The 144,179-nt window shown below is 35.3% G+C and overlaps 4 protein-coding genes and 2 long non-coding RNA genes across 10 annotated transcripts in view; 2 read left to right on the top strand and 4 right to left on the bottom strand.

Annotated features, from left to right (window-relative positions):
• The window catches only part of LOC106071934 (protein HtrL-like), an 11,405-nt gene extending 111 nt beyond the window's left edge, over positions 1-11,294 (top strand). The window contains exons 1-7 of the mRNA XM_056026892.1: positions 1-80; positions 2,784-3,043; positions 3,741-3,844; positions 5,548-5,727; positions 8,250-8,469; positions 8,648-8,743; positions 10,018-11,294. The exon at positions 1-80 is cut by the window's left edge and continues 111 nt beyond it. Of these exons, the coding sequence (XP_055882867.1) occupies positions 2,875-3,043; positions 3,741-3,844; positions 5,548-5,727; positions 8,250-8,469; positions 8,648-8,743; positions 10,018-10,208 (960 nt within the window). The 5' untranslated portion in view covers positions 1-80; positions 2,784-2,874 and the 3' untranslated portion in view covers positions 10,209-11,294. The remainder of the gene's footprint in view (positions 81-2,783; positions 3,044-3,740; positions 3,845-5,547; positions 5,728-8,249; positions 8,470-8,647; positions 8,744-10,017) is intronic.
• A 673-nt stretch (positions 11,295-11,967) lies between these two features.
• Positions 11,968-48,890, bottom strand: LOC106071931 (nostrin-like). Of its 4 annotated transcripts, XM_056026877.1 has the most exons (17): positions 48,730-48,890; positions 47,417-47,440; positions 34,939-35,024; positions 27,394-27,474; positions 26,826-26,888; positions 26,440-26,521; positions 26,201-26,263; positions 25,960-26,055; positions 24,233-24,349; positions 23,867-23,974; positions 22,067-22,189; positions 21,812-21,920; positions 21,042-21,130; positions 19,603-19,731; positions 19,179-19,302; positions 18,541-18,636; positions 11,968-17,682 (listed from the first exon to the last, which is right to left on the bottom strand). In XM_056026877.1, the coding sequence occupies exons 1-17, from the start codon at positions 48,754-48,756 to the stop codon at positions 17,579-17,581; spliced, it is 1,521 nt and encodes a 506-aa protein (XP_055882852.1). In that variant the 5' UTR covers positions 48,757-48,890; the 3' UTR covers positions 11,968-17,578. The 4 variants fall into 4 exon arrangements, with proteins under 4 accessions (XP_055882852.1, XP_055882857.1, XP_055882837.1 ...); XM_056026882.1 differs by lacking the exon at positions 47,417-47,440; XM_056026862.1 differs by lacking the exons at positions 47,417-47,440; positions 48,730-48,890 and adding an exon at positions 41,860-42,256.
• Positions 48,891-53,525: 4,635 nt separating this feature from the next.
• LOC129925845 (uncharacterized) lies at positions 53,526-57,688 on the bottom strand. Its single transcript, XR_008777567.1, has 4 exons — positions 57,275-57,688; positions 55,806-55,931; positions 55,395-55,463; positions 53,526-55,032 (listed from the first exon to the last, which is right to left on the bottom strand). It is a non-coding gene; the product is annotated as an uncharacterized LOC129925845 (long non-coding RNA).
• A 4,721-nt stretch (positions 57,689-62,409) lies between these two features.
• LOC106071932 (HAUS augmin-like complex subunit 1) lies at positions 62,410-70,420 on the bottom strand. Of its 2 annotated transcripts, none has more exons than XM_056026837.1 (9): positions 70,376-70,420; positions 67,773-67,947; positions 66,649-66,781; positions 66,406-66,540; positions 65,934-66,057; positions 65,659-65,724; positions 64,340-64,411; positions 62,932-62,979; positions 62,410-62,587 (listed from the first exon to the last, which is right to left on the bottom strand). In XM_056026837.1, the coding sequence occupies exons 1-9, from the start codon at positions 70,403-70,405 to the stop codon at positions 62,537-62,539; spliced, it is 834 nt and encodes a 277-aa protein (XP_055882812.1). In that variant the 5' UTR covers positions 70,406-70,420; the 3' UTR covers positions 62,410-62,536. The 2 variants fall into 2 exon arrangements, with proteins under 2 accessions (XP_055882812.1, XP_055882820.1); XM_056026845.1 differs by lacking the exon at positions 70,376-70,420 and adding an exon at positions 69,845-69,968 and having other exon boundaries at positions 62,415-62,587.
• A 14,553-nt stretch (positions 70,421-84,973) lies between these two features.
• Positions 84,974-135,542, bottom strand: LOC106071935 (fibroblast growth factor receptor 4-like). Its single transcript, XM_013232168.2, has 18 exons — positions 134,706-135,542; positions 107,434-107,607; positions 99,552-99,699; positions 99,283-99,407; positions 98,997-99,065; positions 97,587-97,747; positions 95,793-95,916; positions 92,027-92,202; positions 89,282-89,423; positions 88,979-89,172; positions 88,197-88,372; positions 87,609-87,835; positions 87,192-87,412; positions 86,976-87,098; positions 86,767-86,837; positions 86,528-86,665; positions 86,175-86,283; positions 84,974-85,591 (listed from the first exon to the last, which is right to left on the bottom strand). The coding sequence occupies exons 2-18, from the start codon at positions 107,501-107,503 to the stop codon at positions 85,451-85,453; spliced, it is 2,415 nt and encodes an 804-aa protein (XP_013087622.2). The 5' UTR covers positions 107,504-107,607; positions 134,706-135,542; the 3' UTR covers positions 84,974-85,450.
• LOC129925843 (uncharacterized) lies at positions 85,446-87,940 on the top strand. Its single transcript, XR_008777565.1, has 2 exons — positions 85,446-85,585; positions 87,278-87,940. It is a non-coding gene; the product is annotated as an uncharacterized LOC129925843 (long non-coding RNA).
• Positions 135,543-144,179: the final 8,637 nt, after the last annotated feature.

Below are 144,179 nucleotides of genomic sequence, written 5' to 3'. Positions count from 1 at the left end.
ATAAGGGGAATTATCGTCAGCTGTCTTGGGTAGGACAGACGACTCCCAGAATGCAGAGGGAAAAAGGCATGTTTTTTGTTGTGAGTTAGATTTTGTTCAAAATACCATTTTATATTATTACTTAAGTCTACTACATGTATTTCATTTCATCTCGAATTGAATTTGTCTATATTGTAATAAAAGTTTTATTTAGTATTGTTACCAAAGAAGTTATTAAAGTTATTTAAAGTTTTTTTTTTAAAGTTAATATATAATACGCCTGCAGTGGTTTAGTTGTCTACAAGAAGTTTGGTGCTACAAGTCAACGACCGTCCACAACTAGGCGCAAAAATGAATACCTTATCTTTAAAGAATTTCCAATTTGAATGTTTTAAGATTGCAGGGTACTGTGTATACCTACAAGTTAGATATCTCAACTGTAGCCTTTTCTTTACACCTTCAAACTTAGTCTGGAATATAGAGTGTGAAAATGGATTTTTTTTTTCGAATGGATATATATGGCCTACTTTGGGATAATAAAAACTCTTTTATTGTCATCAATCACGTGACAAAAAGTTTTCTTTGGCACCGCAAAGCTTGAATATAGTGAAAACGAAACTAAACTAATTGTAATCTCCCCTTTAACGTGTCCACTGAGGATAGTAATTGTGATGCGCTCATTAGGACTACCTCAGCCTAATTTAGATCATCTTTGAATATATTACATGGTTTTGTGTGTTTCTGACTGATGAGACCAAGATCTACATAGCTATGTGAATATTATTTTAGAACATTTATGTTGTAAATAATGATAAACTTTTTTTTACCAAGACAAATCTCCAATCTTTGTTTGCCATTAATGACTGGCATTCTCTGAATGCAAGTTTTTTTTTTTAATATTTTATAAAGCTTTTATCAACTATCAATTCCCTCTGTCTTTATGTCTGTGTGGTAAAAAAGTTTGAAAACGTTGACCACACTCGCATCAAGCTGAAATTCTGCACAATCATTTCTTTGATTGACAAAGCGAGAATCATTTTTTTTAATTAGTCAATTAACTATTGGTAATTAATGAATTTCTTTAGTATCAAACAAGGGAAATAAATTGTACTTGACTGATGTGGTTGTGTAAGTTGAATTAGTCCCCTTGATACTTTGCAGGCGTTCGAATTCAGATCTTTCAATTTTTCAATTACACACACACGCACACACACACACATATATGGGCTATGTATATATATATATATATATATATATATATATATATATATATATATATATATATATATATATGGCTGCCTGGTCGTGCGGTTTGCGCGCTGGACTGTCGTTCAGATTAATCGATGGTCCCGGGTTCAAACCCTGCCCGCTCCCATCCCTCGTCGTCCTGCGGGAGGTTTGGACTAGGAAGTAATTATCTTCAACTCTGAAGGAACATCCGAAACATGTAAAACATATATATATATATATATATATAGAGAGAGAGAGAGAGAGAGCCAACTGGTCTAGCCAAGGGTCATAGCGTATTGAGGAAGATAAAAGCATCAAAGCTAAACAAAAACAATTGGTAAAACTATTTGTTTTGCACAGATTACTTTTGTTAGTCTACATCCATTACCAATTTAATGACACCCAAAATAATTAATACAACTTATCTTATCTTATATAATACAGACGTTACTTCTCCGTCTCGACAGGTCCGAGAAACCAAATATTCTCGACCTGTATGGTGACATGTATGCACTACGCAAAACAGCAGAGTTTCTGTCCAGGGCTTTTGCAAAAGAGGATTTGAGCCTCTCAAGCCCTCACTCAAATATATAAGCTTTTTTAAAAAAATATTTTTGTTCTTGTTGTTAGTGTGGAGATTAAAACTTTGAAAGTGGATTATTTTGTCATATTTCATTGAAGTCACATAGAGCTTTGTTTTGGTCTATTTGCAGATCTTCTTCCTGCAGTTTTATTTTTACCAATTCTTAAGAAGATAATTCCTTTCGTCAGTAATTCATCTGACATGTAATTGATCATACATGTAATTGAACATACATGTAATGTTATTCAAGGAATCCTCTTTTTTTTTCTAAATCTTTACTACATTAAGCAAAACCCTTACTTCGTGTATTCTAAAGATTCCACATGCATTGTTCGGCTACCAACGTTATCTGCCTGTACAGGATTTTCTTTGAGTTAGTTCTGCAGCCCAGCGATGTAGCTGGTGTTGACTTTAATTTACCACAAATCTATATTACTTTGTATTTAGGTCACTGAACTCAATTGACTGTGACATTACTCTGGAACTCGTCCTCCCCCCCCCCCCCCAAACATTTCTGTCAATCGGATAGGTTCTCCTCGATAGGACAGTTACTCCATACAAAAATCAGATTATCAATTCGAATCTTGATCGTGGATACCGATCTTTACACCATGTAGAGAATATATCTATCTATATTGAGGTATTTTTTTCTGGGTGATTTAATTTTGCATTTGAGTATTTCCTTATTTTCAACATTGATTAGATATCTTTTTGGCGATAGTTCTATATGGACACGATAACAATTAAAACAAATGTGCTTTTGATAATATCTGAAAGAGTTGAACTTCCGTTTCACTTCAGATTGTTTTCAATGCATTCTGTTTGTTTTCTTTGTCACTTATAGTGTCGCCTTTTTTTTAAAGTAACGTAATAACCACAGAGTGTTAAGCACCTCAATGTTTTACTTCCTCGGTTCAATACGTTTAGCAATTCACCATTGATTCGGATGTGACACAATTGTTTCAATGTGTTTTAATCGATTTCGACCTAGTTACTGGTTAGCCTTTAGTGCGCCTCGACCAGTGAGCACGGGGCATGGACGAGTTGCCAGATAACGAGTTGCCAGATAACGAGTTGCCATAATGAAAGGCTCCGGATTGGGACGTTGGACTTCAAGGTCCAGGTTTTGTGTTTCTTTAGGACTTCTTCTTCTCCTTGCCTTGGTGTTGAGTCATCAGTACAACACCTACCTGGATGCAAACAAGGTACAGCAGATTCGTGATACCTGGCCTGGATTCGAACAAGAGAAAGGTAAGTCAGACATTCACATTACTCTCTCGGCATGTATTCTTGCTGGTGAACATGATGCTGAAGGTGAAACCGAAACAAAACAAAAAGTTTATAGTTTTTTAAGCCACACCTTGATTTGAAATCAAAAATAATAGACACATTTACATGTCAGTTGATTTAATAAATTCTAGATATCTTCTCTTTTTTTCAGTATCTATCAATAAATACATAAATATATACTTTTGCTTGTTACTTTACGCTTAAAAAATATTGTATTTCATTGTTATTTTTTAAGTGTTTAGTTATATGGTGTTTAGTGTTATCGTATCTGATACACTTTATGTCGGAAACGTAGATATCAAAAACTAAAGCATTTTGTGTGAGTGGGGAAAGGTGGTCACATTTAACTACATTGGTCGTGGAGTTGGTACTTTCAGTTACCGCTTCATTGTCCCAACTAGAGGGAAAAAAGTTCTTTGGATTTTTGTTTTGTTGTTCAAAAATTGCACAAAAACATTTTCTCCATAAACATTACATTTTTATATCTGCTTAGAAATGTTTGTTGTTGTTGTTGTTTTCTATTATCTACTTAGAGGTTTAAAACAACTAAGAATTCAAATAAATGTTTTTACCTACTCTTTACACAGAACAATAGATTCTTCATTTCGAGGTCCGCGAGCTCTATTATATACTTACATAATTCGTGTTATTACAACAGGTAACTACAGTTTTACAGTGGTGACAGGTCTGTTTGACATTGGTCGAGGTTCTTGGTGGACTCAAACACGATCGTACAACGAATATCTTTCTCATCTTTTTCAGGTAGGTTTTTATTGACAAAAATACATTCTACTCCTCCAAAAGTATAACATACGGTCAGTTTGGTATGCAGGGCCTGGCCTTGGATAGTTGGAGGCCTTGGCGAAATAAATTTTGTGGCCCCAAATAAAATGAGAAAAAAAAATTACATAATTAATTAAAAACCTGCCTGTGTATATATCTAAATTGACAAATAACTAAAGCTCAGATATTGCAATTTCTGTAGACTAGTAAACACAGTCATAGTGTTCAACTATGTTTGGGATCTCATCCAAGTTTCGCAATTTTTAATCTATTTTTTTTAAAGTCATCTGCGAGGCCCCCACCTATTGGAGGTCCTAGGCGGCTGCTATCTTGCCTACTCCCAAGGCCGACCCTGCTGGTATGCAAAGACTATATAGAAAGATGCTAATGCCCGCCTCTTTTGGATCGTGCCCTCCAACCGCCAGTCATTGACCTAAAGTTTCCATGGGCCCACCTTCTGTTTTACTCACACAAAATCATTAAGAAATAGCAGAAAGATGATACATTTTTGACAACATCCTCAGTGAAAAGGTGTCTTCAGAGTGAAGACTCAAAGCTTCCACAGAAGAGAGAAATGGTCCAATAAAGGGCATTTATCTTATAACATACAATCCAAAGTCAGTGTCAATGTCATGCATGGTTGCACAAAGAATGAACTAATGTGAGAATTAGATTCATTACAAATTTAGTTTTCAACATATAACATATTGTCTATTAGTGCCTTTGGTTTATTGACACTTCTCTTTAACTTCTTAGTAATTGTCATTATTTTGTCCTGTTTTTTGTGTGTTCTAATTATGACTTACTAATGATACTTATTTGACTACCTAATACCTAATGTCAGTTTATTTTTATATTGCGCAACTTTCATGCTTATAAGCATGCTAAGAGCGATATGGCCCAAACTCTGGGAGAGGGTTTTCCTTGCTGGCTTTACGCGCTCAGTAAACACAACTCTGCTCGAAGTGGGTGTCGAACCTTGAGCCCCCTTGATAGGTAGTCTAGCCAAGCCCAAGAGTACTTCGGCTCTCTGCCAAACATGTTATTCATGGTCTGAGATATTTTAAAAAATTATATACCTTCCTTATACATCTTTACAGCCTGTAAAAGAAAGCCGCAATGGAAAAAAGAAAAAAAAAACTAGCCAACTTTAAATTGATTGTGTAAAGTTAACTCAAAAGTGCGTTATATAAAAGTATAAATTTTACAGAAAACATTAGAGACATGAATCCAAATGATTTATGTCTGGGAAAGAAGATTTTAGTAAAGAAATCAAACTTAATAGTCTTTCTCTCCCCCCCCCCCACCTCTATTTTTTCCCTCCACAGCTCACTGAGACAAACAATTTCTTAAATGCTTATCAGTTTTATATTACAAACATTGCGGTGATTACCTAAGAAATTGGATTAGACAGGTAAAATATGGTGGTTTAAAATAAAAGGGAAAAAAATCCCATTTGTTTCAAAACAATAGAGTATTGAGTGTTGGATCCACCCCCACCCCCAACACCACCCACTTAGCTGTCTGGTTGTTTTAGTTTTCTTACTTTGTTTTCTAACTTTATTTAATCGCCTATGGAAATGGTCGATGAAAGATCGGTCCAAGCAAGAGATCTTTCATTTATTCCAAGCTTACATTCTCTTTCCCACAAAGTCTCACTCAAGGCAACTTCCTTATTTCAGATTCTAAAACTAGATGTCAACTTAATTATTTTTATAGAGCCAAAGGGAAAAGACTTTGTGGCATGGGCACGTCAGGGGAGAGAACAAAGAACAAAAATTATTATTCAAGAAATCAAGGACTTGGAATACTTTCCTTTGCTTGGTCGAATTACAGAAATTATGGAAAGTGAACAATTTCAGGTGAGACATGATCTTGTTGTATGTTGACCTTGATGTAAATTAGTATTATTGTTTGCCCGTGAATTCTAGTATTCATAAAACTTGTGTTTCGCTGCGTTGAAATTGATGATTTGCTTGATAGTGTTTATTTTAGGAGACCCCTATCGTTTCACTTCCAATGTAATGGCCTCTTTCTAACACTTCCCCATACATAAATTTCGACCCGTTAATTCTAGTAGGCATATTCATTATACTGAAATGTTGAGAGGCACTATTGAATGTGTATGTGTATTCAAGGTGATTATGAAGGAAGGGAGCATCAATAGTTAAATGTAGAAAGGGCGCATCAATTGTTAGTTTTGTAGAATGATGATCCACATCTTCATATTTTCACACTAAGATGTATTTTAGAAACAGACTATGACTATGAATAGAGTATACTATATATATAGATTATATAATGGCAGTATTAAAACAAAATATCTATATGACACACTACAGGAGTTTCGAATACCTAGCAAACTGCCAAGACGTGACATTAAACAACTCAAAAAATATATTCATAGTACAAGGAGAGCACTCAAAAAAAAAACAACAACAACAAACGAGGATTAAGTCAAGGAGACTCACTTTCATGCATGCACTTCACTTTGATAGTGGAGAGAGTTATAAGGAATGTATACATAAACACAAGGGGAACAATTACTAACTACTTCAGAACTTAAGGCGAGAAAACATAGGTCCGAAACCAACAGGAACGATATGCAGCCACTCTCTACAATACCTTGCATATGCCGATGACATTGCTATATTGGGTACAGACACCTCTGACATTGTTAGAGCTTTCTCACAACTGGAAGAAGCATCTCGGCCATCAGGACTTGAGGTCAATAACAGCAAAATCAATTATATCACAATGACAAGACAACCAGACAGAGTAACAATATATTAAAATTACTGAACACAACTTTGAAAATATTGAAACTTTCAAATATCTAGTAAAATTTTTAAAACGACGTACTGACAGAAATAATGGAAGAAATAGCAGGAGACAGTAGATAATTTTATAGCACCCATCATTTGCATAAGAGTAAAACAAAATAATGGAAAACCAAGAAAACAATATAGAAAATCATAATAAGACCAGTAGACCTGGATACTTAAAAAGGACACGCCAGAAGTACTGAATACTTGCGGACGGAAAATACTTAGGAAAATCTATGCTGCTATAGAAGACGAAATTGGGTGGAGGACTTACCACGAGATATATCATTGAATGAAGTAATGAAGACCCACCACTAGAGACGGAAATAAAAAAATAAAAAGAACTGACTACGTTGGGTAAGTCACCTTGAAAGAATGTCAGAGAACAGAGGAAAAAAATGATACCTGCAAAAACCGAAATGCAGGTGACCCAAAAGCAGACTACGAATGCGATGGATTGACGATGATGCAAGATAAGCGACGCTGTCGTGAGCTGTGTGAGGTACGCCAGACGACTCTACATATTCTCTTGGACCTTGAATTCTAGTATTCCTGACAATCATACTTTGCTGCTTTTTTAAACCAAAGATGTTTGAATTATGAAATAAAATTAGATCTTATCTTATCTTATATAATACAGACGTTATTTCAAAAAGATGATTACGTGCTACGCGTCATGCATCTAGTCATGCATGTTAACCAATGACTTAAATTCTGCCAAGTCACTGGTTTTCATGGCTGGCTCAGGCAACCCATTCCATGCTCTAATAGCGCTAGGGAAGAAGGAGCATTTGTATAAATTTGTCCTAGCATGTGGAACAAGGAATGTGCCTTCATCTTTGTGTCTTTCTGAGTATTTTATTAGATTTTGTTTTTGTATTCGAAGATTATGGTTCAGTGTTTTATGTATAATTGCTACTTTACTTTTGAGTATTCTGTCCTGAAGGCTTTCTAAATTGAGTGATTTTACTAAAGGTGTTACTCTAGTCAAATGTGAATATTCGTTTGTTATGAATCTCACTGCTCTATTTTGTGTCTGTTCCAGTTTCTTAATGTTTTCTTGAGTTGAGGGGTCCAAAACGGAGGATGCTTATTCTATTTTTGGTCTAAACAAGGTTAAATAACATTTTAGTTTTATGTTCTTTTTTGATTTATAGAAATTTCTTTTAATAAACCCTAATGCTTTGTTTGATTTTTTGATAGTTTCATCAATATGGGGATTCCATGACATTTTAAAAATGTATTATAACACCTAGGTATTTTGCATTTTAATTCTGTGTTACTGTTCTGTAATGTAGTCTGTTGAATTAATTTTCACCACAGCATTGTTGTTCAGTTCTCATTTTCTGTTTTCAACTGCGATCATTGTGATTCAAATCGTGCAAAAAAATACATTTGTATTAGTGTCAGACATTGTCTTCAGAGAGTAAAGAATTAAGAACACAATGTAGTCCCTTGGGTAACTCTTAATGGTCCTACTCCTATCTACAAGTAAGCGGTACAAATAGCCAATTGACTTCTAGCATAGAAAAGTATCAAATATTTTTGTTTTGTTTCAGAATGCCAATGAAAATTATAAGAAAGGAAAATGTGAAGCAGTGTTTCCACTCTATAACTTGGTCACTAATTCAAAGATCACACTCGTCCATCAGGCAATAAGCAGAAATCCATTTTCTTCTCATTACTTTATCTGGCTGGACGGAGGCTATGGTCATGGGAACTCAAGTCTCTTTCCAAAAGATGGTGTATGGGTTCCACGACATTTACTAAGTCATCCAGGTATGCCAATAGTACTGGCACATTGATCTACAGGAAATACAAAGTGATATGAAAGAAAGAGTTTATAAAAATCTAATAATACTATATACTTTATCAACTCAGATATATCTATTATCATACAATCCATGCTATCATTTATAGTCATTCATTTTCAATACTTTTTTCCCAATTCTTTCAGACCAAGTTAGCTTCGTGGCACTGAGAAATTTAGCAGATAAAAAGACAGAGGAAGTACATAATTTACATAAAGCAGACATAGCCTGGATAGCTGGAGGTTAGACTTTTGGTCATTGTGTAAGATTAACAAAAAATGAATACTAAGTACCGAAATTTAGTAGTTTAGTAGCCTACTCTAGTGCCATTGTATAAGGGAGATCATCTGGCCTATCTAGTTTTGCTTAGGTAAAGTCATCATGAAATCAACTTAATGTTCTGAATCTTCTAAAGAAAATCAATACAAACGTGACACAAATCTTTCAAATGCTAAAAAAAATAGAAAATAAAATGTAATCACAGCCTGTGAGTTATTTATGAATTATTGCATCCAGTCTTCTATTTATAAACCTAACGGATACAAACTCGTGGTTGCTAATTGCCTATTTGTTTAAATGCATGAATGTACAAGTATTAAAACTAAAGTCACCACCGCCGCATGTGCACAAGGAAAGAAACGAATGCAATGTCTTTCTGATGCATGTTCTCACAGTCCAAATGAGTTTTTACTAGCAAAAGAAAAAAGAATAATTTTTAAAAAGGAAATAACTGCTAATTAATGCTATTTGTCTCAAAATAGCACAGTTTAGTTCCCTTTCTGCTAAATAAGAACAACAATAATTAATTACTACTCATCGATTAATTAATTGGTTAAGTGGGAGAAAAATAATGTTTAAAATTTTTACCAGACAGACAGATAAATAGAGTGAGTTGATATAAGCTTTGTATAAATATTTCTTTATTAACTGTTAAGCCAAATGGTTTAAGAGTTTCAAATACAAACACTTTCATGCACATAGCAAATTAAAAAAAAAAAATTATTAAAGATGATCTACACATCATTTTACAGAGCACACTGATTGAATACTTCAATGCTTGGCTCCGAACCTGGGGTCCTGGGTTCAAATCTTGGTGATGACTGGAATTTTTAAGGTGCCCCTTAGTCCAGCCAATTCTAATGGGTACCTGACTTAAGTTGGGGAAAGTGAAGGCGGTTGGTCTTTGTGCTGACCACATGACACCCTGCTAGTTAGCTCTTGCCCAAAGAAACAGATGACTTTAACATCACCTGTCCTATAGATCACATAGTCTCAAAGGGGAACTTTACATTTTTGTGTACACATCAGTTATTTCTGGTGCACGGAGGTATTGGTTTTGTCATTCAGCGAGGATGTTTACTGAATAACAGAGTCACATTGAAAAGTTAAATAACGACATAGAACGATAGAATGGATTCACTACAGTTTCATAGGTTATGTTTTCATTTGTATTGATTCACTACAGTTCATAGGTTATGTTTTCATTTGTATTAAGCTGTCCTTGTTGCTTTTTCAGGTTTGTTTGCTGGTGGGACAGCTGCTATGGAAGCCTTCTATGCGGCGCATCGATCAGTTCTGCAAGATTACATGATGGAGGGAAAGATTGATGATGACCAGACCACTTTCTCTGACTGTTACTTTAAACAACCAAGTAACTACAGGCCAGTTCTGGGCTCATGGTATGACCTATTGGAACCCTTCACATAAATATACATACCTTCTTCTTAGAGGCAACAACTTAATTTGATCATAAGACAGCTCTTTCAGAACAAAGCTAGATGGATCTACCAAAGGATGAGTTCAAAGTTACAAGGAACAGGAAAGAAACAAAAGACAAAATTAAATATTAGAATTCTAAATTGCTTTTATGACCAGAAGAAAAATACTTTTTTCCCCATTCATTATGTTCAGATACCAAAGCAGGTCAACTTAATGTCAGCTCTTCGGAGATCATGTCAGATAGATTTTCATAGTCATGAGTTGACCATGTCAGAGTTCTTGCCACTGTTTAATGAGATCCTAAATTATATAATACTTTCGTAGTAGACCTGAAGGTATCGAGTTTGTCAGAAAATTAATTTGGAAACAATACATGTTTAATTCATGCAAAGTGGTTAAAATGTCATTGACTTAATTTACTCCGGCAGAAGCAGGACACCATTGAAGTACATAAAACATTGTGTCATATTTATTACAATTTTTGTACAGGTATCCAGCTTAACCTTCATCAGACCTCAGGAGTGCAGATGCGTGTTATTTATATTAATAAATCATTTATTTTGAATTGTCACACTTGTGCATTCTTTTGATTCTCCCAGAACTCACTAAACAAACAATGTTCGGATGATTTCACATTTTCTTCACATGAGATGCTCCTTACTAACAACATTGGTAATAGTTCATGTTGATTATTACTTATATGAGTGACACACTCATTGATAATCTGTCTCAATGGTAGACTCGAAGCAATGTATGTAATAGCAGGTTTATCATATACATTACAGATGTAATAGTAAATGTTCAAAGGAAATAAAAGATGTGTTTTGTTATCCAGTCATTCAAAGAATATGAATTGTGATTCCCTTTTTGTTGGTTTCTTTAGTTTGTCATGTCAAAACTAAATACATGATCTCATTCATTACTTCTCCCACATTTTGTATCTGCCCATGCCTCATGTTGACAACTTAGAGCTGGAGGGATTTAGTTTTACTTTGTTTGCTTAAGGAACCCATAGGCTGGTGAAGAGTTGCTTTCTTAAATCTTACAAGCAGTAACAGGAAAAAAAATATTTTTTAACAAAATTAGTTTGGGATAGTTATTTAATTACATCTGTAATAGATCTAGACTAACAATAATAAATATGTACGATTACAAATATTTTTACCAATTGTTTTTGTTTTGCTCAATTTCATGCTTTTAGTTTTCTCAATGCACTATGATCACTTGTCTGAACCAATTGTAAAGGGGAAGGGGGAGAAAGAAGGGGGTATCAAGGTGATCGCTTTTTAATGCATTTATAACAAATAATAATAAGGCTTGTCTTATAACAAAAAATTTATAGAAAGCCTTTAAATAACCACAAAGGGGCTTGGACTGAAACCATTTTTTGTATATACCTGCATGCTTTTATACAAAAAATGCATGTATCATCAAAGCTTGTTGTATGAAATAAAAATGTTACATGATGTTTCAATTTCTAAATTTGAGATTTGAAGACATCTTTGGTGTAATTCAATTTAAATGTATATATATGACATATTTAGCAAAATGTATAGTTGGTTGATCATTGGAGTTCACCTCAAGTACCATAACAATCTGTCTAGAAAAGACTTTGTGTAAGTGTTGTAATCAAATCTGAAGTTTGTCTGGGACCAAGTTTTGGATTGATATAAATTAGGTATTTTTATTCAAGTTGTTCTAAAAAGTGTGCCCTTATGTCAATGAAATAATAAAAAAAACAGAAACCTTCTGAAACAAATCATATTTTATTGGAACATATGAAATGTGTAACACTGACACATATAACAACAATGTGATTGTGAGCTGGTAACAACAAAATTGAGGACATAACATTTGTTACAACAAAATGACCAACATTGGGACAGCTGACAACACAACAGTATAAAGGTGAGTAAAGGCAATGTCTATAATATAGTATCTGTATAAATGATGTCATTATACTCAGTGCATAGATGATCATTTCTAACATAAGAAACTACAACATACTAGTTCATGTAGCACATTTTCACTATCCAGTTGAAAGATAATTTGTTAAAGATAAAAAAAAAACAAGATTTTTATGTTTTGACACATTTTAATGTGTAATTTGTTTAAAATTATTTCAACTCTCAGCTTAGTATTATACCTTATAATAATGTCATTTGTTTAAAATTATTTCCACTGACAGCTTATTATAAAAGCTTATAAGTATTTGAAAATGATATAAGAATAAACTCTTTGGATTTAATGACTGCTGTTCACTCAGCCAATGAATACTTTTTTAATTGATAAAAATGCAAATTTGCAAAAAGTTTTCTTACCTATTTTAAATAATTTCAAATCTTTTACTTTATATTTCTAAGAAAAAATAAATAATTCCAAACTAGGTAAGTGGTAATATAGTTTCTGTTTTTTAAAATAATATTTGGACTGGCCTCATTACCCTGACATTGAAAAAAAAAAGTTAAAACTTTGTGCAGACTATCATCAAGTATCAAAAGACTTAGTGATAATCCAAACAAACAAAATCCAAAGCCAGTCCACGTTTCATATATCCGAATGCCCGAACAAATATGTACATCCATAAATTATTCACCACAAAGCAGATAGAGAAAGAGAGACTTCTGAGTTGATTAATGAGACTATAAAATAAAATGAACTATCTACAAATACAGATGAAACTTTCTTAGCAATGGTGGTCTAATATGAAGCTGGTTTTGAGGTCAGATAAAGAAACTGAATTATGTTTTCATTTTTGTTTGATAAGAATCTAAAAATGGTATTTCTGATAAGAGTTTAATGTATACCTTTCAGCATTGATACATTTCTTAAGTTAAAGGCCATATACGCACACGACAGAAAAATAAAAATTAAGACAGCTTATCAAGAAGCCAAAAATGTTTTTTGTTCTAAAGTTTCTTAATAATAGCTTCAATAGGTCATGGTTTCTTGCTATTACTTTTGGTTCTCATACATCAAGCCCACAGTATCTGTCATTTTCAATTTGACTCCAGTGAATGAATCCTGTGTATATCCTAGTTAAGCATTCTTTTAGAGATTTAAGGAATTTATTGGAAACAAAAATTCTACTACCTTTAAATTTAAAATTTTCTAAAAATAATAATGTCCCATTTTGAGGACAGATTCACACTTTTAACAAGAAAAACATAAAAAATATGTTTTTAAAAAGAGTTTACCTCCATTATCTAAGTTAGAATACAATAAAATAATTTTAAAAAAAAATTAATAAAAAAAAAATTTGATTTAATTCAGGTATCAAACCCATGATAACTTCCGCAGTTTAAACGTATGATTTTTCTGATTCGGCTAGCAGGCAAGGCATACTTGTGTGATTATTTATTGGTATGTTCATTATATGGACATCAGATCTAACACTAGACCTTAAATTCTGATTTAGAAGATCTAGCCTATATCTAGAAACTAGATGTAATCTTTCCAATGATAAGCCTTTAAATCTAGACTTACAAGATCATGTGCAAAATTTTCCTGAACATTAATTTATTATATTCTTGGATCAATACTGCCTTACATTCTGGAACATGATAATCATTTCGAAATCGCGATAGTCCTTTCAAAACCAATGTTGGATTAATAGGTCCCCAGACGAATTTACATTTACTTATTTTTTTGCTTTGAAAAGTTATAATGTTCAAACTAGAGTTTTCCCCCATGTGGCCATCGAGCTAGTTATTCTTTTCTCAGCAATATACATCAACTATTGAATTTATAGAATAATCATAAGAGACGTTTTTGAGATCAGCGTTCCAGGTTTCTGGATCCAGTTTCCTGGTTCAATGAAGTTGTACATGAATAGAGGTATTATAAAAGAAAATAGAAAAAACAAAAAACAAGCACCACTAGGAACCAAAATGAGAATTACATTAAAAACTGTTGAAATTTTTGAAACGAAAGATTTTTTAAAATAAACACTCTATTAAAAAATATGATTGCATAAATAGCAAGAGATACTTAACTTTAACATACCTAAATAGTATCCTAAAAAAAATAGTTTAAAAAGCCTAAACCTTGCTATGTGTAAATAGGATGTCAAAATATTGTTCAACGACAAAGTAAAGCTCTGAGATTGAGTTACTTTCCTTGAAGAAATGTCACACATCAAAAACAAACAATATAATGTCACTTCCATTACAGCAATAATAAAAATCTTAAAAACAAAATATTTGTTGACAAAGTTTTTAAACTTTGGCAAAATTCTTTCAGGTAAAGATAACAGCCGTATCACTGCTGAAAAGTATACAGTAGCCATTTACCATTTTTTGTAATAATGACCTATTTGAATGTGCTGGTTTCTAGAGCAATTTCAAAAATGTTTGTAGGAAAATACAAATTTGATCTGTATGTTAGCTAGATAAAAAAAACAACAACTTTTATTTGCTTTGAATTAACTCCTTCCATTCCAAAATAACCACCTCAATATATTGGAAGTTATCAAAGTAAAAAACTAATACTAAAAAAATTCCATTCTTGGATCAATGTATTTAATGTCTTTTGAGCACCAATGTTATAAGAGGATCAACTTATAACTTGTTTCATTACAGCAATTAATCTCAGTGGTCAAGTTTAAGATTTTTAGTATAAGTTTGTAAACTTACAGCTATTTGAGTAGAAATTTTAAAAAACTGCATTTACTTACAGCTTCTGTGCCAGTTTAACAAAAATATGTTTCAAATGTACATGCTGAGAGATTTTACAAATATATGTTCACAAAAAAACAAAAAACATCTTATCTTATTTGAAGCTACATTAATTTAGCTGAGTCAAATAATAAAAAAGAAAAAAAGTGAAATAAAGTTTGTAAAAAAAATAATTTTCTTTTGTTGCAAGATCTCGTCTTAAAGGAGTGAAAGTTGAAAAAAAGAACAAGACACAAGAGTTGAGCACAGTGTCATATCACCATAATTTGAGGCAATGTGAATCCATTACATAGGCTGGGTGGTCTTGTATCAAATTTGTTTTGTCAAGGATTAAAATGGAAGAATATTCTCTTGGAACAAAATCTAAGGGATGACATGGACTATTCTTATAATTATTTTCTAATAAAACATGACATGTAAGAGCCATTTCTTGCTTTCTTGAAACAATAAAGGCGTTTCTACAGTTCTCACCAAAGGTTCCTCTTGCATGGGTATGCATGGCAAGGAGAATGTAGCAGCACTAATTATTGTTCCACACCGATCCTGTATGGGTGACAACAATATGCCAAAAGCAATCTATTTTGGTGAGCTTCTAGGAGGATCACAGAACAGAGGTGCTCCCTGGAGTTCAGCAGCAGTTGGCTTCCACAAAACTCTATAGAGAACAAAGGCCATGGGACACACATGTGAGATCAAAAGGAAAGCTACGGCAAAAAACAGAACTTTAATTGAACCTCTGAAGATGACCGTCTGTATTGGATATGGTAAAATAAGTAGGTCACAGCTAGTTCTGCATAGCCATACAAGGCTCCTTCTTAATCCTCAGATTCAAAGACAAGCCTTTATAAGATCTAGGAATATTCTTATTAAGAATGTCTTTATAAATACCTTAAAGTGTCCATGTTAATTAAGACCCATCAAAAAGTATGTAATGGTAAAACAATGTACTGAACATAATGAATAAAAATTAATGTATCACATATCAGCAAAATAGTCATAATATTTCTATTTACAATGGTTTCAAGTACAGATGAGTACATGGATCAATAGCTACAGTATTTAGACACAGGATTAAGCTAAATATTGACAGCTTTTTCATGCTATGTAAGTGTATATATTTGATATATTAACATGAAATTTTACAACCAAAAAAAAATTATCTTAGCTTTTATGAAAGGAAACAACATAAGGTTGATTTTATGTTTTTAAAACATCTGATTGATTTATAATTGTAATTTAAATAATCAAAAACTAAAGACTGGAGAAACTATTTATATTTGCCAAAACATCAGAAAAATGTTCAAACTACTACAAGTCAGTCAAGTAATGCATTCACAGAACAAACAAAAAAAGTGTTAGTAAAGTCACTCTCTAATTAAAAAAAAATTGTGGCAAAAAAATCTATATAGTCCTTAAAGTTCCTGAAGTACCCTGATACAAATACTTAAAACATTTTCCTCAATGATTCAGTACATCTTGAAACAGATTTATGTTTTAACATAACACAAGCCAGAAAGAGAGAAAAAAAACAACAACACTAAATGAAGCAAAGAAATTGCGCCATCAAGAACACAACCAAATAGTTCAGACAAATAAAAGTGTAAATAGAGACAAGATAAAGCTCTGTGTTTAAATACAAGCAAAAAAAATAAATATTTGCATCATTCATCATCACATTTCTAGAAGATAGTCTATCACATAACACTGTTTTAAGACTTCCACTAAACCAGTGGTTTCCAACTGGAGTCACAACTTCTTTACAAAGCAACATTTTCTAAAGAAATTTAGGAAAGCCAAAATTCAATTGTACAAATAGCAGAACAAAAGTCTTGACAATATTGCTTCAAAGTCATCACAGAAAAAGTTATTGACTCTAACAACAGTGGTGGAAAAAAAAAAGATGTGTGTGAAACTTATATAGGACAGCTTCTAATTGGTATGGAGTACAGGACAGCTTCTAACTTGCATTCATTCATTACTGGCACTAGACTGGTAGAAAAGTTAAATTTCATGAAACATTGTATAAAATAACTGTACAAATAATTTGTTGACTGTAGAAATATAATCTGTACATTCTGATATATCTATTTACACTGAACACTTCAATTAGTGTGAGGAAACAAAATTATGCTTGAAATGTTCTATTTAAAAAAATATATCTTTTCTACATCTACCAAATAAAGTTTTCAACTAATTTAGTTAAAATCTTTGAAAAAGCTATTTCATGATAATATATGAAAGTCCAAAGGATATTTTCTTTCATAGAATACAAATTGAATTGAATTTTTGTAAATACATTTTAATTTTGAGTTCTTTTGTTTTTTATTGATCTCAATTTACATAACGTAAGAAAAAAACAGAAATCCATTTCAAATGAATTCTTTCTTAATTGAGTATTTCGAACCAATTATGAAAAGTTTAATACAATTAAATATTATGTCAAATATTAAGTAGAAATATAAGAATCTAATCAAAAATAGAAATATAAACTTGATTCCTACCAGAAAACTAAATCTGTTTCCTATTACATTTTCATCCACAACAACTCAATAATTACACTTTTTCCTTTCTTTCAAGAGATAATCCTCAATGAAATCCCACTTGGTAAGAACAAGTTTTGGTAAGAGTTAATTCAACGAGGTGAATATCAAATAAATTAAAGCCAATCTTCTAGCAATATTGTTAACACTCTTCCACATAGGTTGATGGAAAGATGCCACGAATTCCATTAGCTTCACCTTCCCACCAGCCATCACGTAATTTCTCATAAATACATATAATATCACCTGAAAATAAAACAGAAGATGTGTTTGTATGTTTCTTTGAAAGAAGGCATCACTATTTACATCATTTACTTGATTCACCTTTCATTTTGTATGAACTAATAGGAATCAGGAGACAAAAGAATAAGGTAATATAGACTATTATATATTCTCTAAATAGTTTAGTTTGTGTCAACTGAAGGTAAGGTTGTAGTTATGAATTCTAGTCAAGAAAGTAGACTTTGACTTGGGACATTGTATACTAGAATGTATGCAACATTAGATGGATGTTTGGACATAAGCTTAGGTAAAGATTGTTGTGCAGGATACAAATGTTTCATTGTTAACCAATTACTAGATGTACATGAATTTGGCAACCAGCTTTGTGGACATCAGATCTTGACTTTACTGACTTTCTACGTAAACAAGCAAGTTAACAAACTTGATGAAGTGTATTGGACTCAACACAAAATTATATGGAATTAACGATGAGATTTTATGACAATACAATAGAGAAGTAGTACAAAGGCTACTGTATGAGCAAAACCGTTTTAATAGCTATATTAATGTGTGCCATGTAAAATTATAGTTTTGTATGTGTGATGCCATAACTTCTAGCTAGAGCATTGAGACAGTTTTGTAGAAGTAGCAGCAGTGATATATGTAAATAAAGGAATGAAAGCAATGTGCAACAGATCAGTTGAACCTAATTTTATCACTACATGACTAGTCCAGATTGTGCACTTAAACAGTAAAACTCTGACAGATTGAGATATTTTTAGAGATATTTTGATAAAATAAGACATTTCAACTCTACTCTCATTATTTTCAATCTCTTCTTGCAGGACAACTTATATGTTTTCATTACATAACCCAACTTACCTCTTTTGATAGTCAGCTCATCTGGTCTAGTAGCATCAAAATCATAAATAGCTTTACAGTTACCAATGACAGTGGGAGATGGAAACTCTTCGTCAACTAAAATAAGAAACAAATTGTAGATCAACGAAGACATTTCTACAAGTTCAAAAACATTTGGTACGAGGAAAAAATTTTAGATATATACTTCTAAGAGATTTTTTTTAAATATCCATTTGATCAATTTCCTAAAACTATTTGCAAGTAGAACAGCAGGTAAAATTTGATAAGATCCCATAAGGAATGATGTTATGAGAAGGATAATCAATGCTGTATCACTCAGTAAATTTTTAGCCCAATCAAACCATGTGCTGAATTAGGCACCTAGTAAATAAGAATGCATCAGCTCAAGGAATGTACATCAGTAGGCCAAAGTATTTATTGGTTACAAGCATCGCTTTAAGGTATTCATCTTCAGAGACTTACTGCTTTTTTTAGATTGACATCTCATAAAGGCAGATGAAGAATAAAGTAAGGATATACATTTGCTATAATTAGAACCAGCAGCATGCTTTGAACCCATAAATTATATAAGCACAATATACAATTTACTTTCCTTTGGTTAACACTGAGTCCTTATCTAAAAAAAACAAAAAACTTACTAAATTCATCTTCTGGTGAGTTGATGTCCTGATAATAGTCATTAGGTGCATGGCAGTCCATGTAATCCTTATTGCCTTCTAAAGCCAGATTCAAGGGAAGTTTTAATGTGCTGCTTAGCATGTTCTACAAGGTCAAAAAATTGAGAATTAGTTTTCTTTCTATTTATTTTTTCATCAATACTCAAAACAAAATATAATGATTGAATAGGAAGAAGGAGTTGAAAGGGTTCATGACTTAGCAATAGTCAACAAAAGTAAATAGTTTAACAGTGCAATAACTAAGAGTAGAAATACTGGAAAGTTCTTTTAGATGATAAAATAAACTTTATATGAGAGAAAAAGTCTAGTATTAAGAAGAAATCTTAAGATGAGACATGCTGGTGTAGTATTAGAGAAGTTTTCAATAAACAGTACAACCACTCACCTGTTTATCTCTGACAGTTTCTATGTACTGGGAGAAGATACTTGGTGGTGGAGATTTCCCCTCAAGTTGACACAAATTACTGTTGATCTTATAATGACTAGCTTCCAGAAAATTTAGCATGAATGTCGTCTGAATGTAAGATTTTAAACAAAAATGATTATTCCAAGAGACTTTTATTGAGATAAATTTGAAACTTAGAAATAATTAAAAAAAAAAAAAACACTTTCAAATATAATCTTGAGAAAAACAGCCCTTAAAACTTTATAACCAGTCCCTAGTAAGCCAGGAGAAATGTACAGTCTGTGCAAACACCATCTAACATTCCCCCATAGAACATGACAGATTATTTCATCTCTACATTAAAACTACTCGTTGTGGACAATTATTTTTATTAAATACTTTCATCTGTTTCATTTATTTTTTAATTATTGAAAGCAGCACTGACATTAGACATGGTATATTGGTAGGTCAGCAGCACTGACATTAGACATAGTACATTGGCTGGTTATCCTTAGATACCACAAAAAATTATAAAATAATTTGAAGTATATTAGCCCCAGATGGGAATCTTTTATAACTGAATCTAGCAACTATTTATCTTTTAATATTACATGATGTTTCCTAAATAATTTATCTCATGATCAGAAGCTAAAAAAAAAGTAAATGAACATAATACTCTGCAAAAGTGAACGTAAGCAATAAAAATAGTTTTTGTTCATTGGTTTTATTATCAACAGACTGGTAAGACTTTAAGATTTCAAGATCAGGACTGCCATTTTCAAAGTCCATCTTTTTGGACAAGTAAAGAAAAAGTGTTGGTATGATTCTGTGTTGAGGGATAAGGAAGGACAATTCTAGAGAATAATGTCAATATAAAAGAGCATAGTTTTTACTCCCATAATTCATTAGTCTTAAATACATTCTAATTTTGGTCAAAAATATTCACTTCCTGTTTAATTACTGTCTTTATTTGTTTGAAATATTCTTGGCAGAAACCTTTTTTTTTACTTTCATTTTCTTCCTGTTTATTAAAATTGATACTAAACAAATACAGTAAAATTTTACATCTTATTAGGTATTTGAGATTTCATTAATAATAGTATATGTAAGATTAGTAAAGTTGAAAATATTGTTTTGCATTTTAAGGAGTTAAAATTCTCCAATGTGAGGTCAAGCCTTAGTGACCATGAAGTGCTAAAAACTAAGCAATTTTAGGAAGATTTGAGAATTAACAATTTTTCTTAATAAGTTTAAAAAAAAAACAACCTTTAAAACAAAATTATTATTCTATTTATTAATTATGTATTTAAAAATCTAAAAAATTATATCCATAGTATAGATGAAAAAATATTCCTTTTAGTTCTAAAGTTTACACTTAATACTTCAAATAGTGTTTAGGTTATGAAATACTAAAACAATAGATAACTGTCTGTAATAACCTGTTCCAGTTTTTGTTTTGTATCTTCTTGTGTTTCTGCATCTGCAAAACTTGGTTTATTTCTGTAAACTTCCACCAGTTTCTGAACACCTAGAGATATTACACATTGTTTTTTCACTACTTTATATAAACAGAATGTAAACATTGGGGTCAAAGAAAGGAAAGGCAGTTTAGAGTTATGTAATCCACACCATATTGTAAAAATCATAATATACACAAAATCTCTATTAATATGTTTTATTACATTCTCATGTTATTCTCAAATATATAAAACCACATAGTTTAAAAACTATTGAGACTAAATATCAGTTCTTTTAATTTGACTAACTGATAATCTGTTCTATAAAGTATAGAGAAAGAATATAAACTGATATTATTTCTAGTCCTGTAGATGTATTTGGGAAATGAAAGTGAGAGTATTGTGCAATTTATTCTTTAAAAGGTTTGAAAAGTAAAAATATGAAAATGTTGAATCAAACAGAGAACAATAACAGCCTAAGTATTTATAGTACAAACTTAATTATAATGCCATCTTCAGATGTTAAGTAAAGGAAGGGCTACTAATTGTAGTTGAGGTTCCATAAATGTAGTGGAAGAGAGGAAACAACAGTAGACTTGAAGAAATAAATGTAGTGGAAGAGAGGAAACAACAGTAGACTTGAAGAAATAAATGTAGTGGAAGAGAGGAAACAACAGTAGACTTGAAGAAATAAATGTAGTGGAAGAGAGGAAACAACAGTAGATTTGAAGAAATCAATGTTAGTTCAATACCTTCTTTTCCTTTTCTTTCCTTCTCTATGAACTGATGCAAATGAATTAAATAATTTTTCAAAGCATCTTTCCTTCGTTCAACATCCAAGCTGATTTGACTGTCTTCTGCCTAAACACAAAAAATAGGTACAAATAAAGCAAGCAGCATTGAGTGATAATTTTTACAACAAATTTATCAATGGCCTAATGGAAATTGTACAAAAAAAAATCTCCAGATCTTGTATTAAAGTTATAACCTATCTACTAAAAACTTACATAACAGTCAAGAAGAATCTGTTCTGGCTGCCGAGGTCCTTTAACTCCTTTTTGTTGTACAATGATTTGTAGGTCATGCTGTAAGTCTACTGTCAACACTGCCTCATTCAGGCGGTCAAAATACTAATGGAAGAAAGATATGCTTAAGTAAAAATTTGAAAGTATTCTAATTTGTGATTACCATATGTAACATAGAAGTAATATAGACGTAAAAACAACATAGACAATTTTAAAATCAAATTTCTTTTCAACTCTCATGCAACAGTTTGTGACCTATCTAGAATATATGCAGGTTATACAAAGTGCAAATCCTCAGAAGAAAGATAGGTGACCAACAGGCAGAGGCATTGAAAGGACTGGTGTTAGTACCACCCAATCACCCATTCCAAAATATACTTTCCAAATGAGATCAGTTATTTCTTTTGATTGAGAAGAAGAAGCAGTAAGAAATGCCAGATCTGATATGCCAGGACGTGGTGTTTCTATTCAAATGTTGACAAATCTTCATACAAAACTTTTACTTGCTCTAATGACATTTAAATTTTGTTTCGGATTCTTTTTGTTTTCTAGTTATATACCATACTGGTTTGATTTGAGAAAACACCCAATAGCTTTTTGAGCAAATCTGCCAGACTGTTCGAGGGATCAAGATTAAAGTTGGCTACAAATGTTCAAATAGTTAACCCATTAGTCTAAATAATCTCTGTGCATTGATCATTTAGTGCAGTAAATCTACAGAAAGTAAAGCATAGAAAGTCAAATATAAAGAAAGCAATAGTTCTTGAGTTGTGTCTCTAGCATTTACATTTTCAGAAGGATTGCAGAGAGTTTCAATAGCTATCTTACATTCCTAAATTACTCTAGATTAAGTGAATAGATTTTCACTGTTCTTTCTAAATTTGCCTGAACATTCACCATGGATTCCAGCTGCATTATCATGTCACTCCATAGTGATCTAGAGATATCAGAAATTATTATATCAGCGTGTTTCCCTTTATTAATTGCAAGAACACTTCTTTGTCTTCAAATTAACATAGCTAATTTCAACATATCTTAGCTGTGATATCAATCCAGATAACAGATTTTATGTCCCAGACAAGTACATCCTTTACCGCAATGCTATAGCATAAATAAACTCATTCAGAAACATATGGGCTGAAAATATAGTGTAAGTCTGACTACTAATGTTTAACCATTTTTTCAAAGCTAGATTTATTATCAACATAGCACAAAGTCATTAAGCCTAGCCTACAATATAATAGCACCAAAAAACAAGTTATTAGCATTAAAGTATTTGTGAGATTCATGAACGTTTGCATATCCAAAAATGCAAGTTTACTTTTTGGAGGTGAAGCAACTTTTTGAACATTTTGACAGAAATTCAAACATAATTATTCATAGAAAAAACTATATATAGATATTAAATGTGCAATGGTATGTTCTGGTATCTAGCTACTGTAAACTCTATGGTTTTGACAGGATTCATCCTGTGTAGTCTGCACCCCTCAAACCTCCCAAGCAATTTCAGTCATCAGGTCCTGATCCAACCCTTCTTTGAAAGCTAAATCTCTTGTCCCAAAAAAAAAAGGAAAGCCAAAAAGATTTTTAAGACAATGTGTGGTGAGTAAAAAGAAATTTTGAACTTTTTAGTTTGCCAAAAAATACAAACTATGCCAGTGTTCTTGTCTCCTATTTCTATGCAAAACTGTTGAGACATAAAAATGCTTTTCAGAATGATTTTGTGTTTAATTAACTGTGACTGTTAAGATTGGCCCATGCAGTTGTGAAGACAATCTTTACCTGAGTTAGTTTTGGTGAAAGAACAGATATATGACTGTTGTACTTGTTCAGATAGTCTTGCATTGATTTCAATCTCTCCTCTTCTATCTCTTGCATTGACGTGCTGGCCTAAACAAGACAAATGATATATGAACACATTTATTTCACAAACAATGTTGGTCCAAATTTCTTTAACTATGTTTTGTTTTGAATCCAACAAAAAAAACTAATTAAATTGTTAAGACAATTTTCTTCTAAAGTTTTTTCCAAGTCTTCTAGCAAGTTGAGGACAAAATATTGACTTTTAAGTATTGTGTGTAGAAATAATTTTGCTAATATTTATTCTAAGGACTGAAATTAAATTTAAAAAGTTAACTGGCAACTTACCCTTGCAACAGTCATGTCCCAGTCCTGTCGAGATGATTCAGCCTTATAGCAGGCTTCTGTGTATTCTTTATCTGCTTTTTTTAACAGTGCTAAAGTCTGCTTACTTTTTTTTTCTCCCTATATGGAATGAAAAACTGTTTTAGAAGAAGTCTCAGAAAAAAAAAAGGTTACAAAGACAGTTTGTGTGGAGACATTAACTCAAAATCGGCCCCCAAAGTGGTCCACTCAGGCAGGTAAAAAGACAGGTTTCAATATTTTCAGAAAGAACACCAGAATGAAATTCTATCAAAGACAAATGACAGAGAAGAATGGAGAAAGAAGAAAGTTGACGGATCTTGTGTGGTGCCCCAGCGGTACTCAGACCAAAGAATAGGTGAAAGTGAATTTGAAGTTAGACGTGAACCTCACCTAACTAATGTCTTATAATGAATGTATAATTGCTCTAATTGTTTTGTAAAGGGACATTTCTGTAAATAAAACAAAAAATTTCCTTTAGTTCAGTGTTTTTCAGATATGCATCAGCAATCTAAAATGGTTTGCATAAATGTGTTAAAAATATAGTGAATAGTCATCTCCCCTACTAAGGAGCCTCCTGTGTTTAAGATGTAAGATAAGATAAGATAATTTTATTGATCCAATCAAATGGAAATTCAGTTTGACAACAATTGACAACCTCAGCGTAACTACTTTACAAAAACAATATGGATGAAAAAATTCGAACAGCAATCACTCACACATATACACATTCACAACCAGCACTTTATGAGTTTGACTTCTATGTACATCTCGATGATGACAGCTAATCTTGTAACACTCTGACCGATAGTGGGATAAAGGAGTTTTTAAATCTGTTTTAGTCCTAATGGAAAGGAGACGACCACTTCATTCAGATCTTATGTAACAGTGGTTTAATGGGTGCAGGTTGTCTTTAAATAATCGTGAGTGTTTTGGAAATGCATCTTTCTTGAAAAAGCTCTTCAAGAGATGGTAGCTGTATTTGGGTGATATACAATGCTTTTTTTATTAGTCTATTAAGTCTATGTCTTTGTGCCAGTGAAGTATTACCATACCAGCAGGTCATGGCAAAGTTGATTAGACTGCTGATAGTTGCTGTGTAGAAAAGTATGATTATTGTTTTGTCTATGTTAAATTTTCTTAGCTTTCTGAGATAGAAGAGTCGCTGGTGAATTTTCTTGTATATGTTTTGACAGTGTTCATTCCATAACAGTTTGTTATTGATAGTTGTACCTAGATATTTATATTCTTGTACTTGTTCAATAGTTTGGTTATTTATCTGAATTTCTGCAATATGGTCTTTGTTTTTCCTAAAATCAATAATCATTTCTTTAGTTTTCTGAACATTTAAAATTAGAAAGCTATCTATACACCATTGGTAAAAGGTGTTAGTTGTTGAATCAGAATGTTACTATTAATAGTGAATAGTTGTAATAGTGGTGTATTTTTCTGAAAAAAAACTGCTTGCATAAGTGATTTAAAAAATTAGATATTTTGCTTTCAGAAAACAAAAAAGTAGCCATTGCATCAGAACTTTGAATGTTCTAAAATATTATGATGTTGGATTTTCACTTTCTTTTCTAGTTTACGAGATCTAAACAGGACAGATGGACAGACCTTTCACACAAAACTAATAGCGTGTTTTCCCCTTTCGGGGGACGCTAAAAAACTCATGTGAAAAAAAAAACAGACAAATAGTCCACAACATTTACCTTCCCTGTATCTTTTGACTTTCCAGCTTTAGCATCTACCAAGGAAATTTCTGCTTTTTCATAGTCACGGCAGCATGAATAGGAATGTTTCTTGCACTAAAACCAAACATAAAAAAATGTTTTATACATTTGTTTTTGAAAATAAAGACTAAATGTGCATATTGATCAAATATTTAAAAGCTTTTTCCACCAAGACATTTTCAAAAAAACTAAATACCAACAAATAGAAAAAGGTAATTACCTTGAATTCTTCAGCACGCCTGTCTGTTAAGTTTTTGTATGACCTTTCGACTAATGCCTCCAGCTGAATTAAGTCATAGATAGTAATTTAATTAAAATAAAAACTATAAAACAAAAAGCACCAAAACTATCACATTAACCAATGACTGTAAACTTATATGCTAATTTAATATTTTGAACTCAAGTTTTGGGCTACCCTGAGATACAAAAATTGAACTGCATTTAGCATATTCTACTTACAGGTTTACGAGCTTTGATCTGTGTTTCAACAAAACCTTTTAGAGGTTTGCTGATTTCATCCAACAGGCCAGCTGCCAGATTTCTAGGATAAACAAAAATTCATTATGTTAGATGTTTACTTAACTTAGCATCTCATACAAATATGCTACTAACAAGAAGCTTTCAGTGAGACAGAGTTTAGATTGGTAAAGGTTTATTGAAGACCTTGTAGATCTATTAAAACTGATTTTTTTTAAACAAAATTCTAAATTTGATTACATCATGACACCTTTTTACTTCAATCTCTATACTCACACATTTTTATATGTAAAACAAGTCTGCCAAAGTTAAGTATATATAAGGTTGAGAATATACTGGTTAGAATATAACAAATATGTTTCTCTTACTTGTGTAATTCTGCTTCTTGTTCCATGGCTACTGCTACTGCCTTCCATCCATCTGTTAGAGAACTGAACAATAATATTTACATTATTGCACCTGGGAAACTCAGAGTCACACCAAAATCAGGTCACTCTAATGGGAACCACCAACCATTTCTCCCACTGTTATTGTAACAACGGTATATAACATGAGCATCATTAATTTGAAAAATAAAAGATTTGCACTTTGGAATACTATACAAAGACTTAGCATGATAAAGAAATATGAATATGGGATATAGAGAGAGATAAAATGTGCTAAGCAAAACATGAACCTGTTCACCTGGTTTTAAAATGGTTTACATCAATGTGCATACAATAGGCATACTAATTTTAGGATGTAAAAAAAAACACTTTCAGAAGAACAAAAGAAAACAAGCACATTTCTGGTATGGTGAGATTTTCAATAGTGCTTTTTGCTTTTGCGATCTAAATTTGACATGAGCAGACAGACATTACAAAAGAAAAAAAACCAACAACATAAGCTGCATTTACCTAATAGAAAGGTGGGTGGTTGCTACTAAATTATACTTACCCTACTCCAGTGCCACATGCCTTCAACAGTTTAGTGGCGATCTTTGATAAACTTTTGGCATACAGAGTTTCAGCCTCTGACCTAAACAAAAAGTGGAGAACATCAATGGATAACTTTTGTTTTGATCCAATGTTCAGTTCTAACAAAGAATACAAAACTATTCCACACAAATGTGTCTTGTGTTAGGAGATTCAACAGGTGGATGAGAAATATTTCAAGTAAGTTAGTTGTTAAAACTAATTGATTCTCATTGCATTCTCTCTAAACTGTTCAAACACATTTTGATATTGTACATCCCCCCCCCCCCCATTGATTTGTGTGACCTCACTTCAACACAAAAGTAATTCATTCATTTGTTACTTCATACAGCCTCTGTTTCATTTGTTACTTCATACAGCCTCTGTTTCATTTGTTACTTCATACAGCCTCTGTTTCATGGCATTTGTAAGTAACTGTTGTGTATCTAGTCACATGATACCTGACACCTTTCAGACTTGAGACATTTTTTGAAAAATGAAGAAAAGAAAATTATACTCAAATCTAGAAACATCTCCTATCTTAAGTCTTTTACTGCTGTAACCACCAGGAGCTAACATGTTTCTAAAGGAATACCAAGCTTACACCCCCCCCCCCTCACTTTTTGTTTTTGACAGTATAAAAAAATAAAAAATAAAGATCAGCTCTAAAATAAAAAGAAAACTAAATAAAATGTGGAAGTAAGCAGAAGCTGTCACTGAACTGATAGGGGGCGCCACTGTGTATAAACTCTCTCTCAAAGACATCTCACACATTGCTAGATCTACCTCTTCAGAGACACTGTCACTAAGTAGAAATGTGTATTAGAATTTTAAAAAATTAGATGGGAAATGTGATGTTATGGCAAAATGGGATAATCCTATCCCCACAATACACAAAACAGGTGTACATCTCTGTGGTTAGGCTAGCCCGATATCGAATCTCATCTCATCAAAACAACCACCTGATTATAGTTGTATTGTTGTCAATGACTGATGCATGCAACTAGTTGATTTGTCATTGGTACAGAGACAAGATAAGGAAGTCATTTTAGAAAGGGAAGAAAATCCTCCCCATAGTTTATCAGAAACAACGGATGGTAAAATAAATGATTAAAAAAAAAGGATCCCAATAAGATAATCTGTTTCTAGAGATACTTTTGATAACGACCTTGTTCACATATAATCAACGTAGTATGAAAATGCACTTTAAGTAATAATAGTAAGAACAACGTAGTATCAAAGTGCACTTAACGTAAGATGGCTTATCCAATCTTTCTATAGGGTCCCTAACCCTCACATTTCAAACCAATATATCTGTACCGCTACTGCTGTACAATAGTACGCAAAGTCTGCTCTACATGTGCTGGCTAGATTGTCTCAGTCAATACAGATCTCACCTCGTTTTGTGTACACAAGTCTCCTGTCCCCCATCTAAAGCTAACGTAGGTGTAATCTGGATTAATTAAGACCTGTCAGTAAGGCTAGACAATGTAGACATAGTGTGCGTCCTTACCTGAAAACTGAACTCAATGGAAGGAGGAGCTCGTAGTTTTTAACCTTTGTCATGGTTTTTTTTAAATAATTATTAGAATAATAATAAACGGAAGGCTTTGTTGGCGCAATACCAAGACCTTGTCAGGGCAATACAAAGACCTTGTCAGGGCAATACAAAGACCTTGTCAGGGCAATACAATAACCTTGTCAGGGCAATACAAAGACCTTGCCAGGGCAATACAAAGACCTTGCCAGGGCAATACAAAGACCGTGTCAGGGCAATACAAAGACTTTGTCAGGGCAATACAAAGACCGTGTCAGCGCAATACAAAGGCTTTGTCAGGGCAATACAAAGACTTTGTCAGGGCAATACAAAGACCTTGTAATGGCAATACAAAGACCGTGTCAGGGCAATACAAAGACCTTGTCAGGGCAATACAAAGACCGTGTCAGCGCAATACAAAGACCTTGTCAGGGCAATACAAAGACCTTGTCAGCGCAATATAAAGACCTTGTCAGGGCAATACAAAGACTTTGTCAGGGCAATACAAAGACTTTGTCAGGGCAATACAAAGACTTTGTCAGGGCAATACAAAGACCTTGTCAGAGCAATACAAAGACCTTGTCAGCGCAATATAAAGACCTTGTCAGGGCAATACAAAGAACGTATCAGATCAATACAAAGACCTTGTCAGGGCAATACAAAGACCTTGTCAGGGCAATACAAAGACTTTGTCAGCGCAATACAAAGACCTTGTCAGGGCAATACAAAGACTTTGTCAGGGCAATACAATGACCGTGTCAGCGCAATACAAAGACTTTGTCAGGGCAATACAAAGACCTTGTCAGGGCAATATAAAGACCTTGTCAGGGCAATACAAAGACCTTGTCAGCGCAATACAAAGACCTTGTCAGCGCAATACAAAGACCTTGTCAGCGCAATGCAAAGACTGTGTCAGGGCAATGCAAAGATCTTGTCAGGGCAATACAAAGATCTTGTCAGGGCAATACAAAGACCGTGTCAGGGCAATACAAAGATCTTGTCAGGGCAATACAAAGATCTTGTCAGGGCAATACAAAGACCGTATCAGGGCAATACAAAGATCTTGTCAGGGCAATACAAAGATCTTGTCAGGGCAATACAAAGATCTTGTCAGGGCAATACAAAGACCTTATCAGGGCAATACAAAGACCTTGTCAGGGCAATACAAAGACCTTGTCAGGGCAATACAATGACCTTGTCAGGGCAATACAAAGATTTGCCAGCGCAATACAAAGACCTTATCAGGGCAATACAAATACCTTAAGACCTTGTCATGGCAATACAAAGACCTTGTCAGTGCAATACAAAGACCTTGTCAGGGCAATACAAAGACTTTGTCAGGGCAATACAAAGACTTTGTCAAGGCAATGCAAAGACTTTGTCAGGGCAATACAAAGACCTTGTCAGGGCAATACAAAGACTTTGTCAGCGCAATACACAGACCTTGTCAGGGCAATACAAAGACCTTTTCAGGGCAATACAAAGACTGTGTCAGGGCAATGCAAAGATCTTGTCAGGGCAATACAAAGATCTTGTCAGGGCAATACAAAGACCGTATCAGATCAATACAAAGACCGTATCAGATCAATACAAAGATCTTGTCAGGGCAATACAAAGATCTTGTCAGGGCAATACAAAGACCTTATCAGGGCAATACAAAGACCTTGTCAGGGCAATACAAAGACCTTGTCAGGGCAATACAAAGACCTTGTCAGGGCAATACAAAGATTTGTCAGCGCAATACAAAGACCTTGTCAGGGCAATACAAATACCTTAAGACCTTGTCAGGGCAATACAAAGACCTTGTCAGGGCAATACAAAGACCTTGTCAGGGCAATACAATGACCTTGTCAGGGCAATACAATGACCTTGTCAGGGCAATACAATGACCTTGTCAGCGCAATACAATGACCTTGCCAGCGCAACACAAAGACCTTGTCAGGGCAATTCAAAAACCTTGTCAGGGCAATACAAAGACCTTGTCAGCGCAATACAATGACCTTGTGAGGGCAATACAATGACCTTGTCAGCGCAACACAAAGACCTTGTCAGGGCAATTCAAAGACCTTGTCAGGGCAACTCAAAGACCTTGTCAGGGCAATTCAAAGACGTTGTCAGGGTAATACAAAGACCTTGTCAGGACAATACAAAGACCTTGTCAGGGCAATACAAAGACCTTGTCAGGGCAATACAAAGACCTTGTCAGGGTAATACAAAGACCTTGTCAGGACAATACAAAGACCTTGTCAGGGCAATAGAAAGACCCTGTGAGGACAATACAAAGACCTTTTCAGGGCAATATAAAGACCTTGTCAGGGCTATACATTATGAAAGAAATCTCCTTAAACTTTATGTAATTAACAAATGTTGAAAGTGTAAACAAACAAACAAGTCAATCGGGTAGATACATGTTGGATCTCCAGACTCCAACTCTGTTAAAATCTGTGTAGGCCCTATCTAGAAAGCCATTATGTAAACCAGTGATGCCCAACATAAATCGACCTGCGGGCCATTTTAATTTCCGACACTGGTGTCGCGGGCCACATAAAGGAAATGTACAAAAATGAAATGAAATCGACCTGAAACTATTTGATTAGAAACCCTGGATCTAGCACTTACATTCATTAACGGGATATTAGTATCTTTTTTTTTTTTCATGCGTCAGAAAACAGCGTCATTTCTTTACTAAATATATGAGCAACAGTGTAGCTATCTTTACCAACGACTGATATTCTTGACTCTTTTTGATAAATATTAACATTAATCTTTCAATCTCTAGAAGTAGTTTAACAATCTTTTGATTCGAATGACGTCACATTTGTTTTATAATAGCGCTTCTTTAAAAAAAAAAACCAGCCACACTTTATTGACAACTCAAATATTTGTGTTTGGTTTATTAGCATGTTCTGCCAAAAAGTAAATTTTTTTTCTCTGTTTTTTTTTTAATTCTACATTAAGAGTCTCATAAACGCACAAATGTGGGCCATGGTCCAATCAATCGGAGTAAAATTGATGACCCTAACGTAGCTAAAGAGACATTTTTAAATGTTTTCTTTAAAGGGGAGGGGGTAGCGGATTTTATATACTTTGTGCCGACATTTCGGCGGGCCGGATGGAACCACGTCGCGGGCCGGATCTGGCCCGCGGGTTGTATTTTGGGCATCACTGATGTAAACCAACTAGCGAAACAGACCCCATCAACATCTGACATAAACACCACAACTAATATTAGTGGTGCTAGTGTAATGTGAAAATTGCTTAAGTTGAACCTGCAATGATTGATTGACTTTTCAACAGTGAACTTTAGAACACAATAACTCCACCTCCCTGCCCCAAAACCTAATACTTGTTCATGCCGCGTTGGGACAGATGATCTGACACTGCTTTCATAACTCCATGTTTTGTGATGGCGAAGCAAAGCCAGTGTTGACAGTTAATGTCACGGTGCCCTGCATCTCATCGCTGCTATCCCGCTGTTCCAAGACAAGAACTTCAATCTCAGCAAACATTGTGTTTCGTTAGTCCAAGTCCTGATGTATCTGTCTTCATGCAGGTAGAGTCTTATCTTATTAGTCCAAGTCCTGATGTATCTGTCTTCATGCAGGTAGAGTCTTATCTTATTAGTCCAAGTCCTGATGTATCTGTCTTCATGCAGGTAGAGTCTTATCTTATTAGTCCAAGTCCTGATGTATCTGTCTTCATGCAGGTAGAGTCTTATCTTATTAGTCCAAGTCCTGATGTATCTGTCTTCATGCAGGTAGAGTCTTATCTTATTAGTCCAAGTCCTGATGTATCTGTCTTCATGCAGGTAGAGTCTTATCTTATTAGTCCAAGTCCTGATGTATCTGTCTTCATGCAAGTAGAGTCTTATCTTATTAGTCCAAGTCCTGATTTATCTGTCTTCATGCAGGTAGAGTCTTATCTTATTAGTCCAAGTCCTGATGTATCTGTCTTCATGCAGGTAGAGTTTTATCTTATTAGTCCAAGTCCTGATTTATCTGTCTTCATGCAGGTAGAGTCTTATCTTATTAGTCCAAGTCCTGATGTATCTGTCTTCATGCAGGTAGAGTCTTATCTTATTAGTCCAAGTCCTGATGTATCTGTCTTCATGCAGGTAGAGTCTTATCTTATTAGTCCAAGTCCTGATGTATCTGTCTTCATGCAGGTAGAGTCTTATCTTATTAGTCCAAGTCCTGATGTATCTGTCTTCATGCAAGTAGAGTCTTATCTTATTAGTCCAAGTCCTGATTTATCTGTCTTCATGCAGGTAGAGTCTTATCTTATTAGTCCAAGTCCTGATGTATCTGTCTTCATGCAGGTAGAGTCTTATCTTATTAGTCCAAGTCCTGATGTATCTGTCTTCATGCAAGTAGAGTCTTATCTTATTAGTCCAAGTCCTGATGTATCTGTCTTCATGCAGGTAGAGTCTTATCTTATTAGTCCAAGTCCTGATGTATCTGTCTTCATGCAGGTAGAGTTTTATCTTATTAGTCCAAGTCCTGATGTATCTGTCTTCATGCAGGTAGAGTCTTATCTTATTAGTCCAAGTCCTGATGTATCTGTCTTCATGCAGGTATATATGCTGTACGCACGTTTATGCATAGGGCTAGGGTTTACTAGGCGGTAGGGTTAGGGTTTGGAAAAAAATCGCCCCCCCCCCCACTCCAAAGTTCTGGATCCGCCAGTGGTATCACGTGACAGCCTTTATGGATTACGTAATTTGTATAGAAGAGATAGAGAACCACGTGGCTAAATGTTGTTTGTTTACGATTGGTGAATGAGGTCCATTGTGTAAGATCATATACAGTGGAGTCCGGTTAATCCGAACTTCGGTAATCCGACAGTCCGCTTAATCCAAAACCGAAATTCAAGCATTAAAAACTAAGAAAGAAAGTTAATAAGTGTATTCTGTATTAAAAACTACAGTACCTTCATTCTCGTACTGATTCTGTACTATACCATATTTGTAGTGTTTGATGGTACATAGCTTTTTAATTCTGTACAGCGTATTAAGTAGTAACCGTAGGACGAAGTTAAAGCGGTCAACTAGAAGACTGTTTTAATAGCTTATACACGTCAATACTTGGAAATACGTGGAAAATAGTTTCAGGAAGGGGATGTTAATATTCTTAAGTGAGGTGTGATAAAGTGCATGGCTGCAACAGTGCGATAGAGGTATTTCAAATCTGATAACACTAATCTAGACAACTATTTTGACCACTGTATAAGAAACACTTTCTTTCTTTTGTAACGCCCTTCATACGCAGAATTAGTTTCAGAGAGAGGAAACAAAAGAAACTCTTGCGCTTGTCACTAAATCCTGTACCAGCTTATGTCATTACACGTTCTATTTCATAATCATGTTTATTTTACTTATAATTTCGCTTAATCCAACATATTCGCTAATCAAAAATGGGTCCTGTCCCAACCATATCTGAGTATCGGGACTCCATTGTAGAACTAAACAACTGCTAAGGCGTTTTTGTGACAGGCTCCTTTCACAAGTTTACACCATAGTCTAATAGTGTACTTGTGAGTGTGTGTGTGTGTGCGTGTGCGCGAGAAAGAGAGGACAAGAAATGTGAAGACTGACTCCATTCACATCGTCAACACGCCGCGTGGTTCCAATTCTTGGCAATATTTTAATCTAGGGCTGGCTTAAGTGAAGTAACACTCTTACATTTGAACAAGCTCTAGCCGGTGTATTATCAAGACTGTATAACAAGGAGGTCCAATCGTCTGCTGCACCTGGTCATAGAAATTCAGATCACGAGGTCGTCAACGTGCCAAGAAATGGATTGGAATAAATGGGCAGGATTGTGGGATTGGATTCGAAAGAGAAGCAGCAAGATTAGAGCAGTTGTACAGACTTAATAATGCAAAAACTAGTTTGAAAGGACTTGCGACTTAGTGACTAACAAGCTAGGTAATAAATAGATCACCAGAATGGCGAGCAGACGGCTGTGAACGAGCAAAACAAAAGAGAGTTACCTTTCTTGTAATAATATAGAAACTTCTTTACTGAATTCGTTGCCTTGTTTAATAAATTTTCTCAATTCTTCAAATCCATCGAAACCCTGAAGAGAGAAGTTGAAACACACATTAGTTGTTGTTCTGGTCAGTCAAATGTTATACATTAGTTGTTGTTCTGGTCAGTCAAATGTTATACATTAGTTGTTGTTCTGGTCAGTCAAATGTTATACATTAGTTGTTGTTCTGGTCAGTCAAATGTTATACATTAGACTTACAATTGTATTTCAATAATAGTGCTTCATATTTTGTACATTTTTTTGTGTGAAAATAGCATTTTGAGATACCTGAGATGAACTCCTATTGAAAAATCAGAGCAGGAAGGACTAGTCCTCCCGTAGTGCTCTGGCAAGAAACTTAGCCGTCCGGCGTAGTGCCTCATAGCTACCATACAGGTCGAGTGACTGCACAGGCAAGTCCCCCCTTAGCTCGCGGAGCTGGGGACACTCGTACAAGACATGCGACACTGTTTCGACGCTCTCTCCACAGTGACGGCATCGGGAGTCAAAGTTAGTGCGGAACCGGGCAAAGTATGCCCCAATAGGACAGTGTTCCGTCCTGCACTGCGCAACTATTGACTGCTCTGACCTCCTCAGACGCCACCATGGATCGTCGCGATCTGGGTGACGCATGCGCTGCCAGACACCACGTGCTCTGTCGGATTCCTCCCAGGACTTTAACCACTTCTCATGAATGAGTGCTCGGATTTGTGCCGTTGCTTGTAAGTACGTGCTTGGTGCTTCGAGGTGTGTGGCTGCCATTGCACCCTCCCTTGCGAGGGCGTCTGCCGTTTCATTGCCCCTCACGCCGCAATGTGAGGGCGCCCACTGCATATAAACGACAGCTCCAATAGCTCGGCGGATGTTATCTGCGGCGCCGATTGCCTCTTCTATTACGGGCGACCCTCCCCCGCCGCCACCCATAACTAGGAGACTGGAGCGAGAGTCAGTGACCAACACCACCGTAGTGGCGCTAGTCTCGCGTTCGAGCATTCGGGCCCTAATGGCCTCGAACGCCCTAGTTATCCCTGTAAGTTCGGCATCCATGGAGCATGCAGCGTAGCCGCATGGACCAGAGAGCCTATCTGGTTCAGTCCGGTCGGGGTAGACAATAAGGGCCCCATACCCCGATCTATCGGGGTCCCTCATTACCGACCCATCGGTATAACAGAATATGGCATCTGATGGGTAGGATTTTCATTTTGAGATACAGAAGAATGTGAACATTTCCCATTGCTCAAATGAAACCTAGTTAATACTTGTTTCAATGTTACAAGATAACATGTTACATATGTCAACTAGTTCTATGTTTTTAAACAATTAATGAATACTGACAATTACGTCCCAAAAGCATACATATATGTGTAAACAGTGGTGAAAAAAAAATTCTTCTCGCCTGGTCATCTAGTGGACTTTACTAATTGTATCATTTCCTTGAGATTTGGTTACCAGCAGAGAGAAATTATTATGTCAGAACTAATCGTGAAATGACCGCGATAAGTATTTATGTGACTCGCGAATATGTTCTACAATGTCAAGTCTCTCTAGATAACCAAGAAAAGAATAGGCTATGCACATCTATTTGTATTATTAAAAATAGTATTGCTAAGATGCATTCATAATGCAACACATAAAGATCTACAATGTTCAAAGCAGACAACAATGGAGGCACTACATGGTGACAGGAACCCATTAAACACATGCAACTTTTTTTTTTTTGAACAGAAATACTTCTGAAACCTAGTTAAATACTAGCACTCAAACATGCAAATATCAATCAGAAGGTTTGGGTAACATGGCAGAACTAGAATTATTATAACTGGTGGCAACGTGCCACAGCTTGAGAAGCCTGGGTAACATGTGGTGAACCGCAAAGACTTGAAACAAATCATTAAAAGATCTCAGTGTAAGGTTTTGGACTCGCTAAATGGACACCCTAATTTGCTCCACACAAAGAAGAAGTGTAATCTAACATTGACTGACGTCATACCTAACATTGTGTGTTCACGCCTAGAACTATGATGTGGGCCTTAGCAAATAACTCAGTCTAGCCGCATCAAAGTTCACAAACGCATTTCTAAACACTTTTTGACTAGGGATGAGCCGTGGAAACAGTACATGAAAGTAAGTCAAGTGGTCAAGCCAGAACTGCTAAAAGTAGGTCAGGGAGCACAGTAACAAAGTCAGACGACAACTCACACAAACGTTTTCGTTCAATCCATGAATGAGTTTCAAAATGTGTCTGCACTCTTGGAGCAGGGACAGAACAGGCGTTTGACCTTGACGCCTCATGTTTTTTCCATCCTTCTGTGACGGACTGAGGAGAACAGTGCCAGAGCTCTAGACCTATTAGACCAGAGCAGCGGCATGAGTAGTGCACTTGTTAGATCAGGTCTAGACAGAACACGGAATGAGACGGTCGTGACTGTTCGCCTATAACATTTGTAACCTATTCTTTTGAGAGTGATTGTCAATGGTACAAGAGGGGCTGGGTGGGAGGGTAAGTAATAAAGGAGCGAGTTACCTGGTTACCTTTAGACGACATCATAGTGTAACCGAAACAAACTGTTAGTCTAAATGATCACATTCTAAACTAAATATTGTAAAAAGCTACATGTAGTTATTTGTGTTAGTTTTAATGGCCCGTAGGAGGGAGACACTTGGCTCCACACCTTACTTTGGCCTCTAACGATAGTCTTACTCATCAATCAGCATTATGTCAATATATAGGTAAGTGTGAATATCTAGGTAAGCCAAAGGGAGAGGGTTGCAATGTAGTCAATACTCAGACCAGTAGAAGGCGAATGAATCTTCAGCCTCACTCACACAAACTAGTGCACTCACATTACGAAAACATGTGATCGGGGGATTGGCGGTATGTTTTTACTGTAGACTCGACCTAGAAGACACATTCCAATGTGTAAGTAATTCAAGGTATTTGATTCTATACATGGCAGGTATGCAAAATAAGGAAGTGACAGGGGGAGAACCAATGGGGAAGAGAGGGGAAAGGAGAGAGTTAGAGAAACTAGCTCAGATGACAAGAGATGAAAATATAGTCCTGTATCTATTTGAATCATGTCTAACTGGCGACAAGTTATAACTTTATGAAACTAACTTCAGTCTATAACTGGCCTAGAAGCAGGTTCTCTCCCCTAGAGTCTATCCACACTAGACTATTGTTTGTAGTAGCAGGAAGTGAAAAGTGGCAAGGCAGATAACTCAGTTAGTACAAACGAATAATTCAACAGCGATAATGCCAGTAAATACTAACGAGATAAAAGTATAATGACATTTAGAAAAAAGGTATGACCTAATTTTGAATGGCGCCTTTACAATAAAAAAAAAACAACGCTGGATAATCACAATGACGTAAATTCTAAAGTCAATGCAATCTTAAAGTCTCTAAGTGGTCAATGGTCGAGAAAGTAGAAGTGGGGAGAATAAAACTTTGTAACTAGGACTTCAGTTGTGATTATTTTTGAACACCGTTTTTACTATATATATATGTGTGTGTGTGTGTGTGTGTGTGTGTAAAAATGTCGAACTATTTAGGAAGCAGCTTTATAATATAATTTCAGTAAAAGCAAGAAGAAATAGACACTTCTCTAGAACAAGACAAGAGATCTAATCACAAGGACTCACCAAGATGTACATACTAACTAGTAGGCCTACATGCTGACCTAAGGTAACGGTAGTTGTGTGTGTGTGTGTGTGATGGTTTTCTATTCATACAAATAGCAAGGCGTGTGTACTAAGCACAGTGACAACACACTCTTGTAGCTGCACACACGGAAGAAAAGTGTGTACAAACGGTGGATGATCCATGGCCTCTTGAAATGGATGTAACGTCACCAATCGGCCACTAAAACTACAGACTCCCTGGGACTGCGTAGTGTTTGGTACAAGGTGTAGGTCTTGAAAGTAAAACAGTGAGATCAATCTACGTCTGCCTACATGTCAGAAATAAAACCACACACTTTCTAAGTGTCGCAGAGCCCACACTAATGAACTTTCACAAGCGGGAAAAGAAGGACGGATTCTCTATGAAGATTAAAAAACTTACATAAAAATGATCAGCAAATATGCCTGTGGCTCTAGAGAAATTTAAAGTCACCGCGCCATCCAAACTTGACGTCTCTGCTTCCTGGCCGGACATTGCCGAAACTGTCCTGACCACTTTATCCTAACTTAAAGGTGAAAGGAATTCAGTCGTTGGTAACAGAAATGTGTTCGATCACAAGTTGATGCATTCAATCCACACAAATAATCATCGCTGATAATCCATTAGTATACTCCCTCCTTACAGAATAACACAAATAAGTCCAAACTAGCCATTTTGGGACAACAGCTGGTCCAAGCGTTTAATTACAAATGATCTCGTGATCGATGAAGTGTACACAACACCAACACACGTTACCACACTGTCATAACGACTGGAATCTAGCCAACTAGAATGCTGTGTTATCTGCTTTAGAAACTTATCAAAGGCACAATAACAAAAAGGCCCAAGTAATCTTCTGTTATGTTTTTATATATATAAAAAAAGGCTTTTCCTTTAGTGTTTTTTTTTTAATCTACTCTATAGAATTCTTGAGCTCTATATTCAGGTGAACGCAACAGGAGGAGATCCTCCAATACTTTCTAGAGGAATGCCGGTACACAAATAGAACGAGTATCAGAGCAGTACGAATGAAATGATCCGGGAGCTCAGAAATAGACTCAAGACCGGACAAACTGGACCTGCCGAGCGCCCAATTCAGTGTCAATATGGGCAGTCTGATTGGTCAAACTACCGCCAGGGGCGATCACAATTTTAGCGCTATAGCAAAGTCGGAGCTGTAGAAATGAGCGTAGACTGAAGAACTAGCAATGTCCACACTAGCATTTCATCAACGACTTCTCCTGGTACTGTTATTGATCCTTAATTCTTTCTGTAACCGTAAACCTAAGTCCAAGTTATTACAATGCCAATGAGGTTCCAGCCCAATCTGAATGTTGCTCAAAGTTCAAGACTGTTGTATTTCTTCAACAGAGACAGTGCGAGGAAGTTGTTATTTATTTATTCTAAGTATTTACAACTCGATTAGAAACTTAATCTCTACACAATCGTCTGAGATTTTGATGAATGCATACAACATTGATCAGAAATATTCGAGTGTCAACATTATCCACACATTGTTTGCAACTTTTTTTCTTCTAATAACTAGTTCTATCCACAAAAACATAATTTATCAGATTGTGCTATCAGGTATGAAGTAGTTGATGGAATCGCAATGAATTTTCGAATTAGTGAATAACATTCTCTATACCAAGAAACTCCAGGTCGAGAGTTGAGACTACTTATATTACACTTGCTCCGGGTAGATTGTAGGCGCTTAATCGATTGCCTTTTGTAGACTGAATAGACCAGCAAGAGAGCATTAAATTTGTCTACAATCTCCTATCAGTGTCAACTCCACGAACTAAAATTTAGAAGTGAAGAAAACGCAGAAGAAGGAAGTAAAAACATTCAATAGCACATTTTGTTTATGATATTACTCAAGAATATAGTGTAGAGAAAGTGTGTGTGTGGGGGGGGGGAGGTGTGATTCTTATAACAAAGCACTATTCTATGTCTTGGAGCAAGCAATGAGATTAACTAGCGGGTCTCAGTGTAGAGTAGAGCTCTCTTGCCTTTCCCTTTTCTATATTGTATAAAACGTTTTGATCTGATTGAGAGAGAAATTGAGGAGGAGATCTAACAAGCCTGTTGTGTTTTTTTATGTTTATCTCCCCTAATATTAACAAACGTTCAACAGTAACAGATCACAGGACACTTTCTTTCTCCTTCCTTCTCAACATGTGTCCTTGTGAGGTTGTAATAACCCATTTCTTTAAGATAACAGTCTAAACACCACTGGTACATGCAGATCCCCCTCACTTCCCCACAGCCATCTAACTCAAACGTGTCCCATTATGCAGTGGCTGTTCAAAAATCCATTCTGTAAAAATATTTATTTTTTTAAAGTTCAAGCCAATCAAAGAAGCCTCAGTAATTAAAAATAAAAAAGGGATTAAGCATATGGTCTACTCAAGCTAATCTAGACACGTGTTACAACAAGCATGCAGACTAAAACAAAGCAATCATGTGTTATTCTGGCAGGGAGGGAATAGGGGAAATACTAGAAATGCTATCAAGCAGTTTTTTTTGTTTTTTCAAACCAAAGAAATTGAAGATGTGCCAAAATGTCTAGGGGGAGAAAAAGGTTAAAACCTTGTACCACCTCTAGCTGATTGAATCTAAGTGATTGAATATTGACATGAACACACACAAGTCACTTTCCATTGTGTCTAAATAACTAGAATGGATAGATCTACGTTTGCATTCCTATTCTTTGATCTTTGAATTGAAATAGCTCTGTAGTCCATTTCCTAGGTATTGCATTACTGCATAATGTTCCAAGAACAAGAATAACAGTCTCGAATACGAACGTTATTTCAATCAGGGTTAGCGGAGTCGAACAGTTGTTAACCGCCCCCCCCCCTCCCCTCTCTTGCTTAAGCATCTAAAGAATTCTGGTATCAACTCAAGGTACCAACTTGACAACCCTGAACTGATTCATTACCACAAGAAGTCTTGACGATATGATGCGTTCTTCATAGATGTTCAGTTTTCTAACCTTGACATAGAACGAACTACTAGAACTATTTTATTTGTAAGCAGAAACAAAGGTCAAACTATTTACAACAAAACTAACATTAGCAGCAGTCTAATTCAAATCAAGCCAAGCTTTAAAAGGCGCAAAGTTTCATAACACAGTCAAATCTCAAGCTAAGGAAAAAACAAAAGCTGAGGGGGAACAAAACGGGAAGGGAGATAAAAAAATAAAATGTGTTTAACCTTTGCGATGTTACTGGCAGGCATGGGCAGCGTCAGGCTGTTGATGGCGCCCTGAACCGAGTGGGGCAGTATGCCCGATAGTCTCCTGATGCTGGAGCGGCTCTTCTCACGCCGATGACAGCGCCCGCATGTTGTAGGATGGCTCATAACGGGGCACAATGTTCAACTCATTTTCTGGAAGACTCGCTTTTTAAGTGTGCGAATGTTTTAATGAGAAGCTATTAGCTAATGTATCCAAGGAAACAGATCACATCCAATGAAATAAGTCCCACGTCACAGAATATCACAAACCAATGTGCCGGATTAATTTCGTATCTCCACTTCCAGTGTGTCTCTATGAACCAATAATACACAACTAGGAAACGTGTTTTGGCCTCGAGCTAATGAATTACTAAGAAAACAAACAACAATCTTGCACTAGACTTATGAAATAGTTCACTTCAGAAATACTTACTACGTCTACAATGTAGGTGTTGTTTTGTTTTGTGGGTTTTTGTTTTGTTTTCTTTGTTTTTTAAGTAGGCTGGATTTTTTTGTTAGTGAATTAAAAAAAAATGTATTAATCTACAAAGCTTTTTTTTTTTTGTTTGTGTGTGTGTGTGTGTGCATATATATATATATATATGATTTTAAAAGGGCAAAGGTCTAGTTGAAAGAGAGTGACGATAGAACCACGTGAAGGTTTAGGGGGGGGGGGGGGCATGCAGAACAAGCAAGAAAACATTGGAACTACATCCAGAATTGAGTTTTTTAAAGTAGATCAAGATCTTGTAAGAAGCAAGTTTGTTAGCAGTTGACAACGTGACACACATGAGTGTGCTACCTGTTGTATTGGACGCCAGGCCTATTGCAGTCTAACTGACATTACAGTCTTACTTAAAGCACAGGTGAACACAGAGTAAGCAATGCATTAAAACAAAAACACACACAAGATGTGCACGAAATCCTAGATAGTCCACATTGGCAGTTAGTGCTCCATCAGAGACACGGTTAAAGTCCAAAACATCGCTAGCGTTTTTGTGTGTCTTCCCTGTGCATTGAGTCCCCTGCGAAGGACAATCTGTTAGATTTCACTCACAGGTCGGACCCCAGGTCATGTCATAAGACAAATCAGGTAAGAACACGCATGTGTTCGGCGTCTGAAGGTAAGTTACACACGAACACTGACATGCGTTGCATCTCACTCCTGGCCGTTGCCACTGTCAACAAATCTGATTCTGTCAGTAACTAGACTCAAGGAATAGATAAGTGTTTGTCAAACACGCTTGGGGTGTATTCCATGGGGGAGGGGGGGGGTTAAATAAGAAACGTAAAACATACTTCAAGGATTAAAAATAAGTTAAATATTTTTAAAATATACTTTAAGGGGGGGGGAAGCTTATATCGAGTGAAATTGCATCAATTATTATGAATCAATCATGTCATTACATTTTAATACATCTAGGCTAACAATAATACATTTGTGCGATTGGAAATGTTTTTATTGTTTTTGTTTAGCGCTTATAGCATGCTCGGTGAGATATGGTCCGATCACATTTGTGGACCAGTTGGGATGGGGTGGGGGTATCTGAAAGAAGGTTTCCGTGCTGCCTTTTCAAAAGCAATTAAAAAAAAAAGCAGTTGCTCGAGTCGTAATTCAAACTCGAGGTCTCTGACCTTTATGATGGAAGGCCATAAAGATATTGAAGTAAAAAAAAAGGTTTATAGACTATTGTTACTTTAAAAGGTTTAGCGAAAGACGTAATTGTCTACACAAGGCTTATCTCTCCTAAGCTTAGTACATTGGTACAACAAAATGTAATTAATTACGTCTTATTAACTAGCTTATTATTATTGATTGATTCCTGTGTTTCTATCGATAATGAATAATTGTGCAAAGTTTCCACTTGATCCGAAACAGAGAAGTAGGAGATTTAACGTGTAAAACTAATGCCCACTCAGGGACAGACGAAGTGAGTTACTAGAAGCTGGGGCAAAGGAACTAAGAAAACAAAGGCAGCAAGTCTTCGTACCTGGTCAGTACATTAGTGTGAAACAACAACTGCAGAAAGCGTACTTAGAATACAAAGGTGGATGGGAAGATAAATACGTGGATCGATATATCAAGTTAATTCAGTAGATTTAGGACAGTCCAAATCTAGGAGAGAAAAAAGAGGGGGGAGGAGGCATCTCAAACTTCAATGCTTCTAATCAATATTAGTGGCGATAGACAAGACTCCACAACACAGTGGTTTCCCCCCCCCCCCCACACACACACACACACTCAACATCCATGTCGCTGTGTCTGTAACGTTAAGACTTCATTTATTCTGATTACCTCTCGTCTGAACACACACATATAAAGGTCAACTCAAAGGTTACGGAAATTAGCATTTGATGACCAGGAAGTTGGCAAAAGTTTTTTTTTTTTTTTCTTCTTTTCAGGAAGTACACGTACAATTGAAATGAAGTTGTAGAACACTCCAGGTAATGAGGTGACACGACCCCCCCCCCCTCCTGTGTTTTTTGTGTTAAAAAGAGACTGTCTCGAGTTACAGAAATGCGCTAAGGTCATATAGACCTACGTAGCGATTACGTTGAATACGATGACAGAAGAAAACACACACACACAGATTACCTAAACTGACATTGAACTTAAAAATAAAATTTTGAAGATAGTAAATATAAAGGGCTCTGTGTGTGTGAGCCAGTGTGTATGTTTCGGCTGACGTCATGTAAACAAACAACACAGCGTAATGATGTGTGTGCACAGTCAACGCCACGGCCCTATTTAAAACCTACCTTCCCTAACCCCTGAATGCAATTAGCCGTGCAGACACTTTCAAGAACACTAACTGTCTAACAAAACAAAAAACAACTCAATGTCAAAGCCACTCTGGTTATGATAGATGGCTAGCGATGGCCCTCTGCCAACACAGACTAAGACACTACAGAATTCAATGCACTGAGCATCCCGAACACATCGCACTGACACAGTATTTTATATAATAGACATCGCGCGGAACATTAGCACGCTAGGCAATTCAACACATAGAGGGAACAGTTACCAGAACATGTAAACAATACTCGTACTGTTACAACCCCCAGGTCCAAGCACTGATAAGGCCAGTCAAAGAGGATGGAGGAGGCGGGCCTCACGGGGTGGTGCAGGAACTCTAGCACTGGGACGAAACTCACACTAACAAAATAGAGCAGAGTGTATCGATTTTGGCAAAAGGCCCATTCACTAAATGGGCTCTCGGGAGATATTCCTGTATGTTTACAGAAATAAATATGCTTTTGATGTAATCCAAATGCAATCTTCTTTTTTTATTTCATTTTTTTTTAAAGATTTAATAATTGCCTTTTATAAATTATGATTAACTTAGTTTTTACAGAAGATATCTAAATAGGATTCAAAATACTAGCGCAATGGTTTCAAGAATCCTTATCAAGACCCTATCCACTGAGGTTTGTATAAGGTACTGATTGTATATAACAGCTTTACAAAAAAACAATTGACACTATGCCAAAGAGTAAATAAAATGTTTCAAAACAAAACTTGTTTATCTCTCCATTTGTAAAGCATGGAGACAGTGATGGGATCAAAGAATAAACCGAGTTACAATCAAGGGATTCATGCATATTCTCATTAAAACTGGTTTATATTTTCATCAACATTAAAGCTGGCCTAATGTTCATGTGCTGAACTAGTGGAGGCATCAAAGCAATAAACTGCCCACACAATAGCTGACATAACACAGGCGTAGATTTGCTCATTTAAAGGGATTCATATTGAAGGAAGTTTCAGTTAAACACACACACAAATAAAACAAAAGGATATGCATGCAAATTTGAGTGCATTCATCTCCACAGGGCTCATGCATTTCTTACACTATAAAGTTTTTGGATTTTTTAAAAATAAATATTTGACACTGATGAGATCATAAGAACAAGGATGTGATCCTAAGGACATCAGGACACATTGCAAAATAGTGGAATAGTAAAAACATGAAAGAGACACACAAATATGGCTTGAGCAAGCAAATCAATTTAGCTCAAGACAAATTTGCATGACCTCCATAGAAATATCTGTAATGTATGTAAATTTAATAATGATTATCACAATACAATATTTTTATTGGGTGAGCTGTTTTAATTCACATTTTCACCAGTAAATAGCATTGAACTAAGCAGTAGCCTTATCAAAAATGTTGTATTGTTGGGATGACAAGACCAGAGTTCTAAATAGAAATGGTGCAATAATAAATCAAAATAATATCTTTTAGGTCAACATTTTAAATTACTGTTCATCTGAGGAATACTTTTAGTTGTTTTTTTTTTTTAATTCATTTACTGACCTACAAATGTGGCAGCTTAAACTGAGGACAAAACTATTATTAGACATTTGAAGCTATATATATTTTATTGATATCTACAATAGTAGTTTTTGGTTAAAGACAGCAATGCCCAAGGTAATAAATGTCCTAATTCTCAGTATAGCACTGGTTAAAGACAGCAATGCCCAAGGTAATAAATGTCCTAATTCTCAGTATAGCACTGGTTAAAGACAGCAATGCCTAAGATAATAAATGTCCTAATTCTCAGTATAGCACTGCTTAAAGACAGCAATGCCCAAGGTAATAAATGTCCTAATTCTCAGTATAGCACTGGTTAAAGACAGCAATGCCCATGGTAATAAATGTCCTAATTCTCGGTATAGCACTGGTTAAAGACAGCAATGCCCAAGGTAATAAATGTCCTAATTCTCAGTATAGCACTGGTTAAAGACAGCAATGCCTGAGGCAGTGAATAGTGAAAGGAAAATGGGGCCTACACATCAAAATATTAAAGACAATGTTCAAATTTCAAAAATTGGAGGAAAGAACTTTAATCAGAATTCTAAACATGCCAAAGGAAACAAATATTTTATACTTCATTAAGCATGTTCCATTCTAGCATGCAAACACATATTGATAAAAAAAATGATAACTGTACTTATTAATAGACAATATAACAAAACATTTATCATTTATATAGCTATTATTATAAATATTCACTTCAGAAATTAAAAAAAAAAATAATGTTGACAAATGTTGATTTTATCGAATGGAATAAACATTTTGTTTTAAAAAACAAACAAACTTGAGAATATAAATAATTTCAGGGTTACATCACATGTAATATTAATTTTAGTTAAAAAAATTATAATTTACATAGAGTTGCCAATTTTGTTTTTTAAAGAGATAAACAATGTTTGATTTGATAACAGAAAAAGTGAAATTCAAATATGCACATTCACATCCATGCTTCTAATTGTAATCCCCCCCTCCCTCTTTTTTAATTAAGGCTAAACTTTGAAAATTGAATTCTGCATACAATTTAAAATAAGGTTGAATACTGTTTTCAGAATCAAAACCATCATACAAATAACAAAACATGGTAATTTCGGTAAATTTTTCTACAAAATTATTCATTGCATCTAGGTGCTAAGACCAATACCATATTCTACATTTAATAAATATTAGTACTATACTTAGTACACTACATCTAACAGGCATGAGCAATACAATTTTACCTGTAAATTTGTTTTAGGACCATTCTGAAGAAACAAATCATATCTAATTAAAACAGATTGCACACATGTGGTTCAATATACAATTTTTTTAAATAATAATAAAATAGCCTCATAAAAAATGTAACAAGAACTATAAATTTATCACTTTCCAGTTTTCTAGCTTAATAATTTTTTTTTGTAGTACACATGAAATATAAAAGTGCAGCTAAAGCTTGATGACCAAAGTGTTTGGCATCAGAACTGAGGAGGCATGAGAAAGATTGAGAGATTTTTAGATCATCACTGATTCCAACCAACTCACGTGAGTAATTGATATTCTTGGACAAAGTAATTTAAGCAGTTGGTTGTTATGCCGGTAAAATGACACAATTCTAAATTGATACAGTTTAGCATTGTAATATCACACTCAGACAATCCACTAATGGGAAGCGTGGTCGAGCAGCCAAGTGCTCTTGAACTTGGTTTGGCTTGGCTACCTAGAAGGGGGCTCGAGGTTCGACCTCCGACTCGGACAGAATTGTTTACTGAGCGCCTAAAGGCAGCACGGAAAACCTACTCCTAGATACCCCCTCCCCACCCCCACACTGGTTCACAAATGAAATTGGACCAAAAGCGCTCTGAGCGTGCTATAAGCATGAAAGTAGCGCTATATAAAAGCTATAATAATAATAATAATGATCAGTTAGTGCTGCCTGTAGATAAATATGTTGGTACAGAACCCTAGATTTATTACAGAAAACTCTAAGTCAAAAGAATAAATAGATATATATGACAGAGGCAGGCTTTGCTTTAGAAATTAGCTGAAGCTAATAGGGTAATTGTTAACTATGGTCTGGGAGATAAAATAAAGCTAAAATAATCAAAGTAATACCAACAAAATATCTATCTTAGTATCTACCAAGATCTGTCTTGAGCTAGCGTAAAAAAAAAATGATATAAACTATATAGATCTAGATGAAATTTGAAGATTTTTTTTATACAATCACTAGATGATCTATCATGTTTGTTTATTAAGATCATTGATTACTTACAGATGGGGAGAAAAATGTTTTTAATAAATTCAGCATTTACCACATTGACCTACCATCTTTGACATCTGATCTAGTTTTAACTTTTAAAGAAAAAAATGGATGAAGAGTTAATTACTAGGTCTAACTCTAACTAGTCTATTATAATTAATAAATTATAGTATTACTATTAATAACTAATACTATTATAGTATCATTGAATATCATTCTATGAAATCTATCTTTAATCTTAGTCTTAGACTATCTAGTCTACTTATGATGTATATTTTACAGTGATTTACTTACCCAAAAACTGTCTTTAAACATAGTCATTTTTCGTGCAACCCTTTTTTTCAATAATTGGCCTAAAATTCATAAGTACTGATGAAATGTTTCAAGGAAAACAAATAGTCAAATTGACTATTTACTAGACTATCAAATAAGCAAACATAAAACAGGAAGTCCATTGAAAATAGATTTTATTTCCTGTACATTTATTTCCTTTCGAATTTTTACTTTATTTTACTTTAACTAGTAATGATATAGGCCTACAATAAGTAAATGTTTGTCAAATGTTTTACATGTTTCAGTTGTTCCTTCAGAGTTGAAGATAATTACTTCCTAGTCCAAACCTCCCGATAAATCTGAACGACAGTCCAGCGCGCAAACCGCACTGACAGGCAGCCAAGTATCACTTATAGTGACTTATAGTACTTATACTTTTTGTTATAGACTATTATAGATTCTAATCTTTAGATCTAGATATAAGCCATGCTTTTTCATTTGAGTCTTTCATTGTACTCTGGGAAACTGTTTGCAAGCTAGATTATGTTTTTGTTTTTTAACAATAATTGTAGATTTACTGCTATAGACGACTACTGAACGGCCAAACTTCTAAAAGAAATCTAGGCCTACCTACTAGACGTCCTACGGTCCTTGGACATGAAGTGGACGAATAACAAATGATAGCAAGATCATATTATATTAAAGACATGATTCAAAACATGCTGATGGGGTAGGTATCGTCATCTCCAAAAGAGCTGCCTCTGGAAGCTTGGAAGGCAGTTAGCGATCGCACTATAAGCATAGGCCTACATCTCGACTGTATACAAACCAAATTAAAATCCTTATCATTTAAGTAGATCTATGTACCCCGACCTGGAAGTCAGAAGATGCCATCAATGATAACGTTTATGATCAACTTCTAACAAAATGTGATGAAACACCCAGCCACGACCTCATCCCGCTAATGCCGTGATGGAAGATTTCAACGCCCAAAATCAGTCACAACCGAACACACACCTATTGGGACCAACGGCCACTTAAAATTACTTATTGAGAAAAGTGGCTGTATATGTGGAGTTATTTCTCTCATTACGTTTTGTACGTGTTTTTTTTTTTTCTTTCTCCCATTTCCTATTCTTGGATCAAGTTGAAAGTTTGCAATAACTCTTTTTAATATTAGCTTATATTTTTAAGATGACAATATGCCAACATGAATCGATTAAAAAAAAACAAATTGTCAATCAATTAGTTGTAATTAATTAATTTAGTTTTATATAGAAAAATTAGGCTTAGTCCTGTAGTATTGCAATATATTTTGCGGTTCTTCCCCAGATGAACTTTGTTTTTAAAAAAATATGTAAAAAATATTTTGCTAGTTTCAAGGACATTAAATGTGTTGCAATGGGGTTGTAGTAGTTAATAGTTATAACTTCATATTTGATTATTAGTCAAATAAAAACTGCTTCATTATAGCCTACATATCAATGTTGTTATTTTTAAATCATTTATTAAATTGAGTGTGTGGGGGGGGGATGGTTCAGAGCTAGACGACTGCAACAAGATCGATTCAAATTTATATTTTTTTTAAAATAGAGGCCTACATTTCATTAGGCCTACGTCTTTCTCCAATGCTAGTATGTAGTCTGTCTAACCGTCTTTCTTGCGTCAGAATGATCAAATGTCTGCTGACGTAGGCCTACCATTGCTCTGTTGACGTCTTCAACGTGAACACCCGGACTACCCCCCCCCCCCCCCATAGTGGCGTTCGGGTGGAAACTGTTGTAGGAGGAAACGATTAGGCCAATAGAGCAGCAAAAGAAGAAGCCCGCGTTGAGGTGCTTAAGAATTATGTTCGTGGCACAGGTCGGAGATTGAAAGAGAGCTTCAACCACCATGTCACGATCTACACTCCGTTCCTCATTGGGCCCTTTCATAGATGACAGACACCAGCACGGATATTGTGTTAAGGTAAATGAAAAGTGGTGGGGTCCTCTCTAGTCCGAGCGTCTTGGGTTTCGAGTCAACGCTAGAAACTGCCTTTATTCTTTACTACATAACGGAGGAAAACTATTTTGCACGTTTATTGACTTGAAAAGAACATTGCCATCCTTTCAAAGAAAAATTGTATGGGAGAAGATCTTTAAACTCATGATACATTTGAATTAGATGCTTCTCTATTAAATAGTGTTACATTTCAAATACCTAGTTATCATTTTCTCATCTAATGGATCATTCTTAGAACATAGGAAATAGTGCAAAATAAATGGTACAAATGCGATGTCTGCTTAGGAAATGTCATACAGATAGCCGATTTGAATTTGTTGATCAAACCATGGAACTATACTAATGGAACACCAGCTTCGAGTTTTTTTACAAAGCCAAAGAGAGTCGAAGTGCCGTCGCGCATCATTTTTGCGCATGGTGCAATGTGGAGAAATCCATGATGATGCCAAAGAAGAGATTTACTCCGTCAGTCCCTTGCAATGGGTGTAAAACTTTCGTACGCTCTATTTGATTAGATGTGTAAAAACTTCATCCATTTTCTGACTATCTGATATAATAGATAAAATTTTCCCGACTAAGAGATCGTCACAAAAGTTATTTTTTTCGACCACCCTATAAAATGCCACATTTTTTCAAAAAAATAGAATCTAAATTCCGAAAATACAATCTTTCAGTGTTTCTGTGTTTGGTTTATTTACACTAAATCTGGATGAAGACCTGTCTACCGTTCCTCTAAATGCGTATTTGTTACGATATACTAAATTGCACGAAATAAAAATAAAAATAGGAGGCCTAATACAGTTTTGACACTCCAAGCTACGCATTTCTAATCGTTTTTTTTTATATTATTATTATCGAAAGGACTAGGCTATAGGCATACACGTCTCGTGGGAAACAAAGAAAAAGTTCATCTCGGTAATATTGTAGCCTAAATAAAATGACAACAAAAAAAAACTATAGCCTAATCTAAAATGAAATAGATCTAGAGCTAGATCTTCTTGGACGAATGGTACAAAATAAGTATAAATAATAAGTCATAGTCATATGAATCTGATAGATCTAAAACAAATACTGATAGTCATTCATTAATTAATTATTAGAATAACTTAACTACCAACTGGGTATTTTTATTGCCAAAATACAATGTATTTTATGTGCATTTATTAAAAACAACAACCAAAAATTAAGCGTTCGACGCAACTAGATCTAATATAAATAATATAGATTCTGGTTCTAGATCCAGAAAGCTACTTCTCTAATTCAGTTTTATAGTTTAATTCTAGTTAGATCTAGATGTCTAGACCAGTAGATCTAAATCTAGCCAGGGTTTTTGTCATGGAATAGATCTATAAACCTGCAGCCGCCTACTGATCACGATATGACAGATACTATTGATGAGATACTCTCTCTACTTCTTTATAATATACATCTATATAGATCTAGATCTAGTAGATCACAGTAAAACTCAATGTGTACTTCCAACTTTAGCTCAACAAGTCTACTCCAAAGTATACTAGTAAAGTCACAGAGTGTAAAGGATCATTATATATTCAAATAAAAAATTTATAGGCCTAAATGAATCGAATAATCAGTCACTAATTTGACTAATCTAAATTGTTATTTTTTAAATGGCAAGTGTTATTGATGACTTCTGACTTGTACACGAGTTGCAGAGATTCTAGCTTTTATTTTGATGACATGTTACGATATATCAATGATATTTAGATAAATGCAAGTACCTAGAGGAACAGAGAGAAGGACCATTTAATATAAGGCAAAGAAGTAAGGTGTTTATAATCCATCAAACTCACAGAGGGCTTGTGTCGGCATTTCATGCATTTACAGAAGCTACAAACTATGCTACAAAAATGATAGGCTTGTCTTTGATTCCTAAGACTTATGAGGAATGCTATGTTTCCAGATGCTACTCAGCCCCAGCTGTGACCTACATATTATGCCACACTGAGCACAGGCATAACCATTGTCCACAAGTGGTAGAATGTTTTTTTTTTTTTTTTTTGCCATCTACCCTCGGCAATTAATTTTCATTGGTGTATACCACACCTTTGTAAGTGACCTCCAGCTGTCTCGTTCTGAAGCTGTATGCAACCAGGTGCTCTCTTATTCTATGTCAGTTAAAGTAAGTTGGCGCCTAAGCATTTCTGTGGTACCTCTTTACGTGCATATGACATGTTAGGCAAATGGTTTAGCCTATCGAATGCCATTTCGGAAAGTATAGGTGCTTAAAATGAAACTCCAAATATCTGGACTTCCAGTTACCAAGAAAATAAGCTTAGATTTCAAAGAGACGACACTGGCACTTCAGCTAAGACGATCAGTAAAATTAATAGCAACTTTAATTGCAGTCCACCAAACAAGATAAAAAAAAAAAAACAAGTGTGGCTTCAATAGCATTGATGATATTTAGTTTACTTTTATCTCATTTACTAGTATTACTATTTCATTGACTATGGTTTTACTAGTTTCTGCAATTTGATGAAAAATAATAATTAAATTGTGTATAGTCTATATACAAATGTTTATAAGAGATCACAGCTTAGCTTAATTTACTTAATATTTTAAAACTATGATTTTGTGTTCTGACTCTACTCTAAATAAATTATATTTTATTTTAAAAATGCAAAATTGGAAATTCTGTTCTGATGAAAAAATTTATTAAACTAAAGTAGATGTTTATGGTTCTTTTGTATTTATTTTTAAATTATTTATTCATTAAAAATTAATTGCTCATTAACATTTACTTGAAGTAAAGATCAAAAACATAAATTCAATACATGATCAGCTCTCAATTCACACAGATCACAGCCCATCACTTAAATGTATTTACTGTCAATTCTACAGACTATTCATTTCAAAATGTTGCTTTAAATTGTTATATGACACAATCAAAGTACTGGTACCTCACATTGATGTAGGCCTAAAGCAGCTGAAATAATGACAAATATTCATTCACTAACTTGTATTGTCATTTATTATCAGACGTGTCAAAACTAATGACCTGTATATATAATTGATTAAGCAGGAGCATCAACAAATCTTGAACAATAATTGTCTACAGAAAAATTTTATTCTTATCCAAACAATATACATTTACAATGTATTTAAACAAGTTAATTTATACAAATCTGTATGGCCTAAAGATTATAGCGTATTTTGAGCATTGTGTGAATACCAAGTTACATTATTACATGAAAATAGTGTACTCATTTTTTAAATATTCGGGTAATAAAAATTAAAAACTAATATGATACACTAAAATTGAAGCATTAGTAAAAAAAAAAAAATTTCACTCAAGATCTATGTGAACTCTATGCTTGAAAAAAATCCTTTTGAAATTAATTTTTAAAAAAATAAAATTATGGTATGGTTCTTAAGTCAATGGAATGATAGCAGCAATTATTTAACAATTTCATGATTATCCATTCATCTCAATATACCTATAACTGAAAAATAATTCATAAGGTTTAGATACAACCATTTGAAATAATGATTATAATTTTTTTCTTAATTTGCTTAATTCAAATCTAATATAAACAAGATTTCCTCTGTCAAGAAACTTATTAGGGAACAACATGCATGTTCTTCTCAGTAAGTTTTGCAAAGGGAATTAAGAATATATGATGTTGCTTTTTTTTGCCAACATTTTAAACCTTCGCACCAGGTTTTAGTTTTAAGGAGAATGCACCATATTTTATATGTTTACTTTTGTTAGATTCTTATTTTAATTTTAAAAAAGTAAAATTTCCCTTACATATCTTGCAATCTATGGGGCAAATGATATAACGTTTATCAGTTTCTGTGCCCCATGGTTAGCGAGGGTGTCATGTACCCAGGACAACAACCAACCACCTTTTGAAAAAAAATCCCATTTCAGACCTCACAATCTATAGGGCAGATGATGTAAAGGTCATTTGATTCTTTGGCCAGTGCATCATGTGGCCAGCACAACAACCAACCATCTTTTACTTTTCCAAAACGAAAGTCAGCTACCCATTAGAGTTAGGTGGACTCAGGGCAAGTGCTTTACCACTCATTCACTGCACTCCCTATTGTTTTAATGGGGCTCAGAATAATAGTTTTCAAGTACAATATCTAACAGATTTAAAGAAATACTAAATCCAAACCTGTTTGCTGAATGACAGGATACACATAAATATGTATAGAGCTTACAGTATAATATATATATCTTAAATTAAAATTGGTCCAAGACTTTTATTTTGCAACATGATGGGATTTTCCTTTCTGGTGGTGCTATGCAGGAGTCCAAGAATCTCATCTTTTCTCATAACAGAAAGTTATCTAGTTATAAAAATAAATAAAAGGATTTTAAAAAAATAAAAATATGTGTGACATATGTGTTGACCATGCTAAACGTATATATATGTTATTAAGTATAATTATATAATTTTGCCATTCTAAAAATAGTTTGTACCTAAAAGGAGCTACTGCGTTAATGTGTAGACATGGCCCTGACCTTAATAGTTATGAATTATTACTAAAGGTGAAGGCAGATATTCAGTTAATTTGATGGACATTGCACTCATCTAAAAGCAACTATAACATATATTAAGATTTACATATTCATGGAAAACTAGTTTTTCAAAAATACAAGTACTTCATCTTATGAGAAAAGTGCATAAGGAAAAATTGCAATGCCTTACCTTTTAGAGGTGCAACCAATCATTGACTTGTCAGGAATGCATGCCTTTTTCTTGCATTTCCAAATATAACTGTAATTATACAATTAGGCATATTGGCTAATTTCTTTTGAATACATTAAAATTAAAAAATAATATTAAATTGAATACATTGTTGTATCAAACATACAAATTATCAGACATAACTTTGCCTAATTTCATCTAACAGTTTATTGTAAAGGAATGGACTGCACAACAGCCAAGTTATATTAGGCATTCATGAAAGATGAATTTGCTTAAGAGTGTTATAAAAAAAAAACTAGAGAAAAATGTTAAATTCCATCCCAGATATTTGGATGTTGCTTGACCATGAAAATCACACTTCATAAAATATCTTTTAGATAACTAAAATAAAAATTGCATAAGAGTACTTACAATAAATATTGAATGGATGCCAATATTATTAATGTCTGCCCAGAGAGTAGAAATAGTATAAGTATGATCCTTGAGCCATTCTGGTACATCATCAGAACTGGTTGCCATGGTTCTACTTGTTAATAACTGAAACATTACAAAAATTTTTTTTTTATTTATAATTTATCACAGACTAGAAAAAAAATGTTGCCAGGAAAAATACCAATGGTTAGAATACACCTGATGATACTTTTGTAGCCTTAAAATGCACCAAAACTTCATTCATTAAATCTGATAAGAAACATATATGTATCACACAAGTCAAAGTTGATCAGAGTGTCATAGCAAATAATTAACTAGATATGTGAGTTTTATATTAAAGTCCTGAATTTCAGGGGATAGATCCATAATTGACACCACATCATTTATTATTTCATGAACTCATGGGTCTGGGCATGTAAAATGTTTTGTAAAATGTTTTACATAATTCGGATGTTCCTTCAGAGTTGAAGATAGTTTACTTCCTAGTCCAAACCTCCCGCAGGACGACGGGGGATGGGATCGGGCAGGGTTTGAACCCTCGACCGTCGATAAATCCGAACGACAGTCCAGCAAGCAAACTGCACGACCAGGCAGCCATCCCCGCATGGGAACTATTATTTAATGTATGGGGTGTAGGCGAGGCATGGATTATAAATTGTCTTGTATAGATTAGATTGGGTAAAACTTCCCGTCGAAGGTAACTTTTACTGATAGATCTGGATCAATTATAAATTTATGGGATCTAGGCCTGCATAAATTTTATCTTTTATTTATATATTTTATGTACATATATAACTAGTCTATAATCTATAATTATATCTTAATAATATTTTGTTGTAGAGATCAGTACATTTAGAATTTTAGCTAGTAAATATTTTTATATTCCAAATCTAAACTGGATCTATATATTGTATATCTATCTAGAATTTATATCTGTAGATTTAGTATTTTAGCTAGTAAAATACTTTTATATTCTAAATCTAAACTGGATCTAGATCTAATTATTCTAGAAGCTTAGATCTAGAAGACTAGTTGTCAAGATTTGACTACACTATGGCTAAGGCTAATGCACTAGCTAAGTAGGCCTACTAGATAGATCAAGAGACAGAGTACTAATAGACACTTGCCTCGTTGGGCCTCTCAAATCAGATACAGACTTTAGAGACAATTTAGGAAGGTGAATTTCGATCCAATTCCAAGATCTACAAACTACAAGTTAGAGGTGCTAGATCTAGTCTAGAAGGCTGATCAATTAAAAATAAAATCAATCATTTCTAAAGTTTGTAAAATTATATTTTATAGATCTAATGTATCTATTTATAATATAGAAATCTATGTCTACTATAATATTTTAATATTTAAAATGATATGGCTGATGATATTAATTATTTTAATTGAGGCATTGACATACAAAGTAACAAAATAATTAGATCTTATAGCCTACTAACTCATAGACTCTACTTATACTGTATTGTATTGAACCTTCGAGTTTACATTCCACTGTCTTGACTTGACTACATTGACTAAAAAGGGCACTATCACGGTGACTATGATTATTAATAGATCTAGAATACTAGTCTAGATTATTATCTATGATGATGATGATTATCAACTGGTAGATCTATAAAATATAAGTATAATCAGTATAAACTATAATCACTGCATTCGTTTCATTCACTGTCTGTATCAATAATAGTGTGATGTGAAAGTGAAGTCTAGATTTAGATTAGATAGAATTGATACATTATACATCTACTTTCTACTATAAATAAGTATTATTATTATAGATCTACAATCTTCATCTACTAATATTAGTACACTACAGGTACTAGCTAGATCTCTACAGGCCAGGCAATAGTGCCAATACTACACTACAGCTATAGACACTATAGTTGACTATAGTCACTATAGATGATCGATAGATCTAGACTAGATCTATAAACATTCATATTGATCTCATGTATGGTCTAGATCTAGAGAAAATAGAGTGGAAATCATGAATTTATTAGATCTATTGAATTATTTTTAAAAAAAATATCTTTAAATAGATCTAGAACCATAGTCTAAGACTGGGTGTTGTAGATCTATATTATTCTAGATATAAGAGATCTATAGATAAGTTCGGTTTTTAAAAAATGCGCATTCGAAATTTAAAATACCCAGATTTAAGTATTAATATACCCATATTGGTAGGTCCGCGTTAATCATTTATTAGATCTATTAAAGCATGTCTATATAAAAGATATTATTATTTAAAAATATATTATTATATAAAAGATATAGTTGTGAATATTTACTAAAAAAAAAAAATAATGAATTTTTTTACTTTTGCCAATTAACACTCTGGCTGGCAAAAAGGATGACTCCTCAATACTGTGAAAAGACGATAACTGCATGAGTTGGTTTGGAATTGTATTTTGTAAGACTAACTTTAAAAAAAATATCCTTCAAGAGAATAAACGAAAAAATGTTTGTCAGAAGAAAAGCTGGCTTGACTACGCAAATAATGGACCAGCCTCTCTCTCTCTCTTGATATCTTGTTAAGAACATTGGTGACCGGGAAAAGTGGAGGATTTGGTTACGCGGGACAGATGATAATGATTTCATGTACATAAAAAAAATCCAGATTTTGTGTAAAATACCCAAATGTGAAAGTACTGAAAACAGCTATTTTAATGGGGTGGCCTTAAAAAAATAACTTTTGTGACGATCCCTTATTCAGGAAAATTGTATAAATCACAAAACATTGTGAGAAAATGGATGAAGTTTTTAGAGATCTAATAAAATAAAGCGTAGGAAAGTTTTACTCTCATTGAAGGTCAGTCCAAGTGACTGGAGGAGTAAATTTCTTCTTTTGCATCCTCCTGAATATCTCCATATTGCACCTTGTGCGAAAAAAGATGCGCGACGGCACTCCCCTAGTAAAAACTAGGAGCTGTTGTTCCATTAGTATAGTTCCATGATCAAACCATGTTTCTAATACTTACTCATGGATGCAAATTATGGGCGATGGAAAAGTGTGAAACGCTTGCGGATATATGACTAAGTGTTTTCAAAATGATCCTTAAATTAAATTTAAAAAAAAAAACACTAATTTTCATGGTTTTAGGAGAAACCGGTAAATTAGCAATGGAGACATTAATAATGAAAAGAAGCTTATTTTTTATTAATAAAAGCATGATTAAACTATCTACTTGCAAATGTAATAGAATCTCTAAAATAATGTTTAGTATTTTGACTAAAGAGTATGAGTTCTTATGTTAATGTCATTGTATGTCCAATTACAATTAGGGAAGTTAGATATGGGATACATGGAAGGGCGGACTGGGTGTCAAAATCGTCCTGGGCATTACCATATGATTCGGCCCAAAACTTGATTGCATATGATATTCTGAACTGAACACATATATGCAAACGTGGGTTTCAATAACGTATTGTATTTCTTCATGTAAATAGACTTAGGGTTTATAGGCAATGTCATTTAGTAAAAAAAAAGTGCAATCACAATCTTAATTAGTTTATTACAATACTTTGATATAACTTAAAGAGTAAAGCCTAACACTTGATGGTTGACTGTTCGCAAGTTATGCGCTCTGGAGTGTCGTCTCGATGGTCCCGGGTTTGAACTCTGTCCGCCGCCCACTTCTCCCCCCCCCCCCCATCCGGGCCGTTCTGTGGGATGTTTGGCTATTCTGAAGTAACAATCAAAACAAACCAAACATTTGAAAAAAAAGAAACATGAAACGTTCTTGCAACAGAGAAATATCTCCACATTCAAAGGATAAGAATCAACAAACTGCTCGCTGACGTTTATGTTTGTGTCCAAAACAATGTCTTGTGAACGTCTTTATCCCCAGCCTTCAACATGAAATCCTGCTCCCAGCAAGTGTTCTTGTGTCATGATGCTTTTCAGCTTATTTTGTACATGCAGAAACCTTATTTCACATGTTACTTAGCCTACGAATATTTAAAAACCTAGCTGATGATTTCAATATACCCTCCTCCTTAATAATTTGTACCTTTAATTCATTAATACAATTGAGACAATTATAACAAGACAGCACTCCTTTCTATTATCTCCATAAAACCATCTCCACAATAGCTATCGTCCTTATATCCCTAATGACATTTTTCTATTCATCAATTCGTTACGTAAATTGTTTATGAGAATGCGGAGATGAGAATGTGGCTTGCGCGATGAAAATTTATTAAAGTAAGGGAGATTTGCGCTGCATCAGCATCACTCTTACGTCCCTTGCCAGCTGGATCCAGTGGCAGAACAGAGTCCAGACAACTGGAGCTAGTTTGGGGTGCAGTGGATGATCAGTGTGCTCTACATGTCCCACAGTGCTCCAAAACTTTCCACGGCGTTTGATAGGTGACGCCTGATGTTCCTGGTAGTCCAATTCGACTTGAGTGCCATGCAGCCGCAACTAGACTTCACATGCTGGTGGTGGACAGAGACCATAGTTTCACCAGATACTAGCTCTGGCTAACCCTCACCTGGTTGGCCCGTCAGTCGAGACGGTTTGCCGGGGTGTGGCCGTTGCCGCATGCAGACAACTGTTTGGAGCCACAGGTGAGAGCTAGGCTCTGAGTGGAGACCAAGGTCAATGAGCTGCTCAGAGAGCCCGACGGCCCAGTTGACAGAGGTACTCCTCCTACAGAACCCCATACACCCCAATGACATTTAAAGTGGCCCATTAGGCAGCCCCACCGCACCATTCAGACATCGGCCCATTTAGCCAGTTCGCCCCTGGATACATGTAGTTATACCCAAGCAGCTTCGATAGCATAGTTTCACAGGAACCCTAATTGTCGGCAGCAGAAAAATAGATCAAAGCCATAGACTTATATATATATATATATATATATATATATATATATATATATATATATATATATATATATATATATATATATATATATATATATATATAAAAGCATTCAAAACATTTCAGCACTAATGCAAAATATTGAGAAAGGGAAGCTATACTCTTTTATTAAATGTAAACTTGGTTGGGAGGAGTGCCTACCCTTTTTAAACAACATGTAAAACAAAACAAATCAAAAAAGTTAAATTGTTAACCATTGAGTCACTGGACATAGAGAAGTGATTCACAAACATTTGCTTGGGTCTCTCACACAAAGTAGGCCTACTCCTGGAAGGTCCATTGGTCTAGGACTCTACAAGATGTCTTGCTGAAAACTAGGAGGATCTTACGACGACCAAGCCTATTAAAAATACACATGGGCGTGCTGAACAGCTTTGAATGTCTCTTTACACTTTAGTATCAGCCACAATGTCTACATGTATTTGACCTGCTCAGTTCTAAAAGAAATGGTGCATTGTAGGCACCAGAAAAAATGAATTTCCTAATCACAGAATGCAGAAGGAAATGCTTGGCGACGAAGTTCTCACTGGAGTAGCTAACAGCGCTTCCCTACAGCCCGTAGCTAGCTAAGCCCTAAAGTGGAAGCGAAAGTAGATGTTTTTTACCTGAGGGTGTGGGAGCCACTAGTAAAAGCTTAGAAACTCTGGTCTAAGGGGTTGATACAATGTTGCCGAGCTTCAGTTCCCACTAGATATTAACATTTTAAGAAGAACTAAAATATTCTATATTCCCAAACTTTGCGAACAGCCTTTTGTGGCAGTGACAGTGTAATGAGCTTCATTCAATAACTAAGGAAAAAAAAAAGAAATAATAATAATAATAAAATGGATAACAGGAAGAGTCTTACTCTGTTGCTAAGCAACCTGTTTTATGACTTCTGAGACCAAGTTTTGTTGTGAAAAAGATACCAGTAACTTATTACCTACAGGATTTATATTTTTTAAATTCAAAGTAAAATTGCGTTCAAATGAGTCACGTGTATAAGCTCACTGATTTTTTTTTTCGAATGATACTTTTAAAGAATGGAAATAAAAATCTACCTTAAAAAAGTTTTGGTTCAATTATTTTTTTGTAAGTTTGGGCCTAAGATTTGGGATGTTGCTTCACATGGAATAATATAAATCTGTTGGCAAGTTACATAACTATTATTAGACTATATGTATACATTTAATAACTACTAGATGTATTTTGGCACTTAGAGCCTAAGAGCAATGATAAAATCCTGAATCTCTCAGATCAAAATGAAACAATGTTGTTGTTTTTTCAGAATGCTTTAGATACTTCATTTCCTTATTTTTAAAGAAATGTTGATCAACATTATTAGTTAATAATATCTTTATGCATTTAAATATATATTCCAAAATAAATAATTAACATTTTTAAATAGAAATGATTAAATTTGTTTCATTAAAAAGAAAACAACACACAATTAGACTAATGTAATTAGATTCTGCCCAGGTCATATAGTCGGCATAAGGATAAACAATATAACTTTCCATAACAAATGTCAAGCACTAATTAGAGACAAGTGAACTCAAGTTGCTAAAAAATTGAATTTATTCAAATAGATTTGAAATTCTAAGAACTTCAGTTAAGATGCTATTTGTCACTGAAAACTATTTAATATGTTGAACTGGCCAGTAATGTTTCACTTAGTTCAAGTTTATTGATCTACATATATCAAGTATTCAAAGAAATTACAAAGACTTTCTCTATAATTGATTAGCATTTATTTAAATTTAATAATCTAGGAACATTACAAATACTTAAAAACATCTCAATAAACAGGAAGAATAACCAAGAATGATCATATCATTAGAGGCAATGAACATCCAAACTTTCCAACAAATCTTTTTCCAAGGTGGCCTAAATTTGAAAAAAAAAAAATGAAACACATTTATTATCATTACAAAAAACCAAAACAAGAAAATACATTTTAAAAATAAAAAAAAAATCAATGTTATGCTGAAGTTAATATTTAAATATTACATAATTACATAATATAACTAAAGTTGTACGAGTTACATGATTCTACCCATTGTACCTACAGTGTAGTAAATTTCTTAAATGGTTTAAAAATAGTAGCCTTCAATATCTATGTTTATTTAATGGATTAAATTTAATAAAAAAAAAATCCCAGGCTTAAATTGGATTTACAATAAAATACAATACAATACAATAAAAAAAATATTTGAGTGAAAGAATATTACCAGTTCTTTTCTAAGCTGTTCTATCCTAATTTTTGTTTCTGTTAAGTCCTGAAAGTATAAATGAAATTACTATGCTTGCATATCAAATTTTGTGTTAAAAGAAAACTTCATTAAGTGACATAATGTATGCAGAATTACTCAATTAAAAGAGAAATAAGAACAAGTTTATTTATAAAAATAGCAATAAAAAACAGTTATGCATAATTTTATAGCATATCACTTTAAGTTTACAAAATAATTATTTTGTTAAATATTGTGCAATGGTAAAACTTGGTTAAGTTTTCCTTCTTTATTTTCCAAAAAAATGTTGATCAATATTATTTGTTAACAATCTCACATTAGAAATTTTTAAAAAATGAGTACAGTACATATGATTAGTCACAAAAAAGTGAAGTATTGTGACACAGGATAACTTAAAATGTCACATAAACACATGAACATGGATATGAGGGTTAATCTGCAAACTAAAAAAAGAATTCTTTAATAAAAATAAATTAACAAAAAAATAAATAAGTTAAACATTGAATAAGGTTAGCAAGATGCTTGTTGCTTATTTGTTGCATGTTTAAATTTAAAATAACTAATGAAAAAAAAAGATACAATAGTTATTGTATGGTTTGTTTTGCATGTAGATGTTGTCAGGGGGAGGTATGGCGAGAATGAATATGTTACTTTGATAGTTTGGTATGATAGTGCTATCCCCTTGTTTAAGTACTCCCAGGTTACAAATGTGAATAGTCTTGCACGTGTTAGGAACTGAATGGTTTAGTCTTCGTTGAATGTGCGAGAGTGTGTTAGTTAGTGAGGTCTTGCTCCCGGTCCAGGAAGGTTGGATAGTCGCTTCCTGAACTGGTGTTTTGTGTATTAAATATTTATTGAAGTTGATGTCATTATTTGTGCTCTATTGGATATTATTAAAGTATTAAAGTATCATTGTTATTTCATGGAAAGTATTATGTTATTCATGGAGTTGAAGTTTATTTAGTAATAAGTAATTCTAATTGAGTGGATATCTGGAGTTAAAGTGTATCAAGTAATAATTGTTCATAATAGTAATAATCAAGTAAACCCTGTTAGTGAGCCAAGTCAAGCAAAGCATAGAAAAGAATCCTAATAGTTGTACTAATTGTACATGATTCTGGTGCTTGATTTTCTTTATCTAATACAAAGACAAATAAGAAAGGTAATCTCTTCATCATTAGACATAATTTAAAATCAATCTGCAATTTTTTTTAGGTATTGAAATTTTTTGTAAGAGTTTTATATGGGTCACAAAGAATGACACTCAAAACAATTTATTATTTTGTCGTAAATCTCAATATGTAGTACTATACATTTCTGTTAAATTTTTTTTTTTTTTTTATAAATCTAGGTTTGTCTTTAAAAAAATATTTGGCGAGTAACTTACTGGAGGTAAACTCTGATATGATTGGAGCTCTGCCTGTAATGGTGAAAGCTTGGCTTGCAAAGACTTGAGAACCTGTAAATACAATTTAGACATAATTTCCTGATTGTGCTATACATTTTTTTTAGTATCAGTATCAGCATTAAATGCCATTTTCTGTATTTAACATGCATTGAACTTTCCTGCAAGTCACATTACTGAAGATTCAATAAATTTGTAACATTGTATGGATTCTAAGGTACAATGTCAAACAAAATTGACTTCAGAAATTGAAGAAGTGTATCTTCATAGCTAAATAAGTTATTTGGGCATTAGCTTGTTATGAATTAGAGTACACACTTGAAGCAAACACTCTAGCAGCAGCAGCTATCTTCTGAATGAGATGGAGAACTTGACATATGAGACCCTAATTAAAGTTTTTGACTACATTGGAACAAACCAGTTTATGAAAGAGTTTATATCATCCCCCTCTCCTCAGTGGCATAGTGACCAAGGCGTGAAAGGGTTCAATGCGCCTGGGCCTACAACCAACATGAACACAGCTAATTTGAATTCTTTAATCGAAGAGCTTCACAGTGTCATAACATGTGTATAGAATGATTATGCACTATACATCTTCGCATTATAAATCTAAAATGTTGTGATCTCATCCACAATTTGAAGATTAATTTTCCAATCATTCAAATTATTTTAGAATTAGTCATTGGAAACTGAGCTCAAGATTAGAATTGACCTTCTAGTTAGTAGGATAAATGATGATCTTAACAAAGCTGCTTCAAAAACCATTATCTCCTATGGTTGATGTAAAACATTTTGTCTAGAGAATTTTGCTGTGGGAAGTCTTTAGGATTTTTATATTTCTTTTGCCCTATGCCCTTTATGACAATTTTTAATGATTCCTAAAACAAACAGTACACATATCTACACATAACATATATATCTACACAATATACATGTCTGAAGAGTCCTGCATGTGACTCAGAATCCTAGCAAGTTACATGGTTGACCAATGACCCAAAGTTTGAGGGCATCGTCTTTGCTTACACCTCCTGAGGATCTTGTGTACTTTGTGTGTTGTTTGTCTTATGTCTTTTTTTGGGGGGAAATGTACTCCATTTAAGACAATATGGCTTAATGTGGGTTAAGTCACACTCAACTTACCAGAGGGGGCCTCATGTCATTTTCCTGAACCCGGGCCAATGGGTACCCTCCCCCACATCTATATGCATGTGATGTCACAAAATATGTAGATAACAGCTAATTTAATATGATTTTGTAAATAACCTGAAAACAAATCTTCATAAAAAAGAAAATCCACTTACTTCAGATTTCTCAACCAACTTCTCATGAAAAACAGATTCATCCGCTAATGTTTTTGATAACTGTCTCTGTCAAATAACATTAATATGTAAACAAAATACTTAAAACTAAGCTAATGATCAATATTTTTGTACTTTTGTTCTTTTATTAAATTAAAATGTATTGTATCGCTTTAAACTTTTTTTTTTTTTTCAATTCATTTATTTATTCTTCTATAAATGGAGAGTAATAATTTTTTTCTTAATTCATGGTATTGTGTCCTGATCTAAATACTTACTTGTAATTTATTAATTTCTTTCTCATACTTTTCAGATTTCCCATGTAAGAATGTGGTATTATTCTTCCTTTCTTCATTGGTTTGATGTTCTTTTTCTGCCTTTTCTTGAACATCCTCTAAAGCTCTTAAAACAAATAAATAACAATTATTCTACCAGATTGGGGTTTATCTCCAAAAAGGCTAAAGATAATATAATTTTTTTTTAGTTTCCATAACTCTTTCAACACAGCAACAATGTTTAAATTCAATTAAAAAAAAAAAGAAATGATATATTTGGTAATAATAAACTACTAGTTCTTGCACAGGATAAAAAAACATTAATAGATGTTAAGTTCTTACATAGGATAAAAAAAACACTAAATTTTAATGAATCTGTACCTAATTAAATTCTAAATTATAAGTAAATGTAGCTAGAGCAAGGAAGATATGTAACAATCATAACCATATAATTGCTACCCATGAATAAGCTTACTTTTTTAATGAGCTATATTTTAATACAGCTCCGTAGGATTTAGCAGAAAGCTGCTCCAAATGTTTGGCTTCTATTTTTCTTTGCTGGATCACTTTCTCAAGTTCATTATCTAAATGCTGTAAGGCTAGATAAAAACTGTGTAGAAAAACAATACAATGAACTGATAAATTGAACTTCAAGTGTTAATGAATTATGAAAAAAAATGTAACTTGGAATACAAAAATTATTGCTTAACAAATTTACCATGTATCAGATGAATCTTTTACATTTAACAAATTTCCGAGCTTTGCCAGCATCATCACATTATTAGCACATGACTTCAACAAATGATTTTGTCCAAGGCCTAGACGACATAATACCTCTGACAGACGATGGGCTATAAAAAGTAATGATTGATTTGCAACAAAATAGAATGGTAATAAAACTTTACAAAAGAATACAAGAATTAAACTGATATTGTAATATTCTTTATTATTAATATTCTTAATATATTTATTAACAGACCAGAAGACTTCATATAGTGATACTTTTTATTTAAGCTTACTACATTATAAATTTAATATAATAACAAAGTCATAATTCAAATAAATTTATGACAAACTCTAGCAAAGTCCACATCTTGCTTTACAATATTTTTGTTTCAATCTTATTTTTAATGTAATGTCATATTTGTTAGTATATGTAAGGCTGCTATACCTACTTCTCCTTAACATTGGTACTTAATGACTAAGTTTGGTAGGTAAAGTCAAATAAAACACTAACATCATTAGCACCTCACCTCTGGTTACCTGGAAAAAGACTGTTTTGGGGAATAGGAGCAGCAAGGTACCCCGTGATCCCTATAACTACGGTACTGAGAAAAATTTCTCTCAGCAACAGGCAAGGACCTAGAGCTCTTCACCTATAATCATGTCTGAAGGTTCTACAGTGGATCTGATATATACGTAAATTGGTAGACAAAGCATTACAAAGGAGGCAAAATGCGGTTGGTCTTTGTAATGTCCACATGACACCCTTATTAATTGTAGGCTACAGAAACAGACAACTTTTACATCATTTCCCCCATAGATTACAAGGTCTGAAGGGTGTACTTTACTTTTATTTTTTATTAGTATTGTATATGTATGTCAATACATCATTTATGAACATGTTTGTGTGTTTAAACCAGAAAATATGAAGGACTAAACTCCATTGCTTGATAGTATAAAGAAATCTCAGCAATTTCACACTTTAGGTCAATGTTTGCCAGATGCACCTCAGAAAGAAGAACATGCCATCCTTTTACCAGATGTCTGATAACTCTAACCTTTCGTGCCATTGTAAACCATTTAATTGATACTAAAGTTTTGCAATTAGTTATTATGTACCTTCTGCATTATATTCATTGATCTTTAGATTAAGGTCATCAATCACTAATTGGATCTTTTTGTCTTTTTTACGAGAAATAAGGACCATTTGATACAGCTGCTGAATGATCTGTGCATTGAGTTCAAATTCTGGGACTTCATCCTGACCAAAAATCTCTTCCAGCCACTTGCCAACCTTTTAAAAAAAATTTAAGTTTTTCAAAAAGCATTTAAGTTAAAAATTGAAATAACACTTTAATTCAAAATGTCTGAAAGATTACAATTTTAAGACAGACTAAAGATTAATGTTATGAGTTGCAATAAAGTATACCAGTTAATATTTTTCTGAGTTATTACCATTAAAAGCAAAAGCCATCTTTTAAACTTACTGTTATGATTTTACAAAGAAAAATACACAAACTACTGACCAGCCCCATATAATATAGATCACTATATTTTACTTGAAGCAGTTCTATTTGCTAAAGTTATAATTGATGCAAGACTAACAGGAGAAACACTTATTAAACACTTGTTGTTGTTTTTTTTATCCTACTCACCACACAATAAGAACATAATTGAAAATACACTTCAGACATTTAGATATTGATACACTTCAAATGCTCTTAAATAATTATTTTAGTAGTTGTTAATAAAGGCAGTATCAGTAAGATAGAAATTAGTCATATCAAATAGAATGTCATAGAAAAACTAAATTACAACTACTAAGTATTACTTAATGTAGAAAGTCAATACGTTTCGTCAGAAGTCAAGGTACAGATTTAAAGAGTAAGTTGTGACAGTAATGTTGTAATGAAGTACCAGAGGAAAATATCCCAATTCAGTATATGTCCCAGTGCTATCCAGGCCTGAACAATTTACCATAGGCCATTGTGACTTACTACCTCAGTCTTTGAAAAACATTCTTCAGCTGAAAGCGACTGAGTGTTTAGTAAGTTAATGTTTGAGCGTCCTTTAAAAGTTTTCAGGTAACAACTTTTCTATTGTTTTATTTCATTTGTTTCAGATGTTCTTACAGACTTGAAGATTGTTACATCCAAGTCAAACCTCCACAAGATGATGAGGGGCAGGGTTCAAATATGGGACCATCAAGGCAACAGTCCAGAGTGCAAACCACATGACCAGGCAGCCATCCAACACATTTGTCATACTTTGTAGTAGAATTTGGCCATCAGGTGCACAAGCATTAGAATAGATATGGAATAGTCCTTGTGCTTTTCATAGCTTCAGGTGTCTCAAGGCCATACAGAAGGTAAAATTTTATGATTGTGTGAATGACACATGAATTTTTGTGAGACCAACAGAATTCTTCTACTGAGCTTTCATTCATGCAATCAAAACCATATTCATAAAACATTTGTTCTCAGTAATTTTTGGGGCTATTTTTGTTATATAGTTTTGTGGTCAGTCTTGTAAATTTGATTTTTTAAATAAAATGGAGCTCCTGTTCAGTCTGATAAATAAATATATCAGATCTAATAAAAAGAATAGATACTTGCCACTTGCATAATCTGCCATTTTTTAAATCTCATATATATATTATCTTGATGGTATCTCTTTTTTTTTTGCTAACAATAATTTATTCATACAACTGAGAAAGAATTATTTTTTAAATCAGGTTTTTTTTCAAACATTTTCTGAATTTCTAAGAAATAGATCTAGGCGTCTTAGGAAACATAAAATAAAAGAGTTTTTATTTCATCTGTCAACCTAGAGTCTTTTTTTTTTCTAATATAGACTAGATCTAGATCAATGTTTTAGATCTTGCATACTATAGTTATAGTAATATAGTAGGTCTATAAAATTCATAATTTCAGAATTATAAATATTAATTACACTATTTGCCAGATTTTGTTCTATCGTCTAGTATCTAGATCAAATCTAGATTAGGAATAAGAAAAGGATTTTAGTAGCATGATATTTCAATCACTATGAGTGTGAGTGTGTCATTACCATAGTCATAGTCGAGTCTAACTAAACAGTGATTTAAAACACTAGTCACTAGTGACCTAGACTCCTAGTCCTAGTTTTTAGGATCTAGTACTTATTATTTTTTTTTATAACAGTACTCTTACCAATAGCCTCTGTGATGACAAATCCATGATCTAGATAGTAGAAATAATCTATAAAATCTATATATTATTAATTACATGGTAATATATTAGATCTATACTATATCTAATGTAGACTGAATATATCAATTCAATGTAATGAAATAATCATTCAAATAGTGTTTATATTTTTTAAAGGGACACTACTCTCAAATTAAAAATATTATGTTTCGCTGTTTTTTTTTCCCTAACGTAACATATCGCCTTTGTATTTAGTTTACTGTTATTAATTAATAATATTAATAATAATTATTATTATATTAACTTGAAAACGAGTTAAAATATATTAATTAAAAAAAGAAAACTCATCCTTTATGAAGCTAAGTATTTTATTATATTTTTGGAATAGCGATTACTATGCTTTTAATTAATAATGAATGATAGATTTTAAATAATGTAATTTTTTGTACCCCAATCCAATCTTATCTTCTTATCTTATTAAAATACAGACGTTACTAAAAAAAAAAAAAAAAGAATAGTTCTAGGACATCCTACCTGCGTTTCTAGGTCAATGTATTCATGCATGTTAATCAATGACTTAAATTTTGTCAAGTCATTGGTTTTCCAGGCTGACTCAGGCAACCCATTCCATGCTCTAATAGCACTAGGGAAGAAAGATCATTTGTATAAACCTTTCTTATCATATGGAACGAGGAATGTGCCTTTATCTTTGTGTCTTTTATTTAAGTATTTTATTAGGTTTAGTTTTTGTATTTGAAGATTATAGGCCTATAATATGGTTCAGTGTTTTATGTATAATTGCTACTTTACTTTTAAGTTTTCTATCCAGAAGGTTTTCTAAATTTAGTGATTTTATTAAAGGTCTTACTCTAATAAAATGTGAATATTCGTTTGTTATGAATGTCAAACTGCAAGGGGCCCCCCAAAGAGGTCAATTCCCACCCCCCAAACCCTGGCTACGCCCCTGCCGAGGCGGCTCAAAGCAAAGTCAAAAATAAAATCAGCAGTAATTAGGGACTTGTTATTTACTGACGACTGTGCCCTAAATGCCTGCTCTGAAAATGATCTGCAGAGCATCGTCAGTGACTTCTCATGAGCATGCTCAGACTTTGGCCTTACCATCAACACAAAAAAAAACACCTGAAGTCTTATATTTGCCTGCTCCAGGGAAAGCCTACTCGGATCCAAGCATCAAGATAAATGGACATGATATAAACGCAGTGGACAGATTCACATATCTTGGCAGCACACTCTCCAGAAACGGAAAGATCGATAATGAAATCGACCTGCGTATCGCCAAGGCCAGTGCATCGTATGGCAGACTGTCTGGAACAGATGAGGTATCACCACAAACACAAAGCTAGAGATCTATTGAGCTGCCATCCTTCCTACATTGCTCTATGCCTCAGAAACGTGGACAGTGTACAGAAAACATGCAAAGAAACTGAACCACTTCCACACGACATGTCTAAGAAAAATACTGAATGTCAAATGGCAAGACAAAATACCAGATACTGAAGTCCTTCGAAGAGCGGGTCTGCAAAGCATCCACACAATCCTGATGCAGTCTCAGCTGCGATGGGCAGGACACGTCTGCAGAATGGAAGACTGCTGCATCCCTACACGACTCTTGTTTGGCCAACTAAGCGAAGGAAAGCGCTTGCAAGGTGGTCAGAGAAAGCGCTTAAGGGACCAGTGGCATAGTAAGGTACCCGTGGGCCCGTGTTCAAGAACATCTTGACCCCCCTCCAGCTAATAAAACAAATTTAGTGTGTGAAAAAAAAATGAATTATCTAAATGTAAAGACATTCCAATGTAAAGATCATACTTTTTTTAAAAATAAGTAATTAAGTCATAACGTTTGATGCAGTTAGGACTGCATATAAGTAATAAGATCTAGTGTCTTAAAGGTCAATGTTTGTACAACTTCTTAACAGAGTTAAACGACTTAGAAGCGTTTCAAATGAACAAACAAATGTTCTACCTAAGTTCTAATGTGCTGGCCATGAGTCATGGCCCAAGCGTAATGAGCTCCTTCGCGCCAAGGTTGCTACGCCACAGCTGTGGGCCCCTATTGGTCGTGAGCCCGGGTTCATTGAACCCCTTCGCCCCATGGATGCTACGCCACTGTAAGGGACACCCCCAAAGCTTCTCTGAAGGCGTTCAGCATACACAGGTTGCTGAGGAAAAGAGAACAACGCTGGCAGAAGAAAAACGCCTGAGAAGAAAAGCAAGGCCAATGACACTGGCTCCAGCTGGAATAACCTGCCCAGTGTGCAGCCTAACATTCCGGGCTCACATATGTCTCACCAGCCACATGAGGAGGCATAAAACCCCAGTGCAAAGAATTCTGCCCCCTAGATGACAAAAGTGGTCATCATCGAACCACGAAGGACGAACTATATATGTAGGAAACAACATTTTTATGATATATGCCTACTGTATGACTTTGCAACACGCAAGGCTCCTAAAGTAATTCTGCACGTTGTAAAGAATGAATAAAATGCAAAGACGAATTTATTTTCTAATACAAACTCTTCATTTTCACTTATATCCGTATCCTTCCCAAACTGGGCCCTGCGAAATTCGTTCGCATAGGGCCTGTGAAGAAACAAGTCCTTTTACGTTTAAAGTGCCTTTTAATTGTCGAACCTTTTAACAAAACATATATACACGGCAACGTTATGTACAGATCTCCTGCTTCACTCGCTGACCTTTCTCTCTCTCTCTTGTTTACACCCTAGTCACTTCCCCCAAGTCCCCTAACTCTCGATACCCAACACTTGACCGTGTGTCACGGTTGACCACACAGTAACCGTGTCACCACAGTCCTCCCAGGGCAGAGAAAAATTTTGATCGTATCAAAATTTCATGAACCCAATAGTTTAGGTGTACATTAACAATGTTTAACATCGACAAGAAAAAACAATGACATGTAATACAATGGCATCTTCAATTATGAGAGAACTGATAATGCCTATGACGACAAATGAATTTTCAATAATATGTTATTTGCAAGGAACATTTCCGATTGACCTATCGCAGAAAGCTTTCCTGTTATATTATACAACTTATATACAAAAAAAAAATATACGCATTTAGTTTTTTCTATGTAACAATAATCTTTTGAATGCCAACATTGTCAGGTGAAAAATGCACAATTAGTTAATACTTTATGTTACATCAAAACATCTTCTAATTTAATGTAATTGTTTACTATGTGTTTCTTTCATACCAGTTCCTAAATGGACATTTATGACTACAATCAATGCAACAAACTTAAAAAACTAAATTGTAGCACAACTTTCCCATCTCTGAATGAAATAAAAAAAAATTCAGAAGCGTAATGTTCATTCAATTTTGACAAGACAAATTTTAAAGTTATCATACAAGTTATTTGTTAATTTTCTCATCATCTGATTAATGAATTAACCTAAGTCCAGCGGTCCCTAGACACATCTTGTCCACACGTCAGCTATCACGTTGATTTGTCACGGAATAGCTTGAACTGTAAAGCTGAAGTCTTGAAGTTTTAAAGCCCATCTAGTAATCCTTTGGTTGGCTAGCTTATTTGTATTGATATAAGCTAGTGGGGCGTGATCTGTTAGTAAGATGAATGATTTCCCAAGCAAGTAACGGGATAGTTTCGTTATGCAGAACACAATAGCTAGAGCTTCACGCTCTATCGTGGAATATTTCTGTTCTGCTGCGTTCAGCTTTCTGCTAATGTAGTAAACTGGTCTTAGCGTTGCATCACACTTCTGCATTAAAGTGCCTCCCACTGCTGTGGAGGATGCATCTGTTGCCAAGTAGAAAGGGTTTCTGATGTCTGGAAGCTGGAGTACTATGTCGTCTGAGAAGACATTTTTAATGCTTTGCAGGCATTCCTGTAGTCTGGAGCTCCATGTGATCTTGTTTGGCATGCCTTTTTTTGTCAGTTCAATTAGAGGTTGTGTAATACTTGTGAAATTTGCCAGGAACCGTCTATAGTCTATAGTAATTACATAAAACTAAGATGCTTCGGACTTGTCCCTTTGTTGTAGGTATTGTTAAGTTGAGTATCTTGCTTATATTGTCTTGTAGTGGTCTGATCGTATTTTGCTGTATTCTGTGCCCTAGAAATTCAATCTCTGTTCTGGCGATTTTAACCTTACTAGGTTTTATTGTAAGCCCGTTGTCTTGTAGTATCTGGAATACTTGTTGCAGACCAGCAACGTGTTCTTCTAATGTGTTGTGGAAGACACATATGTCAACAAGATAGAAAATGACATCAGGTCTTTTCCCTATTAGTTTTGCCATCATTCTGTTGAAGGTCGCAGGTGCGTTACTAAGCCCGATACTCATGTAATTCCATTGGTAACAACCAAATGGAGTAGTGAATGCTGTAAGTGGCTTAGCATCTTCGTCTAGTGGAATTTGCCAGTCACCTCTGGCTAAATCAAGAGTAGTGAAATATTTTGCACCTCTAAGTTTAGGTATAATGTTCTCTATGTTAGGCATTGGATATGTATCTTTCACTGTGATGGCGTTTAGTTTCCGGTAGTCTACACATAGACGCATCTTTCCGGTTGTTTCCTTTTTTTTCACTAGGACTGCTGGAGCTGAGTATGGGGATGTGGATGTATCAATTATTCCCATTTTTAGCAGCGTTTCAATTTCCTTTTTCAGTATCTCTTCATGGTGTAAGGAAACTGGATATGGTTTGGATTTTGTGGGCTTCGTATCAGTCAGTTGGATAGTGTGTTTTATGGCAGTTGTTCTACCCGGTTTGTCTGTGAATATTGGCGTCCATTGAGCTAGCAGTTTATCAATATCTTGCTTAACTGGATACTGGAGGTGTGATGTGTCTATATCTTTCACAGTTTCACAGCTTTTAATAACTGGACATGGTAATTCATCTGGTTCCTCTATTGTTTCTATCATCATAACTCTCTGACTGTCTTGCGTGTCTTGCTTAGCGTTCGTTGAAAGAGTAAATGGTCTGGGCATGTACAGCTTCAGCATATTGATGTGAAATACTTTGTCTCGACCTCTGATGTTTATACTGTAGTCGACCTTCGAAATCACCTTTGTGACTTGGAATGGGCCCTGCCATTTTATAAATAGCTGGTTATTTCTGTCAGGCAGCAGAACCATGACATTATCACCAACTTGTAGTGTTCTCAACTTTCGTCCCTGATTTAGCTTTCTCAATAGTTCTGGTTTCTCTCTGTTTGTTTGCTTTTGGACAGTCTCGCATGCTTTGATTATATTTTGTCTTGTTTTGATGACAAGATCGTATCCTGTGAGTACGTCATGTTCTATGTTCCTATTTACTAGAAAGTCTCTGTATAGTGACATGGGTCCCCTAACAGGTGAGCCATAGAGTATCTCGAATGGTGAGAAGCCCGTTGCTGTGTGTTACTTCTCTGTAGGTAAACAGTATGGGGTTGATCAGCTTGTCCCAGTCTGTCTGTGGGAGGTTGCATGATGTTGCTATATCCTCAAATCTCAGTAGATATGAGTCAATGCACTCATTCTGGCTCTCGTCAAATGGAGACATTCTGTCTAATTGTTTGTATTTGTCAAAGTGTTCCTCCTTTTCATTTTGCTGTTCTTTGTCTTTCTTTTCTTTAAGTTTTAGTTCTAGTTGTAAGATTTCCTTCCTTCTACTATCTTCTTCTTTCTTTTTGGCTTCTTCCCTATTAAATCTCCTTTCTTCCCTTTCTTCCTCCTGTGTTATTTTTAATGTTATGAACTTTTCCAGTTCTTCGCCTTGCAGGCCATTTTCCTTGCCCGCTTCTCTAAATGTTTTGTACATCGACATTTCCACTTACTTGTGCCTCGTCGTATCTCGTCGTGGTCGCCAGTTGTGAAGAAACAAGTCCTTTTACGTTTTAATTGTCGAACCTTTTAACAAAACATATATACACGGCAACGTTATGTACAGATCTCCTGCTTCACTCGCAGACCTTTCTCTCTCTCTCTTGTTTACACCCTAGTCACTTCCCCCAAGTCCCCTAACTCTCGATACCCAACACTTGACCGTGTGTCACGGTTGACCACACAGTAACCGTGTCACCACAGGGCCCCACAATGGTTAAGTCTGGCCATGCAATTTAGCTTTTTTTAAAGCTAAAGTTTCGTGGGGTAACTCTAGTCCGACTTGCAGAAATAAGAGTGATCTTTCCATGACTTCTTGGTCACAATGGTTTAGTCCGGCCCAGCTATTTAGTGACGGGTGAATACTACTTGTTCTCTCCCCCCCCCCCCCATCTTTTTTCTTGGCCGCTAAAGTTATGTGGGGTAACTCTAGTCCGACTTGTAGAAATAATAGAGTGATCTTTTCTTTACTTCTTGGTTTCCAGACTGTTGAGCCATGAAGAGAATTATATATTTAGATGAGCGTGAGTTTTTTGCTAATAGCAGTCAGTTCTAAAACTTCTAAAGCTTGAGTTACGCACTAGCCACCCCGGGGGGGGGGGGGGGGGCAATGACAGTATTTTCATGAACATACACATTTTTTTTAAATCTTAAAAATCATATATGTAGTACTGTAATTGATAATAAGATTAGTAATCAGTAGCATGTCATTGTACGAAAAATGAGAAATAATTTATTTATCCATTTTTGAACATTTATCAGAGAAATATATTTAAAATATAAATACGCTGCAAATGTAGTTCTTAGTTGCATCAACTTCTTTTAAATGACCGAAAAGGCACATTCCTCATCTCATATGCTAGGACAAATTTGTAAAAATACTCCTTCTTCCCTAATGCTATTAGAGCATGAGCTAGCCAGGAAAACCAGTGACTTGGCAGAATTTAAGTCATGACTGAATGCATGATGCGTAGGACGTAATCAGCTTCCTTTTTTAAGTAACGTCTGTATTATATAAGATAAGACAAGTAGGCTACATAGCGAGTGACAGTTTTAAAACCTACAGAAAAATGAGGTTGCAATTCAACACAAAATTATTGAGCATGGTTTTTATTTACGGGGGTGTTGCATTGTCATCGCAATCAGACATTGATAATGTCGGGGCATACATTTCGTATGAAGATAGAATTGTGGTCATTTACATCTGGTGGTTCATAGTTTCTGAATTCTGACACCCTCACGTACGAAGTGTTTAAAAATCTTAAAACCGTACCTTTTGACGTGCATTGCTTACCAATCCTAATATATAGTACAACCTTTCATTGATATTGACCTAAGGGGGATTGACAGATAGCCAGCCATTGAGGGGGGGGGGGAGGCGCTACTGAACGATAACAACGTAAAGGGCTATAGGTTTCAACAAAATAGCTGCAAATGTTTTTTCTTAGTCTTCTAGATGCGAACTTAAAAAAAAATCATATGCATTTTTTAAAATAGGTACATTACCATATTCAGACAAACGATTTTAGTCAAAGAAAATGACTTGATCTATTGTTTGTTATGCAATTTCTTCCTCACTGGCCCAGAGGAAAGTAGCTGGCAGCAGATGGCCTCTGAGAGAGACAGTTGGAGAGCTCTCACAAAGGCAGTGGGACACACATTTGAGACCCAAAAGAAAGGCCATTATTGAATTTCAGGCGCAGAAGACGGCTTTGTCTGTACGAAATGCGTGAAAATATGCAGGTCGCAATCATTAATATTCGGAATCGAAGACATTGCCATTATTATTATTATGCAGATAACTCACGTTGATAAGTCAAACGGAGGCAGCACTCAAAAAAAAGAAATCAAATAACAGGCGAAAGACCAGAAATGTAAATTAGTCGACGATGATAGCAAATGTCGAACAAGGTTTAATAATAACAGTCGAATGTATCAAGCTTAATCTCTACGTCGCAAAATTAAAAAACGGCCTCTCCTAAAGCCGTCAAAAGTAATTTCGCTATTCTTCCCAAAATCCTAGTTTTTTTTGTTTTTTTTTTTTAATTCGTCGCGTCATTGTCTCTAAGTTAAAACTTTACCTTTTTATGAAACAAGTATTTTTTCCCGCCATATTCTTAATCTTATCTTATATAAATAAAAAAAAGAAGATAATTATGTCCTACGCATTTCATGTGTCAATCTAGTCATGCATTTAATCAATAACTTAAACACTGCAAAGTCGTTAATTTTCCTGGTTGATTCAGGCAACCCATTCCAAGCTCTAATGGTACAAGGGAAAAAACAAATGTACGAATTTGTTCTAGCATTAGAAATGTGGCTCTATCTTTGTGTCATTAGGTTTTGTTTTTCTATTTGTAAATTATGGTTCAGTGTTTTATATATTATAGCTACTTTACTTTTTATTCTTCTGTCCTGAAATGTCTCTAAGTTTTGGGATTTTACTAATGGTGTTACTGTGATCCTGACATAACACTATTGTCCTAGTTTTCATTCAATCTTTAATTCCTTTATTATATCTTAATCTTCCCTTTTCAATTATTGTCAGGCTTCTTAAACAATGTAGGCCTACCAAATCGATTGTCTGTTTGAGCTATAATAATAAATAAACCAATTTAATAATGTTTAATAATAGTATATACTATTCACATCAAATTAGGCCCTCATAAATGCATACGATTCAAAGAATACATAGGCTATAGAGGATGGCTGCCTTGTCACGTGGTATGCGATCTGGGCTGTCGTCCCGGGTTCGAACCCCTGACAGCTGCCATCCCTTGTCGTCCAACGGGTGGTTAGGGTAAGCATGTAATCGTCTTCAAATCTGAAGTCACATCCGAAACGTGCAAAACATTTTACAAACAAAGGTGTTGAAGAATAAATTTCGCTGGTGTACGGGAGAAACAGAAAAGATTACAGTACTATCCAAACGGTCAGAGGCTCTACTTATGCTCCATATCCTGTGATAGTGAAGCTACAACAAGGTACTTGAACCAAAGAAAGTTTTAGGCCCAACATACCAGAGTCTATCCATACATACTGTAATAACTTAAGTGAGGCAACTCAACGAGACATAGACGTTTATTTACACATCACAGGTACACAAAACAACATCTTTCTTAGGCACAGTCATTTTACTTCGGCTCTCAACTTGGTCGGAAATCGTTCTCTTCTTCTAATGTTGACATACTTTTAGGTCTAGTCTATCACAGTGCGCACCTTCTAGCACTAGCCTGGATGGCGATGCGCGTGGTAGAGTTATCTATACCATGGATGTGTCTATACTATTAAGTAGAATGTGAGGTGTATGTATGTTACTTATAGACATCAAAACCGCTTGACCAATCTTGATAAAACTTGGCAGGAATGTTTCTTGGGTACCAACTTAGACCTTAGTGTATGTATCGTAGCCCTGAAACAAACTTAAGACCCTAAAAAAAAATAAAGTTGTCCGACTCTATTAAAGCTATAGTACTTTATGGATCTAGGCCATGTCTAAAATGTTGACATGAGAAAAGATCGAAAGGATTTAGACCTAGATCTAATTTTAAGAAATACACTTTGTGCAGATAGTTTTTTACTTTGACACATGAAAATACAAAAGAAGATCCTTTGATTTCATTATAAAATAAAATTAACCTTCAATTTTGTGTTTCAAAAGCATTTTTTACATTAATTAGTTCCTTATATATGTAACTACAGATTTCCTGACGAACATTCTTTCATTAGACAATACTGTAATGAATCGCGTACTAAAAATTAATTCGTTTAATTGTTTATTTTATAATCCCATCCCTAGATCTAAAACTCTAATTCAACTCTAAGATGATAAAACTTCTGTTCGCACAGATAGTTTTATACTTTAACACATGAACATACTAATTATAGTCCATTCATTTCATATATTGATCAAATAAACATTCAAATTTGGTTTTCTAAAGCATTATTTTTAAGAGACTACATTCGTTTACAAAAGCTGCGAAGCCGAGTTGAGATAGGCCTAGATCTATATTCATTCATGAATCGCGTACTAAAAATTATTTCGTTTAATTGTTCACTTTATAATCCCAATCGTTTAACAAAGCTATCGCTCTTTTCGTTTTTAATAGATATGAATGTATCGACTTCGGGTAAACCCATTTTCGCACAACTAATTTTATTTTCGTAGCGAAAGAGAAATAACGTGAAAGGATCATTAGCTAAGTTTAACATACATCTAAATCCAATCCACTACATTAGTAAACACAAACTTAGACCCGCAGGCCGCGGGTAATGCCAGGCTAGTCTATATTATAAAGTAGAATGTGAGGTGTATGTATGTATGTATGTTACTTATAGACATCAAAACCGCTTGACCAATCTTGATAAAACCAGGCTGGAATGTTCCTTGGGTACTAACTTAGACCGTAGTGTATGTATTGTAGCCCTAAAACAAACTTAAGACCCTCAAAAAAAAAAAAAGTTGTCCGACTCTATTACAGCTATAGTATTTTATGGATCTAGGCCATGGTTAACAATGTTGACATGAGAAATGATCGAAAGGATTTAGACCTACATCTAATTTTAAGAAATACACTTTGCGCACATAGTTTTTTACTTTGACACATGGAAATACAAAAGAAGATCCATTGATTTCATTATGTAATAAAATTAACCTTCAATTTTGTGTTTCAAAAGAATTTTTTTTACATAAATTAGTTCCTGATATCTGTGACTACAGATTTCCTGGCGAACATTATTTCATTAGACATTACCAATTGGTTACACATTAACACATCTCTCTACTGAGTCTATTCCTAGGTCTAGAAGTTGTCTAGAACTCTTATTGAACTCTAAGATGATAAAACTTCTTTTCGCAAAGATAGTTTTGTGCTTTAACACATAAACATACTAATTATTGTCCATTCATTTGATATTTTAATCAATTTAACATTCAAATTTGTTTTTCTAAAGCATTTTTAATACATTCGTTCGCTGTTCGCTAAAGTTGCGTAGCCGTGTTGAGATAGGCCTATATTCATTCATGAAAAAAGGTCACGCATGCGCAACACAGAATGAACTCTATAAAAGCCAATTTTTAACTCTAGATTAGTGTAGATTTAGATCTGTGTCTACCTCAAGATCTACTTTATACTTTAACACATGAACATACAAAATTAAGTCTATTCATCTCAAATTTTAATCAAATATATGTAGGCCTACAAGCAAATGTTTTAATTTCAAAAAATGGATTTAAGCCTATTAGCTATTTTTATTTGATAGCTTCATGGCTGTCTGGTCGTGAGGTTTGCGCGCTGAACTGTCGTTCGGATTTATCGATGGTCGAGGGTTCAAATCCTGCCCACTCCCATCCCCCGTCATCCTGCGGGAGGTTTGGACTAGGAAGTAAACTATCTTCAACTCTGAAGGAACATCCGAAACATGTAAAACATTTTTTACAAACACACTATTTTTACATTGACACATTCGCTTTACTTGTTACATTATTATTTCGTTTAATTGTGACTATATCGACAGTAATGCGCAACTAGAGACCCGCGGGTAACATATGTCTAGTAACATTATATATAAAAAAGTGACTTCTTACCAGATTTTTACCTGAACTAAGTAAGTCTTAACTTACTCTCTATAAAATACATTTATTTTGAACAATTCTAAAAATACTATGCGCAAGAACGTATCTAAACAAAACAAAACTAAATTTCAAAGACCTCGTAATTACGTTTCCAACGTGTTCCAGGAACATTCTTAGCACAGACTCACCATCTATCATGCAGCATACAACTTAACAGTTGCTTGGAAATGAAAATGGCAAGGAACATTAAAATGTCAAAACATTTTTTTTAAATTTTTTTTTATTGTCATAATGATCACAACTATATAAAAGAAATTCAATCAAAAGAATGGGACTGCCTGTTGCCTAATTCAAACAAAACATGAGTCTGCAATGTTATTGAAAGATGATAACAACAAAATATCTCAAATAATTTAACAAGAAAATTGTAAAACAAAATGAAACAAGATTGCTAAGCACATTAGTCCAACAAATATGTTTTTGAAACAATGAGCTCAAATCACTAACTGCTAAACAACAACAAAAACAACTTCAATAGAATTTCTATTGTGTATTGGTTTTGAGATTTCATATTGTACATAGGATTGAATGAACACCTTAGAAATAGTAAATGCTTTCTTTTTTGTTTATAACAAAATTTCAGATTTGCAACAAAAATTAACATTTTTTAAGATAATAGAACACATTAGATAATGATAATAAATAATTAATGTAATCACTGTTAGAATTACTTCATATTGACAGTCTTAATGAAATTAAAATCTCCTGACTGATGACTTTTTGAACTATAAATTTAGACTCCAAATAGTTTCAAAACATTAAATTCAAAATCTCCTAAAAGATTTTAAAACATTTACTTACCATAAATAATAAATGTAATACATTTCCTGCATAATTAATTCAAATTTATCAATTTTAAAATATCCACCACATTTTCACTTTTTATTTTACTGTAAATTTAGAAACTTCTGATGATTGTCTTGCAAGTAATGCTCCTTGCCTGAGCCTTGGAACACAGAGTGAAATGAAATGTACAACTTTTGAACAAAATGAACACTTGACCATGACACAAGTCTACTTCTATGTAGATCAACATGCATGATGCTTTTGAAAGATACAAAAAGACTATCACGTTGATAGTGGTAGAAAAAGTGAAACATACAGTCCAACTGGATGCAAGTTAGATGGATACCTTGAAATGTGTTCTTCTTCTGTGTTTACAAAAAAAACCATTGGATTAAATCTTCTATTGATCCTATTGTTTTTGTTTTCTTGAAAATAAACTAATGAAAAAAAAAACAAAGCCTGTGAACAACTTGTTTCACATGAAAGCAGACACTGAAGATTAACAGTATTCTCTCTTAAATAGCACATAGATCTACAAAAAAACAACAACAAAATTTTTAGAATTTTGTTTTTGCAAAAGAGCAAAAATATGTTTGCTAGTGATTAAAGATGAAATGAAATCTGTATTTCCACATGAAAATTATAAGCACCTGTACTGTTTCCAATTTTTAAAGAGCACAATGTCTACTGTTTATATACTATTACTACTCATATGATCACAATTACAGAAAAATGAAATGATTACTCAAGGTCTATGAGTTAATATACATTGGATGACAGTGCCATTATCTGATCAATTCTTTTGTTATTGAAACGAAAAGAAGAAAAAAAAAAAAAAAAGAAACATGAATGACTAGGTTTGAACACTAGAAAAGACTTTTCAGTCTTCAAAATAATATACATGGAACAAAAATATGTAATGCCTGATTTTAAAGCACTTTTTACCCCCAACCTTTGCCAAAAAAATGCTATAAAATAAATAAAAAGAATTCATAATTAACTTTTGACATTTTTTCTCAATGCAATTAGTCAATTCAAATGAATAATTACAAATTACTAAATATTGATTTTCTCTTTTAAATAAACATTAAGTAAAATGTGCACAAAGATTGTCATTTACTTCACATTATGTGCCCACCAGAGAAATTGGTCATCAAAATAGAGGCCTATTTCAAGCACAGAATATTGTCCTAACAGATAGAATAATACTGTAGATCTACTATTTACACTATCAGATCTTTTAATTGCATATATTTGTTACTTCTTGGCTGATTAGATCTAAGTTGGTAGTTAATATGTACATTTTAGAACATGTGAATATTACTACAGAGAACATACTTTTGTTATTGCAGACAAATCAAGATTGATTCCAATATGGTAAGGATTCTTGAAAAGAAAGATTACTCAAGTCAGTAAAACTGAAGCTATTGCAAAATACTTTTAAAAGGGATAATTAGTGTAGTTTTATTAAATAATTGATTAAAAAAAAACATTTTTTTTAAATTAAATTTTTGTTTCTAGTTGAAAGTCCTATTATGTATACATATGATGCTATTCTATTTTGCTTTTTTTTTTTTTTTTCAGAGCAGTGTGATTAATTCATTTTTATTGTATTGTAGGGACAAAATATTCAAGTCATCTTAGTCATCATTAGTCATAATTAGCATATCTGGCTTTCAATTCATCAGAAATAAATCAATAATGAACTAGTTAATATTGATTTCTATATCATGTAAACAAGCACCAGTCCAATCCTACTCAAAGAACTATTGAAAAGGTAAAAGATGTTAACAATACTTTAGGTCATCAAAATATAAAATACACATTTGGTTCTGTGGTATCAAGAACATAGTTTTGAATTTACTAGTTAAAGATAAAGATGTTCTGTCAGCTTCCACTCCAGTAGCACAAAGATGAATGATTCATGTAGAAGCTAATGACTTGATGATCTATTTACACTATTGCCCTATTTATTTTCTTTTAAGATACTTATCTTCACTTTTCAATTTCAGTTAGCCTTCTGAAACAATGTGCCTAATGATTCACTGCAAAAGTATCATGTTATTGAGCTCCAAATAAAAAAGGGAGGCTCTATTCAATAACCAATTAAGAAACTGTCTTCAACTGGTCCATTGATTAAAGAAGAAAAAAAAATAGAGGACTATTCCCCTCCTTTAAAGTGAACATGTCTGGCATTGATTAAAAGAACACATGTGTCATGTACCAACTGTAAACATCAACATTGAACTATGTAAGTATAATATACACAATATACACACAATAACATGCTAAGAGAAGTGGCTAGCCATTAATATTGTAGAACAGTAACACTGACAATTTACTAGCAGCACTAGAGACAGGCTTATAGATTAATTAGCTAGATTGTATACATCTTTTGCAATCCAACAACAAAAAGACATTAAAGAGATATACAAGTGATTGATTTCTTCAGCCCATGAAATTATGTACATCTTTGACAAGTTTCTGTCCTGTCAAACAAATCAACAATGCACTGGATAAAGGTGTGAATAATAAATAGTTACTTGTTCACAAACACAACACAAATGGACATATAAAAAAAAAAAAACTATTAATAAAAGAAACATCAAATATATGGCTAAGTTTGGTATCCTCTACTGTAGACTGTGGGACTGGTGAACAAAAACTACCTGAGCTTAATAAGACAAGACTGTATTATTTGTACATTTGAAGATCCCACAACTGTGTTGAATTTCCTTTTAACTTATGGAAGCACAATTAAGTCACCCCTTGCTACATCACAAATCCAAAGTCCTTCAAAGCTTCTTGATCTTGTGCTATATTTCTTTTATATTAAGTACAAAGTCAAGTTGTTGTTTTTCCATAACAAACTGTATAAGCCAAACAGAAAGCTGTGATGGAGATAATACTGATAACTGCTTTCAACATGAATTGTGTAGTCTCTTCACCAAATTCTTGTTTGAAGATTAAATTATGGCCTTGAACAGCATTTCCAATATAGCTTTCATCAATCTTCTGGGGTTTTATTTTCATGTCTCGAATGTCCTGTTTGTGGCTGACACAAAATAGATGTGTGATAGCTAAGTAAGAATAATAGCCAATCTCTGAGTAGAACCATTATAAATAGACATTTCACCCAGGAAATCAACTTCTAGTTTTAGTATTTACATACAAAAAAAGAGTCTGGATTTCTTTTTATGATTTGGCACATGTTCATGTGTGGAGCCTCTGAAAACAACTGTCCAACATTTCAGAAACTCAGCATATGTCTCAGAGAATTTCCACTTTCATTTCTCAGATAAGTCACAAGCCAAATGTTTGAGACGCTATGCGATAACTGAGTTGCTATCAGAGCACTGGCTTTTGGGATCACTACTGCTGCTGCTAGTACTACTGTGACTCATGGAAGAGTACTGTGAGTCTGATGTACTCATAGGACTTTCCAATGGTTCAAGATGGAGGTAAGCCTAGAAAAGAAAATTTTTTTTTTTAATTGAATTGTGTAATATTAAAGGAAAATTAAGCAATAATTTTGCTCAGAAAAAGAAGGTTGTGAAAAATATAAAGATGAAAAACTTAATATATATTTTTATATGAAATCTACTGGTGTTCTACTACCTACAGTATAAAGAGGAGTAATATTAAGTATCAAAGGACCAAAGTCTTACTATTCAATTCAAGGAGGAAGAAATAATTAAGCTGAAACAAACATTATTGTCAAGCTTTATGTTTAGTAGTTCTCCTTTCAGATGTTGCGATTGAGGGCAGATAATGTTAAGGTCATCTGTTTCTTTGGCCAACAGTTAATGATCAGGGTGTCATGTGGTCAGCACAATGACCAACTGCCTTTACTCTTCTCCAACTAATGTCAGGTACCCATTAGAGCTGGGTGGACTCAGAGGCGCCCAAAGATCCCGAAACAAAAAAATTCCAGTCTTCACCAGGAATCAAACCTGGAATCTCCGGTTTGGAAGCCAAGCGCTTTACCGCCCAGCAACAGAGCATCTTCTTTATGTTTAAGATAAAAGCTTTATGAAACAATAAACAAACCTCTTGTTGCAAAGAAGAACTGAGCATTAAATCCAGTTTCTGGACCAGAGTTTTAAAGCAAGGTCGAAGGTCAGGATCTTCCTGCCAACAATCCCGCATTATGCTATACCTAGAGAAAACAAAATATTAAAACGTAACAGACATTGTTCAATTTTTCAATACAGAACAGTAATCATATCCTCACAACTTAAGTAGAGACCCTGTTCTGTGAACCCAAGATTCAGAGTAAATTAGAAGTTAGTCTGATTGAATATTGAACAATCACACAAAAAAATGATTTTTTTTTATAAATGTGTTTCTTATCTAGGATAAATGTTCTAAAGAAAGCGTCTCAAGAGAAAAAAATTACTTACATCTTTGAAGATGCATAAGGAGGTTGTTTCATCCTGTGGCCTTCTTTCAAAAGAGCAAAGAGTGCCTCAACTGGCACTGAAGGATAAGGATTACCTCCCAATGTAAAAATTTCCCACAATAGAACTCCATAAGACCACCTGAAACAAAGATTATAATTTAGTTTAAAAAAAAATACTTCACATTACTGAAAAGACTATATTCTCTTATAATTGATTCTATACGTTTTAAATTGACTTACACATCACTTTTAGATGTATACTTCCTGTCAAATAGAGCTTCAGGGGCCATCCATTTTACTGGTAGTCTCCCCTGCAATAGAATACAATTTGATTTATGTTTCATATTTTAATTACTAACCTAGTAACTTGATGTTTCAACAAAAGAAGTATTAAAATAAGTGACAATTAAATGTAAACATTAAAAACAAAATGGCAAAATTAAACTTACATCAGTTGTCTTTTTATAATAGTCAGCAGCAGAAAGATTTCGTGTCAATCCAAAATCAGCTAATTTAAGAACCAAATCTTCAGCAACTAACACATTTCGAGCAGCCAGATCTCGATGGATGCACTGAAACAAATGGTGAACATAAATGTTAAGGTCTTATTGCATTTCTTGTTAATCCATTGAGAATTCTATTCTAAAGCATCAGACTATGTTTACCTGTTTAGATGCTAGATATTCCATTCCTCTGGCTACTTGGAAAGCAAAAGATATCAAATCTTTTTGTGTTAATGCTTGTGTTTCAGAAGTCTCTGAAGGTACAGCTGGAGTTTCATAATCATTTGTTATTGTTGGGAAAATAGGATTTGCTGGTCGGTGAGTCTTCAAGAAATCTCTCAAGTTTCCATATGGCGCAAACTCCACAATGACATATAGAGGACCTACAAATAAAGAACGATATTAGTAAGTTAGTATTATGTTTCAAACAAGACTTATCATAGTTTGATTGATAGTCAAATATGTTTTCATTATTGTGTAGCATTCAACTAAATAGATATAAATATTGTTACAGTGGTTTGTTGAATAGGTGAAAAAAAAATGTCTTGAAAACATCTGCACTGTTCAATCTTGCATTACCTCTCTGAGTACAGCAGCCCAGAAGATTAATAATGTTTTTATTCTTTCCTATGCTCTTCATGGTTTCCATCTCTCGGACCAGGTCAGTCATTTCACGGTCAGTTGCATCTCTTTTTAACATTTTCACTGCCACTGTGGTTGGAGTGTTTTTGTTCTCCATGCCATAGGCTTCCCCCTTGACCACAAGCCCAAAAGCACCCTCACCAAGTCGTTGACCTAATTTTAGTCTGTAAGAAAAAAACAATTGCTGAGCTTTTTTCCCCAAATTCCTTTTTGAGCTATTACAGTAGAAAATAGAGTACAGTCTGAAAAATCTTAAGAAAAAAATAAATGGTTTCAATTTTATTCAATTCTTAAAATTTGGAAACTGGTTGGTATAAAGTAGAGCTAATTTAACATTCAAATATTAAGATGTATTAATTACTTATTTGAATTAAATTGTTAAAAATTTAATGAAGAATGTTTTCATATGTATTTGATACATTGATAACACATACAACTGTTAATACTAACAAATAAAATTTGAGATGCACAATATTTTCAACAACTATACAAAGTAGACAATGAATATATTTGATGTTTTAATACCTCTCCCTGGGAAACTCCCATTTACTATCATAAGGAATATGATATTCTGAAACTTCAGTAAAATCTGAGGAGAGACGACGGCGACGACCACTTGTGTAACCATCAACAATTCGAACTTGAGGAACCATAAGTGGTGCAATGGCATCTGGATCTTTGTTATCACAATACAAGTCATTCTAAGAAAAGTAGTGAAATATGTATATCATTGCATTGTTTCTCAGTCTGAGGTATAGCTTGTGACTTGATATTTAAAAAGTTAACAATGTTAAAAAAAAAATTTAGGGTGAAAGAGGTCTGAATTCTCTGTTTTAAATGTTTTGGATATCCCTACAGAATTCACAGGATGGCAGGGGATCACAGGGTTCAAACCCAAGACCATAAAGATGGCAGTCCAGAGTGCAAACCACACGACCAGGCAGCCATGTTATTGAGGTTGCCTGGTGCCTTGTAGTTAGCACAATAGCCATCTACTTTCACATTTTCTCATTTAAATTGAAAACCTCATTGACATTAGGAATGTTTATAAAACTGACTTCCAAATTTGTCTTTTTGCTAAAGACTTTTTTTTCCCTTACTACAGCTGATGCATCTGATATTAGAACCTAATTGCAAAACTTTTACTGATTAACTAGTAAAACTATCTAGTATAATGCTATTTATTTTTGTTGTTGTCCAAAAGAAGACAAGCCCAACACAGACATACAAAGTATATTTTAAAGAAGAAAATGTAGTTATCCTTCAATTCCTGTTAACTAACGCAAGACTTGAAAGTTTAGACTTACAGACTTCATGATGATTATACGCTTGATCGGTTGTTGATTAGGAGTGGTTTTCTGTTTGTACTGTTTTATCACTATAATCACAAAGATGATTAAGATTACTATTATGGGAACTGATACACCAATGATTATATAGTAAATTTTCTCCTGGAAAGAATCTTTTGCTAATGTGCTTGCTGATGGGGTCAATTCATCATCTGAGGAAAAAAAAATCAAGATTATGGTAACAGCATATTGAACTTTAGCACTCTTCAGGTCTTTATAATTGTAATAATTTCTAAAGGACTAGACTTATGTTCTAATTACCTCCAGTTTTGATATTTAAGTATGCTGATTTGTAAGATGAGCCAACAGCATTGCGGACAATACAGGTGTACTTTCCTTCATCATCATAGGTTATGTTATAGATAATAAGTTGCTCAGGATTACTGTTGTTGATTGTAGGAGTCTGAAAACGTTTATTTTTATATTACAAGCTACTGATTTTGTGGAAGGTATTTAAAATAAAGAATAGTCTCTCATCCCATCTTGATTTAAAATACAATTATAGAATGGTCTAATACTTTTGCTATAAAATTATTACCTTAAATAATTAAATTTTTTCTATTTTATTTATCACGTATGTTACAGTTATGTTGCCATGCAAAAAAAAATTTAAAAAAAAAAATTAATTAGTTATGTTTCAAATATTCCATGCGGACATCAGGTTGTGAGTTGATGCAAAACTTGTTTCCAATAACCCTTCCTTAGGAAACATCTCCTCTCCCCCCCCCCTACTTTTTGTCTGTGTGTGTACACATGGTGGAGATACTGTTTAACTAGTATTAATTTAAAAATTTAAAAAATTTTAGCCTATATGTAGCTAACTAAAACTGTTTTAAAAAAAGTTAAATAAGCCAAAGAATAGGTTTTAATCAAATGTGTGCATCAAGGCAAAAACAATAAAACTGCCTGGTGATGTTAGTAACTGATTATCTTAATGTATTCAAAATTAAAAAAAATCAACTGTGGCACAAATCATTAAACAATACTGACAATACTTGCTGGATAAAAGACCATAGAACATATTGATGATATGATCAAAAACATAAATTGATAGGAAAAAACTTTTGCAATAGTTTCAATCAGGTAGTCCATAACATCATTGAATTAAACGTTTATAGGAACTAGGTATATAATAGTTGTAATATAATAGTCTATGTAATGATTAGTTGCCGTTGCTCTTCCAGTTGAACATCAGGTTCCTATTTAGAAAGGAATTTTTGTTCTGTTATATTATAAGATATTATTTAATTTATTGTATATTTATAGACACGCACAGTCTTCACGAAACAAAACATTGAATTCAAGTGTATTTTACAATACAATCTTAAGAATGGCAGCCATGAAATTAATCCTTTGGCCAACATAAGCCTTTTAATGAAACCTTCCTATTTCTACCAAATAGATATTTACTATAACCAATTATGTCACATTCACAAATGAGATAAGATCATTTAAAAAGCATGCTGTAAAAGAATGATACATATAAAATGTTTATGACATTCTCATATCAGTGATGAAAGTAGCAAGTGTTACCTACAAGTACACATTGTGTGACACAATAAACATGCTCAACCAAAATAAAAAGTGTCATCAAATTAAAACAAAAAAAGTGTGTGTATGGTTTCACTTAAGTGCTGTGGCAATGCTTCAACTTAAAGCTATTATATAATAGACAACATTGAACACAGAAGTAAATTTTAGCTGCAGGCAAATGTACACTCCTTTACCTTCCTTTCCTGCTCAAGGAAAACAAAAAGTAATAAAATAATGTATAGCTACATTGCTGGAACTAAACACATAGAGTAAATAAATAATAGTCTACATGTAACAGTTTCTACTTTTATATTGTGTTGTTGCATGCCTTTAATAACAAAAAAATAATAATCAGCATTTTTTTTTAGCCTTTTCTCTCCCACAAACTAATTCTCATTTCAAAAACTCATTCTCTTGTTTTATTTACCAATAGTATTAAAAAAAATGTCATTCTTAAATTTTCAATACACCATAATCCAATCAATTTCTAATGAAACATCTACTGAGTAGCCCAGGTTAAAAAAAAAGGCTGATCTACACTTCTCTCAGTGGTGGCCAATAAATTTTTTGGGGTACAAAAATTTAATTTATAAGTTTAAGAAGTAACTTTTAGAAAATTTTGGGAATTTAGACACAATATGAATACAAAAAAAAATTATGCAGAAGAAATGTCCAAAGATTGATACACTTGTATAACCACAAGAACATTTAGGAATCACATAAAGACACTTTGTGCACTAGCCACCACTGGATTTAAACAAAAGAAAAATATTGTGTCTATTCTATTTGTAATAATGACACAGATAACATTTCAGTTGCTACATTTTTGAAGCACAGTGGAAAATATTTTTATTAAGACACCTAAATTTTCACTTGGTATAAAATCTTCTAAGATTTGAATTTTCGATTGTTTCCGTATTTGAATTTTTAAAATTCATTTTTTTTTTGTGTGGACTGACAACTTGCCATTCAGTTACTTATGACTGTGTGAGACAACTTGCCATTCAATAACTTATGACTGTGTGAAATTTACACACAAACACTGCAGCTGGAGTTTTATCTAGCTTTATTCTTCTTTCAACTACTAGTGCTAAGTAAAGGCTTTGTGATTCGTATCCATTGAATCTAAGACAACATAGATATATACTGGCTATGTATAAATACATATTTATACAGTCAAACTTGCACTGTAATGAACCAAAACTTTCAGATGGTAGTTCTTGAAATTTCTTAGTCCTGCCCTTTTTTATGCTCATGAAGGGAAGTTTGACTGTACAATGAAGCAACAAGTTCTAGAACATACTAAAGTGACTAAATATACATCAGCCCCCCCCCCCCTCCCCACAATGTACATATTTAACATGAACTGCTAAAAAAAACAAACTCTATGATCATGTTGTATTTTGTGAAGAAAAAGTCTGTATTACTGAGTTCTCAAACTATTTTTGTCTAAGAGATCAAGCAATGTCTTACCTGAACAACTTGGAAGTAGCTATCATTGTAAGAGCCATTGACCTTCAAATGTTTAATCCATTGAATGTGAGGGTGTGTGTCGCTGACTTGGATCCTGCAATAAAACACTGCAGTGCTACCCAGGGGAAGAGTGACATTATCTGGCTGAGCAACAAGGGGGACATGTGGCACTCTCTCTGCAATGATCAAACCAACAAAACTGAACATTAATAAGAGATGTATGGAAGAGGTGCTGTATGGGTAAGGTAGTAACTACTGGTATATGTTACATTAATGCATATTGTTTTGTTTATGTGCATGAACCTAATAGAAAGAAAGTCACATCATACATCAAATAATCAGTTATTATTACAGACAAAATAGGCAGTTAGCAAAATACCATATAATATCAAACAATAAACAAAGACAGTACAACCAAAAGGGAAATAATAACGGCAATGTCTTCAATTTAGAAGACTAAGGATGAGTGCAGAGTTTGGGTTTATAAACAACAGAGAGCAAACAGTACAAACAAAGCAATCAGTGTACAAATATAAACACAGAAATGTGGCTCTGGGTATGTGTAAATAAACCAAGACACAGACATTTAAAAAATGAATTGTCCAAAACAAAACAATACAAACATTACAACAACAGTATCTACTAGGAAATAAAAAATAAAAAAAAAACGTTTGCTCTGATTTAACTACCAGTACATGTCTCTGTATTTTGCTATAGTTACTAAAGAATGGCATTTTGGGTTCTTTTCTTAAGATAGGAGTTTCCAGTCTATATCTAACTCAAAGCTAGTTATTCTATTAAATGGTATGAACAAAGTTCTCAGAAAAAAAGGCCAAACAAAAGCAGATGGACATTTTGGTTCTTGTTATACAAGCCAAAACTAATAACTTCTAAACAAAGCATCAATGGTCAGAATACAATGGAAAAACAAAGCGGAAAGAAATATAAACAAGCAATAGAAAAAAATAATACTTTTTAAAAACAAAGAAAGAACTGCTCATTACTGCCATGTATCTGAAAATTACAGGGTTTAGCTTCCTTTCTACTATATAAAACAAAATTAATTAGTACTAAAAGATTAACTAATTGGTTAATTTTTGGATTGATTCTTGTATTGTCATCAACTATGAATAATTATGTAAAATTTCAACTTCATCAGAGAAAGGGAAGTGGGAGAAAAAACGAGTCAAAATGTGATAAGAGGATTAAATCCATATATACATCAGCATCTCATTAAATAGCATGTATTCCCCTTATTTCAATTACTAACAAAATAATTAATCACCTATTAACTAGCTAATTTTTTAAATTAAATTGATTAATGTCTTGTCAGTTTCAATGAGTAGGCCTTCATTGTGCAATGTTTTAACTTGACCCGAAAATAAGGGAAAAAAACATACTCAACTTTTTACCCGACAGACAGAATGAGGAGTTGATATAAGCTTTCTAACAAATGGAAGCCTCTCCCGACATAAAAAAAGGGGGGGGGGGATATTCAACAACAAAATCAATAATCAAACGGATGTAATCATCATAGTACCATCATCATAGTACGCTTCTAGTAGGTCCTACCAAAACAAATCCTAAATGGTTGTTTTTATAGTATTATTCTAACCAGTAGTTGACGCGATTGCCGTCTATCACTTGTGTTATCGGACGCCGCCACTTCTACCTCCGTGGGGTGTACAGTTTCTTGGGGAGATAAGATAGTCGCCCCTCTTCCCCACGTCTTGAAGATGTTTCTCAGGTACTCTTGAATACCTGGAAGCTGCCGCTGCTCCTGCATAATCTTCTGTCTTCTAATTCTTTAAGAGTCTTGTAAGCAACGGAACGGAGCTTTCAGTCAAATAGTAATAGTGGGGGGTTTCTTTCCCTTAGGGCTATTTGCTATTCTACGAGTTATGGCAGAGAGATTTTCCTATGGATGATATTGTCGGCTGATATTGGCGAGTTGAAGTGTTGTGGGACTGATATGTCTGGAGTAGTGCGCTGGTTAGAAAATGTCAACAGTGCATGTAAGTAGGGTCAACATTTGGATGTTACCTTTATGTTATATTGGGGGGGGGGGGTGAAAATGAGTACAAACGTAGCGGTAATAAAGAGCGACCAAGAACAGTTGCCCTTTTTAGATTGTTTTGTTTTGTAACTTGTGAAATGTACAAGTTTTTAGAAACACAACTGTTTCAGACAAAGAGAGAATGAGAGAGAGAGGGGGGGGGATAATGGGACCAGATAAAGGGAGGAAGGGAACGAGAAAGAAATGGAGGAGAGAGAAGGTTGGAGAACGGAGGGAGTGGTGGAGAGGTCAGGGAGGGAGAGAGGTCTGAAAGTAATGACAGAAAGACAAAGTCTTATTAGAGTTACTAATTACAAATGATCTAAAGAGTCACTAGTACTGCCTTTACCTTACCAACAAACACGTTTTACTTTCACCGGCCCTTAAAACAAAATATCAAGTAACTATTTGCAGTCAACATAAATAATGTCTTTCATAAGGGATTGCGTCACCCCCCTCCCTTTTTTTTGTCTAGAGCCTTCCTAGTCCCCAAGACATCCTTTAATTTCATTATCCTAGTTTAATTGTTTCTGTCTCCTTCCCTTCCTCGTTTGTTTGATGAATCCCTGTGGGCCCTTGTTTGATGAATCACTGTGGGCCCTTGTTTGATGAATCTCTGTGGGCCCTTGTTTGATGAAGCCCTGTGGGCCCTTGTTTGATAAATCCATGTGGGCCCTTGTTTGATGAATCCCTGTGGGCCCTTGTTTGATGAAGCCCTGTGGGGCCCTTGTTTGATGAATCCCTGTGGGCCCTTGTTTGATGAAGCCCTGTGGGCCCTTGTTTGATAAATCCCTGTGGGCCCTTGTTTGATGAAGCCCTGTGGGCCCTTGTTTAATGACGCCCTGTGGGGCCCTTGTTTGATGACGCCCTGTGGGGCCTTGTTTGATGACGCCCTGTGGGCCCTTGTTTGATGACGCCCTGTGGGGCCCTTGTTTGATGACGCCCTGTGGGCCCTTGTTTGATGACGCCCTGTGGGCTCTTGTTTGATGAAGCCCTGTGGGGCCCTTGTTTGCGACCAGAGCACATAGGAAGGAATGGGAACACGACTTGGCGCCCATGTCGGATGTGCCACGGGGCATAGTTTTGGTAGCCTGTGGAAACTGCGCGCAGACGTCATGGTCTTATGACTTAGGGGGGAGGAGGTTGTGGTGGTTCCGTTAGTATAAATAGTATCACATTTCCCAATAGATTACCTTACAAACTTAGACAAACTGGAACTTGAGATTTGATAAGGGTTTGTAGTCTGTTCAAGAGGCAATAACAAAGAGTGCTACATAGTGCTACTGATGGAGTAGAATGGTTACACTTCAAACGTTATGAAAGACTATGACATGACGGCCTCCCAACAGACAATGGAATGCAGGTCTAGCTGCAGTTATACATTTAGTTCACCTTTTCCCCCTTACATCAGTGTGTGTGTGTGTGTGAGTGTGTGTGTGTACATTGTACACCTACATACACATAAATACTAGTGATACAAGTTAAAAGAGTAATTGTAAACAAACGTAGCAAGTGAAAAAAAGGAATAATAGAGAGAACAGAAGAGAAATAGGAAGAGAACAGAAGAGAAATAGGAAGAGAACAGAAGAGAAATAGGAAGAGAACAGAAGGGAAGAGAACAGAAGGGAAAAGAATGGAAGAGAACAGAAAGGAAGACAACAGAATGGAAGAGAACAGACACAGGAATGGTCAAAGAAAAGGGACACTCACGATTGATCTCCACACTGAAAGTCCAATTCAATGAAGCAAGCGTGTTACTGGCCACACAGGTGTAATTCCCAGCATCAGACAACACCAGGTCAGCTATACTGACCTTGTATTTTTGAAATGAAATCTGAACAATCAACAACAACAAAAAAAAAAATAAATTAACAGACACCAAATGTTTGAGTTAAAATTAAACTATTTCATTACAGCAAAGAACATTTAAAATTGTCTTGAAGTGGAGTTATTTTCATTTGCCCCAAGTGTGCAAGGGCGCTTGGGTGTACAGCACAAATAGATGAAAAATATTTGAAAAAAAAATGTGGATGTAGGACAAGACTAATACACAAGAAATTGGTGCTGGTCGTAATAATGGAGATTATAGATTTAGTACACAATTACACAGGGAAAAAAAAGTCTAAAATTCAATTACTGTTCTCAAAATGATAGGCTATAATTGTTTTTTTTTTCTTTTTAAAGTAGATATATATAGATATTTATAGCAAACAGCTTGCCATATTTATTTTCTGTGTATTTTGTTTGGCTGTAGGGTATTTGTTATTACTTCATCCTGAGCAGCACACCACAGTGCCAACTGTAAAAGTAGGGACAGGGTACTAGGTAGAAAAGATACAAAGTGAAATCATGTACATACATAACATTGTGGGGAAGAGGCTTATACACACTTAGCTAGACATCAATCTAAAACAGAACCAATTTCCCCAGAATACTGGAGTACTAGTTAGCTAAATGTTTAAAATGACTTAAACCTGGCCAAGTCTGATTTATTTTTAAGTGCCGCGTTTTTGTTTTTATTTCATTTTTTTAATTGATGAATTTGTTGCCAGACTACTTATTAAGTCATGTCTTGGAGTGATTGATTAAGAAGGGGTGCAATAGTGGTGACACAGTCCAAGCTATGATCTAGAGATATACATTGACAGTGTTTTGCCACATACATTTGACACCATTCAATTTGAATATTTATTTATAATCAGTGAAAAGTTGCTTCTAGAACACTGTATTGATGGGCACATGTTGAAATAGGGAATTTAAAAGATATTTGTAAAGCTCAAGATGTATTGACATCTTTCTGAATGTAATTTATATGCTACTTTGGGAGTTGTCCTGCACCCTGACATGGGTTGCAAGATCTCTAGGTGTTAAATAGTTTAAGAAAGTGGATCTTATTTTGAAATATCTACTTTAGAACACTAGTCCGTTTTGATTTTTACTTCTAAAATGATCAGGCAATTCAATTAGCTCACATTATCATAATCCCATCTGTCCCTTGACTTTCGTAGTAGGGGTGCTGTGACATTTGTAGGGGCAGTTGGTAACTAAATCAGCAAATACCTCCACTTTTCCCGGTCAGCAGCTGTTGTTAGCAGGATATCAAGAGAGCGGCTGGTCCATTCCTTTACATTAATCAGTCAGCTTTTCTTTGGACAAAACCATTTCTTTGTGCTCGATCTACTGTACCTTGAAGAATGAATTTTGTGAGTGAGTCATGTCTTACACTATGACCAAACAAGCTCAGCTTTTGTCTCTTCACATGATTGAGGAATTCTTCCTTTTTGCCAGCCAGAGTGTTGACTTGTAAAAGTACAAACTTATTTGTCTTCTTTTCCTGGTATCTGATATCCAGCCGATATCAGTAGCATTGACTCTCTTAGGCTTTGATTCTTCTTCAGGCTCAGCGTCCAACTTTCCTAATGGTATTAGGGTGGCTGGGAAGGGGACGAGTTCAGCTGCACCTGCCCTGTAGAACACTTGTTCAAGCTAAAGACAATCACTTACCCTTTCAGACTTGACCAGGGGTTTGTCATTCTTGTACCAGGTCAAAGTCGGCTCTGGAATCCCTTTGGGATGACACTCTAGCATGATGAAAGAAGTGGCTGTTCCTTGTTTACCCTGAATGAATTGCATCTTCTCACCCCATCGAATAATATCTTTTTGGCCTGCATTGTAAGTAAAAAAAAAAGCCAAACAAACCCATAAAACACATAATTATGATTATGTTAAGCTTTCACTGAAAATGGCTTGCTGTACTTATTTCAAATGGCAAGTTGTAGAGGATGTTACAGATGCCTTCACCTGGGAGTACAAGGGGCTAAATCATATTTCTTTTCTAGGATTACATTTCCTTTCATCTATTTGAAATGCTTTTTTTTCTGGTGCATGGCTACAAGACTTATGCTCTACTTACAAGTGAAGGCATAGTTCTAGTATTTAACCAAGTGCTATAATGAAAAGTCCCACTTTCTCAATACAACTTCCAACACACTTAATGAAGAAATATTGCTGAAAGAAAAGAAGGTAGAGAAAGCAGCCCCTGTCAATGACTTAAATGGTAAGACTTGACTCCGTGACTCGATCAAACTTCACAGCACTAATACTTCACGAAGACATTGCCTGATAAGTCTCCTCCTCCCCCCGCCTCTTTCTTTGCATCCACTCCCCCCACCCGCGCCCCCTTCCTTTTCAAACACTCGGCATAGAAGTTTACTGAAAAACGCGAGTTTTCCTTTTGTTAAATTGGCGCCCAGCTGTTTTCAATTCTGAGTTCCCCTCCTGTTTGCATTGCTTTGTTAGTAGGGATTGGTGAGTGGTGTCAATTGAAAACGAATGGGATGAGAGCACCTCCTCACAAGACGATCCTCTAAGTCAAGGCTGCTCTCTTTAAATTAATACATTCTTCAAGGGGGGAAAAAAGTAGCCAGTATGTGCCACTATTTCATCTAAATACTTCTACCCACTAACCTATACCACGAGAACTGAATATGGGAGTGCAAGAAACTAATGAATAAGAGGTGAAAGCTTGCTGCTGGAGTTTCTTGAACGGGAGAGAAAGAAGGATAGAAATGTTTTTAAAAATACACTGATACTAAGTGTATTGTTGTAGCTTATCAGAATATCTCAATAGCTATGTCTGAGAATGTAACAAGGTTTACTTTATTGAACTACACTAGAACGCATGAATCCATCATCGGTATTTAGAAAAAAAAAATAAAAAAATCCTGTTTTCCAATGGAGATTATAATGGATCGTTGTCCAGGTCAATGCAAATATGAATAAGAAAAGTCTTGCTCCTAAGCTCACGATACAATGTTTGAGCAGTCCTAGTGAGGAACTAGAATATGCAGTTGTAACAAAACTTCTTGCACACAAACTACTACACTTAAACTATGTAAAACATCAATGGCTTACCGCTAGTCCTGTTATCCACGTATCTTGAACTCTCGTTATTACCCAGGTAGATATTCATTCCCTTTTCATCTAATAGGGTAAGTAATAAGATGCATGATAATATAAATAATAAGATACATATTGAAATAATAACATTTCACTTCAATACTTTTTCGGCGAAATATTTCCTTTCATTTAATTGTTTACAATCAACGGAGGCGAAAGACGGCCACAATGGTCAGTGGCCACGTGTCCATGTACATGGACTTCATGCTACTTATATTTGAAAGCATACAAAGAGACTTACCTTTAATCACCAATGACATATTCAGCCATTCCTCACCAAACTGGTTAGAAACATGACACCCATATGTCCCAGAGTCTTTCTCTAGGGCGTTCACAATCTCCAGACCGTGTCTCCTCACTTTGATCCTGCACGAAGAAAAAATCTTGACCATCAAGTCTCGTTACGTCATAACCTTAAGTCTAGTTCTACTAGGTGAAGCCTGGAACTGGAATGTTACCCTATTCTACTTATACAGACCAGACAGAAGATTTGACAAGGACTAGATCTACCTGTTATCCTGATAGTTGTGTATCCGAGAGTCATTTCGGAACCACTGGTAAAACGGTCGGGGAGTGCCAAAAGCTTTACATGGCAACAAGACCTTTTCACCAATCAGACTTCTGTACTCCGTTTCCGACCTTGACTCAAAATAAGGAGCTGTAAGAAGGAACAAAAACGTTTCGTTACGCATAGGATAAACAACTGGGACAAAGGGAACTTTAAATACACTGCATTTCAAAAGTTCATGAGGGAAAGATTGTGGTTCTAAATGGGAATGAATGATCAATAGGATTAACTCGTTTCATGAAGGCCAAGGCAACAGGCTCATCTTCGTACTAGACATAGGCGAATACTCAAAGGAGCATCAAGTCATGATTTTTTTTTCTTTTCTGTCAAATATGTCAAACGGTCTGGAACAAGAGGTACTACAGATGAAGTCAAGCTATTAAGATTCATGTACTGGTACCCCAGCGCTGTCAGATTCGGAGAACCTTGGAATAGTGTGTAGTTACTTCAACAGTTTGGCGATTTAGGCGCGTACTGCAGCAATGGGATCCACCATATTTGAAGTCTAGGCAGGGGCGTAGCTAGGAATTTTCCATCATTTGGGGGCTCGGGAGGGGGGGGCTTACCTCTTTGGGGGCTCCTTTATTTTGCGTAATATTTAATATTTAATGTAAAAATCAAGGTGGGGACCTGGAGGATTTCAAATTCTCCCCCCTCCTCCCCCCACCCTAGCTACGCCACTTGGTCTGGGGCTACAGACGAATAGTATTAAACTCGGGATTCACAAATTGGGGCCTGGCTATCTTGGTATCTTCAACAAGTGTGTTGTGTGATAGGAAAGTAATCTGAGGTTTAGGACTACAGACAAATAGTATAAATGTAGGCAAAATATCTTGAACAAATCTCCAAACAGGTGTGATATGAAAGTAATGTTAACATTTCCAATTTATCATCCAAGAAACAATAGTTCTATTTGGCAATACTCCACACTCAGAGAACTCTCCCATTCGTAAAAACAGATCAAGATTAACGCCACATGGCGGGAGAATGTAGAATACAAGCAAGAAATAATGAAACAATAACAACTAGCTCATGGGATCCCCCATAATATATTATGGTATGAACGAAACAAAAATGATCTCGTAGTCTTGGCATGCACAATAACACACATGGGGGATCATTAGGTGCAGGATACTGGAGGAGGGGCGCGGGAGGTAAACACGTCGCAGTGGACAACACGAATAAGAAAGGATTTTTTTTTTAAAAATTTAGACGCATGCTCGCGTCATTGCTTAGATCTACCGTCAATTTGTGCGCGCTACGGTCCGTTGTTTCCCCGAGACGTCTTCTAGCCGCGGCCGATGTCTATCTCCACATGCGCCACGTTTATCACCATTCTTCATATATCCAGCTTTGACATAACTGCAAATTCTTCATTTCCCACGGCATATCTAAACCAGCGGTTCTTAACTTTGTAAGCCAAGGAACCCTTTAAACGAGCAACGGAATCAAACAAGTACGAGTGAGTTGTAAGTGAATGCAAGTAATGAAAATTATATAGTGCATCAGTCTTTTTTAAATTGATGTCTTTCAGTATTCACGTTTGTATTTCACCGTTTAATTGTCACTTTAAGCTCATTGTTCCTAGTTAGTTTTAAAGAGAAAAAAAAAAGTCGTCACTACGCTTAATATAAGACTGGCACCCACAGCATCAAACTAATATGTACGTCCTAACGAATCGTTGCCCACACTCTCAATGACATCTTTGCTTAACTGATGCTCTAACAGCCGAAACGAGCACTGCGTGGTAACTAATGGAAATCAAAAAAAAAAAAATCATTGCCCAAGCATTGTTCAGAGTTTTAGTCTTTTGAATCTGTTGTGTCTACATCTACATAGAGACACGCTTATCTGACTTTATATGAGCAAAAAGCAGCGTAAATGACATATTTATAATATAGATTTTTTTTGTACATTATCCATGTGCTAGGACGTAATCATCTTCTTTTCTGAAGTAACGTCTGTATCATATAAGATAAGAAGATATTGGATTTTTTAAAAAAGGAAAGGGCTGGGATGGACGCGTAGTCTATTGGGATGGGGAGAAAGAGGTGGTGGACTTTTGATACTAGATTTGGAGAATAAGCCGACATGATAAACATTCAAAATGAGAACCAAAAAAAAAAGTTGCACAATTGGTGGCAGAGTTAGAATAAATAAAAGGGATTAGATGAATGATCTTCTCAGTTTTCATCTCCCATTGTGTTGTGTTTTTTAATTGTTTAACTTTTTAAAAAAAATGAGATATTTCCGAAGAGTTGTAAGTAAGGAAAGTTAACAAGTATTACCTTATTATAAGACAAGTGTACTAGTACAAGTGTACATTACTGTCTAAAGATCGGTGGTCAACTAGTAATCATTATGATAATTACTTTTTTTTTTAATATAGTAATACTCTACTGAAGAAGTAAAATAATTTAATCGATCGGCTTCTACCCTCAGGTAATATGGCCAGGTTGAATATTTAACAAAGGGGGGAGTGGGACAGAGAGAAGACTAACACTGGATGCCAGATTTTTCAAAACTCTCTCCACCATGTTTTAAATCTCCAGGCCTGGTGGCGTTTATATAAAGCTGACAGGTGAAATTAGACTTTCCCACCCCTCACGGCTGCAGCTAGGGGAGGGGTAAGACCAATCAAAGAACGAGACCTGGCTACCTCGATAATGTGCAAGAGTCGGAGGGGGGGGGGAGTGGGTAGACACCCTATTTTTTTTCCCAACACAGCCACCATCTCAGAAAGCTATCAATACCTCCCAACAGACAGGTACGCCCCCATCCCCCCCTTCTACCGGGTGTCTACGCCTTGAACCTATTCAAACAAGGAGTTCCTTGTCACCGTGGCCCGGACCGGAAGTTCGACCCACTTGTTGAAGCAGTACAAGCTAATACCCACTCCTCTCCTTCTCTTCACTCTTCCAAGTTCCAAATTCTCTCCTCTTCTCTATTACAATTAAATGACCCTCCCTCCCCAAAACCCTCAAAAAAAAAAAAAAAAAAAGGTTGGCTTCAATTGCTCTCGCCCCTTCACAAGAGAACACAGTTCCTTCTTTAGAAAGACGGCAGGCAATACACGGCAGTATAAACATTAATAGGTCGCAATACAAGGAGTTTGCTTGCCAGTTTTTTTTGTTTCTCTACTTGGTTACCAGAGCGACTGCCAGTCTGTGTCTTTCAAAATCGTGTTGTTTATGTTATGTTTTGTTTCCATGTAGTATACACGCTGCACAATATCTACGTTGTTAGCTATGGCAGTGTACAGGGGTACATCTTGAATGTCGAGGGTTCCAAACTTTATGTCCCAGATAGAGATAAAGAAATCTTTGTTCTTATGGAAAAGTTGATTTAAATGACCATTTCAGTCTGGCCTCGCATTCATTAGTTCTACAAGATAAAGGCACTCTTCACACTGCCTCTATTCAAGTCAAAACTTCATGGAGGACGAAGGAACCAGGACGCTGATCTCAAAAAACGGCTCTAAAGATGTATCTAGAAATTTAAGTTGATGTATATCGCTGAGAAAAGAATTACTAGTTCGTTGGCCACACGGGGAAAACTATAGTTTGATTTATCATTTTTTTTCAATTAAAAAAAATGAAATAAATTTAAATTTGGCTAGAGATCTAGATCTAGGATTCTAGGTCTAGATCCAACACGGGTTTTGAAAGGACTATCGCTTTCGGAAGCTCCCGTATGCAAGGCTTTAAAAAAAAAATCAAATTAATTCAGGAAAATTTTGCGCGTCGTCTTCTAAGTCTAGATCTAAATGCATATCATTTGAATATTATAAAGTGTAGTAGATCTATACATTCGTTTAAGCAGGATTCTTTCTCGGGGAGAAAGGGGCTGGGGTAAAAATGTTCCATTTTTTTAAATTTAACACTCATTATTTTTTAGAAGAAAAACAATCGCTGTATAAGTTGTATAAATGACTTATTGTCTTTTAAAAAGAAAGTATTTTTATTTTTTTTCTTGTTTTATTATCATATGCTAGGACTAATTCGTACACGTACTCCTTCTTCCGTAATGCAAATAGAGCATGAGAAGGACTGAATTAGCCAGAACAAAAAAGAGATTTATTGAACAGGTTTTTAAGTCTCTAAATACACGACTATATTACATGGATACGGGTAGGAAGTAAACATTTTTTTTTTGGAACGTCTGCAATGTACAAGATAAGATATGGACATTGTTCAAAACATTGTTTTCTCTGAAGCTCGAAAATGGTAAAAAGAAAACGTAGAGACCGAGTTAAAAAAAAATTAAAGCAGAACACGATGCAATATAAGATAAATGAAGATAAGATTTGAACAGGTCTTACATTCTACACTACACTGTAAGGAAAGTCATCTATTCTAAAACATGTTCATATTTTGGATGGGATAACTTTGGAAAAACACGACAAGAAAAATACATACAATTAAGTATAGCGTTTTGTTTTCAAATAGTCCATCCACTGCATTATAATTTGGGAAACAAAACAAAAAAAAAATAGTTAGGAGGAGGAGAAAAACTGGTTAAAAGGTTTCTGTTGTCTGTATATGAGAGATGAGTCCTTGTAATCGCAACAAAACGTCCATAAGGATCAATAAAGCAGTGTCTTAGTCTTATAATGATTGTTTTTCCACTTCTGTGAAAATTAACTTTGGTTTTAAAACAAGATGATGTAGCCTACTAAAATACGTCTAACTTTGGCAAATTATCAGTCAAAGAAAGGAACATTTCTTTCAAACTTCTTCCCCTCGGTTAAGGTCATGCTAACAGAAATGTGAATGACGCCCGGTGTCCAGTTTGAGGTAAAAGCTTTGCAGCTCAGGCCATTTTTACTCAAGCCAGTAAACCAGCCAGAAGCTGAGCTGCTCACAGGCCGCGGCGATCTAAAAACATATCCCTTCCACGTGTGTTTATGTAAAATAGACCCGGAAACAAATAAACTGAAGGCAAGGGGTCGTAACCCTTTTTATCCCAGCGGTGCCAGACACGCCTGGTTACTAGAAAGTTTTTTTTTTTCTTTTATGAACCTTTTTTTTTTTTGTCTGAGTTAAAAATTGTACATGTCGGTAGAGTTAATAGATAGAATTAATGGTGAGCTGAAAGAAGAAGGACTAGCGGGTGAGTGGGATTTTTTAAAAATTCAACCTGAAAAACAAATATACATTTATTTTTTAAACTGAGGGTCCTATTTTGATTATAATCGATCTGTAAACTGAACTATTTGTTTCATTATAATGTTGTTGACTGTGTACGGATTGTTTAGAATTTCACAGAAGTGACTCGGCAATCATTTGAAAAACTTTACTATTTGAAGAAAATCTGGTGATTTTTGTATGAACTGTTACAAAATTGTATTTTTCAAATAAAAAAAAATGAATGGTTTTCTACTGTTGTGTTTGTAAGTTTAAATTGGTCAGTTACGACTGTTGTAAACTTTATTGGTCAGCTATAGCTGTATTCTTAAGTTTAAAATGTATATTTCTAAGTTAATAAGTAAAAACATGTGTGATGCATCATAATAACGCTTGGTACAATCAGAACCATCAATTTCAACCAAAGTATATGTGAAGAGATAATAGTTCAAGGGTAACACAACGACATAAAGTGAGAATCCCTCTAAATTTAGTTGGGGCGAGGGAGGGGAGGGGGGTTCTGTGCCAAAGTCTGCACCAGCGTGGGTCTGAGACGAAATGGATAGAGAGCTTGTTGATACAGTGCAATTATTTATACTGGGTATTTAACTACGGGTTAAAGGGCGTACCACGTGACACAACCTTATCAGTAGAGTATGTAATTGACACGCACACACACGCGCGCACGCACACATAGAAAGAGAATGCTGAGAAAGGAGAAGAAGGAGAAAGACAATACAACACGTGGAAAGAAACAAAATATATGTCACGTTAATGTTTGATTGAGTTGTTAGGTGAATACATGTGCAGTCTTGGAAACGGCTATTCAGAAGCTACCCTAAATGGTTTCTTAAAGATAAGAAAAGAAACGGATCACGACTCAGTAGGAAGCTATTCTGAAATGAATTGTTAGAACTATTAATTTGGGAATAGCTGCTTTAGTCGTTTACCTCCCAATGATATTAAAACATTTCTTTTATTAAATGATTTTTTTTTATTTTAGAAACGAAAAATGAATCGCAGCTACATTCCAAATGTGTGTCTAGTAACGGTTGGCAGTCAAGGCGAGACATTGGGTCCAAGCTAAGTGTAGAGCTAGAAACTCGTTTCTTTCCTTCCCTTTGAACTCGACTACCAAACAGCATTTATTGAATGGCTACCAATACTCCCCGTTCTCTTGCTTTCGTTTTATTTCTCTCAATCAAAGTGTAAACAATGTCTCACATTAATGCCCACGACTACATCCTCGTGTCTTGGTTAGGGAGACAAAGCTTATTTCCTGTAGGTGGTAGGATCAAACTACCGAAAGGGCAACAATGTGCGGTGCGTTCTGCCTTACAGAAACATTCAGCTGACCACCAAAGTGGTCAGTGCGGACAGCTAACAAGAAAAGAAAGCTGAAGAATAACTTTTTGTTAACCAAAAAAGAAAAGAAAAAAATGGGTGGAGCTTTTCGTTTTTGTTGTGTGCCGCCGCCTCAGCTTCCTCTCGTCTGCTACTCACTGGGGGGAAGCAAGATCTGTCAGGCGATGAAGGGTGCCGGAAAACGAGGTTTTCAACATCTACACTGGCGCTGAAACCTCGTGTTATTGATCTGTCTGAAACACCGTAAACCGAGACTTGGCGCGAGGGTAGTGAAAACTAGTGAGAGATAGAGGAGATGACAGATGAAGAGAGAGATCATTGAGTTCTAGTTTAACCAAGCTCTTCAGTCGAGAAGAAAACAAAAACATTCAACAAATACGACTCTTAAAGGAGGATTGTTTTTTTTTTTAAACGAACACCGTCTCTTGTTTCTCAATACATTATACCAGTATAATGGGTCTCCATAAAATGTCTAAATAATTATATCAACTGTGGCCTCAGCTACGAAATACATTTTTTTAAAATCTAAAATCCGTATAAAAAAAAGCAGGATAAGCCAAAACGAAAGGTAACTCACTTCAAATAGTCGGTATATTGGTCATCTGAACTTAAACACGTAGACCAGCTACAACGGAGTGAGGTGGCTGAGAAGTCAAGCGCTTGGATGCTATCCGCGAATCTCGAGTTCTAATCTACTTAGAGCGTGTTATGGTTACCAGTGGAAAATAATGGAGTTAATCGTTACACTTGTCATAGAATGCTCTTGTTGGCTTTAAAAACGTGAAATTATCGTCTGCAAAACTGAAGACAGAAAAGTATGCATTGTATACCTTTACCGAGTCACGTGAGAAACACATGTAACCTTAAGGCGAAATCTCCCTGAAAGTAACTTCTACCACATTGAGTCGTACAACACTAGAGCGTTTGACTCTACACAATTCTAGATAGTACAACTAAGGAATGTTTAAACCACGAGCTAGTCGTGGTTACTGAAGACGTTACGGTCGAATTTTTTGAAAACTACAGAATCAGTCGAAATGACTTAAAAAGTCATTGATTCGAGTCTATGCAAGACATTTCTAAGTCACTTGTTTCTTTAGTGTTAAAAGGATTTAAAAAGAAAAAGTAACTGATGGAAGAATTCTAATGAATATTAATTGTCACCCAATTAGACCCAATACAATTTGATGTTTGACAACCTTGTGATTCAAAGACGATGAGCAAGTTTTCCTATCGAGTTGCTCAACAAATTTTTAGGTTTGGACAATTCAAAATGGAGGGTCAAGATTTAAAGTTGGACACACACAAAAAATGAAGGGGAGCTAAGCCTTACCTTGGCAAAATGAAGTGGGAAATCCAATTAAACAATTGATGACCAACAGAAATGACCAGTAATATCCCATCTTTCTACAGAACTCTAAGATATCATGGCGTTGTTAGCCTTGGCTACGTTACCCATCGTAACTCCATTCTTGCTGGTCACGTGGTCATGGTTGTTGCGATGTTTCTGGAGAAAGAAAATAGCATAAGTCTACAACACATACAAGATGACATGGCATTACTGTGTGATTTGTAATAGATCCTTAAAGGTCAACACATAACTATAAAGCAGTAGAATTACTGGAAGACATGATAGGTCAACACATAACTATAAAGCAGTAGAATTACTGGAAAACATGATAGGTCAACACATAACTATAAAGCAGTAGAATTACTGGAAGACATGATAGGTCAACACATAAATATAAAGCAGTAGAATTACTGGAAGACATGATAGGTCAACACATAACTATAAAGCAGTAGAATTACTGGAAGACATGATAGGTCAACACATAACTATAAAGCAGTAGAATTACTGGAAGACATGCTAGGTCAACACATAACTATAAAGCAGTAGAATTACTGGAAGACATGATAGGTCAACACATAACTATAAAGCAGTAGAATTACTGGAAGACATGCTAGGTCAACACATAAATATAAAGCAGTAGAATTACTGGAAGACATGATAGGTCAACACATAAACTATAAAGCAGTAGAATTACTGGAAGACATGATAGGTCAACACATAACTATAAAGCAGTAGAATTACTGGAAGACATGATAGGTCAACACATAACTATAAAGCAGTAGAATTACAGGAAGACATGCTAGGTCAACACATAACTATAAAGCAGTGGAATTACAGGAAGACATGCTAGGTCAACACATAAATATAAAGCAGTAGAATTACTGGAAGACATGATAGGTCAACACATAACTATAAAGCAGTAGAATTACTGGAAGACATGCTAGGTCAACACATAAATATAAAGCTGTAGAATTACAGGAAGACATGCTAGGTCAACACATAACTATAAAGCAGTAGAATTACAGGAAGACATGATAGGTCAACACATAACTATAAAGCAGTAGAATTACTGGAAGACATGATAGGTCCACACATAACTATAAAGCAGTAGAATTATTGGAAGACAAGCTAGGTCAACACATAACTATAAAGCAGTAGAATTACTGGAAGACATGATAGGTCCACACATAACTATTAAGCAGTAGAATTACTGGAAGACATGATAGGTCAACACATAAATATAAAGCAGTAGAATTACTGGAAGACATGCTATGTCAACACATAAATATAAAGCAGTAGAATTACTGGAAGACATGATAGGTCAACACATAACTATAAAGCAGTGGAATTAATGGAAGACAAATGCTCGATGAAGTAAAAAGAAATGCGACAGTCATGGCGGCGTATAGAAGAAAACAAAGACATCACTAAAAACCTCAATTGTTCAAGTGTGTATGTGTGCATGTGTGTGTGCATGCGAAACTGCTACCATGTTTCACCTTAAGTTTCTCAGGATAGTAAACAATTGAAAAGAATGAATGAAGGTGACCTTCAACTTTGAAACCTATTTATTCATGTCTTTACTTTCGCTCTTCTGTCGCCATAGAATGGATACTCTGGTTACTCAATACAAACCATACGAGGAGAAATCAAAAAAAAAGAATCTTTTGTGATATGTTTGCTTTTTTAGAATTTTTTTTCCCTGCGTGTCTAAAGATAAATCAGACAAGGCATGCAATATTATTAAAAGGATAAAAAATTGGATTTGCGGTATTCTATGATTGTACTACAAGAACATCTCTGGAAACATTTAGAATTCGTTTTCTCAACTTTGTTCATTTATACCAGTGACGGTTCATCCCATTGAGTTATATCAAATTCACATATACTCAAAAACAATGCAAGAAACAAAAGAAAGAGAATAATTGAGAAAGAGAGAGAGAGAGAGAGAGAGAGAGAGAGAGAGAGAGAGAGAGAAAGAGTAAAAAGATCGTTTTGATAAAAATGCAAATATTTTGTTTTCATCCTTTGTATTTAATTGTGTTTAAAATTTATAATTTTTTGACTGTTAATTGTTATTCAAGATCGACAGAGATAAATTCTAAGCAAGATTTCACAAGATCCCTACTTCAAGGAATGATCTGTACAGGTATCTAGGTATCTAGATAAAAAAGATACAGTAAGCTTTACATACAACATACAAGACTGATCTGATCCTCTTTCGAAATTGGAAAAACTTAATTTGAAAAGTTAAGTCGTAAATATTTATTAAGTCAGTCACGTGACAAATATTTTAAATATTTTTGTTTGTTACTGTCATGAACTGATGCTCGACAATATATTAATAGTAGGATGATCATCACCACTCGTATGGGCAGGGTTAAATCCAAAAAGTGGAGTGGAGCAGGAGACCTTTTTTGTAACCACCAGTTTAGAGCCCTCAAATTTTAATGGCTTGACCCTTCACGAGTCTCCAGGGCAGTGGCTGATCAGCTCAGCATAAGCTATAGCCCCGATAGACAACAGACGAGTGTGCAGGGGTTATGTTAATCAGAGCTTAGCATTTTCCCCTAACCTCACCAGCAGAGCTCTGCACCAGGAGAGCGTGAGAGTCTTCTAGGAAAGTTGGGGTGCTCCCGCAATGTCAGCCCTTTTCGGAACACCTCGAGAGCAAGGGGGTGAACTAACTCCAGTTACCAGAGGACACCACGAGGAGGTCGGCGGGCACTGTCCCCCAGCGTAGGATGATAGGACCTGTCACTTAACACTTGTTATGTAGTTTGTGTGGGCAAGAGATTAGATGCAATAATAATTTGAAATATTGAGAAATTAATTGGTTCAGTGAAATTAATATTAGACGAAGGTCTTGTTACAGACTGCCTGAAACATTACGTTACAAAAACAAGGTTACAAAGACAGTTTGTGTGGAAACACAAACTCAAATCGGCCCCCGAAGTGGTCCACCCAGGCAGATAAAAAGGCAGGTTTCAATATTTTCAGAAAGAACATCAGAATGAAATTCTATCAAAGAAAAATGACAGAGAAGAATGGAGAAAGAAGGTTGACAGATATTGTGTGGTGCCCCAGCGGTCCAGCAGACCAAAAGGATAGGTGGAAGTGAATAATGTTAGATGTGAACCTGGCCTAACCAATGTCTTATAATGAATATAATGAATATTTAATTGATCTAATTGTTTTGTAAAGTGTCAATCTCTAATTCAAATCCTCAAGAAAAAAATATTTCAGTAAAAAAAAATTATTCCTTTAGTTAAGTGTTGTACAGCTATGGCGCAGCACTGCAGTTTATGAGGTAATATGAAAAATTACTTATTAAGTGTTGTTTTAAATTAAGTCCAACTTATATGCATACTAAATAGTGTTTTTTTTTTCTCTTTAAAAAAAAGGACACATTTTGTGTGTGTGTAAATGTAGTATAGCTAGTTAGTATGACAGAACTTATTTAACTTAGCAATACATTTGTTTAAAAAAAAATGTTGACAAAAAATCTAAAACCATTTGTATATGTTTGTAGAATGGTAAATAGTCATTGCCCCTAACTCCAATGTTTGTAACTAGTGGTGTGTATTTTTATGAAAATACTGCTTGCATAAGGGATTTAGAAAATTAGATTTTTCGCTTTCAGAAAAGAAAAAGAGTAGCCGTTGCATCAGAACTTTTAATGGTCTAAAACAGTGATGCCCAAAATACGGCCCGCGGGCCAGATCCGGCCCGCAAAGTGTTTCCTTCCGGCCCGCCGAAACGACGGCTCAAAGTGTAAAAAATCCCGTCTCTAAAGGGTTGATAAAGTTATTTTTACCTACGTTAGGGCCCTAACTTTTTCTCTGATGGATTGGTACCATGACCTTTGTATGTTTATGAAATGAGACTAAATGTATAATCTAACAGGAAAAGTGAACGGATCTTTACGGAACATGACAATGAGCCAACGTATTTGATTTGTAAAGAAAGTGTGGCTGTTTAAAAAAAAAACAAAAAAAAAATGGCAGCATTCATGATTTGATCCTCGAATAAAATATTGTTAAACTTCGCCTAGAGATCTAAGGATTGAATAGTTGCCAAAAAGTGATAAGAAAATAAGTCGGTGGTTCAGCTAGATAGAATGTTGTTCATATTGTAAGTAGAGAAATGAAGCCATTTTTTTCAAAGGGTAGAAAAGAAGACAAACTTCAAACATCTGACTAATTAATGTCAGTGATAGATCCACGGGTTTCTAATAAAATAGTTTTAGTTCCATTTCATTACGTTTTTGTTCTTTTCGGTCATGTGGCCCGCGACACTAGTGTCGGAAACTAAAATGGCCCGCAGGTCGAATTAGGCTGGGCATCACTGGTCTAAAATATTATGATGTCAGATTTTCACTCTCTTTTCTTGTTTCTGGGATCTAAACAGGACAGACGGATAAAACACAAAACTATTAGCGTCTTTTCCCCGCTAAAAAATGGAGGATTTGGAAAGTTGTTTTTTTTTCATCAATTAGGAGTCTGTGTGGATGTATTTGATATTAGTGTCTTGTAAGTGTGCAATTTTTTTGTCATTTGCGCAACTATTTGATACGTGATTTTTGAAATTGCGTAATTTATATGATACGTGTCTTGAAAGTGCGTATTCTATTTTATATGTGTCTTGAAAGTGCGTATTCTATTTTATAAGTGTGTCTTGAAAGTGCGTATTCTATTTTATAAGTGTGTCTTGAAAGTGACTAATATTTGATAAATGTGTTATTTTAATGTGCACACCTAAAAAAAAAATATTTTCCTTAAGTTTACACATTACAACGTCGGTATAAGGAAAGATCAGCTTACACAAAGTCAGACATTTAACCTTTAGATAATTCTTCAACATTAGGAATATGTTTCTTCCCTGAATGAATTTCTTCCTTTAGTCATTAATGTCTTCCAACTGTGTTGGTCTACACATAATTGTAACCTATGAATCTATTTGTGCATGTTCTACCTTCTGCTGTAGTCTTCCAATTGACTTATTCACTACTCTTTTGTATGGCTTCATGCGCGGATTTTGTTTGTCGTGGGCACTGTAGAGGGATGGATGTTAACTTTTGCTGCTGGGGTATCGTTGATTCTGATACTCCATAGCATGATAATAACTATCGTTCGATATGTAGAGAGTCTGCATTGGACATGTGTGTGAACAAGAAAATGTCATGACCATTTATTTATCTACATTTCATTTACTACTTTGTACTGCATGCCCAGACTAACCGAACTGAGAAGTGCTCCACGAGATACAGATCTTCTTTATAGGCTCTTGTGGAAAGTCCATACCAAAAGATTCTTACTAAAAGCCTACTTTTGCATGCAAGTTATACATGTGCGTGCATATATATATGTGTGTGTGTGTGTGTGTAATTTATAAAGTATACTGTCACATCAAATGTAGACGCTATTCAAAGCAGCGCTGAACATTTAAATGCGACAATAAAATCTCTAACGTATATACACATCATCTAGATCTCTGTTCACAGTCTATTAACATATCCAAAGCCGTTGGCGAGTTTCTACAATTAAAGAGTTTAATACCTAGACCGATTGTCACCCGCCCTCGAGCGCTATCTCGAATAATGGAGAATGAGCGAGAACACATTCCTTCGATCCATGTCACTTGTTTAAACGTTTCTCTCAGTATTGTTTGATCAAAACATGCGCTCAATGCATAGTTGGTGCTAGAGATTCGATGTGACCAATTGGTACTCACCAAACCAAAGATGATAGTAGAGTGCGTTAAAAACGAGCAGGTTCGTCCCCGTATAAGATAATATCCAATATACAATGAACAGTGTATAATATGCTACTCTGAAAGTGGTAAAAAAAAAATTAGTAAAGACAAAGTCATTGGACAAGAGAAGAGGACGCTTCAAATGTGAACGGAAATGACTCCAATACAAATTAGGAAGGGTTCGACAATTTGGAGGTGAAGGGCCACAAATGTGAAAAGCAAAAATTACAGGGTTTTCTTTTTAAGTAAAAAAAAAAGGAAAAAAAAAGTTTTCCTTTGTTTAAAAGTCAACGTAATAATTTGTCAGAAATTGTGTTTGAAATTTTCCTCTTTATGTTCACATTATTTGCTTTTTAAATACTTTTGAAGAACACGATTTAAAACCAACATGTTTTCATATGCGTCAGGGATTGACGACCCAGATTTCTGAATGTGAAACTTAAGAGAGAGAAAATAAAGGTGTACTTATGAATCATAAAGTTACCTGACGTCCATTTGACTGACTCATCACCGGCCCTGAGTTCAGCACAATAGAGAGCCCGTTTGTTATAGTGGCATAGAAACATACAAGTACGAAGATACTTGCTGACGGCCAGGACATTGTAAAGCATTTAAAGAAACAATTGTCCTTAACAGAAATACTTTTTTCTTGAAAAGGTAATAAATAAAACAATAGAATGAAGAGGGCAGAAATGTCTCATCTAGTCAGCGTGAATGCGCTCTATTAAATTTTATATAGACAAAACTTTCTTTTCTAAAGACTACAAACTGTATTGATCTACTGACATGTTACTATTCTAGCAGTTTATATCATGAAACAAGGTCTAAATGTGCTAAACTCTTCGCCTTAGTGAGGAAAATTCGTTCGTCTATCGAGAGTAACGAGGCAATACAACGAGGCATAATTTATATCTACATTTACATTCTCCTCAAGGCGTTTATCCTTCCTGATTATCTGATACATTTACATTCTCCTCAAGGCGTTTATCCTACCTGATTATCTGATACATTTACATTCTCCTCAAGGCGTTTATCCTACCTGATTATCTGATACATTTACATTCTCCTCAAGGCGTTTATCCTACCTGATTATCTGATACATTTACATTCTCCTCAAGGCGTTTATCCTACCTGATTATCTGATACATTTACATTCTCCTCAAGGCGTTTATCCTACCTGATTATCTGATACATTTACATTCTCCTCAAGGCGTTTATGCTTCCTGATTATCTGATACATTTACATTCTCCTCAAGGCGTTTATCCTACCTGATTATCTGATACATTTACATTCTCCTCAAGGCGTTTATCCTACCTGATTATCTGATACATTTACATTCTCCTCAAGGCGTTTATCCTACCTGATTATCTGATACATTTACATTCTCCTCAAGGCGTTTATCCTACCTGATTATCTGATACATTTACATTCTCCTCAAGGTGTTTATCCTACCTGATTATCTGATACATTTACGACTGCGTCTTTTGAACGTTGATAAATGAACAGCCTTGTGTTAATGCGCCTGTACGGTAAGTTAGGTTCATAAGTATTGACACTTTTTGAAAGGTTCATTTGTAGCAATGTTCTCAATATGTGCTGGGTTCTACCCGTGTCTAATGCATTAATGGTATTGTTGAAGAGCTCTCGTGTAGTTAAATGTCTCAGTTTAAAGCAGTAATTGGGGAATACTAGCTTAGAAAGGAGTTTTCCTCTACACTAGATGCCCAGACTGAGGACCGCGAGTTCTGTTCTAATGATTACCAAATGTCACAGAGACGAACAACCGGCTATACAAGTTTCTTAAAGTGGTAGAAACAAAACTCTACAGCAGTGACAAAGACGCAATCAGTTGAGTCCACTCCCTCCAAAAAAAATATTTACCAATCTCAAGACCAGGTAATTTGATTGACCTAAAACTAACTACCATATCCACCAAAATGAAAGCAGTTTAATACACATATAGTGAATAGAAGATAAGGCGTGAATTGGTTAGAATTTATCGACTTCAACTTGTACACAGATTTTGTAAAGTACGAAACTGTTAATTACGACTACACATATTAGTGTACATAATTATATCATCCTGTTATCGTGTTATATTATCTATTATTTTGTATTATAATAAAGGAAATAAGTGGTATATCACGTGAAAACAGAGGCCCAGCTTCATATGTCATCTTCTATTCTTTTTTAATGTGTATGAAATAGGCTTTCATATTGTTTTAAAAGATTTTAATCATAAGCAAAGTGTAGACTGACCTAACAACCCCACGCAAAGTCATTCATTTACTGTCTCTTCCTCTTGATATCAATCTCCAGGTCTAGTGTTGTCTGTCTGTCCTCAGTGTCTGCGGTACTGAGTAGAGCAACTGAAATATTTGCGCTTCATTTACAATATTTATTTAAATAAAATGTGATCATTTAAACTGAAAAGCTGGAAGTGTGATGTTAGTAGTGTGATGTTACAAATGTGATGTAAGTAGTGTGATGTTAGAAGTGTGATTTTAGAAGTGTGATGCTAAACGTGTGATACTAGACGAGTTAGAACTGTGATGCTAGAAGTGTGATTACAAGTAAAATTTGTCTACATCTCTCCCAATACAGGAACACAAAGATGTGTGTTTATTTATCAGAAGTCACTAGTTCAATGGGCGATCAAATCTACAGAGAACTTAGGACAGAGACAGCCAAGACTGAGACAGAGCAAAACAAAAAATGTCTCCCAAAAGGAGGTCTAGTTTATTAGGCTGTGGCCCCGTTACTTGGTCAAAGAAAGACTAAACGAGGATACAAAAAAAAAAAAAGTGGTGTAAATAACAAACCCAGTCACCAAAACCTACATCTCACAAGTAACAATGTGATCCCTGGCCCAATGTTAACCGTCACGTCTTCCTCGGCTGCAATGGTCTCGGAATACCAAACACGCATTGAGAGAGAGCAGAATGGGGAGGACACGCCAAGCGTTGCATTGCATCGTCGATGATGGCCCTCGTTCTCATCTCGGTTGACAACCACTAAGAAGCAAATTAAAAGAATACCATCTTGGTAACGAGGGTAGGGCGAGGGAGGGCATGGCATATCACATCACGAAAGGAGAAACGGAGAAGGGGGGGGGGAGGTAAGTTGAATAGTATAAATGTCTGGTTTACAACACCACCGTTAGGTACTGACATAATGTGCCGACTGCCAGGTATGCGAGTCACTTAAAAAGATGATACATAGACTCGGTGGACGGTTTTTATGTGCAGCCTATCCAGCAAGCGCCAGCGTAGCGGTGCTATAAAGAAGACAAAAAAAAAAGCATTCCAAATATATAATGTTCTACAGTCTAACACCCGCTGTTTGGTATTCCCCCTGTACTACCGGGTCACCGGGTATAGGTGATTGTTTATGCACGATTTTCACCTGCAATAATTAGGCCAACAGAAAGAAAACGCAATTACAACAAGTGTTGCTTTGAATTACCATTCGGCCCACGTTTCCGTGCCGAAATAGTGACAGGATTGAAAGACTAATTAGACAAACGAATTTCGTTAAGTAAGTCAATGTAGTAATGGAGGCCATGTTTTATTTCTTGAGTGTCCCAGTCATGTAACCCACCACGTCCACGTGCTTATCTGAACATATACAAAAGTATTGAGCTGTCAGAACATTTTATTTCTTTACTTGTTCACATAATGCTCAGAAAAGTTTTCCTGTGTGTAACTTAAGTCTAAAATTCCTTTGTCGAAAAGAAAAATTCAAATATGTCTGACATGGAGAAGAAGGAATTCCATAAGAAATAATTTTCTATAAATGCTAACAATAGAGGAACAGGACAAGAGAACACTAGAAACAAGCTGCATGCACTGAAGCATACTCAGACTTGCATGTTGACACAACGCTAGAACTCAGATAAGCATTGAACTTGACAAGATTCACTGGAGCAGAAACAAAACAACAACACTGAACAATGACACAACGTAATTCATCGTTTACAACACACTGAGTTCAATGTTCGAAATTATAATAGTAGAAAAAAACATTTTGAAATGAAGCAATCTGAGAGCTGTGTCTGGTTGACTTGACAACTTAATTACATTTCTGAGAAACAGTTAGTGGTGGCAGTCTTACAACGTTTGTGACACTCGTCATTCCTCGTTCAACAAACAACCTAAGTTTGGCAGTAATCAGCGGAGATATGGTTGAAGCATAACATACATCAAATAATTTTCAAAGCATTGCACGTAGGTCGTGGAAATATAGACATTAACCTAAAAGTATCGAAACAAATCCTTTTATACAGTTGAATCCGGTGAGTTGGACCAGCCGGTTTGAAGGACCAGAACAATCGCGTCCCAATGATGTCCGATTAACCGGATTGTCGTAAGGCGAAGCTTAACTCCAAACATTAATTAGCCACAAAACACGAGAAGTGTAACCAAGGTCAATGCCTAACGCTACTTAAACGCAAAACAAAACTGATACTGAAATGAGATCATGTCTGCAGTAAATGCCCTCGTCGCCTCTGTCGCTCAGGTGATTTGTGAAATGAATCCAGAAATGTTCCATATTTAATAACACTGACCGTTTGGGTGGCACAAAGTATTTTATGAAGACATTTGAGTTCTGGGCAAAGCGCATATTCCCGGGCGCAATGACTTCTGTCCGTGACTGTCGCTCTAAACACTTCAAGTTTGTTGTTTTTTCTAAATTGTCGTTGCACTGCTGACGTAACTCTTGTAGACCTTCAGACAAAGAAACTGGGAAACCTAATATAGTTCTTTGACCCTTACATAACCAATATCTTGTATTAGATCTACATCTTACAAAGGAAGTAACAAAGTCCAACCATTTCTTGGGAAGTAGTCCTCTGTCAGTTTCAACTATAAAATAAAAGAAAGCCCAACAATGCATCAGTATCCTGCCCATCAGGCTAAAGAGGCACCTTAAGATAGCTGAATGACGGAAGTGACACGTTAGCACACAGGGACGTGCCAGGTATTTGAACAAATGCCCCTCTAGACCCCCAGGAGTGACACTGGAGGTTTGAACTGGAGACCTGAGAACGTGTAGTGCTAATACTTCGGTTTGACAATGTCCTGACATCTTCTGACACATCCAATGGAATTTTTCACGTGAGCCATTTCTCCTCCTCCCCCCCCCCTACTTTTTGCTTTATTTAGCCACAATCAACGCTTTGGTGGCAGAGTTATTTCTCAACGGAGTCTGCATTTCATTTCGGCATCTAAGTTTAAAGTATTATATGAATTACCACTCTAATGAATGTTAACCGTGGGCCATGGAAACAGATGACCATATCCGCCTTATAGATCGCAAGGTCTGAAAGAGGAACTTTATTTATTTATTTTTTTTACAATGAATATGCACTGAGTTTTTTTTAACCTTTATTTATTTATTGCTTTGCACGTACTGTAACGAATGATAATAAAGTATAAACAAAAAAAAATTTCAAAGGAAAAAAAAATGAAGGTATAGTTTAATTCAATTTCTAATTTTAAAAAAGCAGAAAGTATTAATAAATCGGCTAAAAAATACTCATATCTCCCAAAGTTATTTTACAATATAAAAAAAATGCCATTAAGCTCCTTTGTTTTATCGTACGTGGATGCTATATAATAAAATGAGAATCCTTGCAACTTTTCAAAATTTTATTACCAAATCTGTAAATACTCTGTCTAGGATAAAAAAAATCTGAGAAATTTAGTATTACACTTTAAGTTCAGTACTTTAAAAATAAAAACATAAATGAGAATAAAACATTCAGGAGTGCATGTTAATAAACCAAAACAAAAAAGGTCAAATGGTAAATGCATATCAAGTTTTAGTGTTAATTATTGTTAGTAGTGTTAATTATTGTTAGGTACTTAAAGCCCTGATTTAGTAAACTCCATGAAACCCTCCTGCCTCACTAAAAAAAAATTAAAACTATGATAAATGTGCCCATAACATAACAGGATGCCAGATTAATGAGCAAACCGTGACCATATTCATTAATAGAGTAGTAGCATAGGTAGTATGCATGAAACCATATATACAAGTTTTTTCCTTCTAATTGCAACAAAAAATTTTTTTTTGAAATCTAACAAAAGACATAGAATCTAGATTTAATTCGTTTAAAAAATAAGTCAATGGAATCTATGTAAGATTCGGAAACAGTATCACCCCAATCTAACTAATAGATCTATACAATTATTGTAACTTAATTTCAAAGTTGTACTGTTGTAAAGGTCAGGGTATTTGAGTGATTCAAACTATACAGGTCAGTTCGGCGACATAGAGCCCAACATCTTGAGCCTTGTCCTCACATACCATTGGTTCCCAGTAAAGCACACAAACACACCAAGGCTCAAAATCAACAGGTGCGCTTCTTTTTCGGACAGTTCATGGGCTCTCTTTTTCTGTATGTGTTTTAAAAAAAAGTTGTGGGCTCTTTTTTTTTCCACTGCGCCTTTTTTCAAAAAGCTCTTCCACCTGAAGGACACGACACATACACACAGTGGGGAGTTAGGCTCTTTGTCCGGTGGACAAATTCTACTGAAAAAAAAAGGGGCGGGGGGAAGGAGGATGAAGAAGGTATTCACACTATTGTCAGGCCGAGTTTCTTTAGCAGCGTCCAGCAGTAGCATTCTGTCACGTGATCAGCCTCCATGGATATTTTTTTTCCGCCTCATACTAAGAATTAAGTTTTTTCCCTTTCAGACTTTGCGATCTATGGTGCAGATGATGTAAATGTCATCTGTTTCTGTGGCCCGCGGGCGCAGTGACTGATTGGTAAAGCGCTTGGCTTCCTAATCGAGGGATTCAGGGTTCAATTCCTTGTGAAGACTGGGATTTTTCATTTCAGGATCTTTACGGCGCTTCTGAGTCTAACCAGCTCTAATGGGTTCCTGACATTAGCTGATGAAAAGTAAAGGCGTTGGCCGTTGTGCTGGCCACACCACTTTCAAACAAATGACTAAGAACTTATGAAGCAGAATAGATTGCCTTTATATTTAACAGTTCAAAAGATCCATAAACTTCAAAAATACACTTCTATTTTACGCACACACACATAAATCAGTGATTCACAAAATACGTCCGCGGTCCATTTGCGGCAGGTAACACCGTACTATCCGGCACCTCAAATCTGCCCACAGCACATAACAAAGCTTCACCGGATTCGACGAGTCCAAACGCGGCCCATAAGTCGATTTTTGAAATGTCTGTGCCCCGGGCCTACAAAGATTGAATGAACCCCAGTGATATCGACATCATATCGATAAATACCGCTAGTTCGACTATTAAAAACAAGTGATATCGACATCAGTTGGATAAATACAATAAAGTTACTTTTAAAAAACACTAAGACGCGACGAAAAAGAATACATATAAAACATAAAAACTTGGTAATGTTTTTTATAAACCACTCTGATTGTCAGTAAAATATTCCTAATACGAAGTGAAATAGTTTTACTATTATCTATTACTTTTATATTTATAAAAATGTATATAATTCATATCGTATATTTTATTTAATAATAATTCATACAATTTATGTCATTGTAAAAACATGTAAATCTAGACACAGAATAGAAACTGAATTTCTACAAAATATTTGTTTAGAATCATTTTTAATTGGTTTCACCTATAGTTCTATTAAAGTTATTCCAGGGTGTGCCTAGAGGAAATTAAGGGACAAACTTTGTTACCTTTATCTTAAGCTCTTATCAGCATCTATTTATAAAATAATTGAGACAATAATAGAAACTTTTCATGCCCTTTACAACTATTAATGGCACTATGTCTCGGATATTACAATGTTATTAACCAAAATGCAAGATACATACATACATACATATACACACACACACATACATACATAGGCTACACACACACACACACATACACACACACACACATACATACACACACACACATATACATACATACATACATACATATATATATATATATAAATATATATTACGTCTTCATATTGGATGAGACTCTTTCGACATGAAAACGACAAATCAGTTTTATAAATACTTTAATCGTTATTAATACTGAAAACACTTTCCTGTTTATATTCCTCCATTTTGGTTTCTCCTCTCCTTTTAACACGCATTCGCACCATTTCACATTTACACTAAGATGCGCACGTAACACCCGGGCGCCACTTGTTACGTCTTCATATTGGATGAGACTCTTTAGACATGAAAACGACAAATCACAGTTTTATAAATACTTTAATCGTTATTAATACTGAAAACACTTTCTTGTTTATATTCCTCCATTTTGGTTTCTCCTCTCCTTTTAACACGCATTCGCACCATTTCACATTTACACTAAGATGCGCACGTAACAATATATATATATATATATATATATATATATATATATATATATATATATATACATACATACATACATACATAAATATATAGATAGATAGATAGATAGATAGATAGATAGATAGATAGATATAGATAGATATAGATATAGATATAGATAGATAGATAGATAGATAGATAGATAGATAGATAGATAGATAGATAGATAGATAGATACAAGAGAAGAATATTTTATTTTATTTTATTGGTCCAAATAAATGGATATTTAATTAGACTACATTGTCTACCTCGTCATTACTACTAATGCAATAACAATATAGATACAAATACGAATCACATTGACTACGTTAAGACACCTAACACAATATTTCCCCGTCGCGCCAAAGGTAAATTTACCTCTATGAAGCATATACATCGATTTCACTATTTCCCTAACATAGTAGGTCATCACCACAACCCAATATCATTTCAAACATCCGACCTACACGTATACTTATATCAACGTTCTGTCTATTAAATACGTATAAACTTAATATATTGATCTGTCTAAAAATCCAAACCAAACTCCGTACACAATAACATATAGAAAATAAAAATACATATAGGGAACTCCCGCTAGACCAAAGTAAACTCAAAGGATGTTTGGACCACGAGGCCTTCATCATCTACAAAGTCAAAAGACTTGATAATCAACAATGTTGTTTTTGGCTATTGAAGTAGAATAGAAATTCGCTCAGCTGGTGCAAAAGCACCCAGCATGGCTTCCTAGATGTATGCTTATTGTATTTGTTATACGCTTGTCCGCCACAGCAACAGTAAATCTTATTACATTTAATATATAATATGGTAAATATTTTATATGATACCCTCGTGGTACGGTATGAAGCAATATATCTCTCACTTGTGACAAGTGGGTAGAATAAGACGAGGTCAACTCAGCAGCATACACGTATCAACATATTCCAGTTGCTATGTTATACTCACATCTAGTGCATCTATATGACCCCGAAACATTAGCTAATAATTTTATGTGTATTTATGTGTATTTTTCTGTTGTGTTGTCTTTATAGTCTTAAATATATATTATATATATATATATATATATTTCTAAACACCGACAGACATTTGCCCGATCTATATATTTCTAAAAAACACCAATAGATATTTGCCCCGCAACTATATTTCATAAATACCAAGATATCTGCCCTACCACTGTACCTCTGAAACACCAATATATATTTGCCCCACAAATTACCTTTTAATAAGCACCTTTGGATAATTGCCCTACCGCTGCATCTTAAACACCAATAGACAATTGTCCCCAACATTATGTCTGAAGCAACAATAACTATAAGCATCGACATATAAATGCATAAGGGTATCTTTACAGCTTTTCAGTTCGAGGATCGGCCAATAACCCGACCCCCTTATACATTATATATATATAGAGAGAGACAACCTTGTGTTTGTCAATTGAGAGTGTGTGTGTGTGTATGAGTGTGGTCAGCTGTTAGACATTTCTGTCTAAAGAAAGTAATAAACGTGATAGATAATTAGGCTGCGCCACACATTAATCAACTTGATTCATGTAATTCCAAAGATAAATGTTTATGTTTACTAGAGCACTGGATACAAATAAAAAAAAATTTACAGGAGCTGCACTGACTCATTGAATGTCAACTTGTATCAAATCTGACAGTGGTCATAATGCTGACCAAGATTCGCAAAACTAGTTTTAGTTTCACTTTCAATTTGTTCTATATGAACGACTGGACAGCATGTTTTCAGTCAAAGACACCATACATAATAGAAACATCCCCATTCAACAATGTAGTTCAATAATGCTTCCCCGTTGTTTAGAAATACCTACTAAGAGTTTGAGATGTTCGCAATCTGTGCGTGTGTTGCTATTAAAAAAGAATAAACTGTACTATAGTTAAGCTTTCGTTTCCGCTTGACTGAATCGCAGTCCAAATGTCTGCTATGTATGATGTACATGAAGCCATTACATACCTTCCTTAAATAACACACACAACATAGTTTCAAAAAAAAAGAAAAGAATACAATAATAATGATTTCCCCTCGTCTAGTCCTCGGGAAAGGATAAAAAGGGGTGGGGGGAACACCCGTTACACTTGAGCTCGCCCGCCATTGTTGATGCGAATCACCTGTAATGTCAGCACGCTGATGTTCCCACTGGGGCTACGGCTTCAAAACTTCACCAGGCTACCTTAGGGTTCTGGCCTTTTCATTGCGGGCTTCTAACGGTTTTCATGGTGAAACTACAGTAGGTGTAGAAGCGCGCACACACGCACACGTGTACGCAGAAAGTTAGGAGGATATGGTTGGATGAACAGGAACGAGAGCCTTTTTCTCAAATAGTAGAAGACCTCTTCAAAGAAAAAAAAAAGGTTATGTCATTTAAATCCTCCATTTTTAAATGTCAAACTGATGCTATTGAGCGCTGGTGTGATGCGGTTATAACAAGAATATGTGGCTATAGTTGAGTGTTTAAGCAGCTAGGAGTTGAATGTTGATGTAGTTACAGTTGAGTTTTATCTTTGATCCTGACATTGGCCTGACTATTGGGACACATTCTATTACCACAAATAGAATGGAAATGAGAAAGTCCAAGGTGAGCTCACCTTCTTTTAAAACATCTTCGTTGATATCTACTCACTCTGTCTGCTACACGTTATTTCTCCAACATTCTCGGATCAAGTTGAAACTTCGCACATTTTATTCATTGACATAGAAAGACAGTAATCAATAAAAAAAAAAAAAAAAACGATTAGACAATTAATTACTGGTAATTCATTATTTTGTTTAATAGCAACAAGGGAAACTAATACTTCAGTGTTCACATATACGGCTAAATCTGTTGGGTTTAGTCCACATAAATAACTGTTATAAACACTATTTCTCCCTCACATATTCTCCGATCAGGTTGATACTTTGAACAATTATTTATTGCACCTAACAAACACGAATCAATAAACATAAATACTCCATTAGTCAATTACTTATAGGTAATTAATTATTTTGTTTGATCAAATAAGGGAAATAACTTGTAAAATATTGGTAGATATAGTTTGAAGGGGCGGAGTTCTTCCCCTTTAGATACATTTTTTTTTTCAAAAAGGATTTTTTATATTGTTAGTTGATATTTTTTTTAATAATCAAACGTTAAACTGTTACTTATCAAAATTTCAGGGCAGATAAAATGTAATTAAACTTTAAAGAAACCAACTGTCTGGGTATCGATGACAGAATGTAAAAAAGACAACTTCTCCCAGAACTATCCTTTCAAAAGAAAAATGCACCACCAGCTTATCTGCCCAGATCTCGTAAGCTCACCTTTCTATTTCGTTTACGTCAATGCCAGTTGACCCTTCGTAATTATGTCACGGCAACGATCGTGGGAGGTCAATTATAAAGTGAATTGGACACAGCCATTGAAGTGTCTCTCCAGATAAGAAGACGCATTAAAGCAGTATACTACGTCTTATGCGTGTTTTTTCATTGTATGCACCTGTGGCTAACCACAGCAGAGTCACCTGCAATTAGCACCTCGGCTCCCTCGACGTGAATCTCCTTAGCGCATTATGCTAATGCTCATACGCTCATTATCCGTATCATTTTAACTCACACAACTCGTCTGTCAGTGAGCTGCATCTGGAAATGGTGGGGGTCTGTGTGTTATTGGCTAATACTTTGTTTCTATGCTCAGAGTAAGTCACACGAGATCAAATACTTCACGGACACGTTGCAGCACTGCAGTAGAGTCAAGTAGCCGAGCTTCGTCGAGAACACGAGGACTCATAATTAGAATGGAAAAGAAGGGCATCCGGCAGAGACACCTATTAATTAAAAACAGAAGAGAAAGAGAGATAGAATCAGTATGAGAAGGGGGAAGGAAGATAGAGGAGAACATATATACCTGTATGTAAGCTTTAGTAAGTGTGAAATTATGGGTTGGAAAAAGAATCTTTGGGAGAAGGAAATATAGCATAGGATTTGTGGTGATAGGGATGCATCTAAAGATTATATAGCAGACGAAGAGAGTATAATTATAGGTCGAAAGAAAAGAAAATGGAGGTCAACGAAGGAAGTATACAATGAAGGTCAACAGATTTAAAAATACTACATAAGACTATCAGGCAATCAAAACAGAACAAAATTTGAGGAAGGGGATACTTATCAACGTGTCACGTGGTATGTGGCTATGGCGACAACCAGCGGTCATTATTTGCCAAAACTGACAAGACCACGTTCAACTACCCATGTTTTCGGTGGCGTAACTAGGTTGGGGGAGGAGGGGGAGAATTTGAAAATCCTTCCGGACCCCACTTGATTGGGGCTCCCAAATGAGTGTGTTTTTTTTTTACATTTAAATTAAATATTACGCAAAATGCAAAAGCCCCCAAAGAGGTCGAGCCCCCCCCCCCGGCCCCCAAACGATGGAAAATTTCCAGCTACACCCCTGCATGTTTTGGTTTCTATATTACACAAAGTATTTTTTAGTTGGTGTATTAAAAAAACGGTTTGCATATTTAAATTTAAAACATACTGTAAAAGCTAATAGTAGATCTATGAAAGCTTGCTTGTTACAAGGTAAAGAGAAACCATAATTTGGTCAGACTACGAAACTGTTAGCTGAAATGGTTAGGAAGAAAGTTTTAGTTAAAAACAAGCAGAAGATGATCTTAACTCACTGTGAGACACGCTTCTTATGGTCAATCTGAATAAGGTCAGTTGGGCAGAAAAAAGGTCTCGCTAGGACATGCACGACTTAAGATGAAGGTCAATGCTGAATCAGGTCAGTTTGGGCTAAGCTGTAGTTGTTTTTTTTTAAAGTGGCGACAAGTTGAAGGATGTCTCTGATTAGAAAGAGAGAGGGTCGGGTTTGAACATTTGTACATGACCTGTGCACATGATACATTTCACGTCTGTCTTGAAGTATGTAAAACAATGTGCTTTGATTTAATCCTTGTTAACGGCGACAATGTCGAGCCTTGGCATGTTACGTTGTGTGATAGCTCTCGTGGACAGGAGAAAGATGAATGATAGTTTGAAAAACAGAACTGACAGACAAACAGCACAAAGTAAGGTAGAGTGAGGGATGGAAGGACAAAATGTAAGCAGAAGACAAAGAGAGTCTCAACATACAGGCAGGTGAAGACACCTGATAAATATATAGGGCTACAGAGACATACTGAAACAATGCATTCAAGCAAACTTAAGGCTGACAGACAAAAAATATACACACACAGACAGACAGACAGACAGACAGATAGATAGATAGATAGATAGATAGATAGATAGATAGATAGATAGATAGATAGATAGATAGATAGATAGACAGACAGACAGACAGACAGACAGACAGATAGATAGATAGATAGATAGAATCTTGTCTTCGTTGTCAAGAGAAGCACGTGTATTTGAAACACGATGAATGCGCGTCAACTGAGTACGCCACACCTAATTAACATCAGTCACTTGCAACAACTATCGTTCGGGAGAGAGAGACACGAGGAATGGACTCCCCTTCAGTTGAGCTGTTTGGAGAGGGACTTGCAGCAGCGAGTCAATACTTTCCTGTGCATTCATCGCCACGAATCACGAATACATCATCTTCGCGATTATCCAAGCGCGACATGAACCCTTAAAATTGGCCTAACATCATTTTACTCCAGCCCTAATGACATTGACCTGATGACACTAGCTCCAGCTGGAATAAACTGCCGACCAAGACGGGCCACAGGAGAAGGCACAAAACCCCAGTGCATAGCCCTCAGCCCCCAGGTTGACAAAAGTGGTCAACATCGAACCACGATGGACGAACTATAGCTATTCCAGCACGTCTTGCCCATACGCTAAATGCATAAGAAACAAAAGGCTGACTGTTACTTTTGATGGATAGAAGCAGTCTGTCTGTCGCCAGGCAAAGGTCATTCGACGATAACAACTCCCGCTTCCCCAAAAGGGAGCAATTTATAAACAAATATACTGCATCACGGTATGTGTGATAAGTCTGAAAAAAAAGCTAAATCTAGCGAGACTTAACACATGAGTATTTGGTGGTCATATGGCCCTTACCTCAGTGACATGTTGCTTACCTGAAATGCTAGGTGGTGAAATGACCACATGTTTCCATCCAAGTGCCGGCGAGGTAGCAAAACAAGAGGAATTCACCTTCCCGCGCTGCCCCCAGCAAGAATGTGGTGTAGCAAAATACAATTACTAAAGAACACAATGCCGGTTTACTATGGGGAGGGCTGCTACCTAAACTTTACCTGTAACGTGGTGGCCAAGGTAAAGAGAAAAGTCGGGAATAAAGAAGTTGTTTTCACGACGTTGTGTGTGGGGGGGGGGCAGATAATAAAAAAGGGGGGGGGGATATTGCTAATAAAACAAATTAGCAGCTGATCAGGAATAGGGAGATCCGCGATATTATAGCAGGCATTTAGTGAGTACCTGGCCACACGCAATCTCCGTACCAACTAGAGTGAGCACATTTTCACGCAGTTTAACAGATAAACCCAGTGCCTCATCTTTCGCCTACATCTGAAGGTAATTTTTTTTCCTCTGTGTTCCATGAGTCGCTAAGGGTTAATTGTTGTTTACGAGTAGCGCGGTCGATTGTTTTGCAAATAGAAAAGCACTCAATCCATAATACTGTAATTGATATTGACAGAGAAAAAAAAAAGGGGGGGGGGGAGATACTCAATGAAGAATAGAGGTTAACTTAAGGGAGGGAGAGTGTCTTTAAAAGAAGAGAAAAAAATAAAATAATTGACACATACAAAAAGCAGCTGAAAATAACGATTTTTTATGTTTTAAAAGGGGGTGGGGGCAGTGGAGAAAAAAAAATGTTAAACTTATCTCAACACGTCTATAGCATACAGAATAACAGCTAGATATAACAAACTTATCTCAACACGTCTATAGCATACAGAATAACAGCTAGATATAACAAACTTATCTCAACACGTCTATAGCATACAGAATAACAGCTAGATATAACAAACTTATCTCAACACGTCTATAGCATACAGAATAACAGCTAGATATAACAAACTTATCTCAACACGTCTATAGCATACAGAATAACAGCTAGATATAACAAACTTATCTCAACACGTCTATAGCATACAGAATAACAGCTAGATATAACAAACTTATCTCAACACGTCTATAGCATACAGAATAACAGCTAGATATAACAAACTTATCTCAACACGTCTATAGCATACAGAATAACAGCTAGATATAACAAACTTATCTCAACACGTCTATAGCATACAGAATAACAGCTAGATATAACAAACTTATCTCAACACGTCTATAGCATACAGAATAACAGCTAGATATAACAAACTTATCTCAACACGTCTATAGCATACAGAATAACAGCTAGATATAACAAACTTATCTCAACACGTCTATGGCATATAGAATAACAGCTAGATATAACAAACTTATCTCAACACGACTATAGCATACAGAATAACAGCTAGATATAACAAACTTATCTCAACACGTCTATGGCATATAGAATAACAGCTAGATATAACAAACTTATCTCAACACGTCTATAGCATACATAATAACAGCTATATATAACAAACTATACGAGGGCTCTCGGTACTCCAGAACTCAGACATACCCAGCAAGTGGAATTAACCCTCCACCCAACACCCACTTTTGTTTTCTCCCTTGAAAGATAAATGAAACAGTTGGAAGGTTCACCTGACACTAGCAGATCGGACAAACAAACAAGGCCACGCCTGCAGACACTCGCGCGGACCTTATTAATTAGTCCACTTTTTGACTCGTGTGAAAACAAAGCCTTTTTATTTTATTTACTTAGCTCATACACTAAGCCACCAAGTTTTGCAGAATTAATTGTACTAAGATGTCTTGAGTAGTTTAGGGTCTAAAAGTGAAGAATTACAACTTCTAGACTCAATTCAACATAAACCTTGTGATCGTTAATCTTACATTTGTACTAGTTTTTAAAATCCATTCATATAGTTAGTCTCTTTACTAAGCCTAGTTAAGTTTATCGCACTTTAGTATTGTCGGGGTTCCCAAACTATTGGGTGGACTTAATATGGACAATGTAGTAGCATGAAATAGTACACACGGCTTATTTTTTGTAATGCAACATCATGAAATAAACTCTATATGGACCGTCAGCCGAGAGGAATTCACAAACGGATATAGAAGTATACAATCAGACATTATTCAAACCTATATACTGCTAATTACATTACACTCATTTGATAAACGTTTTTTTAGTTCTGGAAAAAAAAAGATTTGAGTGCCACTGAGACGTCTGTATAGAGAAATGTTTTATCTCCCTTCATTACTAAAACATGGACTGGACGCCTACAGATTATTTAATGCATATGTTTAATTATAAATATCTCCCGCTGCCAGAACATTATATAAAAAAGGCCTCCCTTAGTATTAGGGGGGGGGGGTTGTTGACCTCAGACTAAAATAATGTGGGAATGTGTGTGTGTGAGGAGTGCGAATGACGATAAACGTCCCGGGAACAATACGAGCACTTGTTAGACCCATCCCAGCCACTGTAACCAGGAGCAGAGAAGAATACTTGTGTGTTTTCTGGAAGACATGGACAGTTTTGTGTGCATTTTATCATTGGGGCTATCACTCGGGCAATAGCTGCCTGAAAATGCAAACGACCGTGTGGGTGTTTTTTTCTGGGTTTTTTTTTCTCTTTTCTTTAAATGGGAAGGTGGTTTTTTTTTTGTTTGTTTTTTAACTATATAAAACTAAACATATAAAGATTTGTGAGTGGAACCCGAGTTTTCCCAACATGGGTTGGCCTGATAATTGCACGATATAACACGAGTGCATTATTCATCACAAGGCATGCTTATAATGAACCGTACGAAAATAGCAGACGTCTTGGTCTGTGGACGCTAATGTTACGTAGAACAGTGATGCCCACACTAAGACCCGATTACCTTATCTGGCAATCGGTAACGTCTGCCCACAGCTTATATTGAAGACGGTTTGAGCGGAGAGGTTTCATGAAGCTAAATATTTTTTTGTGGTTGTTGCTGCCGTATTGCTCCCTGTGACTCAGATGTATCTGGCCCCCATGTAGAGCGTTAGGTTCTCAAAAATGTACCAATGATTGGAAACGTGAGCACACTCCCAGTCACGTTGTAGCCACTGAAACGAGTAGACTCCGCGGGCTTTAAACGAATTCACGCCTCGAACATTTTATTTTACTATATTTATGCCTAGAAATAAAGAAATGGATGTTGTATAAATGTCAACTAGCTATATGGTCAATGATGCATCCTTTTAGAAAAAAAAAAGGGGGGGGGGCATCAATAAATAAATAGAGGACGTGAAAATAAAATACGCAGACAAGACGGATAGCAAAAGCCGCGCGAAATGTCAGGTGAACAAACGCCCAGCGGCAACATCGCCCTCCCCAAGTCCATCAGAAAACTCCTGGCCAACGGTCAACTCCACTGGGAGCCAGCATACAGCCCCGTTAGCAACAATCTTTATCAGGCGCCCCATCACGATTACCGCCCCCTCTACTAGCGAATTTATCTCTTTCCCGAAGCGGCGGTCAGCAGGAGAGAGCGAAAAGAATGACCTATAAACGCCCACCCCAAGGGAGACTCAATTGAGTCACGGAAGGTTAGGCGATAGAGGCGCTCCACCAGAGACCCCTCTCATGTCTTGATGCTAACAAGACAATCTGCTTGACATGATAACTTGCGTCAATCGTTAAGCGCCAAACGCATTAAACTGAATAAATCTATACAAATCATAGAAGTGAACCCCCAGCACCCTCAAAACAATAAGCCGCCAGCCTTAACTCCTGCCAGATAAAGTGGTCCACAATACTAAGATATGTAAACAAAAAACAAAGGAACATCCATTTTGCTAGGTTTCAATATCTACACTCTTAACGAAATACTTCATTTTCAACAAGTCACTGTGTTGTTTTGTTTTGTTTTTTATAAGATCTAAAGATATAAGCAGTGATGGATTTTACCTACAGGCAAGATAGATATCGCTTAGGGCCCCAGCTTGTTTGAGGGCCCGCAAAAATGGTAACGAATATTTTCAATCATTTTGGAGAAAGCGAATGAAAAAATTGCCTTACAAGGGTCACGCATCTGTAATTGCTTGGGGTCTCATCAAGTTTAAATCAGGCACTGCATATAAGAACTGAACGAATGCGTTATGCTTTTCTGACCAAGAAAACAAAATGAAAGGGCTACGTTATAACTGGTAATTTGAAGCAATGGGAGCGGGGGGGAGGCAATATAACAAAAGTGTTTGGTTGAATTTTAAACCTTAATTGTATGCCTCATGAGAGGCATTGAAGAGTTAGTGCTGACCTCGGCCCATCTGAAACCAATTCAGGGCTACTTGCGTCACGTCAAACAAAATGCAATGGAGACCAAATTTACTGAAGTGATTCACTTTTTGTTTCTTCTCTTTCTCCTTTACCATCACCTTCTCCATTTCTGCAGGTGAAATCTCTGACTTTGCGTTCGCCTCTGCTCGTGTTTTTTCCGGAATAAGTTGTTGAGACATCAAAGACTCGACGCCGCCTCAAGCCATGATCTGTTTAGGCTTTCCACTTTCTAGCGTCTCCTAGCGTACCTGAGAGAACAATTTACCCCGCCATCCCCGAGGTGTATCGCGTCAACAGCTGGATGGAACATGGGCTCAGGGAGCAAGGGGGGTCCCCCCTAGCATTCTCCAAATTTTCATGCCCTCCGAATATAAATGTCGCTGGTTGTCAAAGCTGACGAAGAGACATGAATAAAACAACTCAGCTCGATGCTAAGAAAGAAATAAAAAAAGAATGTTGGTCGGCACGGACAGCAAGGAGTGATGGAATTCGGCAATATGTAGATAACAGAGTTCCGAGTTAGGGTGAACTCAGTATTTGTTCACTATGAACCCTAGGACCCAGTACAAAATCTAATGAAGAAACCAATAATCGTTTCTTGGAGATACTTTTACATAAAACACTTAGGTCGAAGTAATAATAATAAAAATAAAAAAATGTCTCATTATCTACAAAGAAAGCCTGTGTAGACATCTCCAATGAAAGTTAAGTGTATTGAGATCTGTACTTTATTTATCTATTATAAAATGTAGATTTCATAGGACTAAATGAGAAAACAAAACTTGAAGCATGAGGCTGACAATAATTACCTACCAGAATTTTACTTAAATATAGGGGTCATCAGGCTTGTTTTGAGAGGATGGTACATTTATTTATGTCATCGTAAGTAAGGTAAGCAATATGTAATAATAGCACCTTTTTTTTATTACATTTATACAGGTCCGGATTTGCCTATAGAAAACACAAGCTATATATAGCGTTGAGCCCCCAAAAGAAGAATTTAGTGGTGACATTAAAAAAAATGGAGCTTAAATTTCAAACAGCTTTAGGGCATTTTCAAAACTAACAACGGCAGTTAATTTATACCTATGGTAGTCAAGCTTTGAGGTTACATTGGCGATAAACGACCATTAGCAAAGTTACAAATATAAAATCAATATGTTAAAATATGTCAGGTCACAATGGCCTCATAAAATATAATTGTAAGCTATGAAATAAATCATGTCTTTCCTTGTCTGGCCATTTAAAAAAAAAACAAGTGTTGCTTAACTTTTGTTATAAAATAAATGTTCAATAACTAGATCTATAATTTTTTTAATTTTTGTTCACTTTAATGGATCATTATGTAAAAAAAAACTTTTAAAACAGTGAGACAATGGTCTTAAAAGTGAGCCATACATGAAAGTTATAAAAAAAAATATGTGCATGTCTCCTGTGAGAAGTGCAATATTTTAATTATTTTAAAAGATACACAAATAAAATATAAAGTTAATTATAGAAGACACATTTAGATATAGATAGATATTAGATAAGCCAAGCTGTAGAGATAGATATTTTAAAGATAAGATAAAGAGATAGATATTTAGATAAGTTATAGAGATAGATATTTTTATAGGTAAATTAAAGAGACAGATATTTATATATTTAAGCTATATTTACTACAGAGATATGTGTTTAGATAGTTTAGACTTGAGATTCTTTAGTAAAATAGCAATTTGACAACAAAAAGATAAAAGGGTAAAAAGTTGCTATTAAGATTAAGATATTGGTTACTGTTGTCACAGGGTGATTCATTTGTTTCAATTAGAAAAAAAAGGACCTTAAAATCCCTCACAGTGATGGTACAGTTTTATTTTTTAGGAGATATCAAATGTGTATATTCATAAAACATCTAAATCTATTCTATGATGCCCATTTCTAAGACTATAATTTATTATAATAAATATTTTGCATATTTTATTGAGGCTTGTCTTATAAATTGAGTACAATGACACTAATGTCTAAGACTATAGCTTTATTCCCTTCACAAGTCAAACTGATGTATCATTAACAAGTGAAGTTGTAGACTGTAGAACTATTGTACTCATGGAGTATTACTCATTAGTATTGGTTTTTCATTTGAAGAAAGGGTTCTATTTAGAGAAAGAAATATCTTGAGATCAAATGAGCTTGTGTTGAATTTGTATTAAACTGTGTAGATCTAAGTAGGTCAATCATTCTTAAGTTAGATCTGTTAATATAAATACACAAATACCTACTTAATGGAATTCATAATATAATGAGGTCTAGATTTTGAATTTTTGTAGATCTAATTATTCTAACTGTTGTAATTTTTCAAAATGTCAGACCTTAGATTAAGTCCAGGTAAAGGTTTAATTTCATAAGGAAAAGCAACAACTAAAAAAGCACAGAAGGCTGAGAAGGTTTGAAGCCTGGAGAAGGCTTATATCTTTTTATGAGGCTTATCTAGATCTATATAATAAATCCATGCCCCCCCCCCCCTAAAAAAAAAAAAGATATAGGCCTAACATAGAAATCTAGACTTGATCTAAGTGATGAGATTAATTTGTAGATCAGCTAGAAATGATATATAGAATCTAGATGTAAATACAATTATAGACTCACACTACTAGATCTATATATTATTAAATAGATCTAGATTACAGGAATAGTCTAAAGGTAAACTAGACACACGGTTTGTTAACAGTAAACAAGACAAATTCAAGAAAAAAAACTGTACCTTTAAATTTAAGAAATGTTTAAATGTATCCAGGCCACATCCGGTTGATAACTGAAACTGTATTGCTGTCCTGATATCCAAAGTGTTTTGTGACAAGGGATAAGCTCAGAGAAAAGATAATCGTATCACGTTATCCACTGTTCAACTTTCCTGATGTGCATCACAAAATATTCCAACCATGCGAACAACAGCAGTATGATCCACAAGCTGCCTCTGTGATCTGTATATAGGCAACAAGTTGCCTCTATGAAGAATGCATTCGGGTGTCACGGGAAAGAAAATCAAGTGTGAATCACAGGTACACGGCGTGCAACCCGAACTTTAATCGCACATCTAGACAAGGGAAAGAAGAACACCGTAGCTGAGATATCGTGCTTTTATATTCAGAATATTTTGAATATTAACGTCTCGAATTTCATAACATCATCATCAATATTTACAAATCTAGAATGAGGTAGAAAATCTAGATCTAGATCTAGAATACCTTCAAACCTAGGGAACGATGTCGAAATAGAATCTAATACATGCACGGTGCAAGTTCTGGTACGCTAGATTAGAACCCAACTTTAAACTATGACTAGCACTTCAAACCCAAGTTTAGGTTAAAAACTTTCACAGAGAACAATCAAGTAATTAAGTAGGTCGTACAGATCTAAAATGTCTGGAAATAAAAAACAATTCAAAATACACACAACATACGAACAGATGAAATGAATTTTGTATTCCACTGAACACCGCGATCTTCGGAAGCGCTTATGTGAACTTTGCAAACTTCTCCACACTCGCTAGCGGAGTTCCCTCCGCGAGGGCTCTCATTTGTGGCTGCGACGGTGCTTTCAGTCACGTGGTGTGCATCCCCCTTCTTTCCCCCCATCCTAAAATGCGAGGCTGGAAAAAAAAAAGAGACTGGTCCTAACGGCCCAATCAGATCCAGGGTTTATTCTAGGCCTTGCCTGGGCCTAACTTTTTGGTCTCGCTTATTACCCCCCTCCTTCTCTTCTCGCGTCTTCTTTTATCATTCACACAGTAATTGGATTCTGAACTCTTTTAAAAAGCGGGTAACGGTAGCAATGCGGCCATTTTTTTTTAAAGTTTAACCAGAGGACAGTAAAAAAAAAAAAACAAGAAAAAAAAAAAAAAAACTAAACAGTGTGTCTAAAAATAGGCCAAACAATTGTTTCGTTTAATTTTTGTTTTTATTTTTTTTTTTCAACTCTCGTTTCTAGTGGAAACTTTTTTGTCTCTTATTTAAGTCGTCTGAAATGCGAGAATACTGTCGAGTTGTGCATACAGTGACATAACCAAGTCTTGTTACGTCTTAGTAATTAAATCTGGTGGGAATATTTTCGGTTTTTGTCGATCTAGAATTTAACTGTTTACATTTTAAATGTAATGTATGGTGTTCAGCTGTTGTTGTTTTTTATTATATGTATTTTTTTTTTTTGCTTAGCCCAAAATGTTCTAGATCTAGAATCTAATTCTTTGTTGACATAAGTTAAATACGTTTTATACATTAATGTATGCGAATATTTCTGAAAGTAAAGAAATTAAGTTGAGCATGAAACAGTTTCATCTTTTCAAAGTCTTTCAGACTGTTGGGGAACCACCACTGATGTATGGAGCTGTCTCCTCCAGGTATACTTTAGTTGTACCTGGTTTTACCCTCCCCCCTTTTTTTTCGTTTGGAAACCATACAATTTATGTTTAATAGGCAACCATGACCCCCGTCTTGATTGGCCTGGTTTCGGATGTTATACGCATTATTCAATGATAAACTGATCTTAATAAGTCATACGTGTACCTCTAATTCACGCGAAAGGACGACCCAGCCCTCTTCATCTGGACCTATTAACCTCAAGGTATAAATGATGTTCAACCTGCTTGCTGTAGTGTTTGATCACAAAGTTTAAAACTTTTGTTGACTCGACGCTTAGACTTTTGGTTGTAAATAGACTGTGCTCTAACATGTTAGGGTTAAACTGGTTTAACGTTAAGCAAGGTTAACTACTTCGAACTCTTTTTTTTCATTTATTTTCATCTTGATTATGTGTGGAGTGTTGTTAATTGTAATTTGTCTGCCTTTGTAACACTTGTGCTTTGTGGCCAAACCTATACAATTGTTAAATTATTGTTTGGAACACTTGTTTATTTCTGTTTGTTTGGGTTTTTTGTTGTTGTTGTTGTTGTTTTTCTAACAAGCTAACGGAAGTGTTTTTTGTTTATATAATTGTTGTCAACAGAATTTCGGAATGTGGACTATCACATTGGCCATGCATGATGGATCACGCAGAGACCATACCTCTTTTACCCCACTTAACATAGTTTGGAATCTTTTATATAATTTTAATAAAATTATTGTAAATCTAAATGTCTTGAATCTGCTAGAAAACAGATATAACAAAGTATAACTATAACAATACCATCAAGAATGTTGTAGATCTTGATGCTTACGTGTTTCTTTATTTCTTTTAATCAGTTTAACAAACAATTCGAAAGATCCAGTTCTCGGACGAGGAAAATAAAGAACAACTAATAAAATAAAAAGAAACAAATAGAGAATACACATCTTGAGTGATTTCGATTGAGGCAAATTTAATGCTGATTATAAAATACTTAATACCGAGAACGATTTATTGCGACAATTAATAACATGGTTGCCAATAAACATTTGATTAAAATCAATCAATCAATCAGCATCAAACACCATCAATCAGTCAGCACTAAACACCATGTAGCTCCCGCCCCCAACTTTTTATTTTGTCGAAACCGTTCATGTGACAGGATAAAGTTCTTGAGGGATAAACACTTTGGTAGCGCGATTGCTTGGAAATTGAAGTACTTAAGTTCAAATCTCTAAACTTCGAAGAATGTACTCACGATGGATAAGAAAATACTTCAGAACTCACACAGCTCCGCGTCGCCGCTACGAAAGCCTGTGGGTTTGTACCCACCTTGAAAATATTTTTTTATTTTTTTTTTACATTTCCCCATTTATGAACAAAACAAAATGGTAGGGGATGTACAACGGAAGTGACGTGTATTACAAAACAAAAACTTTAAAATGTAATGTTTAGAAACAGCTTCAAAAATAAAATGAATAAAATAAAAGATTAACTGCATCAGTATCACTTGGCGTCATCATCATCATCATCAAACTCCATCTGAGTGAGGGCTTGAGAGGCTCAAATCCTCTCTTGCAAAAGCCCTGGATAGAAACCCTGCTGTCTTGCATAGTGCTTACACGTCACCATACAGGTCGAGAATTTTTGGTTTCCCAGACCTGTCGAGGCGGAGATCAGCAAGTCTAGGGCAGTCAAACAGAGGTGTAGAGATCTATAGTTCGGTCATTGTGTTTGGCATGCTGCATCAGTATCACTTGGCGTAGAGATCTATAGTTCGGTCATTGTGTTTGTCATACTGCATCAGTATCACTTAGCGTAGAGATCTATAGTTCGGTCATTGTGTTAGTCATACTGCATCAGTATCACTTAGCGTAGAGATCTATAGTTCGGTCATTGTGTTTGTCATACTGCATCAGTATCACTTAGCGTAGAGATCTATAGTTCGGTCATTGTGTTTGTCATACTGCATCAGTATCACTTAGCGTAGAGATCTATAGTTCGGTCATTGTGTTTGTCATACTGCATCAGTATCACTTAGCGTAGAGATCTATAGTTCGGTCATTGTGTTTGTCATACTGCATCAGTATCACTTAGCGTAGAGATCTATAGTTCGGTCATTGTGTTTGTCATACTGCATCAGTATCACTTGGCGTAGAGATCTATAGTTCGGTCATTGTGTTTGTCATACTTCCATCACCTTTTACCCACTGCATGTAACGTCATGCTCAGCAATGTCACAAAGACTTTCTGCCGTATATCAGTACCAGGTACTTAATCAGTGATCCCTGCTGTGTCCAGGTACAACAAGACTGACCTTGACGAAGGTATTGTTTACGAGATGGATACCGTTAAAACACACACAGCTAGTCTTGGCGATTAGTTTAATGACGTCAAAACCCTCGGGGCTCTTTCCTCTCGGTATTAGTTCATCTAATGAATTGTAAAGAGGCCTTACGACTGGGCTCGTGGTGTCGTCAACAGCTGATCAAACATCACAGATAGACTTCACTCAAGGGGGCTCCTTCTAAGTTATACAAATAGGTCCGCAATATAAAGGACGTCCCGACGGTGTCAGATGTAACCGGTGACATTCTGTGGGAATTGTCTTCATGGATAGTAGACAACGTGTAATTACTTACAAGGTATTAAACTATATACCTTAGATCACCTCAATTAAGATACGATATTTTCACATTCACTATTTTTGTGTCCTACTGGTTTCACTAACTAGCTTGGCTTGAGCCCTACCCTCACGACTTCAACTCTGTTAACCAGCATACATTCTTACACCTGTATCACCTATATCAGGGGTTTTCAACCTTTGGGTCGCGACCCCCTTGGGGGTCGATTGGCAATTTGCCAGGGGTCGCCTACGACCATCGAAAATATGGATTGTTATTGTCTATTCTTCTATTACTGTATGTGTATGTGTGGGAGGGGGGTCGCGTCAGAGTGGTTGATTGTAAAAAGGGGTCGCCGAGCTTAAAAGGTTGAGAACCGCTGACCTATATAATTGTTGAGCTACGCAGTTTTCTCCAGCTTAGCAGATTATCGAAAGTTTTTCAGTGGATTATCTATGGGCCAGTATTTCCACTAAACCTGCTTGTGCAAAATGCAGTCCTGAAGAAGTTTTCATTTTTTCAAGTTTCGATGGGCATCATGGGCGTAGCCAGGGGGGGGGGGTTCTTGGGGTTCAAACCCCCCCCCCCCCCCCCGAAATGAAATCCCCCCCCCTGGGGGGGGGGGAGTCGGAATTTAGTGACTGGTTTTTTGCTTTGATTTTGTTTATTTTAGGTGAGATTTTATTACTAAGCCATCACTTGCCTCAGCACAACCAAAGGGGTTTTGAGTTTAAAACCCCCTACCAGGGGGGTTCGAGTTTAAAAACCCCTACCAGGGGGGTTCGAGTTTAAAACCCCTTCCAGAGGGGTTCGAGTTTAAAAACCCCTACTAGGGGTTTTGAGTTTAAAACCCCTACCAGGGTTTTGAGTTTTAAACCCCCTAGCTGGGGTTTTTGCAGTTAACTCCCCCTCTTCTATACAACAAAACAAAAAAAAATGCAAACGAAAATCCCCTTATTCCAAGAGCACAGTTCAGGAAGATTTTGATTTTAAAACCCCGTCTAAAATTTACGATAAACCCCCTCTTTAATATAAAAAAAGCTAATTAAGCACTCAAAATGTTATGAGCGTAGCTAAATGGGTTTTGACTCAGTTTTGAGTTTAAACCCCACTCCAGTGGAGTTTGAAGCTAAAAAGTACCTCTTGAATATAAATAAAAGAAAATTACTCACTCTAAAATCTATGAGCTTAGTCAAAGGGGTTTTGAGTTTAAACCCCCCGCCAGGGGGGTTTGAGGATAAAAAATACATCTTCAGTGTAAAAGAAAAAGCAAATTATGCACTCAAAATGCTATGAGCGTTGCCGAAAGGGGTTTTGAGTTTAAACCCCCATTCAGATGGGTTTGGTGCTAAAAATACATCTTCAATATAAAAAAAAAAGCAAATTACACACTAAAATTATTTGAGCGTAGCCAAGCCAATCGGGGGTTTTGAGTTTAAACCCTTCTTCTACAGATGGCTTTTTTTTTTAAGTTTAAAACCCCTTCAGATGGTTTTGAGTTTAAGATCCCCCTACAGAGCATTTTGAGGTGGAAAACCCCCAACAGAAGATTTTGACGATAACACTTCTCTTTTCGATATAAAATCTAAAGCAAACTACAGTCACTTAATTCCAAGAGCGTATTCAAGAGAGGTTACACATTTTTACCAGTAGCAGGGCTCCATTAATAAACTGCAGTGAATAGTCATCTACCGAAATCGAAAAAACACTAAATGTGGCTCAACAAAGATGACTAAGACAAATTTTAGGAGTCAGTTATAGAGATCGGGTCTAAATCAAGGAAATCCTATGCCGAACTGGGAGTCGACCTTAGATTGTGAGAGAACGACGCATGAGGTTTGCGGGACATGTTCTCCGACAAAATGAATTACGCATAAGAAGAGTTGCAATGATATCCTAGTACAACTTGACGCCACTCATTCATGGAGGTCCTCATGGTAGGTGGGAAGAGGCTTCAGACATTACCAGTGACAGATTTTTATGAAAACAGATTGACGTCAAATGCTCCGAACGGCGTGGGAGGGTCTAAGTCAGTAAGAATAGCACATTAGGTTTTTGAAATAAAACTTTTTAATAGCAGGAAAATGCACTGTAGATACCTCAGAATATGCATTTTGTTGGCTTTCAATACCAGAAATAGTGCTTGGCGGCGGGGCTTCGCCCCGCGTTGGGGGAGCTCCTAGCGCTCCCCCAGACCCCTTGGCTAGTAATGTCGGGGAATGTACAATTTTTCCACTAATCATGGAAGAACCTATTCTAGGGCACAATAAACGAATGTAATAAAGATTATGTACACACATACATAAATACATATAATTTTTTTTCGCGGGGGGGGGGGGGGGGGTGAGGGGGGAATCGGGGGGGGGGGGGAATTCACTCCCCCAAAACCCCCCCCCCCCCCCGAAAAAAAATCCTGGCTACGCCCATGATGGGCATACCGGTATGCCATTTCTTTCAAATTGTCGACTTTTAAATCTGCTTTGTTGTACAAGTTTCTCCAATGTTCTTTCGGAATAGATGATTAGTACATCCTAGCTCAAATCTATGTAGGAGGCTGATGAAGTGCGGGCAGGGTTTGAGCCCGGGTACATCGATACGACAGTCCAGAGAGCATGACATACGACCAGGCAGCCATCCTATGATCCTGCTAGTGTTGTCTTATTCTAGTGACATGGACTGACATGGTCTTGGTGGGATTGATTGTTTTTATATCTGACAGAAGTAGTGACTATCAGAGATCTATGTAGATGTACTTGGGTTTCAAATAGAATGTGAAAATGTAAGATTAAAATTTTAGACGCACACAAGATCTGACCTTTTTGTAGAATAATTAGAAACATTTTATTATGTCTGCTTAAATAAAGTTTTTTTCTTTCCTCGACAAACGGTAAAGAGTTTACGTAGGTATATATATAAACTAGAGAACGAGAAAGTTGACGCAGGTATATACATAAACTAGAGAACGAGGGGAAAAAAATCAGTTTTGGAGTGGCGTCATAAATGGATGTTCCCTAAGTAATAAAGAAAATACGTTCATCATCTGGAAACCGGTTCGGTTCACTCGGTTATTTTAGTCAATGTGGAAACACTTTGTGTGTCAACATGTGCTGTAGCTGTTTACCACGTGCAAAAGTTCTTAAACACGTAGTAGGCTCATAATAGAACCTGTGTGTTGGGGTAGTCTGTTGGCAGTAGGATAATAAAGTCAGTAATTGTTTAAAGAAGTCGTTTGAAAACAAAATTACGACATTTCTTCCATCATGTAGGCTTTTGCTCGTGTGGTGTGCGCTCTGGACTGTCGTCTCGGTGGTCTCAGGTTCGAACCATTCCTGCTACCATCCCCCGCCGTCCTGCGGAAGGTTTGGGCTTCAGTTCTGGAGGAACAACCGAAGCATGTAAACAAACAAACAATGTAGAAATGCATTTAAGTATCAAACGTTGGATTCACAAAGAAGGAACTTCTACAATGGAAACGAAAACAAAGCGGGTACATCCGTTTCTTTAGTGACAGAATTGTTCTGCTTGGTTTTAAAGAAAAAATCAAAAGGATTAAAAGTAAGAAAAAAAAAGATATTTGAAAAGAAAGCTCTGGAACTAAATAGAGAGAGAGAGACGCCTCATTTTGTTAAGTGTTAAAACATTGGCGTCTCATGGCTCATTGCACGTATCAGTTTTCTTTGAAGTCTCCACCACGCACACCAAGGACTAGGCCAAAGTGCGTTTTTCATCGAGCTAACTGCCGAGGGCCGAGTGTCCAACTCGTGAAGAGTTGTAAATACTTATGATCTAACCAGTACCCATCACAGCAGAACGTAATCTTTTTTTTTTCTCTCTTTCGTTTGTGTCCGCTAAGTGCGAGCCTTGTCCAGTGCCCCATCCCACAGACCGCCCGCGTGGTATATATGAACGCTTGATCCCGACACGCCTGGGGAGAAAAAGATAGAAACTGAAAAAAGAAAAAACCGCGAGTTCTTCCCAAATGACCGTTGCATAACAATCTAAGTTAGAGAGAAGTTTTGTACCAGGGGTCGAAATACAAGAGACGTTTGTGTGGGGTCACTCAATGGTCAAAAAGAAAAGGAAGAGGTTTGAAACGGTCTTTGTGAACATTGCCTTTGATTACACACACACACAGAACTCTCTAGTAGTCAGTTGCCTTGAAGTGATAATACTTCACACTAAAAAAGAGTCTATTCAAATGTGACTCATGTCGTTTGCTTGGTAATATGATCAAAAGATGTAGTGATTAAAAGTAAATTTTTAAAAATCTTTAACTGACTACATAAATAACTAGATCTACATTAAAGACTACATTGATATGACTATATTGCAGGTCGTGAACAAAGGGTCGTTCTCTCTATATATGCTAGTTGTTCAACATTTCATTCAACACTTTTTTTTATTTCTTTCTAAAACTTAAATGAACAACGGAACATATTTTCATGTTTCTTTATAACAGTAGAAACTTATAATATTGTGTTAAAATATTAGAAGGTGTCTGGACATTTGGCGCTGGTAAATGGGGCACCGAAAAAGAAATTGCAACCAGTAAAATTAGCATTTTTTGACAAGGCGGGAAAAAAAAGGGCATTCTTTAATAACAACCTTAACCTTTAAGATAATTTGAATTGTTTTGCATACTGTCCTTAGGGTTTGGTGAAGTTATCAAAAAAATTGAAATATGTATTTTCATGACACAAAAAAAAAAAGATGACAAAACAGAATAATACACTCACGAGATGGCGAAAAAAAAAACGGCCCTCGTGAGAAGGCGGAAAGAAATGGCTCCTGGTAAAGTGTCATTATATAATATAGACATCACTGGTACCTGGCGGATTCAGGGAAAGGGCGGTAGATGCGATCACCTCGCCCTCTCATTATGAAAATACAGTAAAAAAAAAAATATAGTTGGCATTTTAAAAATAATATTACCAATATATCATACCATAAGCACGTAATAATGCTAAAAAAATATTCAAATTATCCTAAAAAGAGACTAAACTATTATAGAGTTTTTCGGTGCCCATTTTCCCACCTTGTCTAAAAGTGCCCAATTTACATGTGGCCATATTTGCAGTGGCCTTTCTTCCTCAATTCAGTTTTGAACGTCAACAAGAAGATAGTTCATCTGTTTCCTTGCATCTCGCGAGAAGAATGGGAAGAAATCTTTTGTTTTACTCAGAGGTCAAAGCGAGGATCAAACTTCAAGGAAGGTAGCGCTTTGAGGAGTC

Source organism: Biomphalaria glabrata, chromosome 1 (genome assembly GCF_947242115.1).
Source record: "Biomphalaria glabrata chromosome 1, xgBioGlab47.1, whole genome shotgun sequence".
NCBI classification, from domain to species: Eukaryota; Metazoa; Mollusca; class Gastropoda; family Planorbidae; genus Biomphalaria; species Biomphalaria glabrata.
Note: the sequence above shows the minus strand (reverse complement) of the source record. Positions and strands in the feature narration are given on the sequence as shown.

Bases quoted from the DNA above. Each gene is read 5' to 3' on its own strand.
- LOC106071931 (XM_056026862.1), bottom strand. From the start codon at position 42,006: ATGAGCCATCCTACAACATGCGGGCGCTGTCATCGGCGTGAGAAGAGC. The intron at 26,264-26,439 runs GTAAGTAGAATA...GACTTAATTCAG, and splicing joins AGATCAAAGCTCGTAAACCT to CTGGAGGCATTAGTCGAAAG. The intron at 23,975-24,232 runs GTAAGTTGCCAG...TGTCTTGTTTAG, and splicing joins GGGACATGACTGTTGCAAGG to GCCAGCACGTCAATGCAAGA.
- LOC106071932 (XM_056026837.1), bottom strand. From the start codon at position 70,405: ATGCATGAATACATTGACCTAGAAACGCAG. The intron at 65,725-65,933 runs GTAAGTATTTAG...GTTATTTGACAG, and splicing joins AAGAAATTAATAAATTACAA to AGACAGTTATCAAAAACATT. The intron at 62,588-62,931 runs GTAATATTCTTT...TTTCAAATTTAG, and splicing joins AACAGCTTAGAAAAGAACTG to GCCACCTTGGAAAAAGATTT.
- LOC106071935 (XM_013232168.2), bottom strand. From the start codon at position 107,503: ATGGGATATTACTGGTCATTTCTGTTGGTCATCAATTGTTTAATTGGA. The intron at 97,748-98,996 runs GTAAGCCATTGA...CTTACAATGCAG, and splicing joins CGTGGATAACAGGACTAGCG to GCCAAAAAGATATTATTCGA. The intron at 86,284-86,527 runs GTAAGTAATTTT...TGTTTTCTCTAG, and splicing joins CCTTATGCATCTTCAAAGAT to GTATAGCATAATGCGGGATT.